At 41.6% G+C, this 144,179-nt stretch overlaps 1 protein-coding gene across 9 annotated transcripts; it reads left to right on the top strand.

Moving 5' to 3' along the window:
• The first annotated feature begins 26,546 nt into the window (after positions 1-26,546).
• Positions 26,547-119,812, top strand: ZNF462 (zinc finger protein 462). Of its 9 annotated transcripts, XM_075020339.1 has the most exons (18): positions 39,618-41,426; positions 41,930-42,214; positions 43,381-43,425; positions 48,179-48,759; positions 51,037-51,121; positions 51,459-51,833; positions 66,031-66,282; positions 66,873-72,352; positions 73,232-73,396; positions 75,043-75,317; positions 78,427-78,545; positions 82,766-82,957; positions 99,032-99,296; positions 103,815-103,951; positions 109,482-109,705; positions 112,627-112,759; positions 117,772-117,886; positions 119,134-119,812. In XM_075020339.1, exons 7-18 carry the CDS (start codon positions 66,063-66,065, stop codon positions 119,333-119,335), a joined length of 7,527 nt encoding a protein of 2,508 aa, XP_074876440.1. In that variant the 5' UTR covers positions 39,618-41,426; positions 41,930-42,214; positions 43,381-43,425; positions 48,179-48,759; positions 51,037-51,121; positions 51,459-51,833; positions 66,031-66,062; the 3' UTR covers positions 119,336-119,812. The 9 variants fall into 9 exon arrangements, with proteins under 9 accessions (XP_074876441.1, XP_074876439.1, XP_074876444.1 ...); XM_075020340.1 differs by lacking the exons at positions 39,618-41,426; positions 41,930-42,214 and adding an exon at positions 26,547-26,863; XM_075020338.1 differs by adding an exon at positions 26,547-26,863 and having other exon boundaries at positions 41,365-41,426; positions 41,930-48,759.
• The last annotated feature ends 24,367 nt before the right edge of the window (positions 119,813-144,179 follow it).

The following is a 144,179-nucleotide window of genomic DNA, read 5'->3' as shown; positions in this document are numbered from 1 at the left end:
AGCCCAATTCAAATTAGGAGGCTACCTAGATTTGCTTACAAGTGCTCTGAGAGTGAAGAGCTGCCCAGAGATGTTTAGTCACACTTAAGCCAAGACATATTAGCAATGTATTATATGAGTAATACCTTTGGCATATAGGTAGGAGGGTCAGATGATATCTGTGTGTGTATAAAGCCCCTCTATTTTTTCCTTGGATATAGTATTTATAGCCCTGGTGACCTGATTAATTATTTCAGAATGAAAACTCTTAATGACTCTTAAGATCTTCTGCCACCATCTTGCTCCTCTCAGTGAATTCACAATGTGTTAATGGGATCACAGCTTCACTCCTTTGTACTTTATTTCTTCTCTGGTCTGTTTATTGTCTGTCCGTTGCTGCAAAACATTTGTGTGCAGGCAGCTATAGTTCCTCTTCAGTGCCCAGAGCAGAGACACTGTGTTCCTAACAGGTGTTTCTAGGCTCTTCTCCCATGCAAATAATGCTGAGTAGATGTCATATCAGGTAACTTTTGCATAACCTTTTTCTTCCAGAACTCTCCTATAAGTTACTTTGCTTAGTCTTGTTTGCACAGTCTTAGGATGAGAGGGCTAAGGAGGACCTTACTGCAGTCTTGAGCCCTTCAGGAAGCATATAGAGAGGATAAAGCCAGGCTTTTCTTGGAGTTGCACAGCAATAGCATAAGAGGCAATGGATGCAAACTGCAGCAAGCTAAGTTCTGATTACATATTAAATAAAAAAAATCATAGTGTGGGCAGTCAACCCAGAGTTGTTATGGGACCTCTATCCTTGACATTAAAAATTCAACCGGTCAAGTTCTGGAGCAAACTGACCTAACTTACTATGGTCTGAGTAGGATGCTGAACCACCAGACAGCCTCCAGAGGTCTCATCCAACTGAAATTATTCTATCATTCTATGTCTACTTATTATCTTACGTATTTAGGCTGTTAAGGTTTTATGGAACATAATAATATTAAAAATTTGACAACAGACTGCACAAATGAACAAATAAACAGCCTTTTCTCCTATCTTGGCATTAATGAAGTTTTCTTTAAGGCTGAATGATGCTAATTCCATTTTATAAAAAACGCAGGCTGATAAAATGTGGCTTTTCCACTAACATACTTAAGAAAGATCTTCTGCAGCTTCATTTTTTTCCAATTAGAAATGCAGAAGCATTAACTTTTTATCTTGATTGTCATCACATTTCATAATGGGACATTATGAAACCAGTCCAACCATTAAAATCAAAGGGAGCCCTTTTTCTTGACATCTGTGGTTTGCAAATCAAATCTTGTTGGATGTTATTTCTCAGTGGCTGTTGGGTGTCTTTGGGGTTTTTTGCTCTGCTTTTTTAAAGTGCATACAGAGTGGAAATGGCCACAGTAAATTACTGCTTTTTCCATAATTTTCCATGTGCCATTCTTTCAGTGGGAAATAGTAGGAGAAGTGAAAGATTGCCCTTGAAATGATGGGGAGGGGCAGGATTTTAAAGGCCCACAATGTGCATTTGCTATCTTAACTTCCCCTTTACGCAATTGCAGATTTAGCTCTCTCTGGTTAATTTTAGTACAACCTGTACTTCAAAGATATGAAATATGCTAATTAATTAACTTTTGCTTTAATTCTTGAAATAGAAACTGAGCCAGTATTGTCTTTGAAAGTGATTCTCGTTGTATTTACAATGAAAAGACACTAAATTATGTTTCTGGATTTTCACAGTGCAACTAATACAATCATGTTGATAGATAGGTTTTCCAAAACTTTTTGTAAATTGTGGCATATTAAACTGTCAGCTTGCATACACTGAGAAACTGTTTGGATGTAAAAAAAAGGTGATACTCCTGTTGCTTTTCTTGTGTCTAATGGGGAAGAATCAGGACATTACGGTTGTTGAAGGTCTTGATAAAGGCCATTAAAATCAGAGGAAAGACATTTACTGACCTCCGGGCTGCATGAGTAAGAGCAACCATCCTAATTTTGAATTTCTTATCTTTCTGTTTATTTTTTTTTATAATCCAGATTATAAGTCTTAAAAGTTAATATGAGCTCAAATTATTCAGATTTTCCTTCAGTCTTAAAGCTTTGGGTTTTTTCCCTCTCTTTGAATACAAGCACAGACAACTTTATCAAAAAATAAAGCACATAATTTATGGCATTCCATCAGCTGAACAGAGAGGTTAACTCTCACAAATTGCATGAAGCTGACTGCCTCATTCCCCAAGATATATTCTTTTTTTAATTTAATAGAAACTGTGCAAAATGAAACTAGATCCCCCCCCAACAATTCTGTGGGAACCCAGCACTCCAGCCGTAGAGAGATTGTAGGAGAAGAATAAGCAGCCTATAGCCCTAGTCAGACCAAACCAATAGACAAATCCCTAGAGAACAGCTTTTTCATTCAGGCAAGCTTGAGGAAGGGAGTATTTATACAAAAGCCAATTTACTTTGCTGGTAGCTGTTTTGTTTATTAATACCACTGAAGACACAAGTGCTTCATTTCTCCCAGCCCAGGTTTCTTTTCAGTCTGACCTTCTGTCACATGACTGGAATAGTATAATGTTGCAATGTGTTACCATGGAAATGATAGTGATGATGGCATGTGTTCAGCATAACCAAATTTGAACCTAATGAGAGCAGATGTGACTTTGAGCTTTCATCCCTAAAGAGCAGACCTGGTTATATTGTCATGTGTTTTCTTCGGAATCATAGAGAAAGCTCTTAAACACAATTCTCTATGATTGTATTAACTGAATACCAGTATGAATATATGCAAATTATTTCTACTTGCTGTAAACATCTTCTTATGAAGTCAAACACACCTACATCAGGAGAGCTGTGAAAGAGGACAAGCCATGAGGAAAACAAGAACTCCTAGCCATCTGCAGTTCCCATTGCTGATGTGCATTATCTTCTCTAAACATAAGCAGATTCCTGTACGTCACTGTGTGTTATCAGTTTTGGTCTCTACACTTTCCTAAGAAAATAACTACTTCCAGTTGCTGCAGGCCAGTATGACATGCTATGCAAAGCTGCATAGCACCATGAATAAATTATGGCTGTCACCAACTTCTCTGTCTAAAAAAGACTGCTACAAAAATAAATTAGCACTGCCCTTGAGCACTGCTAAGAGTAAACATCTTACACATGACTTTGCTAACTAAAAGAATAAGACCTCCATTTCACCACAGTGAAGCCTACACAAGCAATGCATTCCCCATGTAAGAGAACAGCCACTGTGCTAACCAACCACAGAGAGAGAAAAGGTCCTAATGCAAGAAAGGAGCATTCAAACCAGACATTTTAGAGCCAGTTCCAGCCCTGTTAACTTGGAGCAGGATCAAGAACTCAGCTGGGTCACAATCACAAGAGAAGTCTAAGGCTCCTTCATAATTACCCTGGATAATGCCTTCTCTGTAGCTTCTTGGGGAGAGACTGAAACTCCGAAACTGTCCCTGCTCCCAGTGTGTTGTCAGATGGGGATGCCTAAAATGAAGTAGCTGTGAATCTCACCAATCACTATGTGTGAATTGTCTTATATTGCAAGTATTGTGGCTTCATCTCTACGTTTGTGAAAAACAAGACGAACTTTGGCTTCAGGAACAGTATTTGAAAAAATTACTTACAAACACTGACATATGTAACTGCATATTGAGATGGAATAAATCATCCTACCTTTGTGTGTGGAGTCCACCTGTCTGCACCTTTTCTTTCTCCTTGAGGTTTCCAAAAGTCCTGATTCTAAGCCAGAAGATCAGATGAAATTGTTAATTGCTGTGTCTGTGAGAACCTTCTACTGGAACTCCCTAATGGACTTCCCAGCACTGATCACCATCCAGAGACTGTTTGAGAAGCCAGTTTAATCTTCTTGGTATCACAACATTGGACCAAAACTAATTACAGCAAACCTGGAACTTCCTCATAAAAAACTAAGGCACAAACCCTCCACACATGTTTCTAAACATAAAAAAGAGACAAGGTAAAAGAGGGGAGGAGGAGTACCATATCATTGTCTATTCCCCTTAATCCCTATGTGCATTATGTGGCAGAAGACGTGCTTTTTAAAATGTTACAGCTTACTCCAGAGGCAGCTGAAGCCCATGTTGTCCTTTCAAGCATCTGCTGCTGCTTTTCCTACCTCCCTCTAGCTCCTTTCCCCTTCTTTCTTAAGAAATTCATCATAAGCTTAAATCAACTCCTATTTCCAGACTCTAAATTTGAACTTCAAAGTGCTCTGCTCAGCAGCAAGGGAGGGCAGGTAAGCTGCACTTGCCCTTTGAAGCCTTGCCCCTCACACCCCACTTCCCCATTCTCACAGCTCTGCACCTTCTGGGGACGTGCCCCTCTAATGCTGCTGGTAGTCGTTTACAACAGCAGATTTCACTGTGCCCCTGCTGAGTGTCTGGAAGGGAAGAGCAGTGCCAACACTGGCCAGCATCCCTATCTGCAGCTCTCACCCAGGCCATGAAGCTCTCACCATCCTCAGGTGGGATGGCCCAGCACAGCATGGTGCTTGGGCAGAGAGCTGTCAGTGTGTGCTCCTGGATGGATGGAGTGCTAAACACAGAAGGCGGGATCTGTAAACAGGTTGTGTTTTAGCACACTGGGGGGCTTGCCATCACCCTTCCTTAGTGCTGCCAAAACTAACACAACTGTGTGTTCCCTGTGCCCTTAATATTATAGCAGCCATGTGCATTATCCCATATGGTTCAGGGTGACAGTGCTCATTGCCTGGTTTTGACATGCCAGCGCCATGGTGAGTACTGAAGTACGATGAGTGATGACTGTAGCTAGCAGCCATACGACTGCAGCAGGCCAGGCGTATCACCAGCTACAGCTGAAACGTTAGCTGAAAGCTGGGTGAAAGGAATCTGTTTAACAGGTGTGCTAGGAGTCTGGCATGGAGACTTGGGCTGAGGCCAGTACCACTGAATGTCTGCTGTGTTGATTCACTGGCTAGCTAGAGTTACAGCAGGGTGGAGGGAACCGAATGCAAATGCCTCTTCATCTGCAGCAGCTTCTCGCTTGCTAGAAAATTCCCTCAGCGTTCCTGAGTCATCTACTGCTCAGGAGTTGCAGCCCTCTTTTTCTCTTGGTTTCCTTTTTTCCTCCAAGAACGCATGCAGCTGTCCTTTGCCAGGGGTTGTTCCTCTGCAGTCCCAGTTTAAAACCAGAAAACACAGAGCAGCAGGGAGCAACAGTCCTGAGATTTAGCTGGTTCAATGCAGCCATCAAAATGGTTCAGATTGACTAGTAACAGTGGGCAGATCAATGTCTGTTTGTTGGGGAGATAACCTCAGACTAGGAATTTATGCAGCAGTCTCACCCCTCCCGTGCAGTTACTCTCAGGATTGCCAGAACCTTAATCCTAGCAAGGAAATTACTCCAATTTCTAGACTGTCATTTCAAAGCTGCCAAGTCAACCTTCTCACCACAAAACAGATAACGATTGGAAGAGATCTAAACATGTTAGGCTTGATGGGTTGGGACAGTTTTAGATAGCAAGCTGAGTAAGAGCTTTCAGAGCCAAAGCAGTATCCTCTGCATCCTCATGACTTCAGCCACATGTCAGCCAGCCCTAATGTATGAATATGTCTGACCGTGAGCCAGAAGGCTTCCTGATGTCCCATTAACCTCACTGGGAGTTTTGGGTGCACACAACCAGGTGACAAAAGAACTGGGGAAGCTTTCTTTGATCTGGAGTTTTCAAATATGCCATTACCAATTATTAAATAAAAGCTTGACTTTGTGTGCCTGAGATCAATAGGAGCTTTGCTTCTGATCTCAATGGGCTTTTTGGAAGACCATTTAATAATTTCTATGCTGCCGTCCACCAATTACAACTAGACCAGAAACTTTTTACCAAGCACTAGCACAAAATGGGGAAAATAAAGAGAGAAGCTAGAAAAGCGTGGGTTTGCTGTACCAGTGGCCTGGTTGCCTCCAGAAGGAAGCCCTGAAATGGGACACAGCAAGTACCCTAGTTGCACAAATTCAGCTGAGTGTGACTGTCTACAGTGTGATATACTCAGGCCACCAAAAATCTTTGCAGGACCAGAGACATAATCACTTCAACTCTGCGTGCTCTTACTCTCATTCTTACTATCCTACTTCTTGATTTATCTCCCAGAATGATGAAGGGTAGCAGAATCTATCCAAGAATTGTTCAAATCAGAGAGAATTTTTCTGCACCTGAAAACAAGAGCAAACGGAACCAGAAACATAGATTATACAGGTAAATGTTCCTAAATGAACCTCATTCCTTAATTCTTCAAAACAGCAAGCATGCAATCAGGTCAGGGAAAATTGCTAACCTGAAACAATAATTATGATTTGCCTTTTGTGATTTAGCAATTAATTAGCATATGACTAGTGAACATTAGGCTTACACAAGATTGCGAATCTGTAGTCCCAACCCCAGCTGGAGGCTCTGTTAGACTATACTGCTGACATAAGTCTTAATAAGTAGATTGGTAATCTTTGTTATGGCCTTCTTTCCTTTCAGAGGGTAAGAAACATCCCGTTCCTCTAGGTCTGAAGCAGGATTAATTGATTGGTCTCATATGAACCTGAAAGCCATTAAGAGCATGAAGGATGAAAAGCAATTCAAACTGCTTTATTACCATTTTCTAGTAAAGTACCAGTTTAGACTCTGGACCTACTGTGAAGCAGCAGGTTTCCAGATTTTGACTGTGCTGGCATGTGCTTCTGGAAAAGAGGAAACGACTGATTCCTAAAAGCAGAAACATCTGCTCAAGTCATGAACACACTTTCTGGCTGAGGCCAAACAGCAGGATTGCTAAAGAAGTCCATGTGCTGCCAGCCGCATTGGCCAAAGTCACAGCAAAATGGTGGTGAATGGTGAACCACACCAGCTCCTCCTTCACCCTCAACATACCATCAGATAAAAATCAGTTTTGTGGGGCTCACTGTAATCCTTATCATGCTGGATTTTATGAGTAAGGCAAGAGTCGTCTTTTTTTACCCCTGGTATGAGTGGAGGAGCAGAGCTGTTTGTGCAAGAGACTCGTGAACTTTAGAGAGGCAAAACTGGGCTGGGTGCCAGTCTGGGGACTGCACTAGGAGAGCCCACATCTTTGCTTAGGGTGATTCTCTTACACCATGTTTTCATTTTGGAGGCTGTTTGATCCAGTTGTTTCCCCATTTAAACCAGTATGAGTAAACTCTACCGAAGTCTCACTGACAGGGTAGTGATACAAGTGGAAGAGAATTTGGCCCAGTGAATACTATACTGATGTTAGGACCCCATTTAACATGCTTTCCTTGTCTGCCCAGAGTTCAGTTTAATTGTCAGAATGATGAAAATAAATAAGGGGAAGAACCATTCCTATTTTGGAACATAGCTTTGCTCGAAGCAGCAGAGCTGCAAAAATCCAGGTATAAATATCAAGATACTTTTAGTAGTTGAGCACTACCAGCAAGTGAATATGATTGAGAAACCTGACTACCATCAGGATATCACTCTGAGGATCTTAGCATGAAAACTCTCCCCATCTTTTATTCTGAATTAGGAGGGTGGGCTTTTTAATTTGTGGCAGAAGGAAAACTTACTTAAAATCAAAATAATGACAGCAAAGTCTGAAGAAAAGGAAGCAGACAGTAAAATTCAACCCTGTATCAATGAGCAGTGTGTGTAGAATTATATTCTGCAAAAGCAGAACATGAGTTGAATTTTGACCTGTGATTAGCTTTCCCATTGAAGTAATCAGTTACTGACCATAAGCATTTGCTGAAGTCCTTGCAGAATGAGGGTCATAGGATTGAATACAGCCCAGACAGAAGAAAAGCGCACAGCCAACCTGTGGGGCATGTTTTGCAGTTCCTGGTACACCTTCCCTTAGGAATTATTTACCTTTGTTCTCTGCTTCACAGCATTATATGGACATTTCCTTCTTCAGAACTAATACTGAAGTCTTTCATCCTACAGTGAGTCCTGTAAATGAGACCTATAGTAAGGGGCTTTTTCTTCTTGCTTCCAGCACTCATGAAACCATTTCTCCATCCACACTTCAGCAATGCACTCAAGCACGTGCTTAACATTAAGGTCATGCAGGACTTATGTATGTGATTAAAATTAAGCATGCATTTAAATGCTGTGTGGAACTGGGACCTCAATGAGGATGGCTGTTGGATCAACCTGCTATGACCTCTGCTGAGCTGATTATAACTCAGCCTTTGTAACATTCTATTTTTCCCCAAAAGTCATAGTTTATTCACTGTGTCTTGTAACAGAAATTTAAATGGTCCTGGGTTTTTTTTCTATAAAACTATGCAATTGATATTGATTTTTCGAGCCCTGTAAATATTTGAGATGATAGGAAAGATTTCCCACATCACCCCCCTCCCCAATTCTGTAATAACTTTTGTGCACTGAGAAGGCATGTGAAGTATAAAAATACTTCGGGTGCTTTTAAAGTTCTAACAAAAAATAAAATCAATTTCTGTAAAAATTTCAAGTTTTTGCAAACCGAGCTTAAGAGGAAAAAGATGGGAGTTGGGCTTGTGTCTGCAGCAGAACAAAGAAGAATGGCTAATCACCCACACCGCAAAGATTCATGTATTGTCCACTTTTTGGCCATTGAAAAATTTGGAGGCATAAATAATGAGACAGATTTCCCTCACTTTCTCTTCTGAAGGACCATTTCTTTCTTGCTGAGAGCTCAGAGAGGACTCTGAATATGCCTGTAGAATTGAGAAGCAGAAGGAGATTTTAAATTTTTGTCCTGCAGATTCAGATCCATGGATTATGCCAGTCTATTACCCCAAAGAAAAAACAAAACAAAAGCAAAACCAAACAAACCATGAGATCATCTGCATCACTGCTGTAAACAGATTAGCCCCATGTCATGTGAAAACTCCTTATCACACAGCTGGGATTTAACATATGAGGACTCACCCTTTGCTGTGTGGCCCTGCATGTCCATTCACCCTGATGTTCCAACTGCAAAATATTTTAACAGTGCTTTTTCCAATTTACCTATCACCCATATTATGAACAGAGACAGTTGATCTTCCTTCTGATTTTTAATCCTTCCCCCTTTCTGTCCAGAAGGACTGCTTAACCTAAAACCTTAATCCTTAAGCTTGGAAAGTCTGTAGTCACTTGCCTTCATAACTATGTTAGCTTTATCACTGCATCATCAGAAGTACTATTTTTTTTAACAGAAAAGTCGATGTGCTAAGCCTCTCCTCCAGCATTGCAGCCTTCTGATATTTCACCCTGAGATAATGGTAGTGTCTTTGCCCAGCCTCATAGCTGGGGCACTTTTTAATTTTAGATTATCCTAACTCATCCCCAGATAGCTGGGAAATCTTGGCTAATCAAGAACCAGAAGGCTATTAAACATTTCGTATCTTACCCTGATGGAAAAGAGAAAGAGCTGTTTACCTTAAGCAGACAATTAAAAATAGGGATGAAAGCCCAGCATTGTAAAGTCAATGAAATCTTTGCCATTCACATCAGTAGGCCATAATTTTACCTGGGATGTTTTGCTTGGTTCTTGGGTGTACTTAACTTTGGCCCTACTCTGCTTCCACACGCTTTACAATAGCTTCAGCCCTTTTTTCCAGTGAGAAGCCATTTGTACAATTGAGTGTATGATGTTTCCCTCCTCTCTCCCTGGGAGTGGCTAATAACTTCACCCTTTATTAGAGATGGGAAAAAAACACACAGGAAAGAGATGTTGGAAATCAAAATTTGTTATTTCTGCCACTCATGGAGGACTTTTTTCTTCATTAAGTGAAGTATCTTGAGGGCACAAGAGAGCTTTAAAATCCTTTTTCCCTGGTTCAGACTTCTGCTCTTATATCCTTTTACCATTCCATCCAACTACTTCTCCACTTACAGCACTTGCACTTCATTTTTTGGTCTTTCCATTCTGCCTCTCACCAACCTACCTCTCCCAAGGACTGGTTCCTTTAAAGATATACAGAACTTCTCTATAATACATGAGATGTCTCTGTTTATACATGATATGCAAAATACATGTTTCACATTTTTATACTCCACTATCAAATTAAGTAATAGGAGGTTAAGTCAAGTGGGAAGCACAGGGAAATTCTTATTTAGCTCTCTGGTATTCATGCTAATGAAAAGCTGAAACCTCTTTTTTTCTGAATATTTACATTGCAAAATTTAAACATGTTTATAGTATAACTGTTCATAATTTTCTTTTTTTCACTCATGAAAAAAAGTAATCACAGATAATATATTCTACTTGTTTTGAAAAACAGTAATTTTTCATTAAAAATAGAGAAAGTTTGGAATATAGCTAACAAAGACTGACAAGTTTAGATTTAAGTGGTTACTTCATGTGAATGACTTAATCTTGTAGAATTTCCATTTTTTTATTAAAAAGTCATGAGGGGAAGTGATGGCCTAGTAGTTAATATCTGACACCATAAATTTATCAAACAGTGAAGACAGGCCTTTAAAAAAATGGGAGTTCATCACAGGACTTCTGTGAGAGAAGCTAAGTGGTTAGACCTTCAGTCCTTAACATCTAGAGCTTCATGCCTAATGAATAGGGAAGGGATGCAAATATAGCCTTCATTGCACAAAATGACAAATTATCAAATGTTGCTGGGCACCACTTCCTGTGCATGTCTGGATTTCTGCAGTGGATTGGGCACTTTGTTAACCACTGCAGTTAACCCAGCTCCGTTGAAGCGAATGTCACCGCATTGGCCAAGGATGTGGGAACATAAATGCAGATCTGCACACCGTTTTGTTCCCCGCAGCACTGCCAGCGTGCCCACAACAAACATAGGTGGCTCATGTTTCCGTCACAAGGATGCCTCGGATTCCTCCTCTGAAAGGATGTCTAGCTTGTTTGCTGCCTGGTAGAATAAAAAGATAAGGCTCCTCTTGCTAACCTATATCTCAGCCTTACCTAGAGGTACAAAAGTACATGTTCATAAATTTTAAGAGTTTAAGAACAAGGAATTTAATCCGAAACATAAGCATTCCTGATTAAATAAATAGCAAGGAATCAGAAAGCCTGTGTAACTTCCGTGGAAAAGTTGAGGCCTACTTTGGCTTAGCTTAACATATAGATCATTTTTGTATGTCAGTTGTGTTCCTAATGCAGAAAATCATGCCACAGAGATGTTGTAGTGCCAAGACTCTGGAATCTAATCTGTTCCCTTTTTCTTTACTAATATTATTTATTTTAACAGCACCAGGCAAGATGAAGACTCCATCTTGCTCGACCATTCATCAGAATTGTGAAGTAAAAAAAACCAACAACCATGCAATTACCTAAGGTACACAAGATTTGTCATGTTAGGTCAGATTGATCCTGTCTCTGACAAAGACCAATAGCAGATTCTCGAAGGAATATGAGGCCAGAACAGATACAGAGACATCTTTCCCTGGTACAGTCTTTCAGATTCTGAAAAAAACCCCTGAACATAAGCCTCTACAAACCTAAATATATTACTACATGCTGTGGGAATTAAGTCGTGTACTTGTGTGTGTCCATATACTTGGTGTCATGCATGATTGGCTAGAAGGGGCTTCCAGTCAATTTACTCCAGACTCACACTTTGAACAACAGCTGGCTTACAGGACAGAATATCCAACAAATATATCTGACCTGCTGCACCCCAGAACAGAGCTTTAAAACTGAGGTCTTTGAATGTGGTATCAGAGAATAGCACCCTGTCAAATCATTCACCTTTACTTGAACATAGCTCAGATTTTCAGGTCTGGCCAAACAGGTTATATTCACCTCAGGAAGCTTGAACACCACTACCTCCCCCAGCCCTGCCCCCGATAGATTTAATTGGGAATGAGATAACACACACATCTAAACAACAAAAGCACAACCCACATGGGATGAGACTACTCACTGTGCAGTGGAACATCTAAACATAGAGGAATCTCAGGGCCTCTCAGGGAGTTAACACCATGAGGACAACAGTCACTCCAAGTGTTACTAATACTCAACCCTGTGAACTATTTGGCCAAAATAGAACAGGCAATCCCTTCATTTCTGTAGAACAATCCACACTATATTGAGCTTGGATTGAGGAGCCTGGAGCTTGCCAAAACTTTGACTTTATCAAATGTTCTTTAGTAGCCCAGCCAAAATCAACTTACTTTCACTGGTTGAAGAGCTTTCTGTTCTTTTCTGCTTGGGGTTCATATAGCACGTGCATCACTTGGGTCTCTGAGTATTTCCAGTAGGGCATTAAGCAAGCCAACTGAGGTCTGTTGCACGTCTGTTCTCTTACCCTCTTTCAACAGGTTGTTTGGGCTTGCAGGTGTACTTCTTACACAGTTATATGTGTTTGCATGCATATAGCCTTCACATACATATATGTGCTTATGGCTATATATTTGCATGAAACAAAGCAATTTCAAAGAAATATAGTTTCCTTTTTAAACAGTGGTGCAGTTTGCAATTGTCCTTATAAGGCCATTTCTTAGCATGGGCTCAAGCTTTGACAGGGTGCTCTGTTCTGTTCAGCAAGCATTGCCTTTGCAGTGTGGGGATCCAGTTTGCTATAGGAACGAAGGGCACTTGTTACCTTGGAAAAGAGAAGAAAAGCTGATTGAGACCCCATGGGACTGTGTTCCCCAGATTAAAATCCTTTCTGAACAGAGGGATTGATGGGTTCTTCTATAAAAGAGCAAAGTGCAAGTGCTCCTAGAAGAAAACACATTTTTTTCTCAATTGGTCTAGAGGCATGGCAGGAGGGAGCTAATCTTTTGGAAAGAACCACCTGAAAATGCAAACAAAACGCTAACAAGTGAGTGCAACAGGCAGCCCATAAGCTCTGCTCATCCTGCTGCTTTGTGTGCTGAAGCATTTGATGGCTTGCCTTGTTAGGTAAGACACGAAACAGGGTCATGGATAAGGAGAGAGGGGAAGCATTCTGCCCCTGCTTGTAAAGTTAAGGCCAAAGGGGCTCAACCAGCAAGGATGCTCCTCCCTCCCCACTCTGCTCTGAAGCTCTGAGGCAGGATGTGCTTCCTGCCCAGGTGGCTGGAAGAGAAATAAGCCTGTGACTGAGCTGTGGAAGAGGTGGCAGAGGCTTCTAGCGAGGACAGTGGGACTACATCCAAAGTGAAGCACCACTCAGTGCAAGAAAGACTAGATGCATCAGGCCCTCAAGGTTTGAGTCAAACCCCATTGTGGTTGATGGAAAGCTTTCCATTTGAGTGGAATAAATGAATGATTCATGACATATATTGTTTAGATGGTAGTGAGTGAGCAGTTCCCTAAGACAGGAATGAATCAGAAAGGTGCAAGCTCATGATGTGCATGAAGTCTTCTTTAGATACAGATCGCACTACAGGAAGCCTTTGATCTTCAAAAAAATCTTAGTTTGCCTTCAGCAACATGGAGTACACACACAATGCAGCAGATACATCCCCTGCAAGCCATGGTTTCTGTTGCTACACTGACTTACTTCTGCAACTAAACATGCGTGACAAAATGGGAGGGCTGAAAAACGCTGGGTGGAAGGAGGACAGGAGAGCAGGTCAGGACACTTTTTTATTTATGAAACAAGGCTTCCAGATTGATCAAATTGGACTAGGATTTATTTTCCCACAAATTGTTTCCTATATTTGGCAATCCAATATCCAGCAAGCATCCTGCACCCAATCCAACAAATTGCTGAAGGACAGGACTTGTAGGTACTTGTGTGCATGGGATTCATCAGGACCGTTCACATATCGGAGGTAGCAACAGACACTGACACTTTGCAAACTTGTACAGAAAGCAATGCAACTGCATTAGCAATATGCAGATCAAGGATGGTTTGTGCCGCTCCTTGCTACGTGTAGTAAAAGTAAAGTGCTTACAGCTGCCAGAAGTAGAATAATTAGTGATCATTCCCTTCCTTCTTTATGCACTTACTCAGCCAAATCCACCTATGCCTTAAATTGAGTACAGACACTTTGCCTGCTAACTGCATGTTTCCTCAGGCAACACTGGTATTGAAAGGTTCAATGTAGCTTTCGTGTTGTTTCACCCTTATTACAACTCTACTTAACTGTGGTCATTCAAACTTTGGTTTGTTCACTTTCCTGTTTTACTCCTCTCATTATTTTGAATATACTGGTAAGCAACCTCATTTTGACAATGCTTGCCTGAGGAACATTAGTTCAATGAGTATTAGTCTTCAGTATCTGCCATGCCTACACAATTTTTTAAGATGCTTACTTCACTTTTATACTGAAGTTGTTTATATAACTGTAATACAAATACTTCTACCAAATTTGCCATGATCAATGAAAAAAAAAATTCCCATTAAACTGTTCTGTAAATCTCAATTACTGTGGTTATAATTTTCCAAAATTCACACACTAGGGGATGAGTCTGTTTAATAAACTGGGATGTTAACAACTTCTAAAGTATTGTGATAAAAGTGCTGTGAAAACATTCAATCCATGTTTTAAAACTCTTCAAATTGCCACCTCTATATTAAAAAAAAAATTTATAAAAAATGAAGATATTTCAGTACAACTATTCTTCCATTCAAGCCTCTGTTAGAGAAGCCTTTTTTAAAAAAAAAAACACTATGTGGCTATCAGCAAGTTATTGGAATTGCATTTATATCTTGCTAATGAATTATTTTAAAAATTGGATCAGCTGGCATTAGTTTATGACTTACTGCTAGATACATGCATAGATGCAAACAAGAATTATTTAATTGATTTTTGGGTTAACAGTTTTCTTTGGAAAGTACAGTTTTACCAAAATGCTATGTTATGATTTTGGTTATTTTTAACCAGAAAATGAATCATTAAAATTAAATGTGTTGAAATATTCATAAGAACTTTTTACTTCCTCTTCTGAATAAAACCAAAACCCAATTTCAAAATATTCAAGCTCCCATGAAATCAGAAGTGTGTTTTCCAGCCAACTTTATTTAATGTTTATTAAACATAACATACCCATTTATTAAAGGAAACCTAAAATAAGTGCCAAAATTCATTGGTGGCCTTTTGTGGTGTGTTTTTTAAGCCTTTAGAATAGGTTTAATTGGGTTTCATTGCATGGCTGAAGTGACCCAATACACCCACGGTTCTTGGAAACATCAACTGTAAGCCATTGCATCTTGTTCTCTTACCTTTCTGAGGAAAGGAGAGAATAGAGAATGATTTATGTTCCCAAGACCACAGAGAAGACAGTCATTCTGCCAATGGCAGGGAATGGGATTAACTGGATTTCTGTCCTCGCTTGCAAGAGTATTTCTTAATAAACCAAAGAGAATAATCAACAGTTTTCAAGTTTAAAAATTTTAAAGCTTTTTTTACTTTTCATATACACTTTTTTGATAAAGGAAAAGGTTAGATTGACTTCTAGACATGCAGCTCCTCATCTTTATAGCATTTTGTAGCAACGCTTTTTTCCAGGACAGTTCTTTGGTCTTCAAGGCCCTTCCCAGCCCTGATTTCAACCTTGAGTACTCAGTGGAGAAAAATGAGCTGCCAAAGAATGGTTGGTACAGCAGGATGAAAGATGTGGTTGGAAGTAAGGACACATCCCTTCCTTGACTTCAAATGGAGAGTAAGTGGGTCCCTCAGGCTGTCCCAAAGGCTGGGGCAAATGAGAGAGGAAAGACCTGGTTGGCAGGCTTAAGCCTGGTGGCAGTCAGCGGTGGAGATTTAGAGACCTTGGGGATGCAGAGGAAGGTCCTGACAATACTATAGATTTGCATGACTTGGTAGAAATAAGGTTGAAATTGTGAGGAAAAAAGCCTGGACTGTGATCTTGATGTGGTGATATTTTTTTTTTCTCCAGTGAAGGGACAAACTGGCAGGTTGCAGGAGTTACTGCACTTACAACCTGAGAATCAAAAGAATTTCCTGATTTCATCAGGTAACATTAGAGACAGTGGAGTGTATTGGTGCCTTTATAGTACACAGCTCTCTCAGGAGCAGGGACCTCTACATCCATCTATGTGAAAATTAGCAATAAGGAAAAGGCATAGACCTATGCAACTTCAAACGTGCATTCTGGCCTCAAGCTGTCCATTGCTTAGTTTGTTCACGTTTGAACAAGGTTAGATATCCATGGACAGAAGAACAGAGAAGGATTTTGAACTTGGCAAAAAACAGAAGCATCCTGGTGGCAGGATGTATGTGGCTTGGCTGAAGAGTCTTGGCTGATGGGCAAAAGATCAGAAATCAGATGGGTTCCAGGGCTGAAATGGCAGGAAGCCTTGAACAAAATGAAAAAGTTTGGCAGGCTTCATAATCTAGGAGTGGAATAAGACTCCAAAACATGTTCCAAGGTTTCTGCAACTGTGGCCATGGGTCAGGCAAGAAGATTAGTCTAAGGGCTTGTCTATACAGGAAATGGACTGGTTATGTTGAAATAATGATACTGCTATAGCTTGGCTGGTCAGTTTCCCAGTGTAATGAAGTCCTTAGCAAGGCAAAGAAATCCTTATGAGAGAGGAAAGACACAAGATTGGCTAGGTGTATCCATCAGGCTAAACTGTGGGTATCTCAGAGCCTGTTAGTCCAAAGATGGCTTTCAGTCATGCTTGTTCAGGGAAGGAAAACAAATTCTGATAGATGGACATGTTAGCTAGGAAACTGGAGTCCTTCTGGTTGTGAATACTGAGACAAGAGCTGCACATTTCACAGGAATGGCAGTGTCCATCTCCTATGACTCATACTTCTCTGCTTGTGTTCTTCAATCCTCATGCCCAAAGGATGAAAAGCAATTTTTTAACTTAAAGGAAGAGCAGGATGGATGTTTCAATAAATTTGTAGAATACTAAAGTGTTGTGAATTTATAGTTGGTCAGCACAATTAGGTAGTGTTTGATGGAACAGAACTGGTTAACACCAGCCCTCTAACCCAGGGAGTGTAAGATCAAGAGAGAGAAAGACATTTAGAGCTCCATGCCTCCTTGCCAGCAAAAGACACCTGAGTTGGTACACCAAAGGATTCTTGTTGCCATGAAATTACATGGCAGCTTGATTTTACACTGAAGATACTGAAAGCCGTGATTAACTAGCTATAAAGGCAATTAATCATTCAGTACATTAATCCCAGGGACAATTAAGTAGGTAGTCAAACCAATTAATTTATTGGAGTCCCTATGTTTTTTCTAGTATGCCATGGGTTCTTACACTGGCAATTCCCATCTGCAGCTTGAAAGTTGTCGAGAGGGAAAATAGATATCATTGCAGCTCTAAACTTTCTCACCTGGAGGGCACAAGAACACTTTGAAATTAGGGAATAAAAACTTCAGAGGGCTTCTGTGAAATGATCAAAAGAGAAACAGTTAAAAATGTGGGGCCGGCTCTAAAGCTGATGATTAACTTAGAAGGTGAAGAATGACAATTTAAGAACATATTGAGATGAATGAGAAGGTTCGAACCTCTTGGAGCTATTGCTTCAGGCTCTCTGCAGCCTCAGAAGTAGGACCTGCATCAGCTGGTATTTGAGCTACATTTATCAGAATTCCTTTGCAGTCACAATGACTTGAAACACATTACAACAACATGCACACTTAGACCTTGGAGAATAGCTGGGCATCAGGGAGAAGCTTCCATAGGTAACAGCACCTGCAGCAAAAATCACCACCTGAAAACACAACAGATGAGCAGCAACAACTATAACAATCTGTAGCAAAGTCAGGGAGCAATCATCAATGCAAAATCAACTGAACTGGATCTAACCAGCTGCAGCATAGACCTGATTATATCCCCTGCATATGTAATCCACCGACTTTTCTTTCTGAAGAGCTGCAAACTTCCTGTTGCCCTCAACTTTTTTATCCAAAACATGAATCCTTACTGTTTTCCCTGAAGCTATGAATTTCTCTGTGGCTGTTCTGCAAACCTTTGGCTTGATTACCTTTGCTACAATCACTGCTTTGCTGGATTTCCTGATACCTGCTATGTCCCCTTCAATCTGTCCCAAATATTACTGCCAAATATCATCCTGTCATTACAGCTACATTTCAGTGCTTTCCTAAATCCCCTTCTCTGGTTACTCCATACAATCATGTCAAATTTGAACTTTTCTTCTTTCTTTTTCTTTTTATTTCTTTCTTATTTTTCTCTCTTTTCTTTTCTTTTCTTTTCTTTTCTTTTCTTTTCTTTTCTTTTCTTTTCTTTTCTTTTCTTTTCTTTTCTTTTCTTTTCCCTTCCCTTCCCTTCCCTTCCCTTCCCTTCCCTTCCCTTCCCTTCCCTTCCCTTCCCTTCCCTTCCCTTCCCTTCCCTTCCCTTCCCTTCTCTTCCCTTCCCTTCCCCCTTCCTCTTCCTCTTCCTCTTCCTCTTCCTCTTCCTCTTCCCCTTTAAACAGCACCTTGCTTTTCTTTGGCACTTGTATGCTTTCGCCCTATCCATCCCTTACTTTAAGGACTTGACATGGCTGAACTCCTCCCTATTGCTTGCAGTACTTTACCAGACAGACCAGGAAAGTGGAACTGGATCCTGTTGAACTAGGCACTGTACATATGTCATAACAACCTCTTCTATTGGGCTATTTAAAATCAGAGCATTCTCCCTGCATTGGCCATAGTTCCTTTGTTTTCTCTTCCAAAACTTTCCTTAAGGTACACTTTCCACAAGAAATTGTCTCACTCATCAAGAGTGTGTGTGTATGTGTGTATAAAGATTTCAAGACCCAGAGCTGAAATCGTGCTAACATAATATAACTAACATATCTGCTAAATCTCTGCTCAATCATATCACTTCTCATTACATTCCATGTCAAGTTTTGATGCTCAGCATGTTTTACTATTAGAATAGTAAGTACCAGCTTGATTGCAGCAATATCTTTTGTAAGACTACACAGAAAAGAGTACCACCCACTTGCAGTTGTCAGATTTTCAGATAAATTAGTTCATTACTGAGGAAATGATGGCTTTTTTTCTGCTATCTTCTTTTGAAATTAATTCAAATATTAATATATTGATTGGACAGGTGGCATTTACATAGAGATTGATATGTATAAATAATTGTTACCTTTCTGAAGACAGAATGGGATGCTGAAATGTTTTTGTAATTATAGGTGAGGATTTTTTCCAAGTGTACTGGTACTATTTATGGACTTCCTTTTGTGTTCTTCTTTGTGTCTTTCTTTTGTCATACCTTCTCCCTGTTAACAGGATCCACCCAGTCACCTTGAAGGCTGAAATGTAGCCTGGGTTTCCATAAAAGAGCTTGAAAATTCTCATACTAAAATGGTCCTGCCAAAAAGGAAGCAAAACACACCAAGACATTTCCACGTGTTAGTGTAGAAACTTTATTACAGGCAATCTCAAGACAAATAAGAATGGCCATAGGCTATGAAATATATTTTGAAATTTACACTATAGCACTTGCCTTCTTATATATGCAGTTATCTTTCATGACAATATGATTGCCCATCTCTGACTAGATCAGTATTTAATGGGCATTGTAAATATGAATTCACATTACAAATGGTGTCTCTTCAATTCTAGAGAACACAACAGCTATCTGCAAAATGAAAACTGGAAACAATGTCTTCTTCATAAATGGCACAAAACTAGTATAGATGAGATATTACAGAAGAAAGGCTCCTTTGAAATATAGCATATTGAAATAAATTAATGCAGAGACAAATTCAGCAAAATGCTGCAGTTTAAAACATAGGAAGTCAAGGTGGGCATTAGGAAAATGAATAACTCTAGAGAGATCAGAAAGGACAGCAGAAAATACAAATTTTAAAAACAGAATAACACTTTACGAGATATCAATGTATCATAGTGAAAACATCAATGCAGAAAAACATGTAATTTTAATACATAATACCTACAAGTAAACAGAGAAATATCTAAACCACTGAAAGTAATAGGTAAAGATTATTAACCCAATTAGATATAAGAATGAGCCATTCAGAACGGTTAAAGTAGCAATATATCCACTGGAGTAATGAAGCCAGCCAAATTACACCAGTTGAAGATTTGGCTGATCATGTGGAGATGTGGAACGAAAAAAAATATGCCATAAATACATGCGAATAGAAAAAATTCAACCATTTAACAGAGATAAATGTACAGCTGATGGATGAGGAAGACCTTCATTTTGTGTTGGTCACAAACTTAAGTTCATGAGAAAAGTCTGAAACAGCATTTGTTGAAACATCTCCAGATTAGCAGTAGCAGTGACAAGCTCACAGATGCGAAAGGTGTGCCCAAAACAAATAACATTATTGGAAGAACAGACTTTTGTCATGCACTTTGTCAGTGTTCAACTTCCTGCAGTGTGCATCCCTATGCTCACAAGGAAAATGAACTGGAATTGACCCATATGTACAACTGGGACTTCAGCAAAAGCTGAAGAAGAAACAACTTCATTAGGAAATAAACTGTAAGCTGGAGTAGTTCAAAGTAGGAGATAAAATGCATTGTTTCCTTTTTATATCTTCAAAGACATGCAAGATGGGAAATCAACTATGCCTGAAATGCTTCCACGGGAAATGAAAATACCTACTGGAGTTGCTTCAAAAAATGAAACTTGGGCTAAATTTGTAATGTATCAATAAAAATGTCATCAAACTGCATATACCAGACAGATTATTCAGCAGTACCAGGCACTTCCCTACAAAGCCAGAGATGGCCTTGTTCAATTTTATGGTGGGTGTAGAAAAATTAGATATCAGAAATACTGGCTAGGAAGTGGAACTCAAATCTGTCAGAGGCTGTATATTACACAGGTTGATTAGGACATACAGAATAAAAATTATTTGACTGGCATTTGAGAGCTTAAGTTTTAAAAATACTGGAGTGCTAGAGAGACAGATCAAGAGATGCAAGTGTTGCGTTTAGATCTTAAAAAAAGAAAAAGGGGAAAATGCATTTTTCACGGGTATGCAAGTTAAGAATGGCTTTCTATTGAATTGCATAAATCTAATAAAATATACAGGGTGGGGGGACTGAAAAATGACCAGTAAATATAGCCAGAAGCCATTTGTATCTGACCAATAAATTCAAAACCATTTCACAAATCACTCAGTACCTATCTCTTCTGAAGACAAAATCAAACTGTTTCTCTCTTGAAGTCTTCTTAGTAGTGAGTATAATATAACGTTGGGATATAATGTTCCTATACTAACCCGCAAACACCTGTCATGATTCAGAAGGTCTGATGTTGTAAAGTAACTGCAGTTTCAATCTCATTGACTCCATCTAAAACCACGCAGAAGTTAAATGAAATCCAGCCGTGTCTTTGGAAAAACTGAATTTCATAAAACTTAATTTGCACTTATAGGAAAGAATATTTTGCTTCTAAAAATTTCAAAAGTTCAAAGTGAATTTAATTAAGCTGCATGGTCACTGTTTTTTAACAGTAAGAAGTGAAGTCCAGATGTGCCTTTAGTTGCTTAGCAAACCCTTGTCATGGTAATTACGGATTTCCCCAAAATCAGTTTGTTGCCTGTCTTCTGGTGATGGATAAAACACCTTTTTGACTAGGCTGCATTTTATTCTTTTATTAAATCTAATTGATCATTGAAAAGAGGATATATACTGACAAATTGCTTACTAAAGATCTAGGGCCATTTGTGATTCATGTTTCAGTTACTAAGGATGTTTTCTGTTTGATTTCAACCCAGTTAATTTTAATACCGAAGGAATTTTTTTCATTAACTCTACTGGGAGTTTGAGTGGGCTCTAAACACAAGGTTTTCTGCTGCCTGCTCTTTTTAGTCATGTTCTTAGGTTGGAGAAGTGAAGACCTGTGGTACTCACCAAATCCATCCTGAAGTTTAGCATAGCCTTCCAACACCATAAACCCATTAGTCTTGACTCAGGCCTAAGTCAAAAGGTTTTGGAGTAGGACTGGTTCTCTTTGTAAAGTGGCTTCTTGGCTCCTGGTCCTGGTGTAGAGTTTCTGAGGAAGCCTGGGGACAGGTGTAAAACATAACCAGGAGTTTGCCCAAACATCTGACTGCTGAAGATTCAGTTTTCTCAAAGGAGCAAAAACTTTATTTCTAATAGTTACAACCTATGCATCTGCCAGATAAGGAAGTGACTTTCAATAACTCAACCTGGTCCTCACCAGTATACTTCTCTAAATTTTCCCAGCAATATAAAAATGTATCTTTCTACGGGTCTGCAACATGTGTACTACATTATGAGGTGTCACTGCAGATAACAAAGTGATCTTACAGTGAAGAGCTTGCTGTTAGAGATTTTAGTCTGAGCTCTGCCAGAAATAAAACATTCCAAATTTTATTAGCAGGCTGGAAGTTTTAGGTTTAATAGAGGAATTTTCTGAAGGGTTCTTAAGAGCCTAGATTTGGATTATTTACATGTAAACCCTCTTGAATCCACTATCCTCTATGAGAGTATTTGCTAAAAGAAAACTTTGCTGATTAGATTTCCCTTGTCTTTCATGGATCAGAGAAGGATTTCTCTGCTTCCAACCAACCAGTTTCTCCTCAAAGTCCTTCACAATATGGAAGCCCTTGGCAGTTAAAGAAATAAGTGAGTTGCCAGAGTAAAGGTCAGAACAGCACACTTCTAAACGTAGATAGGAAAGTGAAATTCTCTCAATAGCTGCAGAACATAATATTCTAGAGGGACAGTGTTATTCAGTTCTTCAGTGAGCTGATACAACGCTTGCCTCTTGCACAAGGACTGCAACACCTTGCTCTGGTAGAATAAAATAACCACGAAGAAGTGGAGAATAAATAGGAAGTTCACTCAAACTTGTTGCAGGAAAAGGAAGAAAGTCTTCCAAATCTAGGGAGGAAGAAAAGAAGCCACTTTCTGTTCTGTGAGGGAACATTAACAACATTGCCTCACTGTTGACTATGTTTGAAGAAGTGTGCTTTCAGCATCTTATTTTGCACATTGCTTTCCTAATGTCTCCTGCTCACTAAGGCTGTATTCACTGTTCATGCTAAATGTACCAGTGTCCCATCCCAAGGAGCTAATTAGAGCCCATGGAGAAATGGCTTTGGCTAAAAAAATAAAAAACGGGAAGGCAGAATAGCACCATCTTGAGCTTTCTGTGGTCTGCTCACCCCTCTGCCTGTGGCCTTGCCACCGTGGGGCTCACCGTGCAGCCCCCATGGGCTTCCAGTGGTCGTAGGAGCAGGATGCAGGTGTCACCCAGGGCCATGCAAACCTGCATCCTTGCACACCAGCATAGATCTGGCCTGGGGATGAAGTGCTTAGGCCCAGGCTGCTGGGGTTTTCTGGGTGCAGAAAGATGTAGCCAGTCTGAGAGACTGGAAAATTTTTTTTCCCCCACCCCAGGCCCTCCTTCCTCTGGGTACATTGTTGAACATCGTCGATCTACCACAGGTCGCTGAGAGAGGATTTAATTTTTTTTATTTAAAACCAGGAGCATCCCCTTCCTGTGGCTTCAGCCAACACGGCGGTGGGACACAATCCCTGCTGGGAAGACGCACAGAAGCTGAAATCCCCTCTCGCCCTCCTCCCCCGCCTCCGCCCCAACCGCGGGTGGGGAGCGGGGGTGCTGAGCCTCACCGTGGGCTCCGACCGGGCTTTCCCACTCCCGTCCCGCAGCCCGGCTGCCTGCCAGAGGACATACCGACGCCTTTGTCTGCACCCCGACGTCCCCAGGCGTCCCCGGCGACCCAAACGCCGGCACCCGGAGAGGTGCAAACTATCTTCGTTCCCCTTAATGGGACTGTTAACCCGCCGGGGTAATTAGGACCAGGGGGCTGTCAGCACGGTTAACCTCTTTATTGCCGGGCACGGCACCGGGGCGAGCCACGGGGGCTGCCCAGCAGCTAAAGCCCTCCCCCGCCCGCCCACCACCCGTGGAGGGTCCGGCACCCCCCGGACGTGCCCCCTTCGCCTCCACTGGACTCGGCAGCCAGAAGCGCCGATTCCTCCGCGAAATCAGCCGTCCGTGGAGGCTCCCCCCACGCTTTTCACTGGTGGCTGCTTCTTGGTGGGGCTCTCCCAGCCCAGCGTGTCCATCTCGCTGTTGGCTTTCCCCGGCGGCGCTCGGAGCACGGCGGGGATGGCAGAAAGCCTGCGGAAGGAAGTTATGGACCACCCGACCCCAAGGGAGAAGCCTCCCGCCCCGTGCCCCCCCCGCACTGCCCGCCAGCGCCGGGGTTCCTCTGGCCGCCCCGACCTCCTCCCCGGGACTCCGGGTGGGGGCCCGGACACCCGCGCTTCCCGCCGGCGCACGGGGGTCCCCCACGGGACCGGCGCAGGAGGGACACCCCCCCCCGCCCCCCCCCAAGGACGGGGGGATAGGGCGGGAAAACATTTCCAGGCTACCTCCATGAAGATACATTTTCTTTCTCTCTTTCTTTCTTTTTTCTCCCCCCCCCCCCGAGGTTTGATGCCTACTCCTCCCAAGAGCCTTCATTTTGAAATGGGATTGTTGTTTCCCTGGAGGGTGGCTGGTCCGAAGTCAGGTGTTTTGGGGTTGTGGGGTTGCTCTATTTTCTTTCTTTCTTTTTTTTTTTTTTAATTTAAAGTGTAATGCTGAGAGACAAAGAGGTAAATTATCTGCCTCGGCGTTGATGGTACGTCAAAGATTGCAAAGCCCAGGCACTCTCTTCCTGCGAAGAGGATGATTTATAGAAAATTGCAGGCAGAACACATGCACATTCTGGCAGCCGTAAAGACGGTCCCTCCCTTTTCCTTAATGTTCTTTTATCAGCTTCTTAGGAGGTGTCCGCTTCATTTGTCTGCATGAAACCAGTAGTCTTAGTAGGAATCCTCAGTTTTGATGTTTTTTCCCCTTTTCCTTAAGAAGGATTCTCTAAATCCAACAGTGCTCCTTCTGCCCAGATATTATCCTTCCTCCTATTTCTCACAGCACTTGTTTGGGGCGAGAAGGGGGGGAGCGGAAAGAGGGGAGAGGAGGAGGGAGAAGATCTTTCTCCTGTTTAGTGATTAACTTGCACGGCTCAAAGAAAGAGAAGATTTAATGGGAGAGATCCTGCCTGTGTGCTTTGTGTTCACGGCAGTCTAGTGGATGGGAAGATCGGAGAGTGCATGGGTTTAATACTTGACTAGTACCTGGGCGACCGATTTTTGTTATTTTATTTTATTGCTATTGTTAGCATTTCTGCATTTGGTCTTCAGCTGAACTGGGAGAGTTCAGACAATGAAGTTCTAACATGCCTGACCTCTCCCAGAGCCAGTAAAATCTGGACTCTTTTAAGAAGATCATCTCAGCTTCAGCACTCACATAAAACTTCCTCGGAGCAGGGGAGGGATGTCCCCCTTCACCCGAACCGGACCTTTGTGGTTCTAGTTTGTCTTCCACCCATGCAAGCTGCAGCGCTTGAGGGCTTGAGAAACCCCAGTGATGTTCCAATACCAGTCATGCCCTTGTGCTCAAATTGATTTTGCCTCACTCCCGTGTATTGATTTTCTGAGTCTGCACGTAACCCCTAATCCCCCCTCCCGCCCCGCCCCGCCCCCCCCCCCCCCCGCCCAGTGCTAGACGTAACCCTAGAAAGAATCTGACCTGGTGCTGTAGGAAGATTGGAGGGGGGGGGGGGGAGGGGGGTTTCAAGCAAAAGAAGAAGCTCAGCACAATGCTTAATAGAAATGAGACTAAATAAAAATGCAGGCTACAGCCGCTTTGTCTTTGCCTGCTTGCCTTCATCACCAAGATACCTTTCTTTGTGAGCCTTGATCGTTAGTTTCCACGGTTTTAAATAATCAGTCACAAAGGAGCAGACAATTAGGTGTTGGAAGGCACAAAAGTTATTTTAAGTAGAATTATTTATTTTATTTTGCAGCCAAAACAGTTTCACCAATGTAGGAAGTGATTTTGGTGCTCTGTAGTACAAGCTCTCTCTTCTCCTAAGTGCTTGTGAGAAATAAAAAAACCTGGAGATGACTGTCTTTATTTCCAGGAGTAGACTTCAAAATACGTGCCAGAAATGGACAATTCGAGTGTCCTTTCTCCACATCAAATGCGAGCTGGAAGGGGGATTAAAAACCAACCACGTGGTAGATCTGGTTTTATACTTTGCAACCTCCAGCTCCATTTATGTTCTTTACCCTGCTCAGGGAAGATTAGCCTCTAGATGGATGCGTCTGAGGGATCACCTCAGGGGCAGATCTGCATGCAGAAACCGGTTTTTGCCATGGCTGGAAGAGAGCTATGACCTAGCAGAGCGCTCCATCTGAGCGGCTCCCCGAGCATCGCAGGAGCTGCTGAGTGCTCCTGCACAGGAAGCTTTGTGAAGGCAACAGCTTGGAAGGGGAAGCTCTTCAGATCTTTCCCCCTTCTTCTCCTCCTCCCTGGCCTGTGAGTGATTCAGTGTCCCAGACCTTAACTTTTTGTTACCACCTTCCTCCTCTTAATCTCCTTCATCTTCAACACCTCCTCCTCTATCACTACCATCTTCTCCTCCATCTGTCTGCCTCCTGGATCTCTCCTTTGCTTGCTTTCCCCCCTCCTCTTCCACCTCCCTCCCTCTCTTTCTTCTTGCCTTTTCCTCCTCTCTTTTCTTCTCTTTTCTTTCTCTTTTTCCTCCTCTTCCCCTACACGTTGTTGTTGTTGTTAGAAAGGATTCTTGCACCCCCTGGTGCTCTTGCGTTTTGTGTGGTAGGAGAGGAGATTGTCTTCTTTCTCTCTCTCCCTCTGGTTGCTCATTATTCAGAGAGAGACACAGAGGGTGAGTGAGAGAGAGAGAGAGAGACGGATATCTCAGGTCATCTGCAGCTGCAGCAAACCAGTGAAGGAGAGAGAGAGAGGGAGAGGGAGAGAGAGAGAGAGGGGGGGAAAAGCAGGGAAAGATGGCGATCCTCCATTGCTGAGACCTGGCAAGGAGCACATGAGACTCACAAAACAACTTCCACAACAATAACAAGAAGAAGAGCTAGGCAGAGAGGAAGAGGAGAGGAGGCAGCAGCAAGAGCAGCAGTGCCGGGACGCTCCTGTAAGTTCTTGCAATTAAAACCCATCTCCGGTTTGGCATTGGAGAGATCATCTCTCGTGTGTCTGTGTGTATATATATATATTTTGTTGTTGTTGTTTGGTCTTTTCTGTCTTTCTTTCTTTCCACCACCTTCCTCTGAAATCCATTCATTCGGTCAACGGAGGAAGGAGGAAGAAAGAAAGGAAGAAAAAAAAAAGAAGAGAGGGGAGCGAGAGCGGGGTGTTTTGTTTGAGAGAGAAGTCTCTTGCATGGAGGAGGAGAAGAAGAGGAGGAGGTGCTGGTGGTGGTGGTGGTGGTGGTGGGAGGAGGAGGAAGGCGGTTAATTAATTTTTTGTTGTTGCATTAAGGGGTGTGGGGGGGAGATATGGGGAGATAAGTGAGATATCAGCCGAGCTTTCGGGTTGGGGGGGTGCCCGAGAGGATATGTGTGTGTGTGTGCGAGGTCTGGATGGTGCTGTGCGTGTGGACTTGGATCAGAGACGGGAGAGACACGGAGGAGAGAAAAGCTCCGTGCTGGCACGACCCAGGCAATCGGGTGACCTCTTTCTTCCTTTCTTTTCTTTCTTTTCTTTCTTTCTTTCTTGCTCTCCCCCTCTTCCTCTCCTTCTCTTTCTCCTCGTCCCCTCTCGCTGCCCTCCTCCTCGCCGCTGGCGAGGCTGGTCCCTCACCCCGGCGGTGGTGCCCCCACCACGGCTCTCCTGGAGTTGGGATGCGGGGGTCCCCGGCGGCGTCGGTGCTGGGGGGCTGGTGGTGCCCGCAGGAGGTTGCTTGGAGGAGGACAGCGTTCAGCTGGAGAGCAGGAGCCATTACACACGCTTGTGCTCTCCTTTGAGAGAAAGAGAGAAGGGAAGAAAGGAAGGGGAAGGAGCCCACTTCTTCTTGCTCAGTTCCCCGATGTCCCTACCTTTAAACCAGGGGAGGGAGAAGGCGCTTTCTCCCCTGCCCCTTTCTCAACGACCCGGAGCAGCTTTCTCCCTATCTCTCCCCCTCTTTCCCTTTCTTTATCTCCCTGTCCTCCATTTGCAAGCTGTCTGCTTTGGTTCCAGTCCAGGCTCCACAACACAAAGCTTCTCCTCGCTCTCGCACACATGCACACACAGTCTACAGGCTCTTTATGTCTTCTGGAGTAACCTTCTACTCCCCCCCCCCCCCCCCCCCGGCTCCTCTTAGCATTATGGTTTCTATTCTCCACACTGATCCTCCTGGAGCTTCATGTAGTTGTGATCTGATAGGATTTCTCCCCCTCTCACCTCCCTCTTTTGGGGGAGAAAAAGGAAAAGTTTCATTCGTTTTTCTGGTGTTTGGAAGGAGAAAGACCTTCAAGTTTGAGTGCTTTCTGCTGCTGCTTTTGTGTGTGTGTCTGTGGGGGTCTGTTTGTCTCATGAAGCTGCTTGCATGTCTAAGAGGAAGTGACTAGTTTGGCAGAGAGCTGTGATCTGAGTCAGGTAAGCCATGTCATGTTCTCTAGCTCCACCAGAAAATGGAGGAGAGAGAGAGTAGACAAAGCTGAGATGGGAAGTGCTCCTAACATCGTGGATGTCTCTCCATGTTTTGAAGCTTTGCTGGCAGTAGCTGGCTTAATCATGATTTTTTCCCCTAAGGTTTCTTCAGTTTTTTCAATGTACAACATTGTGATGGGTCTTCTCTCTGACTTCATGCTATCAGGAAATGAGGATTGGAGGAAATTGCTCAGATTCTCCTTCACACAGAGAAACACATCCTCAGGCTTTTTTGCTCTTATGCTTTCATGTGGAGGTCACCTTTCTAGATATTTTTCTTTGGTTAAAGACCACAGAATTTAGGAGGTTGATCAGTTGGCCAAAGAAATAGTGCATATATGCATATATTTATAGATTTTTTGAAAGCATTTGGAGGTAAGTGCACGCAGCTTGAGGCTGCTCAGGTTCTTCCAGAGAACGTCATGAAATGTCATTTTTTTTCTAGATGATGATGGTGATGCTTGTTTTGGGGGATTTTTAACATCTGATTTTCAAGAGCATTCCTTCTTTTGGATGTATTTTAAATTAAGATGCAATATTTCTCCCCACACACTAGGTTGCATTAAAATGATACTGGCAGGCTTTTAGTAGGTTCCTCAGAGCATCATAACATACATGATTTCTCTTAGAAAAAAAAAGAAACGGTTTTCACAGCTGTCTTTTTGGTGTCTTAAAATTTTTTTTTCCTGAAAACTTATGGCAACATTCTTGTTATGATTTTAATGTCATTATGGAAACCTAAGATCTTTAAAGTGAGATAGCAGTTGAACAGGAATTTGTCTGCTTTTTTTTAACCCACCTTTTAATCTGAAACCATTTTGAGTAGACTCAAAACAAGCCTCACTCTTTTCCCACCAACCTAAATTTGCACATCAGTTGCATAGTAGATGCAGTTCCCCCCAAATTCAAACTACATGCTGAAAGGCATGAGGGGGGTTCAAGAGAGCAGTGCTACTGAGCTTGAAGGCACAGCTCCATAGAAGGGTGTCAGTGATGTTCATACATAGGTTACTCTGAAGAGTTTAAGAAGGAATGTGTTACATATGGAGGTGTAAGTGACGGGATAGGGGACCAATGAATCTGAATCAGAACATGCTCCCAGATGTGCAAAGAGAATAGAAAGATTTGAGGATTGCAATGACTAGCAATGGACTTGAGATCCAGCTGCTGCAAGGTTAAAATCAATGCCCTTGTTTTATTTTTGCTGTTGAAGAAATGATTTAGTATATAATCTAATATACTTGGGAAAGATATGGCATTATCAGCTGTGCATTTCTTAAGTTCTGGTTGCTGATAATATCACCCAAATTACTGAGATACTGTGGTTGTCTCCATCTTTCAGAAGTGGGCCATGGAATATACCATTTCAGGTATGTTTAATATTATTACATTTTGACAAAGTAAAGAGGGACATTAACTGTTCATTTTTTTTCCCCCTGAAGTGATGTTCTTTGATGCCCTTTGCAGTCTCTGCACAGGTCTAAATCAGCAGGCGCTGAAGAAACTGCAAAAGTCCCCACTGACCTTTGCTTGTTTGGGTCAGATCCTAAATACACATCTCCAGTATAAGAAGACTGTATGCCATCTTCTTAGGTATCTGCTTGTTTTCATAGTTCAGAATTTGGAATCTCCTTTTACTTCTTGAGAGGTCAACTCAGTGCTTGCACTACAATGTGCCCTACAGATACATAGCTCTTGAATGTGGCATGTGCAATCCAAGAACAAGTTTGAGATTTAAGCTGAGGATCTTTATGGGAGGGCCTCTTACCTCTCTCCTGTGGTGACAGACACCCTAGGAAACCAAACGTCATGGCAGTAGTTTGAGTTGGATTGAGAGTGGTGTTATTTCTTGGGGGGGGCGTGGGAGGTTCTTCACTGTGAGACTGAAATCCCTTTAGAGAATGATAGTCTTGTTAATGATGTTACTTGCTGTAGTTCTGCCCAGATAAACTGAATTTCACCTAGCTGTTAAAATATGAGCTGAGGGTCTTCTTTTCTTTTTAAAAACAAAACAAATCTAAAAAAACCCCAAACCCAACAGTAAGTTTTAAAGGAGATCTAGAAAGATAATCTTAATTCATGAGATGGTGGTGACTTGAATGTTTCTTGTAACTGGGCACGAATTTCTTCATTTGGACAATGGCTTTCAATTCCTTTTGGTTTGCGGGCACCCAGAACTTTTTCATGGTGCAAGCTCTAACAGAAACTGCATTCATATTCTTCTGCATACTTATTCTTCAGTATATAAACTTGCTTTTCTTAATCGCTTTTCTCAACCCTATTATACATAGCCTATGGACCAGTGCTTAAAAATGTTTAAGCAATGATTTGATTTCCTTATACATTTTTGCTAGGTTCATAATGGATTACATTGCTGAGAAATTTAAAAGGTTATGTTTAGAATTTCCTTCCATAATTTTAAAAAATTATTTTGTTACAAGAGGAAAACTAAAAATATGTTGTGTATGCTCAGACTATGAAGAACATGAGTACATAATTGGATGCTGGAAATGGAAAGTAGAACAACTGCAAGTGGACGTGGAAAAAAAAAGATGATCATTTCAATTCAGTAAATTTTATAACAAATTCTTTAGTGTTGTGAACTTTGACTTAAAGGAGGATTGACTTTTATGAAGACATGAGTGATTGAAAAGAGAGTTGATAAGTATTGGAGAAGAACTGTGTTCAACATAGATGTCTGGACATCTGGCAGATGTTACTCTGGGCCCCAAGGAATGGACAAGTTTAATTTTAGCCTTAAAAAGGAAATGGGAAGAACTAAAGTCTTATAATAGTACAGCTTACAGTTTGAGGAAGGTTACTTCAGAAAAGCCCAAAGATATGTTTTGAAATTTGGAACTCCCAGGAACAAGTGTACATGAGTTTTTCCTATTGAGTTTTCCTGTTGCTCCAAACAACATGTGTAGAGTTACAATATAAGTTGAGATTGCTCCAGTTTGCTGTAACACTTTCTCTGCATGATGTGGATAATTTCTTAAATTGAGCAGAAGAACACTGCTTTGTAGTAAGAAACTGCAGAAAAAGGAGTTAAAAGTGTGAAACTGGTGAATAGCTGTGCAGTATTCATTAACTAACACTGCCCTGTTAAGAACCTATCACTAAGCAAACTTAGGGACAAAACATGTAGTATCCAAAAACCCCCAGTGAAATATTGAAAAGAGTGATTTGAAGAAGCATACTGTTAGAGGAAGGAGATCCTGTTTTGACACATCAGGAAAGATCTACAAAGGCCAATATGTCTTTGTGTCTTTTCACGTATTTTGTTTCCTTATCCTTTGTTATACTTCCAATCCATTGTAGTAGAAAAATAATGTAAACTCTGTCTTCTCTCTTTTGAAATGAAATAATGTATTTTGTGGACTTGTTCTGGATGAAGATGGTGTGCTGCTAGTGCCAGAACTGTATGATTTGCTTAATTTGCATACTTGATCAAGATGTGATCAAGTATGAACTTCTAATTACTGGCTTCAGTAAAAATGTTGAACTTCATCAGTCTAAATGCTTGCTTTCCAAACAGTTGCTTTGTTCTAGAGTACTAAATAATCGAGCAATCTGCCCAAAAGGGTTTGATAGAAATCTTTCAGGTAGTGTTGAAATATAATATGAGTCCATAGGAGGTGAGCAGGAGATCTGTGAAGTGTTACTTGAGGAGGGGATGAGAAATGCCACCTTACTCTTCAGAGAGTGAGGATAATTTTTAAGAAAAAAAAAAAGAGGAGTATGATGAGAATGAAGGCTGCTTAAACATCTGCTAACCTCTCAGAGAGAGGAACTCAAATTGTTTAATCAAGAGGTGCTGGAGAAGGTGGTGTGATGCAAGTCTTCAGCTGCTGGCAGAGACACAGTTAACATTGTAAACGGTTGAACTTCAGCATGGCACTTCTCCAAATGAGTTGACTGTTGAAAATAAAATGTTCCAGAAGAACTGGGAGAACAGGAAAGAAGTTAAAATAGCATGGTTTGTATGCCAGTGCTGAAAGAAGAAAAGGGGGGAGGAAGGGAGATAGCTCAACTTATGATAATTATCTTGTTGGTTGTAGTGAAAAGGCTTTAGTAGAAATTTCCAAATGAGGGGACTAGATTTAATAGAATGCAGTCTTCATTTGTGTCCTGAGTTTTGGAAGTATTCTTCTGCTTTCAGCTTGTATTTGTGAAGTTGAGCACATAGGTAAATAAAAAGTCACATGAGATTGTTTTGGGTTTTTTTTCCATTTTGTTCTTTTAGCTTTAAAAACAATACCAAAGATCTAAAGTCTGCCCCTCATCTCTTCAGTTTCATGAAGCTGTGCCAGATGTTGCAGTACAAACAACTCTGAAGGGCTTTGAAAGAGAGGGTTTGAGATGGGAAAAGGAGTATCTTTATTTCTGGTGTCTTATATTTGAAACGCACAGTCTTATGTACAATTTTAATTTTTTCTGTGTTCTCTTCAGCTCTTCAGGAGTTGAAGATCTTGGTACAGTTGCTTTGTTCAGCTTTAGGCAGCGTGTGTTACTGCAGTAACTCAAAATATCCTTGCGTAACCACTACTTGAAGGAACTTTTCTTTAAGCAGTGTTTGGAAAAGAGCCTTTCCTCATCATTGGTTGTGATTGCTTTGTAGTAATTTTTGAGACACATTGGTTATCAGAACATGAGTCCCAGACCTAGCAACAGTGCTATGCCTTTTATTTCCCCTTGATTGAAAAGTCTCTTCATTTTTGTCTAGTCTTTGCGATATAATTATGGACCTCCACAGCTGCTGTCTACGAGGAATACAATAGGTTTTTGGCTTGGGCCAAAAGCAGCTTTTTGGGTAGAAGATGGTAAGATACCTCAAGAAAAACAATCAGTTTTCATGTTTATTTGGTAATTTGAAGAAAATGGAAATGAGACATCTCGGGATGTGCAGTCACTGTTCTTGAGTGGAGTCAAATATAGTCTCTTTAAGAATACATGTTTAATAATGTCAGCATAAAGAGCTGTAGGCACAGCATCAATGTCATGAGTGATTAGAAGGGACTTACTGAGAGCTTATCGGGGTAGCAATCATTGCAAGGCCAGCATGTTGAGGACAAATAATTCTGAGAAAACACTTGATTCACTGTACTACTTCTGTTAGTTTTGAACTAGTTAAATTAAGAATTCAGTTGTTGAAGTATGTTGCTTGTTGCTTCGTGGTGGAAGATAAAACAATCTAATTGGGATTATGCAGAAAATTGGAGAGTTATTTCATGCCTTTGGGAGAAGAAGCTAAGTGCTTGCATTTTGTGCCTGTGTTTTTCCTTCTTTCAATGCCAGGGATATACAATTAATAACTTGCTAGTCATTTAGATAATGGGTGGTAAGCAGCACTGGATGGTGTATTTGCAGTGCTTGTAACAGGTACAGGCTCTGTGCTGACCTGAAGATTAAGAAGTGGGATGTTCAGCGATGGCATTACTGTTGCTATTAAAAAGCTCTGGAAAGGGGCCTGAGAACCCCAGCTGCTGGGTGGAGGAAGTCAGGCCTTCAAAGGATACAAGGATTAGTGTGTCAGGAAAAGTAAATGGTAGCATCAGCACAAGTAGAAAATAGGCAGAGCTATTCAGCAAACAGAAAAGTAGGCTAAGGCATGCCATAATTATGTGTAGTGGAAACTTGCTGCTAATAGAGCAATTGCGTGGGGTAGAGAGGCAGGAGAATGATTTTTCAAGACAAAACAAAGCAGACATTGCAGAGAATGATATAGGAAGACTGAGGATTCAATGTGCTTGTGACAATGTGAAAGAGAAGACTTTGTTTTGAAAGATGCTAAAAATGGAATCTTCTGATGTACATGTGGTCACTGTTTCCGTGGCCTTGTAGGACAATAGGGGCTTCTTTGCACTGCCCGAATGAGCAAACTCTTCCTTCCGAGCAAAGTCTTCCTTCCCGCTTGCAGCTCTTAAGGTTCAGATAGTGCTGCTTCAGGGTGCTATCAGTGGTTGTGGAAAGAAGGCATCACAGGATATTCCTTTTGGGAAGAAGATGGGTCGTACTGGATTGGACTGTTGTCATGCAAATTCATTCATAATACAATAGCTACTTATCACAGGAGCCAGGTAAACACATTCCTCCCACACATTGTCCCTAGACCTCTCATTGCTGGCAAAGAAAAGAGCAGAATGAGGGAATGTGACACAGAACCTGTGCTCCAGCAGCCCATACTTGGAGTTTTATCAGATAAACAGGGTAGCTAAGGGAAGACTACATGTGCTGGAAGATTTCAGTGCAACATGAGTGTGACATGCAGGGTGGTGCATCTACGTTTCTTTGACTTTGACTTGCTGAAGACTTTAATTTAGTGTCTAGCTGGGAAAGGGTTCATTAATAAAGGCCTTGCTGTGGTCCGAATGCCAGAATTCAGCTATTTGATGATGCTGAAAAGTGTTTTTTTCCTTTCTGCCTACCTCTTGTTCTTAAATTGACAGCTTGAATAGATTCTAGGTCAGAAGTTCTGTAGGGATTGGTGAAGGTGGCTTATGTTAGTGGTGGTTGTTTAACAACTTCTTCCCACTTCCCTTTCCTCTTCCCACTTCCCCTTCCTCTTCCCACTTCCCTTTTCTCTTCCCTTTCCCCTTCTCCCCCCCCCTTTTTAAACAAAGTGGACAGTCCAGTCTTTGCTAAACTTGTGAGACAGCTTAGAGGAGTGCTGGTCTTGAGGTGGATGCAGTGAATCAGGCATGAGTGTGCATCTCTAGTTGAGCAAACTGCTTCTGGAGAGAACTTGGAGAGGCTCCTGAATATTTATTTGTTTTAACTCACACTTGGAACTTCAGTTCCAGTCAGACTTAGTTAGATTTGTGGGCATGTGGCTCTTTATAATGCAGTTTTAGGCCTCTCTGACAAAACACTAAGGAGACCAAAGAATTAGTGTACAGCCCTTGAAACCTTGCTCTTAATTTTTTTTAATTACTTCAACCATCCATCCCTCTACCCAGTAAAATAGGCATAATTAGGATTTAAGAAGGATATTGGAAATTAAGACCTTGGTGCTGGATTCTGTTGCTGTGTGTGTTGAAACAAACCAATATGTAGATAAGAAAAATCTCCTTTTGGGAGTGGTTCTGGTGTGTGAGGCTGGAGCAGACCTGCTCTGCTGTTCGCAAGTACTTGAGAGATGGGAACTAGGGTTACCTGCCACTTTGTTACAATGTTACTGATTCTGACTGATGGTGTGTTCTCAGATGTGTTGCTGCTTGTGGTGAGTATGGAAGAAGAGACTATATATACAATATCTACTTAGTTTAGTTGGTAATGCAGCAAAGTTTGGAAGGCCATGGCCATAAGGAGTCATCTTGTTTTCTTCTGCATTGTGTGAAACGTTGTACTGTCAGAAAAATAAATAAATGTCAATATGAACAAATTTGGAATGATTTCTCTCCTTATTTGATTGGAAGCTCTGATCTTGCATTTCAGTTTTTCCCTTCCTTTTCTACATCTGGGTGGCTCTGGCTGCAGAATATAGAACCTCCAGCACTGGTGGACTCTGAAACTGTGCTTCTATCATGCTCAGCTAAATAACTTGACAAGTGTAAAAATGTTAACAAATGGCTGATGGAAAATTGAGAGCAGCCAGACAGCTCTCAGCCTGGTTAATTAGCTTCTTGACTGTTGAATTGTTCCTACCCTCTCATATGGCTGTGGCTTGCAGCCCTGCGAGAAAGGATTTGGATTCCTGGCCAGGAGTGCCTCTCAAAAGTTGAATTCATGTAACTTGAAGTCAGTGTGGACCGGTTCCTTTTGGTCTAAATGACCTTTTATCTTCGCTGGGGGAGGGTAGTGGGGAGAAAGCATATCAGCTTTCAGCTATGTCAGGTTGTATAGAGGTCAGGTTCTCTTGTCTGTGATCAAGCATATGGTGTAAAACAGCCCAGTGTGCGATACCACCAGGACCTGGGGAGAGAAGGACTTTATCAGGCCTTCTGGAGGTAAATATGACTGAAGGCCATGTTGTGTATCAGCATGTATGATGGCTCTCAGCTCAGGGCTTGCAGGATTCATGTATTTAACCCTTTGGTGGTGCTGGCTCCTAGTGTGTTTCCACCCTGGTAGGTTGAGAAGAAGCTATTGTTTCTCAAGAGCATGCAGATTTCTTCTGCCAGGTTATCTGTGCATGTGTGAGACCTGAAATCCCTGGCTCCAAGGGCATAACTGTATTACTCACTGGAGCTGCTAAAAGAGTGCGTCAATATATTTGGGTCTCCCAGCTGCATGAATAAATGAGTAAACCTGAATTATTTTTGAATTATCAGATTACAGAGGTGATAACATACTATTCCATTCTGCACCCTCTACAAATGTGCTTCTCTCCTTCTACTGTGGAGCAGGGGGGGAATATAAGATTTTCAGCATGTTGTTCTCCCAAGGAACCACATAAAAACTGTTGAGGTTGCACTAAGAAAATGTCTTTCAGACCAGAAGCCTTGAGTCAGAAGTTGCTTGGCAAGATGACAGACAGGTTGACCAAAGGTTGCTTGTGGTGTGCTCATACAAAATGAACACGAAATGCTCCTTGCCCTCCATGGTTCTTTAGTGCTTCCCCAGGTTCGCCCATGTTACTTCAGTGGTATACAGGAATATAATTTGCTTGCTGGTATTCTGGTCTTATCTCTGAAGATATTTATTTTAAGAATTCATGTCTACATAGGTTTGTTAATACTGTACTGTAATATCAGATGGGCTGCTGAGACCTCAAGGGGGTGAGGAATCTATTTTTAGTGTGTTTGAAGGGTAGATGATGTTTCAGGTTGTGGAATGACTTTCTGGGGGGTCTGTCACCATACACTGAAGTTTTGTATGTCATGGCAGTGGAGACCAGTCATATGATGATGAGTTAGTAACTTAAATGGGACATAAAAAAATTTTATGGAAATTTTAAAGATAGATGGAGCTAAAATGCCACACAGTCTGTTCTCATGCTTGTTTCCTTGATGTGCTGAAGACATCTAATCCTCTTTACAGGTGAAATAAGCAGTCTGCTTATGAGCTGAAGGCAATGCTTGCTGATCTGTTGACATCCAGATTGGAGGGTTATTCATGTCTGAGTAAGAATTTTAGTAATGGTGGGTGACCAAAACAGTGTTTTAGTTGCCTGAGAGGCATGAAGAATATGGTTTGTGATCTTCTTCCACATCAGAAGTTAGTCACATGTGGGAAGTTGGATAATAGCAGTGCTGTCCTATTTAAACATACTTGACATCCCAGCCTGCAGAGATTTGGAGCTTTAGATTGAGAGGACTGCCTCAGACAAATGTGTGCATGCAGCAATCTGAACAGTGAATCCAGCCTTGCTTTGGAAGCACTGCACTGTAGTGGTAGCCATGAAGAACAGATTTGAATGATTTATTATGGTTAGATTTTATGTGGATTGGCTTCCTATTTTGTTTGGAAGGCAGTAAACCAGCAACTTTTACAGGATTCTTCTTACATTCCCAGGATTTTGTTTTGTGTGTAGGCATGTATGCTCTATTTATTTATTTAATAAATCCTCACTGCCACTGTTAGGAACGTTAACAAAGGCTTTTTAATAGGTCAGACCTCAGCTACCATTGCATTTTCTTGTTACTGTAGTACATTTGGCAGATAATAGAAGATGGGGGCTAAAGCCTTTATACTGTAAAAGCTTATTCATGTGAATAGTTGCTATGATTTGATTTTGAATTTCACTGCAGCTACTCACGTGAGTAAACATTTGAAGATCAAATCCTTAGCTGCATGGACTAATTCTTGTGGAGTTTTCAGGGAGGCATTTAGAAATTACATCTTGAATAGAAGATGCCCTTAGCTTTCAACAACTACCACCTACATACATGAGATGTTCATTTGTGGTTGCATGTGAGGGCATGATTGTAGCTGATTTGCAAGAGCCAACACGAGCTTATGCATTAGATAATTCTTTCACTTTCATTCATGTGCTCCTTTTCTTTCATTCTCACTCTTTCTGTTTTGACAGGAGGAGCATGTATGTTGTAAATACTCAGCTTTGACTTTAATTAATGCTGGCATGTCCCTGAAATATGGTTTCATATGAGTTTGTAGGTGTTCTAGTGAGAACATTCATGTTGCTCTGCTGCCTGTAGATGATGTTCATGCATTCTGGAGTCCCATCACTAACTGTGGTGGTTTTGGAAGCCATGGCTTTTCACACTTTTTTTTTAAGGGATTGGTTTGAATAGGTACTAATATGTAATTGCCTGTTCAAAACAGAGGTGCTTTGGATCAGGGAAAATGCAGCCCAGGCCTTTTACAATGACAGGAGTGTGTACCTTTGCATATGTGTACATAATACAAGTTGCTATCCATGTGGTTCATACTGCTATGGTAGTTCATCTGGAAGATCACTTAAATATTTACTCCAAAAGATCTTGTTCTCTGTTGGTGTGAAGCAGCATTTCCAGTTATTTTTAGGTCCTTTTCATCTTAGCAACCCTGTTGGAGATAAACCAGACACAAGTGCTGTAAACTGTCCCTGCATTTGGGTAGAAATTAATAAAATAAAGTTTAATGGTTTGGTCCCAAGGGGAGAACAGACCATCTGGTTCACAGAAGGTTAGGCCAAGTAATACAGCGCTGAGAGTGCCACAAACCAACCCAGAATATCTGGTAGTGTGTCCAGTTGCTGCATCTATTAAGCATTGAAATGGTGCTTTCAAATCTGCAGAGCCAGCAGTTCTGTTACCACTGCTGTGACGCAGGAGATAATTCTGTTGGGCAAGCATCAGCATGGGGGTGGATCTACAGTACAGGATGTGTAATGTCAACATGAAGCATGGGAGCTGGCAGTAAGAAGGAAAGCAGCCATTTCATGCCAGTGCAGGAAGCCTAAGTAGATTTTTCCCCTCTGCATCTTGTCCTTTTATGCTGCTTTCATACTTGGTATTAAACGATTACCTTCTGCTTTGTCATCTGAAAACTTCAGCCCAGCAGGGTTTCATTTCTTTCTCTTTTTGAACCTGTTTGTTTTTTTTTTTTTTTTTTTTTTTAAACAAGTGAAATGCACTCCAAAAGCATGTCTGATGGATTATAAAAGGGGCTGGGGGGAGGCTGAAGGGCTAAGCAGATCTGGAGAAAGAACAGTTCAGTCATGTGAAAGTCCTGAGCTTCAGATGAAGTTTCATTGTGCATCCTTTTGGCTTTAGCGCAGAGACAGTTTGTTCAAAAGCTGTAACCATTTGAGAACATTGTACTGCAGCTGGGAAATGCAGAAAGGTAGGAAATACTTCAAGTGATACTGTGTAGACTTTGAAACTCTGTAACTACTACGAAAGGGTACAAAGCTATTGTTTCTGTTTTCTTCTTAGTAGGAATGTCCTATTAGAATTTCTTTTTCCTATTTGGTTAAAGCTAGTAGCAAATTGCTGTGAAACCATTTTTTTAAGAGCCAAATACTGTTACATGACTGTCTAAATCTGCAGAAAAAGAATTTCTAAATAAGCTTGCTAAGCTTTCAGTGGACTTAAAAATCTAGTAATATGTCTTCTGTCAGCTCAGTCACAGACTGGTCAACTCGTTTGGGGATTTTTATTGGGTTTTTTTTTACCCCAAAACATGTGGAGATATCTTCCTGTAGCTGCAGCCTGGGAAACTCTAGAATACCAGAGCTTGCTTCCTGACAGGCATGGCAGAGCTGAACTTCATAATCAGAGCTCTCATGGTTTCTATTGCCTGTTCAGCAGGATTTTCAAAGAATAATATTATAGCTCCCCTTGAATGAATCCTTGTCTTAGACGCTGTTCTGTGGTAGCCCTGCAAAGGTATGACTTTCTTCATACGTTCCTAAGAACTGGAGTGGGAGTGCGGGAGTAGTCAACCCACAGGTATGTTTTCCCAGTTGCAATTCGGTGATGGGAGGAGGGGATGCATATAAAACGTGGCTTGTGTGTGGAGACTGTTTGTTCTGTTCTGCAGTAACTTCATCCTTATGCAGTCCTCCTTGCTCCATTGGCCCCATTCAGGAGATTTTTTGGTTGAAGCTATGGGAGTCTAGCACTTCTGCATAGGACACTTGAAAAGAAATTGCACTGAAGAATTATGTGAAACTCAAACACCATCTCTCAGGGTAGAACTTTTTCTTGGTTCCATAAATAACTCCAAGTTGTGGTAGCTGTTTCAGCATCAAAAGTATTAAGGATGCAAGCAAACCAAGATACTTTTTCTAAGGTATGGTTGCTCTGTTGTGTCTGTCCATGTAATTTCCCTTGCAGGTTTTATTTTCTAGTAGCTGGTAATTTTGTGGTTTTTCTAGTGGTGTTGAACAGTTTTTAGAACACACTGGAGAGCATTCATCAGAAATGTTTCTTCATATGCAAATGAGTAGTGCTTCTAGATTTTGTCTGTACCTTTTCTCATAGAACATCTCTATACTGCAAAGAAAATACATTGTACATGACTTTTTCATACCAAAAAAGGTGCTATTTGCTGAAGATAGTTTATTATAAATAACAACTAAGATGATAATCTCACCACAGCATGCTTGGCAGTCTTCCACTGAGTTAGCCTGTTTCAGCAAGGAGCTGTCGCTTAAGATACAAAGCAATCTGCAGGGACATATGATCACACACACTGACTGTTTTCTCTGTCATCATGGATGCCTCATCATTTCCTGTGTCTGATAATTAGGAACTGGAATTATTATCTGGTAGACCAGCAGGATCTAGCACCAGAAAGATGGACTTAAGTTCCCATCTTATAAACATCAGGTTACAGAGCAGTTCTGAGTTATGGAGGCACTAGTAGGAGAATGTCTGTTGGACATGGTTGGGGGGGGGTGTTGCCTTTTTTTTTTTTTTTTTTCTGTCACAAAGATAGATGGGAACTACTGGGGAAACTCTTGATACATATGTGTTCACAGCAGACTTTCCTCTTAGAAATGGTGGAGAAACATAAGTCTACCGCTGGCTATGGTGTAGAGAGGATTTTTTTGGTGTTGGCTTTATTTGGGTAAATAATGATTTCAAGATCTCCAAATGTTTTGTTTTGTAGAAATATTGTCCAAAAGAAAGACGATGATAAAGAGATAAGAGGCTGTATCCATTTTTCTGAGGGTATTGGAAGACTAATATTAATACCCATATATGCTTCGTGTCAAGATTTGACTGTAGTCACATAGCTTGATGTTGCCTTTTTTGAGTTTGAAAAGTTGATACTGCTTTTTGCTACATGGCTGTTGAGTTATCATGTTATTGCAACAGTTGTGCGATGGATATCAATGGCTGTTGTATGCAAATGTCTTTTCAAGTAGAGTGCTGGCAAGTGTTAGTGCTTTATTTGTTTAGAAACAATTTGATCAGGCCATCTCTGCTGCTTCGTTAACAGTATAATATGAATCAGAACTTTTTCTAACCTCTTTGTTACTCCTGGATTCTGTTCCTTGGTGTGGTGCTTGATGCTTTTCAGAGTCCTAATAACTTACATTTCAAGCCTGGGCATCTGTGGTTGCTTAAAAGCATGGAATGGGATATTTAGTGGAAGCAATTGGTAAGCTTGAGAAGGAACAGATGAAGGTATTAACAATGACGTTGGAATTTTTTTCTCCCTGATTTGACAGATCATGTTAAGTCCTGTATGTATCTCAACAAGATCAAGGGGAAAACAGGACCTGAAGAATTTAGTCAGAGACTGACTTGCAACCTTTAATATCAGTCCTTTTTTTCAAACTGTACAAGTGTTTGGAGTTGACTCTCATCTGGGAAGTAATTTGCCATATTCTGAAAGTAAAGCATTGGAAGGAGGCAGAGAGATGGTAACTCTAGTGATGGTATCCTTCCCCACAAGCACTACAAAGGCTGAAATTGTGGGAGCAGATTAGTGATGGGATGGGTTCTGCTCACAGGTAAGATGAAGAAATTATTGGAACTGGTTCCTGATGTTCAATGACCCATGCATGACTGTGGAGCATTCTTCATCTCTTAACATCTGACCTAGATGCCTTTACACTTCGGGATGGCTGTTCAGAGCCTGTCATGTCCAGTAGCTGCCTAACTTGGGTGACCTTGTGGCTTTAAAGAAAATCCTGTAGAACTGTTAGTTTCAACCTCACTGAAGGACACATTGAAGAGCTAGCTCATTAAGCAAGCTTTGAAGGGTGTGCTCTGCAGAGCAGCTTCCTGTTATTTGGTTAATGGTTGACCTACTTCTGTTGCCATATGCCTCCTGGAACGCATTCTAATATAAAATATGTGCTAAAGCAAGACTGGGATAATAGAAGGAAAGTCAAAGCCTTTACAAAACAGAAACTATATAATGCTGTTGCATTTTGGAGGGTGTTGTAGTTACTAAAAATGCCAATACCTTCACGGAACTGTATTGGTTCTGCTTGCAAACTCAGGAGTGTTAATCAGACTCATTTATGTATTTTTTTCAGACTGGCCTTGTACAAAAGGTTTGTATCAGTAATTCCCTGTGCTCCATATGTGAAGCTAAAGTTAGGGAGTGAAGCACTCAGAGTGGTATTACAGCTGTGAGGAAAGATTAGATTAGATTTGGCTAAAGGCAGGAGGATTTTTCCCCTGTGGTAGGTGTTTTTTTCATTGCAAACCATGGATTAGCAAATTTTTTTCCTCTTTAAATCCTGGCTAGAAGCCAGAAATGGGGATTCAGGCTTTTACCTGATATCAGAGACGACACAGCATGCATACTTACACTTAGGCAAAAATATAAGAAATTTGGAGGTACTAGATAAAGTTCAACCTCCAACCTGAATGACTACTTTCTGACAGGCCAAAGTTCTGAAGAACCTATGGGCTGTGTTTTCTGGTTAATTTGATTTTCTGCCCTAGGAAAAGGAAGGGATTGTTTTCATAAGTAGTGTGCATTATGGTAGAACAGGGGGAAGGGAAAATTAAAGCCATGCTTTGTAACCTTTTGAGAGCTCATGACTCTATCAGTAGATGTGGTGATTTATTATTCTTCTGTCAGTGTGGGAAACTGAACTGCTTACCAGACGTACCGCTTTGAATATTCATTTAACCTGGCAGTGGCTAACCTGTGTCTCTTCAGTTGCAGATGGCTTGCAAGCAGTCCAGGTGTGAATTCTGGGCAAAGGTATGTCACCACAGCGGTGGGGGTGGCTGGGGCCAGCCCAATTTGTCTGTGTGGGAAGAAGTAAGCTGTCAGGACCTGTAAAGGCAGCTGTTGCTGATCAGCATGGGGAGTGCCTAACCTGCAGAGAACTGGTGGGATGTCTTGGGAGTCATAATCATCTTGTATCCCTGTAACTCCTTCAACTCGAGGCCCTTCATGTGCTGCTTATGCCTCTGGGCTCATTTAGTGAGGCTATGAATATTTTGGCTTATTTGGCTAGGATACCTGTAGTGACAGCATTACAGTTTCCCCTTCTTCCTCAGTGTGTAACACTGAATGGTATTTTTGTGGGAGAACTCCTGGATCTGGGGGAAAATGACCTGCAACATTTTTAGTAAGACCCAATGTGTTGCATGAGCTGTAATCATATTGGTCATGAAAAAAATCTCTGCTCTGGGGATTGACACAAGCACAGCTATTTGTGCAACCTGATCAGAACAAAGGATAATGCTTCTGCTGCAAGATCAGACAGATCTGACGTTTCAGCAGGCTGAGCAAATGAATGGAGGAAGTGGTCCGCCTCCTCTTATCCATTGTCTCAAAGATGCAGGCTCATAGAGAAGAAAGGGAGGTTGAACAGAGCTTCTGAAGGAATATGCTGCTTTGTGTTCTGTGGGAAGAGAGCAAGCAGGAGTTCTAGAAGTTCTCTGCATTGGCAAGCTGACAAGCTTGTAACAGGAAAGTGTGGCAATGGACTACTAGTATTGAATGAGTACTTTCTCTTCTGTAGGCTGCCTAGAAAATCTTAACTGTTATTAGGAAGCTGATTAAATGTTCGAGGCCTGGAATATGGGACCAAGCCTACCTTGAAGAGGCTCAGTGGGTGTAGAAATCCAATTAACTCTGACCTCCTAGTAAAGAATGATTTAAGACTTTTTCTATAAATGAGAAAATTCAGAGTTTTTTCCTTTTCTTCTTCTCTTTTTCTCCTTCTCTTTCTTCTTTTTCTTTTTCTTCTTTCTCTATTTCTTCTTTTTTTTTAAAGTCAAGCTTTTCTTGGCTCAGGGACCCATAGCTGTCATTTCTTTAGCAAGCATGCTATTTTTCTTTCTTTAAGTTAATGGAGATCAGATTTGTGTCTATGATAACAGAACCAGTCCTGTTGATCCATGAGATGCCTTCCATCCTTCGTTCTCCCACATACTGTCCAGAACGTTATGTCAGTTCAAAAGAGAAGTAATTAGTTCAACAGGATGCTGACAGAGTCCATCACTAGTGTGCATTGGGGATGAAGATGCTGCTTTAGGAGCCTACTCATAAAGCACGTCAGAAAGTCATCAGGCTCCTTGGGTGGAAGCCTGTGTTGAAATGTATGATGACTGGGCTGCCATGATCTGCATGTTTAGTATCCATAAGCAATTGTGAAAATTCCCTCTCTTTATTCTTAGGAGAGGGTTAAAACCCATCCCAGAGGATGTGGCATGCTGGATTTGACCAACAGAACCTTCAGTATGGGTTTCCAGGTGCTTTGCCCTAGAGGAAGTACTGTTGGGGAGAGGAAATAATGATACTAGGTGCTTTGCCTCCTTTATTCAACCACAGTTACACCATGTCTAAACTAAATTGGTGTTATTTGGACAGGGTGATAAAAAATGCGTATATTAAAAAAAGGTCTAATGGAAAAGAGTTCAATGAGCTTTCAAACAATTCCTGGGTGTGAGGACAAGAGGAAAGATCTCCAGGGTGGGCATAAATCTCACAAATAAATCAAGGAGCATTCTCCCAAGTGATAAAGATTTGGGTCTGAAAGTGAGCGCTTTCTGAAAGAACAGTATCAGCCTGGTGCTAAGCAGAGATAAAAAGTCAATTATCTATTGGTGAAGGCTGCAAAAGAATTTTTTACTATCTTCTGCTTACTCACCTCTTCAGGAAATAGGAGGCATAGCAGAGGATCTTGGCTAGTTTTGGAGATCTTCAGAAAAGCACCCTTTGAAGCTGTTATGTTTCCCAACTTTATGTTAAGCAGATCTTATCTTTGTTTTGTGGGATGTTTATATTATTTTCTTAATAATAGAACTCCTTAAGATAAAAGACAGTTCGACCAATCACTGTTTTCTGAAAAGTCAGAGCACTGTACCAATCATAAAGCTGATAATGTTTTCACAAAAAAGGCTGTATCGTGATCTAAATAAAAGTAGAACCATGAAGGGTTCGCTTGCATGAAACTTTGAACAAGAGCAATGTGCTTGGTTTCTCAGTTGTCCATCAGGTCAAGCAAGGTGGATGTCTGAAGTTCCTGTGGCCAAATGTTGAATTTTGGAATTTACCTGTTATACTTAAAGACAACAGCAAATTTTTGGGCTGTCATCAAATGTTCACAAATGAGTCAAGCTGAAGAAGGGAAATAATCAAAACATGTATTTGTACAATCTTTAGATCTAAGTCTAACACCTTTTGTACTTTATTTTTTCCAAGAAAAAGGGCTTGAGAATTAGGGCAGTTCCTCAGGGATCATCCAGATGGAGGCATCTGCTTTTGCAGTTCCAGGAGAAGGGGACTGTGGGACAAGAAAATCTCATGCAGAGAGTGCAGAGCAATGATGGGTCTTATTGGCCACTGGCTTTTCTAGTGTATCAGAAAAGACTTTTGGGGCTTTCCATGACCAAAGTAGATTATGACCTTGCTTTGATAGATCAAACAAATAACACCAGTGTAATGCCTTTGAGAGCCCTTGATCCCAAAGAGAAAAGCAAGGGTTTTCCTTTTTATTTTGGACCCATTCCATTGCAAACAAAAGCATCCCACAGGTCAGACAAGAAGGGTATCTGACAGGATTTAAAGAGACTTTTTCTTTTTCCTTCTGTTCTCTACACCAGTAATTTTTATTTAAAAATACATCAGACCTAAAAGCTCCTCATTCAGTTTATATCTGTAATGGACAGAAAATGTGGAAAAGAAAATGCTCTGTGACTTACTCATGAAATGTCTTGGCTTTGTAGCCTATGTGAACTTTAAGAGTCCTGTCTTCCTTTTAAATCGGAAAACAGTGATCCTGCAAAGTAGCAGATATTATTCAAAATGGTTAGAATAGCTAAGTGGACTAGTACAGCATTTAGGTGTATAAACACAGGAGATACTGTCATCCCTCTGCTGACCTTTGCAAGTACCACTCTTGGAATACTAAATCCATTCCTGAAGTTGGCATGTCTGTAAAAATGACCATGGAAATGCTGGGAATAGTAATGATTTCAAGTCTGGAAAATTGTGCTTCACAGTGAGAGCTTTCAGACAGTCCATTCCTCCCTTTCAGAGGTTTTCAGAAGTGACATTTAGAGGACTAAAAGCAGTTAATTTGCCAGGTTATGTCCAATATTATAGAAGTCTGGAATGGGTACCAAGCTGTAACAAGATGCAGTGGCTGGAATCTAAGACTAGAAAATGTTTGCTATATAAATAGTTCTTTATTTCTAATTTAACAGTGGAAATAGATTAAGAGCTATTGAATAACTAATGGACTCTGTAGAAAGTCCTAAGGTGTCAAGACTAAGTGTAGTTTCTCTTCAGATGCTGTGGTGGGAGACAGGCTTTCGACTGTTACCGTTGAGTTGGACGTGGACACCTGTCTAGTTGTAGAAAGTGAACTTTCAGCAAGATGACTCCCACTTGTTATCTCATGTCAGGTCAGGGATTAGTTGTCTTAAAGAACAGCTGATGGGAATGCTGTAACTTGAAGGTGTAGGGAGTCCAAGGAGGTGATTGAGTTTTAGCAGAACACACAAGAAGAGTCCTTCTCACCTGGCAAAGAAAAGAGAAGCAAATAACCAAGTTAAGTGAAATGCTAAGGATGACAGCAGGTTTGTAGTTATCAGTTTAGGCTTGGTTATCTGTAGTGGGTTTTCCTCCATTTCCCTGGTCCAGGCTTAAACTATGGACATATGATTTGCATTTTGTTCTCAAAGTGGAATCTATGCACAAGGTTGGTGGAAGCTGCTTTCGTCTTAAAAATTAGATGTATTTTCCTGTTCGCTCAATAGAGGAAAAGAAGAAGTGGAATAGGGTTTTTGTAGTCCTGCCAGAGCTACTATAGACTTGCCATTGTGGTTTCTAAAGGATCAGTAAATCCTCCAGGAAGAAGACCTCTGGCTTCCTTTGGACTCTACAACCCAGCACTTGGGTCACCCAGAACTTCAGTCCTGGTTTTACAGACAAGAACTAGAGACTTTGGTCCTGCAGTTACCACAGAGGTGGTTGTGGCATAAAAACCCACTCAGAATTTGTCAACATGTCAATTTCCTAGAGTAACCTGACTTTCTATTAGAGATATCCCACCAATTATATTACGAAAGCATTTCAGTAGATTCAAGGGTCTTGACCCTTTCAGTAGTAATCTATTTCAGTTTTTTGTTAGACACCTCTCAAAATCTTAGACTTTGGTCTGTTAAGGATGATAAATCTAGGAAAGAGATTAACTCTTCTTGTCTTCTGTGCTAATGAAAGACTTTAACAATAAGCACTATCATTAGAGCCTCTGTTTTTGACAACTGATGCACAAACAAGTCAGTTTCTGGGAAAAATGGTACATTAGCTTGGTTTCGAAGGTCATGCTGCAGTATAGAGGCCTCACTGTAAATGCTTTTCTTTTTAACTTTATAAACCAATTACTACAGCAGGATGAGGGAGAGTTTTGATTCCCCAGTTGACAAATTGTTTTCAGTTCTTAATTTGTAGTTTCAGTTTTGGAAGACTGCTTTCACGATTCAGAACTCTATTGCAGAATTCTAACTGGAGGAGTTAGAAGTCAATGGAAGAACAAAGCAGTTCAGGTGTAAAGAAGGAGAAAGAGGTCTGAGCTGTTTCCTCTGTTTCTTGGTTTTGGAATGATGACTATTTTAACCTGTAAGTAACACTGAGATTAGTGGCTGTCTTCATTGTGAAATGCAAGTAAAGCTAAGGTAAGAAGGTAACTTCCTCCTGGCAAACAGTTCCCTCTCCATTTCTCTCCCATATTCTGTGTAAAATCTTTTGTCCCAGGAATGGGTGCAAAGGAGCCTTCTTGTCTTTAACTTGAACGTTTCCTTTCTTCTAGTAATCAAGCCTACAGATACAGCCCCTGTGTGCTCAGCTGAAAAGTAAACCACTTTTTTTTTCACAGTGAAGCTTCACTGCCAAAATGATCTTGTACCGCAGGTGGCTAGAGGTATATGATGCAAGTTAGTTTGTCAGCTTTGGAACACATCTCAAGGGCAGGCTTTTCAGGAAGGGTGAACTGTAGCACCAGTCCTGTGATTAGCAAGTCTGGTTCTGCCTCCTTCAGCTTCTGAGACCTTGAAGATCCATTGCAGGTTCTGCTTTCAGGTAAGGAGAAAATTAGTCCTGTTTTGACCCTCCACTTCATAATAAAAGGCTGTAATAAGTACTGATCCACATAACGGTCTGGTCCTCAGCTGGGGAAAATTGGCAGAACTCCAGCAAATTTCTAGAAATAAAAACCTGAAGAAATCTCTGAAAGCACAGCAGTTACTGGGACTTGCACAAGATTCTGCAGCTTGTAAGAATACAGCGGCAGAATGTTGGAATGACACTGATGGCTTAATCTTTCTGTGATCTCTTGTTTTTTTATGCGGGAACAAAAATCTTTAGGAGAGAACTTTGCTCCTGTTCTCTTAGTGGTATTGGCTTGTATGGCTTTGTTTTTCTTTGAAAACTGATAGCAGAAGACTATCCAACCTTCAGGAGTGGAGCCATTATATGTGGGGCTGTGCAACAGGAGCCAAAGTTTAAAAATAAAATACCAGGCTGCCTTCCTGAGGATCCAGACATAGCATACACACATACACAGTATCTTGACTGACCACAGTTATATCAGTTACTGAGTTCAGAGCAACAGACAATGAGAACCAGAAAGGGAGTCTTGTTCCTCAAAAAGAAAGAGGAAGAAATTTAAGACTTCTGCAGCCTCAGATACCAGTTTCTGGAGTGCATGGGAGGCCCCCCATAGCAGCAGCGTTGAGAGACAGTAAGACCAGATAACTGGCAGTCATTCTTGGTGGTGTCTGTTGTAGCCCCTTCCCAGGCCTCCCTTTTGTGCCCTTATTTTCTCTGCCCTAGTGAGTAATGGTTCTGGGCAGAGCAGTCTTTTTTGAAAATGTGCTCCTTAAGAGATAAAAGCAGTGGCTTTTATTTCATACTGAGTGCTCAGTGACCAGCATGCCAAATATCTTCATAAGAAATGACAGACCAGCTCCCTTGACTTCAGAGCTACCTTGAAGATACACATCACCAGCATCATTCTCTGTTAGGCTGTGGAAATAGCAGATGATTAGTCTGCATCTTTCTAGAAGACCTGGAGAAGGATAGGCCTATGGAGGAGGTAGTAGATAGACCAGGAAGAATTACTTATGGCAGAAAAGGAGAAATTTAAGGTTTAATGCCAGGAATACAGCTTGGAAGGTGAGGTAAGTTATATTAGAAAGGAATGATCTTTTGAAAGAAAAGGTGGCACTACTCAGTCTAAGAAAATTTGAAGATACAATTTGTGATCACTTCTGAGGTAGTCAGGGATGAAGAAGGTGAAAGATTTAACCCTTTTTTGCCTGCTTCCCCAAAATGCTGATGTCATATAAACTTCCAGACTTTGCTTGATAATTGGGAGCTGGGCTGACAAGGGTGGGAGGTCAGAGTTCCTCCGGTGGCCTGGTGTGAAGCAGCTGTGCACAGTCTTACCTGTCTGTATGCTGCTTCAAGCTGGTGTGCTAAAAGATTGGAGCCTACGCTTTTGACTGCATGGAGTGGGCAGATGCAGTTTCCAGGAGAAAACATGATCCCCAGATGCTTCTCATTGTAAACGCAAACTGGATTTTAGGGAGGCTTCTTCCAGCTGCAGCAAGCATGTTTGTATATCTCAGTTAACAGCTATAGGGGAAAAAAAAAAACAAAGAAGAGGTGCTACCACTTTGCATCTCTGCCCAGGAAAAGTAACAGTCACAGCTGCCCATGACACACTTGGCTTTTGGCAGAGCTCAGGCTGGTTCTGCTCTGCAGACATAGGATGAAGCATGCTCAGTATGCTTCCTTCAACAGGAACGCCAGCAGTATCTTGGATTACTACAGAGATTGCTCTGTGTCTGTGAGCTCCTTCTGCAGAGTTCGGGTTCACATTAAACAGGATCAGGAGTTCTCGTTAGGCTGTGCATGGCTCTCGGCACAGGCTAATCACATTTTTTGGAAAGCTGTATTTTCTTAGACATCCAGACTCTCGAACTGCGACATCTATGTTATTGAAGTTTTTCAGAGAAACCATACTAGCTTTACATACTAGTTGAACATACACTGAAGGTGATGCTGTAGCCTAAGTTTTTGTAGGACTTGGTTGTCTTACAGTCTGAATGTTTGCGTTTTTTTTAAAATCCTTAAAATATCTGGATCTTGTTTGTGGTAATGTCCTAACAATGAAGGGTAGGTGCAACTGTCAGCATGTGAAAACTAATTGCTTGGTTTGTTCTCATAAATTTTGTTAGCCAGTGTGGAGTGGAAGTGTGCACACGCTTTGTGGCTCTAGCTGGCACGTGTGAAAGAGAAGTCTGATTAAATCAAACTTCCTCTTCTTTGGTCATGAATATCTCCTGCTTACAGAAGACATTGAGGAAGACTTGGAGTGTTCCTCTTACAAATAATTTTATTAAGGTGCTATGAAGAAGATTCCCTTTGATGACTTCTGGTAAGTTTTGATGGTTTTTTTGTCCAGACATTTGTTAGAACAGAAGAATTATTAATATGTTGCCCATTATTTAGAAGAGTTTGGGAAAAGAGTGGAAGGATTCAGCAGTTTGGGCAAAATCGTATTAAGAGAAAAGCCTTTCAAGCCATGTAAGAATTTCAGCTTTTTTAGCTCTCAATCCTTCAGAACAAATATCCTTACTCACCCCCATATAAAGCTCCCTTTTTGGATAGTCACCCTTTTTCCATGTCCCTCCTCCTACTGTGATCTCGAGCAATATGAGGGTTAGACCATGTTCACCATCCCTAAACTCTGTCTCCCCTTGTATTCTTCTCAGCTCTGCAGATGTTTTGCTGAGTTGACCTAAATTCTTCAGCAAAAGGCCTGGATTCTGTGCAGAAAGCTGGGAATGGCAACCCCAATTAAGAAGTAAATATGAAGATGAATAAAGAGCATCAGTAATATCCTTGTGTGTGGTGTATGATTTACCCCTGCTCCTGAAATTTTAATTTCCACTGTGCTGGAGAACCTTTCATTTGTAGTTGTGAGAAGTTAGGACTGGGATTTCAGGGACAGTGGCACAGAAAGGTAGCGTGCCATAACGGCGAAGGGTTGGAGACTGGAAACCAGCTTTCTGCTCCTGGCTGTGCCACAGACCAACTGTGCAACCTGGAGCCTGGCTACTCCACTTCCTGTGCTTCTCCATTACCAGGTAAAGGAAGAAGGTTCTCCGTGGTGCAGCCTTCAACAGTGTGGCCTGAAGCTGCATGAGTCAAATAAATAGGTAGTAACTGCATGGAATAGAGTGTCAGTATTGCTACTTGATATATTTAATTCTGCCTTTTTGTTCCTTACATATTGCCTACAGGTTGTGAGTCTTCAGATTTTGTTCAATAATTTGAAGCTGTCTGAAAACCAGGGGAATACTTCAGTCTTTTCTCTCTCTGAGAGCAAGTCACTTTTGCTGACTTAAATGACTTGTGATAATGGAATGGAAACATGAAACATCTGATACTGTCTTTTGTCTTGCTTTGGTGTTCCATAAACAGCAGAAGGGAAAATGAAATTTCTGCAGGACTGATTGTATACTTTTGGCATAGACTCTTTTGTCAATGAAGTCCTAAATTAATGTGAATCTTTCACTCTGCATACATTCCTGCAAACAAGAACCCACGCTTGAATGAATGCTTGTTGCAAGAAACAAAAAAGTAGAAATGCCTTTTATTGAAATGAGTTTTAAAGGGAAAAAAAGTCTAGAATGGACTACAAAACACATTACATTCTTCCTTTTTTTCTCTTCCATAGTGTTAAAGGATGTTGGCTAATATAAATGCAGTGCCTCAAAATACTCTTTGTATGTATTTTGGTGTCATGAAGTTCATGTATGCCTCTTTTGGGATGAAAAAACAGGGAGGAGATTGACCTGACTGGCAAGTGGTGTTGCTGAATGCTGTGTCTGAAGGGCTGTTCATTTAGGTGGACTCTTACTGAAAAGAGACACGTGTTGTTTATCTCTGTGATTGTCCATGTCTCCTCTCCATGCGTAGTTGAAAAGATGCTTCCTGTCCTTTTCAAGCAGCATAAATCTGAGGACACACAATTTTACAACAGTTGAGTCTATGGTCTTTGTGGTTTAGGGTTTTTTTCCTCAATTGCTTGTTTCCATCTTTGTTCCTTTAGTAAGAAGAAGAAAAAAGAATATCTTTATATGGTTGTGCTTTGAAGTAATCCTGCTGTATTTTAAAACCTCTTGAGCTGGAGGATTCAATGACACTTTATGTACCTGAAGTATTTATGTGTACCTCTAGGAAAAGCACTAAATTGGGAAGTTTGTAACTTCTTTCCCTTTCAGTCAAACTTTGTTTCCTTTATTTAAGTAGTTCTATAATCATCAATAAAACCAATTTCAATTATGTACCTCTTTGCTTTGGAACTGTAGAACATAGCATGTGTGTCTTTGTCATTACCATAGGTGAATATTCTTTCTCTTTTTTGAAAACATTGTGAGCCAGATGACTGTTCCTTTGCTTTCAGAACATTACTTCTGAATTTTTCAGATTAATTAAAAGGCACGTTATATTGCATATTTTTGTTTGGATCTCATCAGGTTGAAAGTTCTGTTGGGTATTTTAAGCCATCACAGGGCTTGAATCTTCTGGGTTCTTTCAGGTATTATTAAAAATGTTTTTGCCATCTTTGTTAGCTTAAAATATATCTTACACACTTCCATATACTTTGCGTGCAGTGTAAATGTCAAGGTTTGTCTGCTGATGGAGTTATTTAGACAGAGCTATTGCAATTTCAAATAACCCTCCTTAAGACCAAAAGCATGTCCAAGTGTGGGTACAACCTCACTTCTGGTTCTTCTCACCCACGTGGCTTGGTGTGACCTGCAGGATGGTGTGGAGGCTTGATGAAAGTGTTTGTAGGAAGACATGCTGAGGTCAGTTGCAGAGGGCTTCTAATGAGAACAGTAACACTAAGTGGATCCTTCAGAACAAAATGGATCTGCTCCATATGCAGATACACAGTGACCTCATTTTATTTCTGTGTTTTGGTTGTGGAGCTGTTGGCAGTCAAGGAGTTCTGTCCCCTCGATTCTAGAGAGGGAATATCCCTGGAGCAGTTACTCTCTCTGCAGCTAAAGCAATGGGTAGTGTACCAATGGGGAGAGAGGAGAACTGCTGCTTGGACTGCTTTCCTAGAGCCAAGCGTGGATTGGCTTCTGGTTGTAGCCAAAAGCGGAATACGTGTCCTGAAGAGCCACTGTCTCATGAATTTTCAATAACATACCTGCATTTGCAATGAAATAAGAGATTTTTTGAGGATAAAGCTTATGAGATGGCCATTTCTTGGCCATTTGTCTAATGCTTCTCTTCAGGCTTCTTTTTGTTGCTTCTTAGAATTTATGTGCAAAACCAAACTCTTGGTGAAGTCTAAGGTGCCACTGGGCTGTCTTTTCCTGAATTTGTCTAAGAGTCTTGGTGTTTTTTTCACGGCATTTTTTTTCCTCTTTGGAGAAGGTCGCATTTTTTACTACGCACATACATAAGCACTTTCTAAAAAGTCCTTCCACCTTGAATTTACCCAAGAAGTCTCTTCTCTTAGGCCAGGAAAACTGAAAATCTCTTCCAATCTTCACCTTGCTTTAAACAGAGTGTGTTGAGTTTTCTACATTCTGCTTCTTGCAAAAATCAAGCATTTGGGTTCAGTTTCCAGGTTACACAGATTTCCAAAGGTTAAGGAAACTAATTTATCCAGAGACTTTATCTGAAGTGGGCTGTCCAATGCTTTTCTTTTTCCATAATGAAGATATGCCATCTTATTTCAGAGTGTTTGAGTAAAACATGATGGCTGGGTGTCAGATTGTGACCTGAGGTAGCTAAAATCTTCAATGAACTATTTGTAAATTATGAGAAGTTGTTAGTTTAATTCACTGGGTTAAATAGAAGGAGTGGATGGCTGGAAAATGTAAGAACAGGGTGTTCCTGGTCTCCCTTAATTTTTTTTCTCAAAGAGATCCTTTTTATATTGATAAACTAGTCTTGAACTGAGCTTCCCTCATCATAAGAGACATTGTTTTCTTTATATATGGTTTGGCAATTGTTTATGTATTCTGGGATAAAGGTTTGACAACTAATTTCTCTTACGAACTTTCACCCTGTATCTTTAGGGTAAAGCAAGAATGGTTCCACTTTCTTCAAAATGAGAGTATTCTTAGGACAATGGGAACTGATTTTTTTTTCTAAAATGGCATTTTGTTACCTTTCTAGTTATTTAAAATGCTTGATTTTTTTTTTTCAGTTTTAAATGGTTAAATGTAAAGCATTTACAACAGCAGAAAAAAACAAGGTGTTGTGTAGTTGCAGAAGAGAAAAAAGCTGCAATAGTTCTGTAATGTCTACATGCTTGCAAGGATTGTAGCTTTTGAAGGATGCAGTTGGTTATAATCTCAGCCCCTCTTAGCCATGGGCTTTATTACAGTGAAAGTCTTAGTTATTTTTTCTTCTTCACAGTCCATTTCCTGTCTGCGTATTTCTTAGGAGGAAGAAAAAGAAATTGTATCTTAGTGGCTGACCCTCAAACAGCTTATTTAAAGCAAAAAGGATTAAACTAGGACAGAAGAACTCCATTAGCAGCTTCAACATCTTACCGCAGCTTTAATAATAGTTTTCTCCTTAATTTGAGTATGTCCAGAGTAGTCAGGGGAAAGGACTGTTTATTATTGGAAAGACCAGAAATAAGGTTAACAAGAGGTTGGGGGTTTTTTTCTTTTTGTGAGGGAGATTGTTCTTAATTATTACCTGCATAACAAAGTATGTTTCTTTTATAGACAGAGAGTAGCAGCTTTTTCCTGTTTTTAATGTAATAGTTTCTAATGCCTCTTTGATTCAAACAATTTCTGGCTGGAGAACTTCCATTCAACTTGGTCAATTCATAGATAATGTGATCCATAATCCTAGGATCACTCTGAATCCTGAACTTGAAGTGCATTGTAAATGTTCCCCTTAGTTTCTTCTAGAGACTGTCTGCTATCTATGTATCACATAAATGATGATGATTGAGCTAGTACGCTATTTTAAGTATTTTGTACTTGGGCTTTATATATTACAGCAACTGCAAAAACTTGTTTCCTGGAAGGACCAGGTGGGTGGAGATGCCGGTTAAAGGGGGAGTAAAAGAAACAAGGTTCTTATTGGGACCCAGGATATTGCATTCCAGTGTGTATATATTGCATCCCAACATGTAATCCAATGGACTCTCTCTATATATATATATGAAAAAAGTTATCTGGGACAAAGTAAAGTTATTTTGGACAATGTAAGTGCTAGCTATAACTTGTTGTTCCTCCTTTCAGCAGTATAATTTTTCAGGCATCAGTATAAGACCAGCATGTTGCTGCCACCATCCCAAACAGACAGAGTATCTTCACTTGCACAGGTGGAAAACATCTTTTGGGAGAGAGCAGGGAGAAGAGTAGCAGCCTAGCGGTAATCAGTATTCTGAAATGTGTCAAATACTGGAAAAGTATATATTCTTCTACCTGGGGCAGAGATGCTGGCTGCCATACTGTGGGTGAGTCAGTGGGCAAATAAAACTGTGTATTCTGTCTGGCATTTTAAATGGGTCAGTGATGGATTTGTATTACCTGAGGAAATGAACTGGCTGACAAAGAGGCTTCTGCTTGCTGCCCAGCAAATGTCAAATATAGCAGGAAGCTTGGGGGAAGGGGAGGGATAGCTGGAGACAAAGGCGGTGTTAAAATAGCTAGGATGTCAGTGGAGCTCCTCAAATGAACTAGTGATTCTGAGGAGTAGGCTGGGAAAGCAGAACAATCTTTAGGCTTTGTTAATCAGCATTTTCTTGTCCTCCAGTAGGGTTTCAACCGTGGATCCTGCTCTATAATTGGAGTTGTGCATGAGGTGGGTTTGGGCCTGCATGAGATGATGTGCTGTTCTACTCGGCTTTGTTTGCTGGTACAGAACATGACTTCTGGCGCTTTGGTTTTATAGGGTTAAATCCATTCCTCTGAATGCCCTTTTTCTTCCTCTCCACATGCTCTCTGCACGGGGTTAACCCTTTAAAGGAGTACCGCTGGAGCATGTAAGATCTCAGGATGGACTGAGGGAGAGTGCTGCATCGAGGATGAAAGGCAGGCAGTGGGCTTTGACTTGCTTGGATCTGATCCATGCAACATTTCTTTGGTTCCTGACTGCCCTGTGAATTTCTCTTACTTAGAGAGTCTTGAATGTCCACCTAACTGGGAGCTATATTATGAAAATGATCTTTGCCTGGAAGATTACTCCCCCCACCAGCCGAGTTCAGTCTCTGTCACTACTGCTATGACATAGGTCCAGCCTCTGCACTTAAGGAGGAACATGTGTCCAGCAAAGCATCTTCTCACATCCGTCTTTCAAGATGGTGATAATCTCTCTTTATTTTGCCTTCTTGAAGACATTTTTCAGGAGCAGTCACAAAGCAGAGCTTTGCCCTTGGCATTTGTGGTTTGTGAGTGCTAGTAACTTGATTTCCACCTCTGTGACTTACACTGAGACTGCCTGCTTGTGTTTTAAACCAGCTGCGTTGGCTGATCTAAGATCTCTTAAGATTAAAATTCTGTGACCCCTAAAATAATCCAGCAGTTCACGCATTCCCATGGTTTAGCTCTGTCACCAGTTTGTAAGCTGTATTAGCTGCTGTAAAAGCACCATGCTCCTTGCAAACTAAGATTGGTCCTCTCTAAAGCGTGATTGCAACTCACCAGCTACAGCACTTAGCACTTTAAGTGACCATGGAGTAGAGCATGTAGATTGGGGCGAATGGCAAGATTACTTTTAAAGGCACTAAAGGCTGTGCAAGCCTGTTTTAGGGTTCATTTAAGGCAGATGGCCATCAGGAGATAATCTCTTCTGACTTCAGTCACAGCTTTGCTCTTTCCCACTTCAGTTCATGGTCTAGCAGGGTGTGTGGTTGAGTTTGTCATATCTGATTTGCCACTGGCAGGACCCCTTTATAACGGCTCTGACTTTTCTTGGCAAGAGATCTTTGCTGGGGTTATGCCAGCCTGAGGAGCCTGCTCCTCCCCCTGCTTTTTCCATGGTGAGGCTGGTAATGCATCCTTTGTGTAAAGAGCTCCTGGAAGATGTTATTTGCAATGCAGGAGAAGGAATTAGGTTAGGTTGTTTCTCGAGTACCCAGGCAGAGTGCTGCCGTGTTCTTCAGCACCACCTACTGACATTTTCCTCTCCCAAGTCCATGTGCACTTCTCTTAACTCATAGGAACTGGATTTCTTGAGGTAATGAACAATACAGTCTTGGCTGGAAATCAGAAACCCCAGACCAACCGCTTTCAGTTGCATAATGCCATATGGGGAGCACTAAGGAGCAGGGTACAAAAGCCAGGTTGTTTAGCTCTGGTATCTGTTTTCCTACGTTGGGCCAGCCCACTTGCTTCTTGAACACGTATGTCTATGCAGAAGAGTGTTGAGAGGTTGGGTTGTGTCAATGAGGTGGATGACTTGGCTTGTTTCCTGTGAGCATCTAATATGGGAACCAAGTAGCAGACCACATTTCTACTCTATAGAGTTTTGCCCTACGCTGCTCCATTTTCCCCTTAAAACCTGGAAGGATTTAAACAGATATTTAAAGGTTTTGACTAGGAAAATGATTTAATGCTTTTTTGTGTGTGTGTTTCCATTTTCTTCTTCACCTTCTGGTAGGAAAGGAAACTAAATTTATTCTTTGAAAAAAAGGAACTTATCTGATCAAAGTTTCCCCCTTCCTAGTAAAATTGTTGTTGCATCTTCTTGTAACACATGGCCAAAGCAGTATTATGTTTATTGACTCTGGTGAACCACAGGAAAACTTGACAAAACTGTCTTGTGTGTCTGTATTTGCACCTCCACAACTACTTTTGTGCAGTAAATTAAGTACCTGCCATACTTAATAAAGGAAAAGGTCCTACTATGACCATTTAGTTGTTCAGATTATCACATATATTTGGAGTCTTTTTGATTTCTGTTAGGATTAATAACTTGCCATGAAAGTAATTCAGAAGATCAGAAAAATCCATCCTAATTTTGCTTGGAGCAAAAGCATTTAATATTCGAGAGCCTTCTCATAGGTGAAGTTCTTCATCCTAAGACTCAGTTGCCAATGCTCTGTATCATGTAATGCCTCACAGCTAACCTTTGGGAAGGAAAGACAAAAAAATGTCAGAATTATGCTTTGTGTGACACTCAATTTGTCTTTTAATCAAGTTGTGGCATTTTTTTTGCAATCTGCTTTTATTTTACAAGTTTTGAAGTTTGAAAGTATCCTTCAGGCATTTAGGTGGCCTCCTCATTTATTTTTTTAAAAAGAACAGATATATGTGTAGACTCCGGGAGCCCAAACAAAGAAGACATTATTTGTGAGAAATGGAAAAGGAGTCATCAGCATTTAGATAATTTGAATAAATAAAGCCCCAGCCTGATGCTCTTTGTAGTTTGGTTACTTATATCTGAATTGTCTTTGTTGATTTGATTTCCTTGCAAGTAACACATGGGTGTAAGATCAAGTATTCCATCTTGGACTTTTGTCTTCCTTGCTAGGGAAGTTTGTGTTTTCTGCAGTGAGACAACTATTAGTTTGCTGTGTCTGCTTGAGGCTAGGGACTGCAGTCTTTTCCTCAAGATACCTCGCAGAAGCTGATATTCATACCTCCTTGTAAAGTCTATGGTATGCCTTCATTCTGCTAGGGTCTTACAGTGAGATGGCTAATATGCATTAATGTCCAGTAACTGTGTTTTTATGGTTTTTTTGTGTTTGGGGTTTTTTTTCCATTTTTTGAAAAGTCATAATCTTGGAGAACCAGTTGAGCTGATAGCAATGTATCCATCATTTGGACCCATTTCAGGTCATTTATGTTTTTCTGTATTAAGTTCCCCGAAAGAAAAATAACCAGAGGTTCTGTGAATCCTTATTTTCTTCTTGAACTGAAAAACCCATCTATGCTTCTGGCCTCTCTTCCACGAGCTTTAAGAGTAATGTGGTTAATATTTCCTTTAAAATGTAGAAGATTTTGCAAGCTGTGCAGTAGCTTTACAGTGATGTATACTATGGTATCAGGTATGTTAAATGAATGCATGTATTCAGGGACGTAAGTAAATAGAAACTGTATAGGGATCAACAAAGTTGGTCATCCTGTTTTCCATCTCCCATGACGGGAGATTTCTGGAAAGTTTGGCATATAATGTACAAAGAATGTGTAGTAGGAAGACCTGTTCTTGTGGAATCAGACCTGGAGCCCACTTCAGGTTCAAACAGTCTTCCAGGTGGCTGGATAAATAAATTTTAGGAAGAAAATGAGTCCGTCTCTGCTCAATTTAGATCACTGTTTTTACTGTTGAGTTGTAACACACCTCTAACAGAAGTTCTTTCCTGAAAATATTTTACATTGTAATACATATTTCCATGTAGGTCAACATAAATATTAACTGGAAGAAATGGGCAACAGGATCACAGGTATCAGAAAACGTATTTTTCTCATGGGTCTAACTGTTGAGTTTCAAAATGTACAACCCCAAACTGGACATCAGTATGGAGATCTTGATAATAAAAGCTGTAACTGGTGATAAAATTTTACCCTAAGTCCTTTACATGAAAATATGAACCACAAAGTAAGTATATTGGAGTGGAACATTGCAACCCAACCCACGGAGTTCTATCAAAATCCAGTTCAATCAAATTTTAAAAAAAAAAAAGTGAAAAAAGAAATGACATTTCAATTTAGTTTATTTTGATACCAGCTTGGAGGAGTAACTCCACAGACAACCCTCAGAGGACCAAGAATCCCAGTGGCTTGACTGGAATTTGGTCACTGAAAAAGACCCATGAGTTGAGTAGGTTTGCCTGACACTAACTGAGAGGTGAATTCTTTGAATATTCTTTGAATTCCTCATTAATTATGGGTTGGGGTTTTTTTTGTCAAATGAAAATGAGACTGGCTTCCTCCAGGTAGAAGAGCCTTCAGGTTTCCAGTTTCTCAAACGTATAAATGTTTGCATTGCACCTGTGATTTTTCTGGTTTAGTCCTAATTTTCCCTGTTGTGATCTTACGTTATAAAAAGTGTTTAAGACAAAAAGAAAAAGGGCAAGCCAAACCCAAACCCAAGGACATCTCAGCAGCAGCTCCATCATATGTGAGCTGAACATGGCCAGGAGCCCAGGTGGCATGGCTGGAAGTTCCTTGCCACAGCTGTAGGCACTGCTGCCTTGTAAAACCCAGGCTTCTCTGGCAGGGAAAAATGTCTGCGGTGTTACTTAAGGGAATTTTGAAAACTTGTCATGTCTGTAATTAGTTGCTTGTGAATCACATTGCTGTAGTGTTTGGTAGTTTATTTCTGGTAGGTTGATCTCCAACAGGAAGAAAAAGGCAGGAGGGAGATTAGATCAACACTGAAGCTTCCTGCATGTTCTGAAGGAAAAAGATTACTTGGGTGCATATTCCAGCCTCTGCTAAGACATTTTGTTCATGCCAGTCTGCTTTGACCCAGTGCACCGCATGGAAGCCACTGGGGGTCCCCATGGAGAGGCAGGTCAGGGCCTGGCAGCCAGGGCCTCTCCCACTGCCCAAGCCGGGAGCAGGGCAGGCCCAGGGGCAGCCTCTACCCTGGGCACTGGGAACCTCCCTGGGGCCTGGTGGGGCTGTGGGCTTGCTGCTGGGCCTGGCTCGGTGGGGGGCCCAGGGCAGGGCGGCATTTCTGGGGCAGAGGCTGATGGCGCTAGGGCATGAAATGGGATCCTGGGCCATGGGGGAGCCCCAGGAGGGCTGTTGAGGAAGAGTGAGGCCTGTGGGTGCCCTCAGGGCCCCGACATACACTGCATCTCCAGGGGAACTTTGTCCAGTTGAAAGGGGTTTGGGAGTGTTTCTGCTGGTGTGATGGGGTGTGTAACATCATAGAAGCATAGAACCATTTAGATTGGAAAAGACCTTTAAGATCATTGAGTCCAACCATAAACCTAATGCTGCCAAGTCCACCGTAAACCATGTCCCTAAGTGCCACATCTACATGTTTTTTAAATACCTCCAGGGATGGCGACTTAACCACTTCCCTGGGCAGCCTGTTCCAGTGCTTGATAACCCTTTTGGTGAAGAAATTTCTTTCAGCTCCACCTTGCCATAAAGTAAAATTAAAGTTCTGTGTGCAACCTGTGTGTATGAGGTAGGGATGAAGATGCCTCTGATGATCTGACTGAAGGAAGGGTTGGAGAACTGAAGATTTCTTTGGTTTACATGAGATGTTACTAATACTGAGCTGGAAGTTCACATAGTGTGTGTGGTCTGACTGACCTTTTCAGCTGTGGTTGTGCATGTGTGTATTCTTGACTTCTAGAAGCTCTGCTGACTCCAACTCAAAATATAACGGAAGGGTACTCAAACCACAGAAGCTCAATTTTGAGGTCAGTGCCTTGGGCTTCACAATTAATTTTGTATTTTGAAGCTTTAAACCAAACCTAAACATAATGATTTGTACTACTTTGGCTGCTGCCAAATTCTGTAATGACTTGTTCAACAAGCACAATTATCTTTTGTTTTGGATTTTTAAAAACCTAGAAATCTAATGCAACTGTGTCTCTGATGTTCTCACATGTTTATGAGTGTAGAGGAGGATGTCAAAGACAATCTGAGACTTCACCTTAGGTCTTTAAAACTGTGGCTTTGAGAATCTTTTGCCCAATGTTTTGGAAGCTTTCCCCTCATAAGGAAAATGAGAAAACCTCCAAATTAAGCATTAAAGCCATATATTTTAAGATGTTGTAAATGCAAATTAGTCAGAGAATGGCATTCTAATAATCTGTGTGGTGAGGTTAGCATTGCATTAGTAAGGGTATTTTAGAAGTCACATTATATGTAGGCAATGTGGTCTGAAGCGATTGGTTGTGAATATGTTAGAGGGCTTGTGGGATTTATGGATTCTTTTCATGGTGGTTGTGTTTGGTTGGTTGGGGTTTTTTTTCCAGACTTCCTTTTCTGCTCTTGAGTTAGCGGATTTGGTAACTCCTCTCTCACTCCACCTCCATTCCCCTCTAAATTTTCTTATTGTGCTGTTTGAAATTTTAAAGGATTATGGAATGCATTGTCTTAGCTTGTCATGATGAAAACATGCAAATCTTGCTTTGTCTCCCTTGTTTGGGGTGTGTTTCTTGCCAGTGTATTAACATCTGCATTTGAAAATGCTCTTTGCTGGTGGGTAGATGGGTCTCTCTCAGTTTCATATCCCATGCAGACAAAAAAGATGAAAGACACACATTGTATTTCAGTTTTTTTGATATATAAGCTCAAACTAGCAGTTCGTTGTTTTCTTCACCTTTGTGCAATGCCTGATTTTTGAAGAATGTGGAAATGCTAGAGCAGAATTCCTTACAAAATGCTTCATTCCGCTTTCAGTGTGATGCATGGTGAAAACATCGAATTTAAGTCCATTCAGTGATGTTTGTTCCTCATAGCTGCAGTAAGATTAACTTCTCTGACTTGGTGCTGACTTTGTGGTACAGAACATGCTGGGATTCAAGCTGGAACCCATTAGAAAGTCTCGATCAGTTTTTGTAATCAGCAGCAATTAATGATCTTTCAACTCTTTCTTCTGATCTGCAGCAGAAGGGTACTGTTGGTTTAAGATTGTCTAGACAGCAGCCAGCATCCGTGAGGATACCTTCTTCAAGGATTAGTGTATCATGACTGCTGGAGATGGGCATGGTGGTGGGTTTTACCTCTTGAAGCTGCCAAGATTATATTTTTTCAGAACCTCAGGTTTGCTCTCCCTTTTGGTTTTCTATTTTGTAAGCTGGAGGAAGTTTCCAGAAGAGAAAGCTTAAAGTGTTTTGTGGTGGTGTTTCTAAAGGGTCTGAAGTTTTCCGAAGGGGGGCATGAGTGGGGAAGAGCGAGATTTGTGTGTGTGTGTTGTTTTTCCTCTCTTCTACACAATGGAGCTTTCAGAGAACCTCTCTTAAAAGGCATAGCTACAGCCTTTGTGTGAAGGGTGTGTCTGCTGGCAGGGTTTGCTGATGCAGACAGGCTGGCTGGTGATTAACAAAGGTCATTAGACTTTGGAATCTGGCAGGGGAGTGGGGTGGTGTGTCTTCTGCGCCAAGCAGGAGGGCTCCCCAGTGACAGGGCAGGCTGGAGGCCCCTCGCCTACCCCCCCCCCCCCGCCCCGGGCCACCCGGCCCCCCCGAGGCTCAGCTGTGTGTTGCCTCTGCCTGTAAGAGTAAGACAGCTTGGATCAGTGTCTTGAAGCTGTAATGCTGTTTCTGGAATGAACCATCACATTTGTCATCCATGGGACAGGGGAACCAACCCTAGGAGATGGTTGCAGGCGATCTGCTCAGGGAAAGAAGGTTCTGCCTTGGGCAGTGCAGGGTGACTGCAGCAACACGATTTGGGGGACAAGTCATGCAGGAGAAGGGGAGATGTGTTCTGGGGATGCTGATTTTTCAAGCATCACCCAAGGAGGAGGAGAAAAAAAAGGGGGGGGAGAAAAAGCCTGGTGTGCTTGAGATGAAGCTGAGATAAGTGAGGCCATGTTGTGCACAGGCGAGAAGCTCTGAGCCTCTGAGTGCAGGAGTTGTCTGAGCTAAAATGGCTGCTTCCAAAGCTCAGAGGACTAGGGCAGCTTAGTGAGTCTTAAAGCTTCAGTGACGCAGGGGCTCATATCTCTTGAAAGTGTGATAAACACATTCAGCAGAGCTGTGGCTTGTTTGGCTGAGATGAAAGGACTAAGCTTGGGGGATGGGTAGTGAAAACTGGATGATCTGCTTTTCTGTGAAGTGCTCTAAATGCAGGAGTCGTCTGCTCCATGGAAAAATTTGTTTTCAGGTCTAATGGACTGTGCTAAAGGAGACGTGGGGTGGGGCTTCACTCACTGCTGTAATTTGATCCAGAGCAGATAGCAACCTCTTCCACACAATTTGGTCTGGTGCTTGCACATAAAAGCTTGAGTATCTCGATTATTGTAACTTTGTTAGCTGAAAAGAAGCTGGTGCAGCGTTCATTTTCTTTATTGGTGGTGGGGGAGAGTGGGGGGAGAGAAAGGACACAGTGCAGCCTGCACAGTAATGTAGGTAAATATGTGGAGAGCCTCTGTGCTTAGGCTGTCCAGAATTTGACTTGCTAGAAGTTTATTTTAGCAGGCTATCAGAAGAAGCATTATTTCATATAAAATCCCGATGCATTACCCTCACTTGTTTCTGTGCCCTAATTTTTGGAGCCTTCTCCTCACTGTGGAAGTAGGTTCATACCCTACATACAATAAACACATGGAATTTTCAGTGCTTTGGGCTGCCCTTGTGAAATGCTCTGTTTATCATCCTTTCCCAGTGCAACACATGGATGCTTAAAGAAGTAATTCCTGTGTTAACATTGGAAGGTTGCTTTTGTGCCCAGGTACTGCATAGGGTAGGAGGGTCTAAGTCTTTGTCCTGCTTGTGCATTGTATCTCTTCTCCTTCATGATGGTGTGTAAACATACAACTGCATTGCGGGATTAATTGGTCACAAGCTGAACCACCATGCTTCATGTTACCCTTTTTTATATTGCTTTGTACTTCAAGGTATGCAGGGCTTTTGCATAAATGGAGGAAGTCATGAGTCTTTGTAACTCCTGTTTCCATTTTCAGTATTCCTATTCCTGTTGCTGTCCTTTTCTTCTCCAGCTCTCTCCAGCCCCCAGCCTGCTAACACACAAAGGTCATGTCCCCAGAATAGACTAAAATGAAACTGTAAACATTTTATCAAAGAACAGAGATGCCCTTACAAAGCTTGGTGGAAGTAGGGCAGAGCAAAGCATTCTGCCTGGGGTTCATATAGCTGCATCTCACATTGTAGTTACATCTAGGTTTCCGTCAACGTCAGGACTGATAGGATGTTGAGAAGAAAGGCAAGTTTCTTCCTGTGAAGGCTTTTCATCTATGGTAGTGAATTAGACAGGACTTGGCAACTTCCAGGAAGGTTCGAAGCCACTGTCTTCCGATTGTGAATTTCAGTGCAAGACTGGGAGTAATGTACTGTTTCTCTAGCATATGGGTTGCAGTCTTTGAACAAGCAAACTTCTGAGCAACAGGCCTATCATGTGTAATGGTAAAGCCATGAGGACAAAGTCCATTGAATCAATAGTCACTTGTCAGAAAGTTGACTTTGTAGAGTTGAGTCAGCAACTTGTGAGCTACCTAGATAGGACTTTATGTGAATCTGAATTGATGCCTCTTAATGTGATAAGCAAAGACTGACTTTTATGCCGCAGTATTTGTGGAATCTCTGGAAATGACTAAGTCATCATAAGCTTGGTATTACCTGTTTTCAGGATCTGTTACAATGGCATTAACTGTAAAACATCTTTTTTTTCTCTCCTTCACCTGTTTTTCTTGCAGAGTTTCCTAATGTAAAAGATCATCCCTGAACCATGGAGGTGCTGCAGTGTGATGGGTGTGATTTTCGAGCTCCATCTTATGAAGACCTAAAAGCTCACATTCAGGATGTTCACACTGCTTTTCTGCAGCCAACTGATGTCTCTGAGGAAAGTCCTAGCCAGCCAAGGTCTGGTTCCATGAATGCTAGCAACCAGACCGAGGTTGAATTTTCGTCTGTAAAGGATGAATTTACAATTGCTGATGAAATAGCAGGTAAATCGCAACTGGATTAATCTCAACTCTTAACGCCCTATTTTACATGTGGCTTATTTCAGTGTGTTTTAGTTTCTACTTTTAATGTGATTTAAAAAACTCGCATTATCTTTATTGCTGTGTCAGCAAAGCAGATGTCTAGCTTCAGCCGTATTGGTTCTGACCACGGCTTTTTGTGTACATGCAAGCATAAAGGATGGTTTTATTTCCCAGCTGCTTTTCATGTAGTTCTTCATATTGCTTTTGGGTTTTCAGATTTTCATGGTTGTTCTTTGCTACCATGAACCACCTTAAAATTTTCAAGTTTATTAGTGTACTAGCTTTCTTTTTTCCTCAAGAAGATTATTTTGGAAATTACCTATCCCAAACTGTATACCACAGTCACATATATGGAGAAATTGTGCATAATGGTCATTTTTCTGACCATTGCCAGATATGTAGGTCTCACCATAAATAAATGAGGGAATCCTGATGTGATTATTATCTATTCAGGATGTGGTTGCATTCTTACGCATACAGGGTGGGTGGAGGAAAAAAGCCTCTTTATTTCATTTTATTTATTTACATATACACCTTAATTCTCATTTTAGGGCAAAATGCAACAAGTCAGATGGGGACTGGAAGTTACTATAGCCAGAGCCAGACTTTCTATGGTCAGCACATGGCTCCAAATCCTAAACCAACCAACAAGTTTTTCCAGTGCAAGTTCTGTGTGCGTTACTTCCGTTCCAAAAACCTCCTCATAGAGCACACAAGGAAGGTTCATGGAGCACAGGCTGGGGGGAGCTCAGTGGGGCCACCAACTGCTGGTTCCTTAAATTACAACATCATGATGCATGAAGGGTTTGGCAAAGTTTTCAGTTGCCAGTTCTGCACCTACAAGTCACCCAGGCGTGCAAGGATTATTAAGCACCAGAAAATGTATCACAAAAACAACCTGAAAGAGAGTTCAACTCCTCCTACTGCTGCCACTGCTATGTCTGAATCAACATCTGCTTCTGTGCCAGTGCAGGAGCCCTGCAAGGAACTGCCTGCAGAAGTGGTAGAGCGGAGCATTTTGGAATCCATGGTCAAGCCCCTGACAAAGTCTAGGGGCAACTTTTGCTGTGAATGGTGCAGCTACCAGACACCTCGAAGGGAGCGCTGGTGTGACCACATGATGAAGAAGCACCGCAGCATGGTAAAAATACTGTCAAGCCTGAGGCAGCAACAAGACGGAACCGGTGCACCTGATGTACAGAGTAAAACTGCCCAGAATCCCTCTCCAAACTCCAATTATATATCCATGAATACAACAGGACGTGAGATGTCGAATGCTAATGTCTCAAACTTCAGGAGCTCTGTAGGCAATTCCCTTATCAGGCCCAACTCTTCCACATCTTCCAAGTTTTCTTCTGTGTCTTACCCTCAAATGAAGCCTAAGTCACCTCACAACTCGGGCATGGTTAATTTGTCTGACAGATCCCGCTATGGAATTGCTGATATGACGAATTCTTCTGCTGACCTGGAAACAAGCAGTATGCTAAACGACTCCAGCTCAGATGAAGAGCTAAATGAAATGGACAGCGAGAATGGCTTGAACTCCATGGATCACCAGACCTCAGGAATGTCTGCAGAGCAGCTGATGGGATCTGATGGCAACAAACTACTGGAAACAAAGGGAATTCCCTTTAGAAGGTATATGAACAGGTTCCAGTGTCCTTTTTGCCCTTTCCTGACAATGCACCGCCGAAGCATTTCCCGTCACATTGAGAACATTCACCTGTCTGGGAAGACAGCTGTGTACAAGTGTGATGAATGCCCTTTCACCTGCAAGAGTTCGTTAAAGCTTGGTGCCCACAAACAATGTCACACAGGAACAGCATCAGACTGGGACACTATGAACTCTCAGACTGAAAGCATTGCCTCTTTGAATGACAGCACAGTGTCTTACGAGAGCGGAAATATAAATGGCAGGAAGTCGACTGGGATGATGGAACCTGTGCAGCCACAGCAGCAACAGCAGCAACAGTCACCCCAGCCCCATTCACAGCATCCATACAAGTGCACAATGTGCAATTATTCCACCACAACTTTGAAAGGCCTCAGAGTTCATCAGCAGCACAAGCATTCATTCTGTGACAACTTGCCAAAATATGATGGACCACCATCAAACGTACCACAAGAGAGTGAAGCAGATGCTCACCCCTCTTCCAGCACAGTGAAGAAGAGCCAGACCTCCATCCTTGGGCTCTCATCAAAAAATAACTTTGTTGCAAAAGCCCCTCGGAAGGTGTCAAATGACTTCCCTCTTGATCTCTCTCCAGTGAAAAAGAGAACTAGAATTGATGAAATAGCGAGCAACCTGCAGAGCAAAATCAACCAAAACAAACAGCAAGAAGATGCTGTGATTAATGTAGAGGATGATGAGGAAGAGGAGGAGGACAATGAGGTGGAGATAGAAGTGGAGTTAGACAGAGAAGAAGAGCAAACAGAACCAATGATAGAGGTTTCCAGTTCTTATGCACCCCAGCAAATGTGGGGCAGAGAGGCTAATGATTCCCAGAAGGAGACAAACTTCAGAAGCATGCAGCATGACTACAATTCCACCAATGGAGCAGAGATTGAGCTCACTTTATCTGAAGATGAGGAAGATTATTACTCTTCTGTCAGCATGAAGGACCATCAGAGCCCTAATGCCTCTGTTCTGGGGAGCCAGTCAAACATGTATGGTACTGATCAGAACAATGAGAATTCAGAGTTTAATGACTCTGGCAGGCTTTACTATTGTAAACACTGTGATTTCAGCAACAAATCTGCCAGGAGTGTTAGCACCCACTACCAGCGAATGCATCCTTATATTAAATTCAGCTTTAGGTATATCCTGGATCCCAATGATCACAGTGCAGTATACCGGTGTCTTGAGTGTTACATTGACTACACAAATTTTGAAGACCTGCAGCAGCATTACGGAGAGCATCATCCTGAAGCTATGAATGTACTGAACTTTGATCATTCTGATTTGATCTACCGCTGCCGCTTCTGCTCTTATACAAGCCCAAATGTTAGAAGCCTGATGCCACATTACCAAAGAATGCATCCCACAGTGAAAATTAACAATGCAATGATATTTTCAAGCTACGTTGTTGAGCAGCAAGAAGGGCTGAACACAGAGTCTCAGACACTGAGAGAGATCTTGAATTCTGCTCCAAAAACTATGGCAACCTCCACCCCCGTGGCTCGCGGGGCTGGTGTGCCAGCTGGTTTTAACAAAAGTGCCGCCAAGAGTTTTAGTTCTGAATGTGAAAATCAGAAGGAACCTTCAGTCAATACTGTGGTTGTTTATGACTGTGATGTGTGTTCATTTGCAAGCCCTAACATGCATTCGGTTCTTGTGCATTACCAGAAAAAACACCCTGAAGAAAAAGCATCGTATTTCAGAATTCAGAAGACTATGCGTGTAGTCTCGGTTGACAGGGGCTCTGCCCTGGCTCAGATGTCTTTTGAGTTGGGGACACCCGTCTCCCCAAAATTGTCCAACTTGGCTTCTCAACCTCCACCCCCACCACCCCCAGACCTTGCTACTGAACTCTACTATTGCAAACACTGTTCATACAGCAACCGCTCAGTTGTGGGAGTGCTTGTCCACTACCAGAAAAGGCACCCAGAGATAAAGGTCACTGCCAAATATATCAGACAGGCACCCCCCACCGCAGCAATGATGAGGGCTGGTGAGTTGCCACCTGGTATTCAGAGGCCACCAGTGTCAATGCAGCAGTTGAGCCGGGGTGGATCTGAGACCTCTGTGAATCCTCCCGAGAATGAAATGTTCTTCTGCCAACACTGTGATTATGGAAATAGGACTGTGAAAGGTGTGCTCATTCATTATCAAAAGAAGCATCGTGACTTCAAAGCTAATGCAGATGTGATTAGGCAGCATACAGCCACCATTAGAAGCCTTTGTGATCGCAGCCAGAAGAAATCAACTGGCAGCGTGCCTGCTCACACCTCCAGCACTGAACGGGACAAGTCAAAGCTGAGAGCCCTCAAATGCAGGCAGTGTAGCTACACATCACCTTACTTCTATGCATTGAGGAAGCATATTAAGAAAGACCATCCAAATCTGAAGGCCACGGTCACATCCATTCTGAGATGGGCATTTCTGGATGGCTTGATAGAAGCTGGTTATCACTGTGAATGGTGCATTTATTCACACACAGAGCCAAGTGGTTTGCTTGTGCATTACCAAAGGAGACATCCCGAGCATTATGTTGACTACACATATATGGCAACTAAACTCTGGGCAGGTCCCGATCCTTCCCCTCCTGCCCTAGTGATGCCAACAGAGATAAAGACCTATAAATGCAGAGACTGCATTTTTGAAGCATCTTCCATTTGGGATATTACTAATCACTACCAAGCATTTCACCCTTGGGCCATGAATGGAGATGAATCTGTGTTGTTAGATATCATTAAGGAGAAAGATGCTGCTGAGAAATCCATCCCACAGCCCGATGAAGCTGGGGCCAGGATGGATTCTGAGGACCAGATAACAACATCACAGATGGATCAGGATGCAGAGTGTGCAGAAGATCCCAGCCTTTCCCAGGAAAAAACTGTCCAGCTGGCTTCTGCAAACCCTGCTATCTCCTCCACTCCATATCAGTGTACAGTTTGCCAGTCTGAGTACAACAACTTGCATGGTCTCCTAACACATTATGGCAAAAAGCATCCTGGCATGAAGGTGAAAGCTGCGGACTTTGCTCAGGATATAGACATTAATCCAGGGGCTGTATATAAATGCAGGCATTGCCCATACATTAATACACGTATTCATGGCGTTCTCACACACTACCAGAAACGGCACCCATCAGTAAAGGTCACTGCTGAAGACTTTGTGCATGATGTGGAGCAGTCAAATGATATTGCTCAGAATGACGTGGAAGAGACAAGTAGGATTTTCAAGCAAGGTTATGGTGCTTATCGGTGCAAACTCTGCCCTTACACACATGGAACACTTGAGAAGCTGAAAATTCACTATGAGAAATACCACAATCAACCTGAATTTGATGTTTTTGCCCAGTCACCACCAAAAGTGTCTGCATCAGTGGAGCCAGACATGGTGACTGAAATCAAGGCCTCCCCAGAAATTGCTGCTGAGGATGTTGGAGAAGTCTCTGTGCCAGCACCTCATTTCTCCAGTTCTCATTTAGTGTCTCACACTGTTTTCCGGTGTCAGCTCTGCAAATACTTTTGTTCCACCCGGAAGGGGATAGCTAGGCACTACCGCATCAAACATAACAACGTCCGAGCACAGCCAGAGGGCAAGAACAACCTCTTCAAATGTGCTTTGTGTTCATACACCAACCCTATCCGCAAAGGGCTTGCGGCACACTACCAGAAAAGACATGACATTGATGCTTACTACACTCACTGCTTAGCAGCCTCCAGGACGGTAAGCGACAAACCCAATAAAGTGATCATTCCATCTCCTCCCAAGGATGACACTCCTCAGTTAAGTGAGGAGCTGAGGAGGGCTGTAGAGAAGAAGAAATGCTCGCTTTGTTCCTTCCAGTCCTTCAGCAAAAAGGGTATTGTGTCCCACTACATGAAGCGTCACCCTGGTGTTTTCCCCAAGAAGCAGCATGCGAGCAAGCTGGGGGGTTACTTCACTGCAGTGTATGCCGATGAGCATGAAAAGCCAACTGCAGCTGAAGAGAGGAATGACTTTGAAAAGCCTGAGGTGGAGACTGAGGCTCAGGAAATTGAGTGGCTTCCCTTCAGGTGCATAAAATGTTTCAAGCTGTCCTTCAGCACAGCAGAGCTGCTGTGCATGCATTACACTGACCACCACAGCAAGGATTTGAAGAGGGACTTTACCATACTGGGAAGTGGCACCCGCTCTCAGAACCCTGTCTACCAGTGCAAGCACTGTGATACGAAATTGCATAGCACGGCAGAGCTGACCGCACACTTGAATGGTCACAACGAGGAGTTCCAGAAGCGTGCCAAACGTCAGGAGAGGAGGAAGCAGCTTTTGAGCAAGCAGAAATATGCAGATGGTGCTTTTGCAGATTTCAAACAAGAGAGGGTAAGGATTTGTGTGTCTGGTCTCTTTCCCTGCTTTCTGTTCCCTGCTCCCCACTCCCTGCCAGGGAGCCCACTAATGCCCACTTGCATGTTCTCTATGACAGCCAAATGACCACAGGCTAATGAATGAGTCAGCGTGCCAGTGAGCTCCATAAGTCAATCACACATTCTGCTTTAATTTCCTCATCCATCCTCCACATCTCCCTAGGTTCTGTAGGAAGCCCTGCTCCTTCCTACTGCTTCCTTCAGTATCTTCTTTCCTTCCTCCCACCCTTCTGGAAGGCCATCTGTATCTGACAGTTACTTGTTCTTTTGTGGCAAGGCTGCCATATACTTCTTTGCAGATTCTTTACAAAATGTCCCATCCCCCTCTTCCATGTACCTCTGAATAACACATCAGTTTCCTTCTCAACCTTATGTCTCTCTCAGTACTTTCTCTGATTAAACACTCAATATTAACATGATGGTGACTGAAGCTTTGGGCAAGTACCTCATAACCAGAAGACCAAATTGTGCTCCTTTTCTTGCCAGCTTAGCCCCTTCCTTCTGCTTCAGTTTGAAATATACTTGCTGTGGAAAAGCTCCACATGGCTGTTGGGGAAGTCGTGGTGTTATGGAAGAGCACAGTTTCAGGCCAAACTGAATGGTCTTCTAGAGGACCAGTGTTACACAGAAACTGAAGGTTTCTGCTGCACAGATATCTTGTCCACTTATTCTGGAGGCATTAATAGACATCAGCGAAAATCAACCTTGCAGTTCTGCAAAACAGGACATGTGTACATCAAGCATAATTTCCCTTCAGGTGTAAAATCTGGTCTGTGTTCCTAGAAATGAGGTAACAAAGCATACTTCAGTGATTTATGTTTGTGTACTCAAACAGGCTTTTGGACACTTGGAAGATGTTTCTAAACTTAAGGAGAGAAAGGTGGTTGGCTACAAATGCAAATTTTGCGTGGAAGTCCATCCAACACTTCGAGCCATCTGTAATCACCTTCGCAAGCATGTCCAGTATGGGAATGTCTCTTCTGTGTCAGCTACAGTAAAGGTAAGGATTTTAAAAAGGTGACTGAAGTTGACTGCAACTTCTTGCATAGTTTCAAATAAAGGACTGGTTGAAAATCTATGGAGGGCTCTTGTGAAATTGCATGGGTTTTGAACTGGGTATTCCAGTTCAGCATGATGTTTTAATCTAACACTATGTTTCTGAAGTACATTTGGTTTATTTTAAGATGTTTTAACTTCTTTCCACTCTTAATCCAGGGGCACGAAGACTATTTAATTCTCATTTCTTCTCAGCCACAGAGGAGTTGATGTCGTTGATGACCGAAAGACTTGGTTTATGAGCAGGAGGTTTTCTCTCAGCTATTCTGGGCTACTTTTCTGCTTAGTTAAACCCTAAAGGAGCTGCTTGTTTTCTTTTTTTCTTTAAATTTTTTTTTTTTTTTTTCAAGAAGAGGAAGTGTGCACATGCAAATGTGCAGAGTTGCTTGTGGTTCACCTTTCCACATGAAATTTGCACGCTGGCTCCAAACAAAACATTCAACGGCCGGCTGTTGGTCCCATTCAGGTGATTAGGTGTAACTGTGTTGTTCTTTTCTCCCTGTGAAAAGGGATGCCTTCTAGGACATCTCCAAGGATAGGCCATGCTCCACAGCCCCATCTCTAGGATATCGGCAAGGGTAGTGAAAGGGCAACAAGGCTGTGGGAACTAGCTGTGTATTCTTCCATGCTGCAGTGAGCTCTTGGCAAAGACTCCTGCTGGCTGACTTAAGGGTGCTTCTTTCGGACATTGTCTGCTTGTTGTGAGGAAGCCAAATCCTTCATAGCCTAACTCATGCTATCTGAGAGAGCTTTCATTGCCCTACCACTGACCTTCCTTTACCTTACCTGGTACTACTGACAGATTCAGATGCTTCCCTCCTAATAGACTATTTCCTCCTCTCCTTGCTTCTCAAGTGAAGTATATGTAGGGTCAGTGCTTTCTTTCGAGCAAATAGAAATTTTGCAGCAGGGAGCAAAAGCTGAAATCCATAGTCTAAAGAATGTGATGGAAATAGTCTTACAAATTATTAAAGTTGCAGCAAAAATGCATGCTTTGGTTAGAAAAGGGAAAGGAAAGGCAAGGCAAGGCAAAGGCCAAGGCAAGGCAAGGGAATTAAAAAAAAAAGACTTCTTCTGTTTGCTTTTTATTTTTAAAAAGGATTCTAGGGTCTTAGTGTACCAGCTTCTTTCTTGTGAATTTGACACTGATAGACAAAGTCTGCTGCAGACTAGACTACTGTATTAGTCTGTAGTGTATTTACACTGTAAGCTAGAGCAAAATAAACTAATATGTACTTGCTCTATACCTTACTAATGTTTTTCTGATCAAGTTTAGAAGATACATATCAAGACTATTGAAAGATAGTTGATTTGGTTTCTTGTATTTTTGCATTATCTGACACAATTTTGATCAAGGGAGTGAGATTCTTTTTTTACATATGCAAGTTTGTATATAATAGATATAATTATGTTTTTCCCTCCCATGAGTAGGCCCTTTTTTCAGAAAGCCATTGATTTGGAGTTTGTGTAGGGATATATTTAGAAAAATAATGCAGTGGGAAACCTAGGCATTTTAATGAACACATGGGAAAGACTGAGGGGCAGAAGGGAGAGAGAATTGATGGCTTTGGGGGGGTATGTGTTTTTTAGCAGGAAGCTGAAGATCCTTCAAACACAACTTTGATGGAGGGTTGTGAGGGAGCCAAAGACCCTGGCATTGTGGAATTTACAGAAGCTGAATCTGGAGCATCCTTGGAAGATGATACCAGGCCTGGGGGCTACCACTGCAGCCAGTGTGACCGGGTTTTGATGTCTATGCAGGGTCTGCGATCTCACGAGAGGAGTCATTTGGCTCTGGCCATGTTTACCCGGGAAGACAAGTACAGCTGCCAGTATTGCTCCTTTGTCTCTGCTTTCAGGCACAAGTAAGTTGTGGCTTTTATTTTTGTTTTCAAAAGAAGCACAAGCTAGCACTACTGTTTTGTAGGTTGACATTGAAGAAGAGTGCACTCAACTTGATCTTGAGCAACACTTTTCTCAGCATTTAGGTATTTTCCATGCTGCAAAATCTTGGCCGTTACGAGTAGCTATTTATAAAAAGTTGCATCTTTATATTTTCTTGAGTTTATTTAAGCCCTTTTTTTTTGTGTGTAGGGAAAAAGCATGCAAGCAAAAGAATAAGACTTCTTTCAGTAGGCAAACAGTGAAGCCCACCATTTATGCAACCTTGTCAAATGCGTAAGGCTTAACAAGCCAAGAAGAGGAGAGAAAAGTATTTGCCATGTTAATCTTTCATATATAAGGAACTTCTGCTGCATATAACTACCTTGTTTATAATTACTACAACTCTAACTGTCATAAACTTACCTTAAAATTAATTTTTCTTCTTTTCTTAATTATGGTATGCTATTTCAGTCTACAAATATTTCAAGTTCACACCAGTCTGGTATACTAGTGACTCCCTCAGCCTGTTTTCTTGTCTAAAGTAGCATGTGAAAAATACATAGTCATCATCAATAGTCATGTTTCTTATGATTTGTTTCCCTAAGATTGACTTTCTTTAAGCTGGGTAGTTTTTAAAAGTATCTTAATCATAATCATATATATAAGGCATGCCCCCCCAAAATGGGGCTTGTGGGGTATTTTCCACTGGCATCTTGGACTGACTCACAGGTACATGTCTTCTCCAATTTCTGGGGAGAGAGCTGCTTATTTACTGTTTTAACAAAAGAAGAGAGATCCAGGTACTTATTTGGTGTAGGCATTCATAGCACTGTCAGTAGCGCTCTTAAATTTGTTGAATTGTTTTGCAATCAAATGCATGTGGGAGAGAAAGTATGATAAAAAGCATTTTTTAACTCCTTATGTTAAAAAGCAAGATTTTGGGTAGTGTCACAGCATTGCAAATTGATGCCATAGTTTGGTCTGTCTTGTTGAAAAGGTCCGTGGGATTGAGCAGCCAACAATAAGAAAGGGACCAGGGGAAGGATGTGTACTACTGGGTAGATCCCACCCTGCTTTGCCAAGGCTGACAGTGAGGGACACCCCTACTTCACATAGCTTACAGAACCTGCTATTTACCTAATAAACTAGTTTGCTTCCAAAATCAGATTTGTGTTCTGTTTGGTCTCTAGTCACTCTGTTTCCTACCTAGGAAGCAAATAAAGTGATGTCCTACTAGTAGAAGGACAGGTAAGTTGAAAGTAGTGGATGGCAGGGAAGAACTCTATAGGTATCATCTAACTTGATAATAGGCATTGCCGCTGTTGTTGAAGTTGTCTGCTTCATCTTTTGTTTTTGTTTCTGATGCAATTACTCTGTTGGGAGATAAAGTCTGTGAAAGAAACCAAATCAAATGTTTAAACAGCCCACTGTTCTCCCAAATCTGACCAGCACTTAAAAAACTGCCTTTGGAAGAATTTTGCTCGCAAAGTATGTGGTTGTGAATATAGTTTTAATTATTACTGTGTAGAACACCTTAAGGTACATATTTAGAATAGCTTGATATGTATTACATACATCTTTGGCAGTCTGCTTTAATTGTTAAGTAAGCTCATTCCCTGTCAGCTCTTTATAACAAGTTTTTTTCTATGGAATATTCACTGCAAGTGTTCAGTGTCTTATTTAGGAGACTTTTTTCCCATTTCTCTGGAAAAGCTGTACATTTTATCTTGCCACAAACTCCATCCCAGATTTCTGTTAAATTGTATTTGTATGAAGTGGCCCTGAGAGAAGACATAAGTTCACTTTTTATTTTTTTGCTGTCATCAGATCTTTGAATACACAGACTTCAGTGTTAGCTCTCGTAAACACGGATTTTCTGGCTCAAGCTCTTGTCAATGTGGGACTAAAGATCCCATGACAATCTTGTGTAGTGTGAGAGGGCTGTAACAACTGCCACTTGATCTATGTGTTGATATTCAGTAAAAAAAAGAACAAGAAAATTTAGGAAAAATAAAAGGAAATATGCCTGAAATACATCTAGAATTAAGGTGGCAGGTGGGGGCTAGTTTTGGCAAATTGTCACTCTTCCAGTGTGCTGTATCTGCCGTGCTGTTGTTCTATCACCACGCGTAAGATGACTCAAACTAAGAGTAGATCACAAAGCATGAATGTGCCCAAAGAAGAGGCTGTACTGGAAATGTTTACAACCCGAGCTGAAACTACCTGCCTGCCACCTGGAGACTGTGAATTCATGGCTGTCAGCCACACTGTAGGAACTGCAGAGCTCTGCAGGACTCCCACAGATAGAATGAATTTGATCTTTTGTTAGAAAATGTGGAAGACATCCTTTATTCCCTTCCAAACTTTACTAAGCTGTTACGGGAAACTGTGGAAAGAGTAGGTTCTGATCACCCCCCAGTATTCAGGCTGTCGGTGTCTTCCAGTTTCCCTGAAGAAAATGGAGGCTGGTCTTTGCCACCCTTTTTCTTGTTGAGCTTCATGCAGAGTCTCCTACACAGTTACTTCCGAAACTCTGCTGCCTTTTAATCCTGGAACTCATCAACTGCAGCCTGCTGGCACCCTCCCCAGAGCAGGATGTCTAATGTGCTTCTGCTGCTGTAACCAAAAGAAGGCTTCCTCAGTAAAGCTGGTGAAAAATACTGGTTTTTTCCCCCTGCATCAACAGGACAAAAGAGGGCATATTTTGACAAAAGTGTTTCCCAGGAGAAAAATTCTGTAATGATAATTTTACTGTTCTTGTCTGTTTCTTGTTTCTTCAACTGGTCCTTTAAAGCTGGATCAGGTATAATTTAATTTATACTAATCTTGCCCTATAAGTTTATTTAAGTGGCTTGCTTTCTGCTAACAGAATTGGTGTCAGCTCTGCTCCTTTTCCTCAGATTAGATTGTACTTTTTTTCTTTAAGCAGACCTATAGAATTTCAAGAGAGAGTATGAGAAAGGATAGTTGAGCCTGGTCTACCTCTTATTTAATTTATTATTGCTGTTAAGTGTTTTGCTTTGCATCTGAAGGAATAGTTGAAATTATTTACCATTTTTTGTTTCCCTTTTCTGTCTTTTTCTTTTCAAGTCTGGATCGTCATATGCAGACCCATCATGGACACCATAAGCCATTCCGTTGCAAACTGTGCCCATTCAAGTCCTCTTACAATAGCCGCCTGAAAACCCATATACTCAAGGCTCATGCTGGTAAGTTCTCTCTCTCAGTTTTGCAGTGCAGCAGCTGAAATGGCCCGTGTATTCTTGCTGCTGATCAGAGATGCTGGTTTGAACCACGTGTTTTATCACCAAATTTGGGTAAGATTTTCAAAGGCAAGGCAGGATTGGCCAGCCTACGCACCTGTTGGAATCAGTGGGAGTTTGAGTAATGTTTTTGGAAGGACAAGAATTTAAAACAGTGATGAGTACTTCAAGAATGTCTTAATTTTCTTCTATTTTCTTTTATATTAATGATTTTTTTTCTTATTATTATTTCTGCTTGTTTCCAAGAGAATTTAATCAATCTGCTTATACCATTGGTGTCTTAACGGATTGGTAGTGAGCTTTGCTCTGCTATGTTTGTTTTTATGTTTGTGCTTTAGGTGATTCTGGGAAAAGGATTGTGGATTGCATCTTGGTTTTGGTAGACTCTTACACTGGCTTTCATATTAAAACAAAACACTGAAAACTTTGGGAGTCGGGTCTTTCTGCAGCAGGCTGAGAATGGCACAATTCCATTATCGTACGTGGAAATTTGTCTTGCAAATCTCTGTATTGCAGTACGGAATCCATAAAAGCAAGCAAAGAGACATGCTTCTGATGAACAGGAATTGGGAAGGTGATGTGCCATACAAGATAGGTCACCTCAAATTGTTGCACCTTTGATTATTAAAAAGTGTGAGATTCAGAATTTTCTCATCTTTATTTCTTGGCCCTAGACTCTTGGCACCATCACACATCATGCATTGAAAGGTTATCAGAAGGTTGGAGTCAAAACCCACTGGCTCCACAATTGCATCTTTTTGATTAAAAGGGCAAAAAAATCAACCCTCAAACCACAGTCCAAACATGCACTCTGGTGCAAATAATATAATATTGACCAATCTAAAAAACTGCAAACTAGCCCAGTTGTTAAAAACTTGCAAGTAGAAACTCCTGAAACAGATGACAAAAGGGCTAGAAGTATGTTCCTTTCTTTATTATTTGTTTATGCTATGTCATATACTCAGGTTGGGGTGGAGGAGGAAGATGGGAAAATGGGGAAGAAAGGCAGGAGGATTTTATAGCTGTCTGCTGATTAAAAAAAAGGTAATTGTCAACATTGATCCAAACACACCTTTCATCTACAAAAATGTAGGAGGGATTGATGGTCGCTTGTACTTTGTTTCCTGTATTGATTTTGGATTTCACAGATCTTGTGCCAGGACCCTTTTCTGTACTTGCATGGGTATTGTGGATTAGTTTAATTTTTGCCAACCTACTGTTGTATGGGACCATGGCATTCTGTCCCTTCTAGGAAATCCAACTGTATGCAGCAGTTCCAGTTTACAGAGTCCCACATCCTGTATGGAGGTGACATGGTTCTTTATCTTCGCCAACCATAAAATAATGTTTTCTTTATGCTATTGTACAGTTGGGGTACTTTGTGTTACCTTGTTTGAACCTGCCAGATTTTTAAAGCCAAAGTTAGCATGCAACTAATATTTACTTCACACTCTTCTTCATGTAAGTCCTTGATTTATTTATTATGAATTCATGCTCTTGAACTTGATTAGTGGACACTCCTTGAAGGACCATGTTTTGCATCATACAAGAACACAATTTCATGGTTGCCTAGATAGTGCTTGCACAATGACTTGTGTAATAGGGTTTCCAAAGGCTTATGATCTGTTTCTCCCTCAGTCCATTTCTACCAAATGAATATTCACACCACAGAAAAATTGCTTGTATGTTTTTCAGTCAGAGCTTTGCTTTGCTGTGTTTTGAGTCAATCTTTCAGAAATAGATACTACCAAATAAACGTGTTATGAAGACGTTTCCTCAGACTCCCCAGTTTTTCAATAACACAGTGGTTCTTTGAACCTCTCTTTTATTACCATTTTTTATCTCCTGTCAATCATCTCATTATCAGTTTATTTAGCAGTGGAAACTTCAATCCACTTGAATTTTTCTGAAGTCTCCTGGAGATCTTTAAAATTCAATAAAATCCTGAATCCTGAAGTCTTTTACAGTCTGCCTCTCTCCCTCATTTTCTGGGGATGCGTCAAAATTCAGTGGACTATAAAATGCGTTCTTGCCTAACAGCTGGTACCAGTCAGTGTTTCTGGCATTTGTTTTTCATCTGCCATCTCCTTTGGCATGGATCAGAACACTTTACAGCATCACTAAATGGGCTGTCTGTTATTTTCATCTGAACATTTTCACCTGTTCTTTTTTTTTTTTTTTTTTTTTTTGCTTATATTTTTTGAGGGGCCTTTGTTGGCATCTTCTAGTGTCCTTGCTTCATTAGTGATGACACTGGAGGTGCTGCATGCACAAAATGGATGATTGTGAGACAGTACTGGCCCTGTTCAGTTTCTGTGTAATCTGGAACATAATGGTTTGAGTACATATTGGGTGTTGGGACCCACTATGTAAATTTTTAGATTTATTTATTTGTATGTGTATTGATATAATCATTTTATGAAACGCAAAGCTAGCAGTCAAAAAAGTGCAGAAGGCTTCTGTTAAGCCAAACTGTTGCGTTTCCTCTGCAAACACATCCTTTCATGCTGATGTCCACCTGAACTGTTATGGCTGAATAGTGGGTATATTTATTAGTTGTGTCTAGACTGCTTAATGTGTATTCATCCTATATTTGCTTTAATGTCTTGTGGTGCTTTTAAGTTAACGGTTGGGGCCTACTGTCATCCAGGAATCTCTTATACTGACAAACCATGAAAGTCTATATCTGTATCTCACTGGTATCTTATACCTTGGAGTTTCTTTTGTCCTTATATTATCCTGTTCCATTGAGCAACTTGTTGTGCGTGGTACACAAGAATGTTTTCTTCTATTTGTAAAAAGGTAATATATAATTGATACGATATGCAGGTGAGGAATGTCATTTGAAAAAACATGTGGGACAATTTCTTGTTTCACCGTTTTAGACTCAAGTGATCTGTTCTATTTCAGATGTACCAAAAGAGGCTTTTTAAGAGTTTGTATTGTGTCCCCATGATTAGCATAGTTTTTCTGGAAGAGAGGGGGTGGGAGTTATTTTTATGTAGGATGGTTGCTAATCTTTTCAGGTGTGCTTACTCTGACTTGCTGCAATATGTGTGTTTTCACATTCTCTTTTGGTTCACTTATTTCCGGTGTTAGGAACAATGCTGTTTGAGAACCTTGTCTGCTAAATTTGTTGAGAGATGGAAAACATGTTCTGCTTCGTTCATTACCAGAACTCTTGTTCTTCTGTTACTATTCATGAATATTTCACTCCTATATTAGTTTTGGCACTTTATGTACAACTCATATGTGGCCGGTGTTACTCCTGTACATGGAAGTGGCACTTCCAAAACAATAACTTGGCACCTGTATAATATCACGTTGTTTGTGTTGGGACAGTTTCACTTTGTGTTCCAAATGCCTCCATGCTTAATGCAAAACAAATCTTGTCTCAGGATTTGTTTCCCCTTGTTTGCTGTCTCTATGGCTCAGAATGTATTCAAAATTAAATTCACTACTGTTCATTACTTCTGTTCTTTCACTTCTTTTAGTGCTTTTTCATAACACACTTTCACATAGCCTTACAGATACGCACTGTTCTTGGTATTACCATGTTCACTTCTTGTAGTAAACCAACCTTGACCTGGTTACCAGTTCTATGAAGATTACCTCTGCCTAATGGCAGTTTTTTCATAAGGAAAATGTGACCTTTCCCAAATGTAAATCCTGCCCCCCCCCCGCCCGCCCTTTTTTTTTTGGAGGGACCTTTGTTAGCATTTTATAGTGTCCTTCTTGCTTCATTAATAATGATGCTGGATGTGCTGCATGCAGAAACAGATGACTTCACCCTCTCTAGTTGCTGTGCTCCCAAAGAAATTTGGAAGTGCTATAGTTAAGTGATTCCATTTTCATCCCAGAGTCTGTTTTCTTCTCATATCATGCAACACAGGCATGCTAAGAGTCTGGTCTCTGTTTTTTGGCATCCGTCACTTTACAAGGATCTGCGGTTGTCAGAAAGCAATACTTTGGTCCAAAGCAGGTGCCTGTACCCGCAGACTCCAGACTGCTCCAACAAGGAGATGCACACAGCTTGTTCTCTTTGGGATCAGTCTTTCGCTGAAGAGTCCATGGGAATTTTACTGCTGAGTTCAGTAAGAGAAGTATGGGGGCCCCATTTTGTTTCTTTTGTGAGCTGATGACTTGCCTGTATTTCGCTCACCCAGGTGAACATGCCTACAAATGTTCCTCCTGCTCATTTTCCACCATGACAATCAGCCAGCTGAAAGAGCACTCCTTGAAAGTGCATGGGAAAGCACTGACACTACCAAGACCCCGCATTGTCAACCTTGCAGCCTCACACGCCCACCACACCTCCAAGAACCACACTCCTGCTGAAGAAGTGGAGGACTCTAATGGTAAGAGGTGCCTCAGAGCAAGAATTTGTCTAAGGTGCCACTTAATATTTTTATTACAAAAAAACTTACAGTAGGCAGCTTGCCCAAAAAGTAGATTAATTTGATCATTAAGAAAAAACAGAACTTGCCTCAAAAACAAGAGTAAACACGGTGTTGTAGGGCATGACCTGCTTTAGATGCTCACCAGTTCATACTACATTAACTTGTCCTGTCACCAGTTGACTTTGGAATATGTCAATGCTGGCTTTACTTCTTAGCAGAGATTTAAATTGTAGAAAATTTTCAAAGGCAGGGCTTCTAGTGATAGCTAGTGGGAAAGGGATCGTCTAAGTTCATCCATGCTCCTGAAAAACACCCCTTTATCTTGTTAGTAGAGCACTTCAGTGAAACCATGTGATTAAGCTTAAAATGTGAACCTGTAATGATAGTAAACATAATTATTCTTCTTGTCCTTGCTACAGAGGGCACCAAAAGTACCTTCAGATATTAAGCTGCATCTGCAGGAAGGAGAATCTGAGAACCGTTTTCTTTTCCATGCTATCTTTGAAAGCTGTTAATCCCTTTGTGCTGGAGGAGTATGCAGAAGATATTTGGAAAGCAGCAGAGGAAGGAACACTTAACAGAGAAAATGCAGACTCATAGAAGAGGCGGTGTGTGGTATCACAGCACGTGTTAAGGCCTTTTAAGTGGTAGCTTATGAGGCACGTTTTGGGTGTCACTTCCTGCCAATGAAGAAAAGAGCTGGTCTTTGGGGAAAAAAATCTTAATTCCTGGATAAGTTGCATTGACATGGGAGGAGAATGTAGGTGACTATAAATAAAAGGTTCAGACCTGCAGGTGTTCAAGGAACTGGGATGGATGGAGGGCATATTAGAAGAGGTGAAAAAAAACCCACTTTTTTCCAGAAATTTGAGAGGTTCTTAGAGTTTTTTGTTGTTGCTGTTTTGCTTGGGTTACTGGTGAACTATGGATGGGAAGTAAATATTATCAGTAATCATTTTGTAGCATTTTTGGTCTCCCATCTTGCCTTCTTTCCTTTCTCAACAGAAAAAAGTGTGAAAGGAGAAAGAGTGAAAGATAAGAAGTAAGTTCAGAAAAATGTCAGAATGGAATTTAAAGAAAAAAGTAATCAGCATAGAAATACTTTATTAAAGAAAAAGAGAGACATAAATAATGTTTTTGTGGTTCAGCAAGTCACTTCTGGGATCAGAATCCTATAAAAAGATTTTGACCAGCTGCTCTCAGACTACCTTTTGTCAAAGGATGTCTGGAACAGTGCAATGAAGACTTACTAACTGAGCTTTTATTTTTGCTAAAGCTAGCTTAAACTAATCCAACAAGTAGAGTACATATTGTGATGTATTCTACTGCTTTTTTATTGCTTTTAAAAAAAATGTCCCATTACTGACTAAAAAGTGGAAAATCATTTTCAGTGGCTGTCCTAGTCTTTCCTGTGAGTAGCAACTTTTTGGTAGCAATGGTTTGTTGAGAGATACAGAAGGACAATATTTGAATTTGGGAAGGATGGTTCATTTACTTCTTTTTTTTGCTTATTCCCAGAGCTCAAAGTCATGATTAGTGAAGTTAAAATTGGAGTGCAGATCTCTGTAGAAGGCAATTTTACAGCCTTTAGGAACTCCTCCTAAAAATACATAAAATGATGAGTCTATTAACAAAAGCATGTCATGAGGTTGACTCTGTTACCTAGGTCTGTATTGCAGCCTGAAACCAAGGCAGAATTTGTCCCAATTAGCTTGATCATCTTTAAACAGGGTTAATGGTTAAGTCACTTTGACAATAATAGAAGCCACCTACTGGGGAGCTAGCCAGACGAGTACAGGTGTTACAATAATCATGTTAACATTTTCATCATTGCTTGAGGAAGGAAGAACCTGTTATAAGGAATTTTTTTTACATTAGGAGGTTGGCTGCAGATCAAGTTAATGGTGGCTTCTCTTATGACATCGTTTATTTTTGATTTTTAGAAGGGAATAAATCAGTGTCTCTGTGGCCTAGGCCTGCAAGTTGCAGGTGATACATAGGACTAGATAAATGACTGGTCCCAACAAAAGGAAATGCAGGTCTGTGTGACAGGCACTATGCTGTCTAGCTGGAGCCAGTATTAAGTGGGGCTAACATGGTGTGGCATAGTTGAATCTTGCATGTGTTGGTATATATAAATAACCTGCAGTGTGGGCTGTGATCAAGTTAATTCACTGGGGATGCAAAACTGAATTAGGACTGGAGTGAAAGGCAGACAAAAGGTTGTCTCACATTGTCATGAACTTGTTTTGTAGGTTGGTAGGTATGCAGCAGGCTAGTATAATTGAAATGGTTGCAGAAAGGGTCTGTTTTTGTCTGTGGATAGTATTGTCGTTGGAATAGGAAATAAAGCAGGATGACTTGCAGAGATTTGAGGAGCTAGCAGAACTTATCTTGCCAATTGTTGAGCCCTGTAAAAATGGAGAAAATGGAAGAGGGTACTGAATTGTAATAGCAGAGTGCATGTCTGAATAGAACTGTTCTGGGACAACAGCCCAGTGGAACTTCTGCTGATGTTTCTATTTTTCTGCAGAAATTGTTCCCTGAGGGGCCTCCCTTAGAACATTTCTTTTGTTCTTATAGATTGATCCATTCATTAAAAGATGTGAATATATTTAAATTTTTGTGACTCATCTCTTTTAGTTCTGTGTTGGTAGCAGCAAGTGTATCTGAAGCGTTCAGCTGTATATTCTGGAGATGTTTTGGGTGCTTGGTATACTTTACATGGAAGTGAAGTTAAAGTGGAGATGCTGAACATTTTAGGTAGGCCCATCCCTGGCAACCTCATTATCATTAGAAAGCACAACAACCACTTTAGTGCTTGTATGCCTCTCTCAAGGCAGTGGTGTAAGAAGGTGACTGTGATAGTCTCGGTGAGTTAGTAGAGAAGTTTCTTAGAGAGACATCATTGGAAGATGCTGCTCTTTGTATCCTACCTCTCTTTGTGTGTTTGGCATTATTTTCATATGTAAGGAATGTGTTTTCATTGTATCCTAGTCTGACTAGAGGTAAAGGACTCAGTTTTTTTTAGGGGGTGGGGCGATGATGTTTGGAGGGGGACAGGGTCTTACAAGCAGCTAAAAAAACCCAGCAAATATTGATCACCAGTGCAACTTTTTTCTGTTTTGCATAGCATAGGGGCACTAAATGGTTTGTGGTGTCCAACTCTTTTGAAATGATAAGGTTGCCATTGTGGTAAAATGTTCTTTTCCTCTCCCCATAGTTTACAGATATTTTTCCTCTTGCAAGAACGAAGTGGTGATGTTTGACTATGTCTTTGCATTTGTGTGGTTGGCTTTTTTGTTTGTTTGGATTTACTTACTTATTTGCCCTTTAGACAGAAATGTGGCTTAACACTTTTGAGAACTTACACAGTAAAAATTCAGTGTAAATTGAAATAGTACAAGCTGTTAGGAGGATTGGGTGAATGCCCTAACAAGATCTGTTTCCGTGTTCTTTCACAGTCTTTGTGAGAATCAGAACTTAGATTCATGTTAATCTCTGCTCAGAAGGGTTGTATGGATTTATTGATGATACTGTCATCCTATAGGGCAGTATGTGTCACAGATAAGGGTTTCCAGTGTTGCACTGTGCAGGGTCAGCTCTGTTCCTATTGACTTAAGTGCAAGGCAATGGAATCCCATAATCTGCATTGTCAAGGCATAACAATAGAAGACTGCAGTCTCTTTCTTCAATAAGGAAGAGCTGGAAGCAAGACAGACACAAAAATTGTGTGACTGAAGACTAGAAAACAGGAATAGGAACAATAGCAACAGGTGTTACCTGCAAAGTGATCATCAGCTAAGGAGAAGGCACATGGCAACAGACATTTGTGTAAGCACTGGTGTTACGCATGTTTGCTTGTATTCAAGGGCTGTGGTGGTGGTGGACTGCCTTCCTCTTATAAACTGGAGAAATCCATGAGTGCAACCTATTGTCATAAAGACCATAAGGCAGAATGACTCAGTAGACTGATAAACAGTTTTGTGTTATGACTTCAGCCTCAGCAAAAGCTTCTTGGGAGCATGTAAAATACTTGCCCTAAATTGCCCTGGCTAGTACTACTGCTTTTTTGAGTAGCTCTTTATTTTGTGAAAATAACCCCTTTGGCCTAACTGCGTTGTAGAGCAAAGTACTACTCTTTATGCATATGGCTGGCAGATTTGAAGCCTCATAAATTCATTTGTATCCTTACTATGTGCAGTAATTCAAAATAATAGTTTTTTAATTTTACTGATTAAGAATATTGAATTGTAAAAACAGAACAGTAAAGTGCAAGTGATAGACTAGACAGACCTGGATGTGGCTTTCAATGTCTTCTCAGTCATGCTGCTATTGTACAAAACCATTCCTTTATAGTGATAACCAGTTCTTGGAATGTAGAAAGCAGCACACTTTGTGTGTGCCCTTGAAGCTCAATAATCGTGCTTTTCACTGTTGTGCAAGCCAAATGGGATCTATCATTAATACCAGCACAGATCACAAAACGCATGCAGGGTCAGAACTAGAAGATTTTTGGAGTTTCCCAGTACATGGTATGTCAACATCTACATTAAATTTAATTACTTGCAGCAGCAAATGCGTTTCAAACTGCTAAGTGAAACACCCAGTGCCCTGTTCCAGCTTTTTCTGAACTTTAGCCTTTGCCAGTGGAAAAGAACTTTGCCTCATCTAGAGACTGAAATATAAATACATGTGCTTGCTTTGCCAGAGCTAGGCTGGGTACAAAACTGCTTGACTAAGTTCTGCTTCTGGGACTGTTGTTTAAGAACTGTAAATCCCTTCCCATTTCTGTACAATTTTTAAAGTGGATAATGCATAATCAGGATGTGTGTCTTTTGTGCTGCTTGACAGCTGAAATCCTGAGGGGTGCAGAGGGCCTTTAGCAAGTTTGCTAAAGCCATTTCATGTACTATCAGAACAGTGGGAAGCAAGGAGCCTCTTCAACAAAATCCTCTCAGCTGGTGCCAGTGAGGCAGGATTGTTACAGTGATCCACTCAGCCCTAGAGCCACACATCTCCCTCTTCCTTCCACCTTTCAGAAGAGGCAAACTTTCTATATGCTCAGACATACTGCCGCTGTTGTTTTGGTTTTTTTTTAATCCCTACCATACTTTGTGGCTGACTCGTTTATTTCTATTGATGTGCACTGTTGCTCTTGATAAGGGGTATTTTTCTAATCTTCCAATCAGGGCAGAAAGTTCCTAAGACTTGTCTCTTCACCTTTGGTGCTGTTTCTCTCTTGTTGCTACTGTGTCTTTATGTTTTATGGCTGCTGCTGTTTGGGGAAGACCACAACAGTCAGAGTCCTCACAGCCCAGAAACCTTGTGTTGGAGCAGAATAGCCTGTTCTTTGTATTTAGTTTGGGGTGTTTTGTTTGTTTTTTTGGGGGGTGGGTGGGGGTGGGGGGCGACACCCTTTTCTTTGTCTGAGACCCTTTATTTGACTGTTGTTTTGACTGGGGAGGCAGAGAGCCAGTAGTGACTACAGGGCAAATTCAGGCAAATCTTCAATACCTAATTGCTTTAATTGCAAGGTGAGTTGGAAGGATACCATTCATGCTAAGGATGCAAGATGGTGACCTGCATACTGCAGAACAGAAGGTGTCTCTGCTTTTGTAGTTACAGTCAGGCTGCAAAGAGCTGTCTACTTGTTCTGCCTGTTTCCCTGCTTTTGTGCCCCATAGGAGTGATGCTGCATGCTCACGCTGAAGTATCAGATTAACCCTTCTTCCTTGCAGGCTGCTTTTTTTCCCCCTAGCTGTGTTCCTTCTTTCTCTACCTTAGAGCATGTTTCTGCTTTCCCCTCAGAGTTTGCCTGTCTTTCCTTCCCAGGGATGCTGCCAGTAGCCACACTGCCTGCCAGTGCTTGTTAAAACTCTTGGTACTTGTTGGTGCGTCTTACTTCTTGTGGGTAGCGTTAAACTAATTATCAGATGTTGGATCAGATGGGAACTTTTCCCCTGCATCAGATTGGCAGGGACTGGTAGAACAAGTGCAGGACTTGTTCACCTCTAAGTTTACTGAACAAACTCCTCACTGTTTCAAGGACCTAGGGCACTGGGGATGACCTTGTTCTGTGCAGCTCTCTTCCACTGGTGTATAGTTGTTTGGCTTTTGGCCTTTTCCTACAGCGTGTTGAGAACAGTTTTGTGCCTGGTGGAACAGAGGGAGATGTTTATTCTGTTACTGGCTGTGCTCAAAGGGGTATCAGCTTGCTGTTCATTGTGCTTTTTTCTGGTCCTGAGCTTTTTGTGCTTGAACTGAAAGGGTAAAGGCAAAATAGAGATTCAACAGGGTAGAGACAGGAACTCATGCCGCTAGGAGAAGGTGCTGTCAGTCTTTGTATGGATTTGGCCAGCCTGCTGTGATGGGACTGCTGTGATACTGAAAGACTTGACTAGGGTAGAGAGAAGAGAGAATAAGTTGTTTGGGTGGATCAAGTAATAAGTGAAGGAAGAAACATCTTCTGGATTCCTTCCGGGCATACAGAAATGACCTGATTACACCCACAGCAGAAAGAAAAAAGCATATCTAGACTCCTGTTGGGTTTTTTTCCTGAGGTTTTTGGTTTCTTTTGACTCTTTATTTTTTTTTTATGTTCAAGATAGGGCACAAAGTGGTAGGTGATGCTGTCTTAGGTGTCACATACTACTGCTGTCCCTGGAATTTGTGATCACTCTATACAGAGTAAAAAGGATGCTATTGCTGTGAAGGGATATGTGGTATGACTTGACCAATGCTGTGCAAAAGAGCGTTTCTGCAGGCTCTCATTCCCACATGTTAGTAGCCTTCTTGTGTAAGCTAACTGATATTCTCCCAGTCCCTGGGACTCCAGTTACTTTCCACTGATCTAAAACCTGCTAGAGGGGTTTGGTACTTGACAGAGAGGTAAAACTCCTTTGCTCATTTTGGCTCTGTTGAAATGGACATATGTCATCATCATCATAGTTGACAGCCCAAAGTTTGACATTAAAATAGCTGGATTTATTTCTTCTTTAAGAGACACTGTTACTACATTTCGGTACCAATGCTTGAAAACACTGCCCAAAGTGATCTGACCTCAGAGGTGGTGATAGAGATGAGGCCTTTCTGTTGTTGTTGTTGTTGGTGGTGGTGGTGGTGGTGGTAGTAGTAGTAGTAGTAGTAATAATAATAATAATAATGTCAAGGTGTATGCTGGAGGTCTCCAGAACAAATTACAAGTTCCTGAGCTCTATGATTAGAATGGATCCTCAGCACCCATATATGGTCACTGTAATTTTAGGGCCAGTTTTAGAGCAGAATGCAAAAATGTAGCACTTGACAAAGCTGGATTTCTTTCCCCTCTTCATTTCAAGCTTAGATGCAAGTGAGCATTTAGGTGACAGGAGGATGTTTGTTTGTGGCTGTGTGTTTGTATTAATACAAATGCTTAGAGGACCAGAGCAATAGAAAAGAAAATGTGGAGTGCTCCTGAAAAATATCTGATGAATTACCCTTAAAAATGAGAAGGAAATCATGGAGCATAATAGCATGACAATGGTTCAGTTACTGGTGCCAAAAAAAAAAATTGCTCTGTAGATTACTGTCTGAGTGAAGAATCAATTGAAGTAGGAAATCTTTGTAAATTCAGAAGAGAACGTGTTACCAGTAAGTCCTTTTGGCAGATTGGTTAAATCAGTCTCTTGCTAAAGCTATTTGCAGATCTTTTTGTGTTCCTCTCTTCTGTAAGTTCACTTCCATTTATGAGGTTTGAGTTTAGATCAACAGAATATGGAATACTGAGGCAACTTTTTATTTCATGCATTTTATGGAAATATATAAGCACATGGACATACCAATGTTTGACATGTATCAGAATTCTTGGTTTAAGCGCCACTCTGTTTTTAGACAATGGAATTTTATTCCTTGAATAACAAATGATAAGAATATAGGGTTGAAACATGACTAACAGTTTGAACCGTCCACCTGGTATAAGCCAGTGGCAGCAGATTCTCAGCCTGAAGCACTCTTTAAAGAGAAGGCAGTGGATAAACAAAGGTGAACAGTGGATGAACAGAGGTGAAATAACATGAATGCCAGAGCAACAGAAACACAATGCAGTCCCCATACATCATCTCTGTGTTGCAAGCAAAAACAGCAATGAGCAAAGCAACTGGTGGGGTTAGAAAGTTCTAGTGGCTTGGCACTGATGTTGCAAAGGTTGCAAGTGGTAGAGCAGCTACGGAAAGAGCCTAGTTTATAATGAGGGGGTTGTTTGCAGCCTAAATGTGACTAGTAATTGGCCAAGCCACCCAAAGAACTGTAGGAAAGTTAAATTGCATTGAAGCCAGGAAAGAAATTTTGTTGTGGGGAGGACAGATGACAAAGAAGGGATAGCAAGAAATTAAATGGCTGTATGATGAAGTGTTTCCTGATCCCTAAAACGGATCCTTCCAAATCACAGCTTTAGCAGAGCAGGGTAATGATTCAGGCAGTGTTCGTGAACATTTGTGCCTGTCTCGAAAGCTAACGCTAATAGGAATTACTGGTAGTGCTGGATACTCAAAAATAGGAGGGCATGGGGAGCTCTTGGACCAACACTTCTCTTCTGATGGAAATAGTATGGTATAACTTACTTCATCAATTGCGTTAGTCCTTCCTAAGTACTGCTATTCCTACTGGTTTCCTTTGCATCTGTTACACAGAGTATTATAGCCACTCTCTCCTTGATCTCAACTCCAAGATTCTTCAGTAGGCAGCAGTATGAGACTCTCTGTGTAAAGGAATTCAGAAGATAAAATTACTTATGATTTTCTTCTTCTTAGATGAAATTTGTGTCCCTTTGAAGTGATTTTGATGTTAGTACAAGAAGCTGCATAGCATATATCCTGTCTCAGTTCCATTCAGAGATAGGTGTGCATATAGCTCAAAAGGGAATTCAAAGTTATAAAGAAACACTGATACAGTTTTTCACCTCTTTTGACTAAACAAGTTTGCATAGTCCATGTATCTTTCCGGTTGCCCTCTTCTGAGTCTTGGTCATATATGTAATATGTTTCTCAAAAAGCTGGTCCAAAATGATCCAAGAAATGGCCTTTGCAGATAATGCTGAAATAAATTCCTCCAACAAGGTTTTCGGGTTTGGGCTTTGGGGTTTTTTTTTTGGTGTAAATCCTTTATATGGCAATTTTATTCCAGGGTTTTATTTACTTTCCTCTGTGTTGACTCTTTTCTTTTGTGTTTTGGAGTGTGCAAACAATGACACAAAGTTTGTTTCTGTTACATCTCATTCACAACATCCTAGCCATGTAAAGGTTCTTCAGTAGAAATCAGAATTTGGGTAGAGAAGTAGGTTCATATTCTGTTTTTAAACATGAATTGAATAAAATTTCCTTGTACTGTATGGTTCCCTAAGCTTCTTCATGAATGTTTTGTTTCATCCCTCTGAATCTTAGTCTTCTCTATCTTCCCCTCCCCTCAGCTTAATTTATTGCCAGAACATTTCACCCTCCCACATATTCTTCCTTCCAGGTCAGTGCTGCATGGCATAAAGTGAACAACTGTGTGTAGTCTTGACAATCTTTGTATGACACCCTGCTTTGCCACCTTCCCACTTTTCAAGCTGTTGCCATTCATGACTATATGCTATCCTACCACTCAGTGAGTTTGTAATTTTGAGTCCTGTTGAATTTCAGAGGGGATTATGTTCCTAAATGTCATAAGTTCCACTCAGACTTATCTTATGCCTTGGAATTTTTCTGTTGTTCTTTGTAGGAATCTTCTCTTTATGTGAATAATTTCAGAGAAAATTAAGTAGCATTCCAAATATTTTCCTTTTACTGTCTTTAGTACATTTTCTCACAGATCCATAATGTCCTAGGCCTGTATTGTTACTGCATTCCCTTCCCCCCCCCCAAGAGCGTTTTTAAGCACTTGTTATTTATACCTTCTCTTTGATTTTTTTCTTATCTCAGGATTCAAACATCCCCTTTCCCAGTTTCATTTGTCATACAAGTGCTGATCTCTTTTGACTTTGGTTGATGTTTCCATGTGGATGTACCAGGAAAGCATGACATCTTCATTTTTTTCTCCCACTGTCTCCTTCTGGCCATAAAGCTGTTCAATTATTAGTAGTTTGCACATGCAGTAAACTCACTTTCCAGTGTATTCAAAGAGTTGCTTTTGCTGAACAGTGTTTCTCCCTCCATCCCTGTCCCTCACTGTGCAGGCATGCAAATGCTTGTGTTAGAATTGTCTGGTTCTGTTCACCCTAAAAGGATGAAGCAATGGTCTGATTTCTTTCCTTTAATAGGTACTTTTTCCTCTGGTTTCTCAACTGCTGCTCAGTGTCTCTTACCTAGACGTGTCCAGGCATATTTCTGGTCTGTTGTTTGATTTAGGTGTCTTGTTTTAGTGTGTTTTGCCATTGCCTACATGTTCATCAATAGCTCTGAAAATACCTACAAATAACTAAAACATCATTTAATTTCTGAGTAAATTTATGTATCCAGATCAGAATCTTTAGTTACTCTTTTCTTCTGAAAAGTTCCCAAGTTTTTCGTCTTTTAGGTATCTGAAACATGTTACATGCTGCAGAGGATCCATGAAAACTTAGATTTTCATTTTGCTTCTGTAGTAGGTTTTCATTGTATATTTTTCCCCAGTGCATGAACCCAAGGTATGCAGGTATGTATCAAGCTGCATCTTCATGATTGCATTGTATTGCATTGTAGTGGAGACTGTGAATGCTTTTTTGGATGAGGTAGTAACTTCCAGTATTGTTGACAGACTCATTGTGCCAGTCTTTGTGTCTGTACTCTGAATAAAGTTTTCAGGGTGGCAACATCACTTACCAGGCATTTAAGTTTTTTAGGCACTCTGGAAATGCTGTCTCTCTTCACCCCATGCAGAGACACTGTAAGACTTATGTAGTATTACCAGCACACAATAGTAATTTAGGTATGGCTGTGCTGATGAGTCATCATGTGGACATTCATTTCTACTGCTTTCCTTTCAACTAGTCGTTTCCGCATTTGGATCTGAGAATGCTGTTGTATACTGAGTGTAGTTTCTGTGGCCTTTTAGATCTGTAAGTGCTGGCAGGGTTTACACTACTAGCTAGCCTTGTTATTATTCCTGTACAGGTAGTCTGTAGGCAGATGTGATATGTGAAATCTCAAAATTGAGATTTGCAGCATTGGTACTATTCTTCCATTTTTTACTACATCAATTACTGTTAATTTTTGCCTCTTGGCATGACTGTAGGTGTCCTTCCTTTTACCTCAGATCATGCCATGACTTACCTTGCTTTTGGAGTTGCACGGCGAAGTCCTTCCATTCATTTTGGATAAAATTTCTTTTAAAAACAGATCTCGGGTGGTTTTGGTGTGGGTTTTTTTTTTGTTTTATTGTTTTAAATCAGTCAGGGCTAATTATTCCTTTTTCTTTCCTTGCATTACATATATGAGCATGCTTTATTTTCTTGTGCTGCCTCAAGGCTGTTCAAAGGAAAAAATGCCATTTTTTTCCTTAACCTATAATCAGTACTTCCTAGTGTTTCGGTTTTCTTCATTTTCTTCCCCTTCATGTTTTCTCTTTGCCTTTGTGTTTTACATTACTGAATACTAATTCTCTTAACTCTTCCCTTTGCTTCTTTTAATGTCTTTCTTCTGCTTTCTGACTTTGGTGTAGGCTTCTAAGGCCATTTTAGTTTTTTTCAGACATGGATGGCTAGACCCTCTTCCTGCTCCAGGCCAAGGTTGTAAAACTTTCCCGGAGTGCTCCCAATCCTTTGTGTTTGAGGTGCAGGAGAAAGACTGAGGTGGAACTTGGATTGTGTACAGCCATGACTCAGTTGTTGGTCAGTTCTGGGGGAAAAGTTCTGCTCTCTTTCTCCTTCATTCTCTACTCTTACATCAAGGCATCTTGTTGTTGCAGCAACACTGCCAGAAGGTGTTCAGCAGTTCGCTGCACAGCAGCTCAAGGCTTGTATAAATGCGAAGGGTCTTACAATATTTGATCACCAACTTCAGTCAGCCCAGCACTGAAGTACATGCAGAGCTGTTGGAAATAGAGAAGGTGCCCATGTAGGAGTGCTCTGCCAGTTTAAGGCAGTGCTGTTGCTCTGTGCTGTGGATTTGCTTCCCTAGTCCTTCTCTCAGGTACTGCTTTTGAAAAATAAAGAAATCCAAACCTGCAACCTCACCATCTGTTTCTTATTTGCTGGCAGTTCATTCTGTGCTGTGTGCTAAAATGCATGTTTGGAAGCAAACTCAATTCAGTTGCTATCTTTCTGCTGCTTTCACTGGTTTTCATAGAATCCTAGAATCATAGAGTGGTTTGGGTTGGAAGAAACCTTAAAGATCATCTAGTTCCAACTCCCCTGCCATGGGCAGGGACACCTTCCACTAGACCAGGTTGCTTAAAGCCCCATCCAGCCTGGCCTTGAACACTTCCAGGGATGGGGTGTCCACAACTTCTCAGGGCAACCTGTTCCAGTGTCTCACCACCCTCACAGGAAAGAATTTTTTCTTAATATCTAATCTAAATCTACCCTCTCTCGGCTTAAAACTGTTAATCCTCATCCTATCGCTACACTCCCTGATAAAGAGTCCTTCCCCATCTTTCATGTAGGCCTCCTTTAAGTACTGGAAGGCTATAAGGTCTCCGCAGAATCTTATCTTCTCCAGGCTAAACAACCTCAACTCTCTTAGCCTGTCTTCATAGGGGAGGTGCTCCAGCCCCCTGATCATCTTTGTGGCCCTCCTCTGGACCTGCTCCAACAGGTGCATGTCCTTCTTATGTTTGGGGCCCCAGAGCTGAATGCGGTACTGCAGGTAGGGTCTCATGAGAGCATAGGGGAAGAATCATCTCCTTCAACCTGCTGGTCACACTTCTTTTGATGCAGTCCAGAATGCAATTGGCTTTCTGGGCTGCAAGCGCACATTGCTGGCTTGTATTAAGTTTTTCATCCACTAGTAGCCCCAAGTCCTTCTCTGTAAGGCTGCTCTCAATCCAGTCGTCACCCAGCCTGTATTTGCGTTTAGGATTGCCCCAACCCATATTCAGGACCTTGCACATGGCCTTATTGAACTTCATGAGGTTCATACAGGCCCAACTCTCAAGCCTGTCAAGGTCCCTCTGGATGGCATCCCTTCCCTCCAGTGTGTCGACTGCACCACGCAGCTCGGTGTTGTCAGCAGACTTGCTGAGGGTGCACTCCATCCCACTGTCCATGTCACTGACATGGGTTCCAGTACCGACCCCTGAGGAACACCACTTGTCACTGGTCTCCACTTGGACATCCAGTCATTGACCGCAACTCTTTTGAGTGTGACCATCCAGCCTATTCCTTATCCACCCAGTGGTCCACTCATCAAATCCACGTCTTGCCAATTTAGAGACAAGGATGTCATGTGGGACAGTGTCAAACGGTTTGTGTAAGTCCAGGTAGATGACATCCGTTGCTCTTCCCTTATCCACCAATGCTGTAAGCCATCGTAGAAGGCCACCAAATTTATCAGGCACAATTTCCACTTAGTGAAGCCATGTTGGCTGTCACCAGTCACCTCCTCATTTTCCATGTGCCTTACCGTAGTTTCCAGGAGGATCTGCTCTATGATCTTGCAGGACACAGAGGTATGACTGACAGGCCTGTAGATCCCTGGGTCTTCCTTTTTTCCCTTTTAAAAAGTGCATGATGTTTCCCCTTTTCCAGTCAGTGGCAACTTCCCCAGACTACCACAACTTCTCAAATGTGGTGGATAGTGGCTTAGCCACTTCATTTGCCAGTTCCCTGAGGACCTGTGGATGCACTTCATCAGGTCCTATGGACGTGTGCACCTTCAGGTTCCCTAGATGGTCTCAAACCTGATCTCCTACAGTGGGCAGTTCTTCATTCTCCCAGTCCCTGCCTTTGCCTTCTGCAACTTGAGCGGTGTGGCTGGAGCATGTGCCAGTGAAGACTGAGGCAAAAAAATCGTTGAGTACTTCAGCCTACTTCATGTCCTGGGTAACTAGGTCTCCCATTTCCTTCCAGAGAAGGACCACATTTTCCCTTTTATCAGTGACGTACCTACAGAAGCTTTTCTTGTTGCCTTTGACATCCCTGGCCAGATTTAATTCTATCAGGGCTTTAGCTTTCCTAAATACTTAACCTGGTAGCCCAGACACCAGGCTGCAGATATGCAAGCTCTGAACCATGCATCATTTCGGGCCTCAAGGTCCTATTCCAAAAGAGGGTGAGAGCACAGTTGCTGCCTTTGAGGGAGAAGAGACTTCTGCAGAAGTTTACAGCTCCTCAGGCCCATTTGATGCCAAAGTAAAGGAAATGGGGAGCCTGTTTCAAACACAAGGAAAAGAGAGCTTTGACATTTGAATGGGTGGAGCTCACTGTGAGCCCTCATGGTTAGCAAACCTGCTGTAGAAGTGGTGGAAATGAGAGATGATAAATGCTTCATTGTAATCTAGCCTCAGTTCATGAGGCTTGGATAGGAAAAACAAAAAGTATTTCATTCATTTTACCAGAATCTTTCATGTCTGCCTTTGTCTTGGCTGCACACCTGGTGATGAAGCCAGGGGAGCCTGAAAACATTTATCTCCTGCTTGTGTTTTGTTTGTGTCTTTGTTTTTTGTTGTTGTTGTTAGTTTGGTTTTCATTTCTCAGGCATGTATAACACCCTTCTGCGGTAGTGAGAAAAGAAAGCAAGCATTTTACTCTTTTGAAGGCAGGTGGAGAAGTCCCCACACTGAGTGCTATATAGGCCTGTTTGCCTTTTGTTTCTCTGTACTAATTGGTTAGAATGGATGGTGTTAAGTTCCCACAAGTACCTCTGTTAGAGAATTCCTACATATCTAGCCTCAGGGAATTAAGCTTTGGAAAATGAAGTACCCATCAAAGCAGGAGGTGGCTGGTACAGTCTGTATCCCGACTCCACACCCCCCCCCCCCCCTTACCCCTTCCCTTCTTCCAGAAAGCTTAAGAAAAGAGCCTTTTGTCTTCTTTTCAGGAAAGTTACACTGAAATTCATCTGTGCTTTATTCATCTGCTTTCATTTGTGCCATTCATGGGCAGCTGTGGGTTATACAGGACAAAGCAGATGAATTCCTAACCTCCACATTCAAGCAGTGTGTTGGTAAAGGTTCAACACCACCCTCCCCCGCTCCTTTTTGAAGGGATCCAACTAAAGTATTATAGCTTTCAGTTTCAGTACTGAGACATCTCGACTGTGTTTCTCCACATGCCATTAAAATGGTGTGACCATGGTTCTGCTGGGTTTTAGAAGGGATGCGTCTATACAGACATATCTGTATAAAGAGATCTCTTTCTCAGTATAGCAAAACTTAGCAGCTTCTAAGGAAATGTGGTTTAGAAGTTTGCTTTACTGGAATTTATGATTAAATATCTTTTTTTCCAATGATTTCATTTCAAACATCATCAGATAGGAGAACTTGAATTTACTTTTTGTGAAGACTGCTTCAAGTGTGACAAAGTAAAATTGTATCATTTCGCTAAAGTTAACTTTTGGTGTGGGTTTCTCAAATAATTCCATGAATGAGTAGGGAAGAGTATCCATTTATTTTTCCTTTCTTTTTTTTTTTTTTTTCTTTTCCCTTTTAGGTCGGCTATTTATGTGTATCCTGTGCCATACCTTCATCTGGTGTAAACTGGCATAAGACATTTGAGAGTATCTGGTCTGATTTATGCACCAAACACATAAACACTTGGCAGTATGATTAATGTGCTTTACCTTCACAAATTAAGTGTCTTAAAACCAGACTTCTTTTTAGACTACTTTAAATTTAAATCTGTCACTTTCTTTCCTCCCCAAATCAGATCTAAAGAACATAATTTATTCTGATCACCTTTTAAATTGTAGAATACACATTAGATTAGTTTAAGAAGTGCTACACCTCTTTTTCTTAACCCTTCAGAAAGCTGTCGGCGGATTTCATAACCAACATCTTGATCAACCCCTCTAAAAGCCAATAGGTGCTGGAGCAGGCCTCAAACATTTTTGGATTTCTTGATCCACCTGGAATAACAACTTCCCTCTTGTTTTTCTACAGACTCTTCATACTCTGAGCCTCCTGATGTTCAGCAGCAGTTGAACCACTACCAGTCTGCAGCTTTGGCCAGGAACAACAACAACATCAGCCCAATCCCACTTTCTGGGAGTGCTGCAGGAGTGGAAAAAACAGAAGCCATCCTTAACTGTGAATTTTGTGAATTCTCCTCGGGTTACATACAGAGCATTCGGCGTCACTACCGTGACAAACACGGAGGGAAGAAGCTCTTCAAGTGCAAAGATTGTTCCTTTTATACAGGCTTTAAGTAAGTACTGTGCAAAACAGATAAACTGAAGTTATAAGGGGTATTTTAGCACTTGAAAAGACTTCTGAGATCTTTGAGAGCTGGCTGTAGCTAACAGAAACATGGCCACTGCTGACCAGGGAGAGGAACATAGGAAATGCCATGCCAGATCACAGCAGCATCCATGTAATCCATTTTCCTCTCTCCTACAACAGCTGGTACCATCTGCTGCAGACGAAAGCACAGTAAGTCCTTACAGTAGGTTTTAGAATCATAGAATCATTTAGGTTGGAAAAGACATTTAAGATCATCAAGTCCAACTGTTAACGTAACACTGCCAAGTCCACCACTAAACCATGTCCCCAAGTGCCACATCTACATGTTTTTTAAATACCTCCAGGGATGGTGACTCAACCACTTCCCTGAGCAGCCTCTTCCAATGTCTGACAATGCTTTCAGTGAAGAAATTTTTCCTAATATCCAGCCTAAACCTCCCCTGGCGCAACTTGAGGCCATTTCCTCTTGTCCTGTTGCTTGTTGCTTGGGAGAAGAGACTGACACCCACCTCACTACAGCCTCCTTTCAGGTAGTTGTAGAGAGCAATAAGGTCTCCCCTCAGCCTCCTTTTCTCCAGGCTAAACAACCCCAGTTCCATCAGCTGCTTCTCATAACACTTGTTCTCTAGACCCTTCACCAGCTTCATTGCCCTTCTTTGGACACGCTCCAGCACCTCAATGTCTTTCTTGTAGTGAGGGGCCCAAAACTGAACACAGTATTCAAGGTGTGGCCTCACCAAGTACAAAGGGACAATCACTTCCCTAGTCCTGCTGGCCACACTATTTCTGATACAAGCCAGGATGCTATTGGCCTTCTTGGCCACCTCGACACATTGCTGGCTCATGTTCAGCCGGCTGTCAACCACATCCCCAGGTCTTTTTCTGCCGGGCAGCTTTCCAGCCACTCTTCCCCAAGCCTGCAGCACTGCATGGAATTGTTGTGACCCAAGTGCAGGACCCAGCACTTAGCCTTGTTGAACCTCATACAGTTGGCCTCAGCCCATCAATCCAGCCCATCCAGATCCCTCTGCAGAGCCTTCCTACCCTCATGCAGATCAACACTCCTGCCCAACTTGGTGTCATCTGCAAACTTACTGAGGGTGCACTTGATCCCCTTGTCCAGATCATTGATAAAGACATTAAACAGAACTGGCCCCAACACCGAGCCCTGGGGAACACCACTTGTGACCAGCCATCAGTTGGCTTTAACTCCATTTGCCACAACTCTTTGGGCCAGGCTATCCAGCCAGTTTTTTACCCAGTGAAAGAGTACACCCATCCAAGCCATGAGCAGCCAGTTTCTCCAGGAGAATGCTGTAGGAAACGGTGTCAAAGGCTTTACTAAAGTCTAGGTAAACAACATCCAAAGTCTTTCCCTCATCCACTAAGTGTGTCATCTTGTCATAGGAGATCAGGTTAGTCAAGCAGGATCTGCCTTTCATAAACCCATGCTGACTGGGCCTGATCCCCTGGTTGTACTGTACATGCCGCATGATGGCACTCAAGACAATCTGCTCCATAACCTTTCCTGACACCGAGGTCGGACTGACAGGCCTGTAGTTCCCTGGATCCTCCTTCCAGCCCTTCTTGTAGATGAGCGTCACATTTGCTAACCTCTGGTCAACTGGGACCTCCCTGGTTAGCCAAGACTGCTGATAAATGATGCAAAGTGGCTTGGTGAGCACTTCTGCCAAGTCCCTCAGTACCCTTGGGTGGATCCCATCCAGTCCCATAGACTTGGGTGTGTCTAAGTGCCATAGAAGGTCACTAACTGCTTCCCCTTGGATTATGGGGGCTTCATTCTGCTCCCTTTCCCTGTCTTCCAGCTCAGGGGACTGGGTATCTGGAGAACAACTGCTCTTACAATTAAAGACTGAGGCAAAGAAGGCATTAAGTACCTCAGCCTTTTCCTCATCCTTTGTCACTATGTTTCCCCCTACATCCAATAAAGGATGGAGAGTCTCCTTATCCCTCCTTTTGTTGCTAATGTATTTATAGAAACATTTTTTATTGTATTCTATAGCAGTAGCCAGATGAAGTTCTAGCTGGGCTTTGGCCCTTCTAATTTTCTCCCTGCATAACATCACAACATCCTTGTAGTCCTCCTGAGTGGCCTGCCCCTTCTTCCAAAGGTTATAAACTCTCTTTTTTATCCTGAGTTCCAGCCAAAGCTCTCTGTTCAGCCAGGCCAGTCTTATTCCCTTCTGGTTCACCTTTCGGCACCTGGAGACAGCCTGCTCCTGCTCCTGCTCCTGCTTCTGCTCCTTTAAGATTTCCTTCTTGAAGAATGTCCAGCCTACCTGGACTCCTTTGCCCTTCAGGACTGCCTCCCAAGGGAGTCTGTCAAGAGGCCCCTAAACAGGCCAAAGTCTGCCCTCTGAAAGTCCAAGGTGGCAGTTCTGCTGTACCCCTCCTTACTTCTCCAGGAATCGAAAACTCTTACCATTTCATGATCGCTGTGCCCAAGATGGCCTCCAACCATCACATCACCCACAAGTCCTTCTGTTCTCGAACAACAGGTCCAGTGGGATGACAATTTACTTGCTGGAGGAAATGGTACAGGTAGTAATTCCTCCTCAGCATAGGCAAGTAGAGGGCTATCCTTATCCTCATTTGTGCAAATCTTCTCTACAAAAATAAGGTAATTTTCTGGTGCAATCGCTATGAAGCATGGAACAATCACGTGTCCTACAGAGACAGAAGAATTTATATCACCTTTCTGAAAAAAACCTCTCTCATGTAATTTTATTTCTCCCACCATCTATCTAGCTGAAATGCAAAGCATTCTCTAGTATATCTGACAGCATATAGAGACATTTCAGAAATCCAATTAGACGTGCAAAATTTAAAAACTTGGTGCTATGTGTGTTCATGTGTATGTTTTTAGCTGCTGTTCTGTAAGGAAAATAAAGGCCTGTGCACCTATGCTGTTCATCATTTCTTCCTGATATGCTGGACCCTCGAGCATAACACCCTCAGCTGAATTTGAGGCCTCAAACTTGTTCTTAGGAAACTGGTCACAGTAAGCAGTATGACTGGATAAAGGGGAGGAATTCTGTTGAAGAAAATGTTGAGCACAAACCTGAGAGAATCCAAACAAAAGCAACCTCTAGTTTCATGTCTCTAGCCTCTGTTGCTTCAGCCCCTTGCTGCCTCTATGGTAAAATTTGCTGCTTGTCCTTTATATCCTGATTGCTATCTCTCTTAAAGATTACCAGCAATTGCCAGGTCTGTTCATTCTGTTTGTGTCTTGTGAGTGCCATTTTCTTCTGCCTGAAATGAAATGAAATCATCTTAAATCAAGCAACATTTACACACGTTCATAGTTGCATAAGGGATTAGCAGTGTCATGTGGTGTCTCAAACATTCAGGGTTTAAATCTTGCTTCTTTTAGAAACACAGCATGTTTTTTGTCTTTAAAAAAAGGGGGGAGGGGGCAAAAAAACCCCATACCAATCCCCTTTTCAACTTACCATAGAAACTTAAATGCATGAAAGCACTCACTGAACTCGATAGAAATACACCTGTAGAATTCAGTGATCGCTGAACTGGGCCCAAAGCCAGTTGTGCTAGGAAATTGCTTTGTGTCAAGCTAACAGTCTTGAAGAACTTCAAAGAGACTTCTAACTCTAGTTCAATGTGGCAAGCTCCTTAGCTTTTGCAAGCTTTACCACTGCTTTAGGAAAAAATGACCAAGTGCCCCAAGTTTACAGACACCTCTTATTTCAGTAGTTGAGCTTGTGGTTAAATTGGTGTACAGTTAATTTCCTCTGTGTGCATGTCTCTTGCAACTTTTAAGTATGCAGGCAATGTAACGCCAGCAAGAAATTTTTTGTTCAAAAGTACTGTGGAGTATTCATTCATTCCTCCACATTAATAACTAGAGTATTCTTAATCTTGGGTTTTCAGATCCTTATAGCTGATGCTTTAAAATTTAACTACTCGGTGCCAAACTCACTGTGAACGCAAGTCTGGTTTGTATACCAAATCTAAAGATTTTAGCTGGTTTTGGGCTTGTCCTACAAAGACAGAGATGGTTAAGGACGTTATCTGCCTCCAGAAATAAGTCTGTCCTCACCTCTGCAGGTCCAGAACAGTAGATAGATTTTGTTCAACTTGCTAAAAATTTAATCTTTGCCAGAGAAAGTACACTGAATATTTCATCCTGAAGACAAATAATGACCATGAATGATGGGAATTCTTTTGCTATCTTAACTATAGCAATGTGACTATAGAGCAACCCATGCAAAAGAATATCTTGTCAGAGTGAATGTTTGTTACTTGAGGATACAAGCCTGCAAATACCTCTGCTCATGTGTTACTCATGTGAGTAGCTCCACTGAAATGCCATGTGGCACTGTGAAGACAAGGCTAAGTGGTATCTGTACCATTTTACACAACACGTCCCTTATAGAGCTGTGACACTTCATCGTTCCCTGCACACCTCTTCTGACTGCTTCCATCTCTCCCTCCTGTTTCACAGATCTGCTTTTACTATGCACGTGGAAGCTGGGCATTCGGCAGTTCCTGAGGAAGGACCCAAAGACCTTCGCTGTCCTCTTTGCCTATATCACACCAAATATAAACGCAACATGATTGACCATATAGTTCTGCACAGAGGTAACAATATCACCGTATGTGTCTGTATCTGATGAGAGGAATGCTGAACAATGCCCTTGTCTTTCAGACTGGTTTCATTATGTTTTCCCCTCTGTATATCATTAAATTTTCCCCTCTCTGTACATGAGGACAAGTACGTTAAATAAGTCATCAGCCCTTGAGTATCTTTTGTTTCATTTCTAAATGATGCATCTTACTTATCTCCTGTAAAATTCAAAGTTAGCCAGTGCTGAAACAGGGCAGATTTAAAATTGTTTTTAAGCTTTTCCTCTAGAGAGGTTAACAGTCATCAAACACCTGTTTAGCAAGAGGCCCTAATTTACAGCTCTGATCTAGGCCATATTTGTTTCCTGCTTATGTGCTTGTTATCATAAAGGCCTCACTATCATAAACTCTGTGACAAGGTATATCAACTAATCAGAGGCCCCAAAATATCTCTTGATTACTTGCTTGCTTTTTTTCTCTTCAGCATTCTTAGGATCAAAATAAGAACTATAATATTTTTGGTTTTCTTTAAGACTCCTTTTCTATCTCCACCTCTCCCTTCTTTAAAGCCAGCTAAAAGTGGGATTAGGGATTTCTATATTCTATTAACTGCGGGCTTGCTAGCTCAGAAGAGACAGCTGTTTGGGCTCTCTGGGCTGGGATTCCTGCCCATAGCTATCACACTTGATGCTTGTAGATGGTCTGTTGGCTGCTGAAATCTAAAGCCATGTGTTGGGATGGCACTCTGCCTGCTTGCAGGTTGGGCCGAGTTTCACAGTAGGGTATTGGTGGTGAGCAAACACAAGTTTTGCATGCCATCTTTTTCCTGGAGGAGATCCTGGTGTGACAAGCGCTATCATAATGCCTTGTAACATACCACTTTTCAGTGTTGGTAGCTTAAAGTCCTTCTTGTACCAAAGCAGTGAGGCTGGCAGAGTTCATACAAATTTCTATCTGCTAGCAGGGCTATTCAGAGGGAACATCTGAGAAAAATGACGTGCCATGATTCAGAAAGCACATTACAAAGATGCCTTATTTGGTTGTAAGGGTTTCGCAGATGCTTTAGCTTTTACTTCCTGTCTTTGAAGGTGTTGCTATGTTGGATTTCACCCAGCTTCAGGGCATACTCCAGAATTAGCTCACTGTAGAGGAGAGGAGGGTTTAGTTAACCCCTGTGCAGAGGACTGTGCAGTTCCAAGTGCTGCCAAGGTGTGCTTTGTTTTGTGGTTGTGCCAGGGCTCCAGTGGACACTGCCAGACCTTTAAAATACATATATACAGGCTGAGGGAGAACTGGATGGGCTTAGTTAGGGTATTTTCCATTATGCATAGACTTGACACTGGGAATGTCCAGTTGCTGAAGTAGAAGAGCACTTCAAGAGCTCAAGGAGCTGTACTGCCCATACAGCATTGGAAGGACGTGGTTACCTCCTGAGTGACACTGTGGGTCTGTTCTTTTGCAGAGCTATTGCTTCAGTTGCACAAACCAACCTTGAGCCTTTGTGCTGCTGAAACAAAGCTGATAGCAAAGGACATAACAGTATACCCACTAAAGCGTTGGGAGAGGTAAAACAGAGTACAAGAAGTTTTAATGCAAATGGAATTATAGCTGATAAAGAATCTCAGAGGCCACTGAGGGATGGACAAGGGTTTTCTCTGGCATCAAGCATCCAGGCAATAAAGGAAGTAGGGTCCTTCCTTAAAGTTCTTCCTGGTGCATATATCTAGTTAAAAAAGCCCTTTACTGTTGTGTTTAATTGTGTGGCAGCTGAAGCAGACAATTTTGGTAAGATTTAACATGCACTGAAAGAGAGACTGAGGGATGGTGAATGTAGTCTGAGATAGATAGCCTTCCTCTTTTATAGCCATTGCATTGGTAAAACAAGGGCATAGCCCTGAGCTGTGGTCCAAGAAACTTAGTTTTGAGGTAGATGGAGTGGTGCAGTGTGTAAAATCAAGAGTGAAGGTTTTGATCCATTCATAGTTAATGTTCCTCCTGTGTAAAAAGACATGTTTACAGATGCATGACTCTTACATTACTTCTAAGTTGCTGCACCCCTAATCCTTGATGAAACAGCATGTGCTTGAAATGGAGAGTATATGCCTCTTAATGAATGGCTGCAGAAGCCGTGTTTTACAGGGCTAAAGCATTATCAGCTAGGAGCCTGAATGCCTAGTGAGAAAAAATTAGGCAAGGAATTTGCTTGCCGTTAAGAATGAGGGCAAACAGGAAGCTTCCAAGAGCCTTCTTCCATGTATCACCTATTCCTCATCAGTGTAAAAGCAGTTCACCATCCCTTCTGTGGGTACACATGGAGCACAGACTCATTACAGGTGGCCTGTAGCAGGCAACTGACATAGCTAGAGGCAGGTGTGTGAAGAGAGTAAGTTTGGCTCTCGAGTTCTTCCTGACCTTTGTGACAGGTGAGCCTGGGGAGAGGACATACAGAGGAGACAGTGAATGCTTGCTCTGTGGCCAGCACAGAGGTGCTGGCCTTTAATTTAGTCTGGACAATGCAATTAGTTTTTATTATCCCTTCAGTAACATTCCCATCACACATTTTGGAACACATTGGTATTTTCCACGGCTGAATGCAACTTACCAAGATCACTATTGGGTCTACTTTAAAATCCTTGGGGCATTATTTTTTCTTCTTTTACCGATCATTTTATTCTCTTCATGGTACACATAGTGATTTTGTTCTTCCACTTAAGAGAAATCACACCTGCTTCTCTTGAATAAATAGTAACTTTAAGATAAAAAAGTCAAATTTTCAAATTCACCTACCTCCCCAAAGGCTTCATTGCTACATACCTGATTCCTTGCACGTGATTGTTTCTGGCATCCCTTGTACACACAGCTTCATTGATACATACAGAACCTTGTGCTGTGCTTGCTTTTGGCTGCTGGAATGCAAATGCTACATGTTCTGTTACTGTAGCTTGGATTTGCAGGCAAAAATGCAGATTTTCAAACACCCAACATGACCAAATAATTGATCTGTGTCTTGATAGTAGAACTAGGGTTTTGTACTTGGTTTTCCTTTAAGGGAAGGAAATAACTTGTATATGCTGTGGTGTGTTGCCGAGTAAAGATTTTTCTTTACAACTAAGGACTGATAGAGTCATGGGTTCTTTTATGCCTCGAGCAAAAAAACATATGTCTGCTTTGAGCTACTGTATTGCAAATACCTAGTGCATTAATGGCCTTTCAATTTAATCCCTGATCTGCATTACAATTAGCCTGAATATTTCAGTCTAATGAAAGGATTTGGTTTCTTAAACCAAGATGATGCTTTTTGGTGTTTATTTTATTGTTGTTTTTTAATTACACCTCTTACTAAGATGTTCCACAATTCAGGACATCTTTTTGTGAGGCATATACAGTAGTCTTTGTTCAGACACTGCTGCACTTTGAAGAAGTCTACACATGGATGAAGAAGCTACCTCTTTGAGTTTGTCTGTGGGGCTTTATGGTTTGCTTGTCAGTTTATCAGTTGCCCAGGTATGATAAATGCATTCTAAATGAGTAGTTAAATAAACAGAGCTTTGTAGGGGCAAGCTGGAGATGAGAGCATCACCTTACAAAATAGGAGGTTCTGGATCCAAATAACCCTGCAAGTTCCAAAGTCTTTGCTTGGAGGAAGCTCACTGACATAAACACGTCATGTAAAAGTTTTAAATCATCCCCTGAAAGTGAAATCCTTCAGGCTAGAATTGATGTTTGTTTTGCTTTTCTCATGTTACTGTGCTGCCTTTGATTTGGGGAGTGTGTGTGTGATTGTGAGGTAATAGGGTTTGCTAATGTGAATTAGGGAATGTTGCATTACTCTGCACTGGTAGATAAAAAGTTTTATCCCATCCCATGTTTGAGCTTTTTAAATCTATGCCAGGTACTAGAGCAAAAGTGAATTTTCAAATATTTTAATTTGTATTTCTCTTTTTGAAAACTTCACTTGACTTTTTCAATTTTGAAACCAGCGGTGTCACTTATTTCAGTGCGTTCAAAAGCATACAGCTACAACCACCTTGTAAAAAGTCTTCTTATTACCCCAGAATCACAGCTTTAAATTCTGTCGTCTCTTAGACCCTATTTTCCCCTCCCCTTTTCCCACCCTGAATGGCCACAACTTGGTATCTTTATAGCTAGAGAAGTTATTGTTAGTGTAGAAAAAAATTACAAGTCCACAGGGTTTTTTTTTAAGGCATGGCTTTGGGAAAAAACTCCGCTTTTTGAAGTAGCCAAAGAGGAAGTTATGAGATAGGATAACTTTTGTGTTCAGGGAGAAGCTGAGCAGGATGCAATATTTTGTTGGGCTGTAAAAAAAGTCTTGTGAGCAGTGGTAACATGTGGATTGGCCAAAAGTCAATGAACAGTGGAGCTTTTGCCACCTTCCAGAAACCCTAAGGGAGTTTGTATTTCTGTAGTTGTCTTTGGATGTGATATTACCCTCCTCTCTAAAGAAAAAGGCCCATTGGCTCAGATCCATATGTGGATTGCCACGTCTCGCATTCCCCTAGCCTTCATGTCTACCATCTGAGATTCAGGCCTGTTTTTTCCATTTGTTTGTTTTAGTCTGTCATGAGGGATGAACCTGCACGAGGACAATCAAACTCCTCCTTTAATTTGCAGTCCATAAGGAGTAACAATACTACATTTCAGTGTTTTAGTTCAAAAGGCCAGTTGAGTAGCAAAAGCTCATCATGAGGATCTTCTGGTCACCCTCAGCTGAAGGGTCAAATTTGGGGTTTCCCTTGTGGCACAGCTCGGGGAACCACAGTGGATGAGTGTTACACAGATTGGATTCTGTCTCTGTCAAATTACTGAAATTAATTGCTGTTCTGTTAAATGTCAGTGCTTTGTTTGAGAAGTGGAGAGTTTAAAAACTCAGCAAGAGCATTTTCAGTACATCATGTGTGCATTCTGAATCTGAGCTTTCTGAAAGCTGTGGGTGTGCTGGGAAGTTTCTGCCCCTGGCTGAACTGCACAGCCCCTTCCAGGGAAAGGTGCTGCCTTTCTTACCCTCTCAGTCCCCAGAGAATAGCTTTAGATGTGATGGTGAGGATACCAGCTATGATTTTTATAGAGCCAGCAGGGTGATGCATTGGGAAGCACCCTGCAGCTTCCCTGTTTATTACATATCTAGCAGCCGTTCCTGGGTGTTCTCAAGTACTGAATGAAAATGGACTTTCGGTCTGGCTGATTTATGGTTGCTTTTGTATTCCCAGGTTCTGCTACTCTGACTCACAGATGGAGTCGTATTTGCTCCTAAACCTCCATTCCCATCCTCTTCACCCAATAAGCAGTTACATTTGTGAGGACACCTGCATTTGTAGCCTTGGAGGAATAACCCTGTCATTAGACAAAGAATTGTTGTTCTTGTGTTTTTTGTGTTGGTCCAGCTTAGCTCCCATTCCTTTATAGATGGACTGCCTACCCATATAACAGACCGTATTCCCTGTGTGTGTGGTAGTGCCCAAACAGTTGACATGTGGGACTGATATTTCATAAAATTTGTTAAGTGAATGTTGTCCTGTCCCTACAGAAGAGCGGGTCGTTCCCATTGAAGTCTGCCGTTCCAAACTGTCAAAGTACTTGCAGGGAGTTGTTTTCCGCTGTGATAAGTGTACCTTTACCTGCTCCAGTGATGAGAGCTTGCAGCAGCACATAGAGAAGCACAATGAACTGAAACCTTACAAATGCCAACTCTGCTACTATGAGACCAAACACACAGAGGAGCTGGACGCTCACCTTCGAGATGAGCACAAGGTAACATCCAAACAGTTTTAATTTGTAGCAATCTACTCTTTGCAAATGCTGTATTAGTTTACTTGCATGTCAACTCTGAGTAGCTGTCCTGGTTTCAGCCGGGATGGAGTTAACTGTCTTCCTAGTAGCTGGTACAGTGCTATGTTTTGAGTTCAGTATGTGAAGAATGTTGATAACACTGATGTTTTCAGTTGTTGCTCAGTAGTGTTTAGACTATGGTCGGGGATTTTTCAGCTTCTCATGCCCAGCCAGGGCACCTGACCCAAACTGGCCAACGGTGTATTCCATACCATGTGACGTCCCATCTAGTTTAGGAACGGGGAAGGGGGGGGGCAGTGATTCGCCGCTCGGGGACTGGCTGGTGTTGGTCGGCAGGTGGTGAGCAATTGCCCTGCGCATCATTTGTATATTTCAATCCTTTTATTACTTACTGTTGTCATTTTATTAGTGTTATCATTATCATTATTTGTTTCTTCTTTTCTGTTCTATTAAACCGTTCTTATCTCAACCCAGGAGTTTCACTTCTTTTCCTGATTTTCTCCCCCATCCCACTGGATGGGGGGGGGAGTGAGTGAGCGGCTGCGTGGTGCTTAGTTGCTGGCTGGGGTTAAACCACGACAGTAGCCAACTTGCTGTTGGATTTTTTTCTCTCCCTCCCCAAATCTTGGAAACTAATCCCTTGTTGGGCTTCACTTCCTTTGTTTTCTATTATTTCTTTTTTTCTTTAGAAACTCAAAATTGATGGTTTCTAAAGCTGTTCAGATTGATCAGAATTGGCAGACTGTTGTATGCAGAATATGATTATCTGGAAGAGGCACTTTATGCTAGGTTTATTTAAAGAGAGAAAAAAAAGGGTTGTGAATCAATATCAGGGCTGTGTGATTCAGCCCCTCTAAAAGACAGGAGATTCCAAACAAAAGATAGCTCTGGCAACTTCAGCAGCGTGACATGCCATGCATTTTTTAATAACAAAGAGGGCAATACATCGCCTTTTACATTTAACAAGGGAAAGATAAACAGCAAGTATAACCAGGTCCTAAGTTAAGATTGCTTTGGAGTTTTTGTGGAGTGCCTGAGTGCAGACCTGATCCAGTCTTTGAGAAGTCATTAGAGGCTTTCCACAGACTGTTAGCTTTGAATTTCTGCAACTGTGAGCTGCATAGCTGAGAGACACTTAAGTTCTAGAACTGAGATGTGTTTTGGAGTATTTCTTAGAGTGGTTCCTTGTCACATTTCCAGGGGACGCAGCTATATGCCTCCGCCTGTTAGAGCTGAGCTGCCCAGGTCCTTGCTAAAAACTCACTCCTACTTCATTGACTGAATGACACTTTCCTTACAGCCAAACACATTTACGCTGACAGCAGCAGCAGTCCCAGCAAAACTTTTCATGCTTCAAAAATATTTGGCTGTCTTATAAAAACAAACTCTGTAAACTTATGTTGGCCTGCTATGCTTATCTTCCCTCTTTATTACTTCTGGAGAATCTTCTGCAATTCACACGGTACATGAGATGCTCCACGTCTGCTAGTCACCACAGCTAGGCATCTGGCATATCCAGGAGGCACTAGTTCTCATTCTTCAGACACAGTGCATCAGGCTGGGAAGATGATTCCCTTACTCAGCTCTCCCTTCACTCCCACAGCAGTGACAGTGCCAGTAGTTTAGGGTATCTTTTCCCCATTTCTCTTTGCTAATTTATCTCTCTAATTTGTGTTCAAGTTTTGGGCTCCGACACCCAAAAGATATATTGCACCTTAAAGAGTTCCTGTGCATGAGCTGAATTGAATTAAGAGCCTTGCATGAGGTCTTGTTTGTTTAAATCTCAGTGGGTAATGTGTTAAATCAGAGAACCTCATCACAACAGTCTGTACAGAGTAGTGCTAGGAATCTGCACACCATCGCATTTAGGATAGTTTGCTGTTTGAAGGTATAATACAGTCTAATTCACATGCTCCTTAGGTTTATTCACATTCCCTTTCCCACAAAGGGATAAAAAATAGTTAGTAGGTGTTGATATTTCATTCAGCATCTTGCAGGAGGTGTTGTACTGCGCTCATTCCTCCGTCTCCATCCTGTCTGCCTCTGTGGCTGAGTGCCTGTGCTGCTGGAGGGCTGTCTCTTTGCATGACAGATGAATCCAAAATCCTTCCCAGCAGTAATCAATGAGCTCAGAGGGCACTTCTCATCCAACAAATACTAGCCCTAGTGTCATGCTCCATGCTCTGCCTCTGCTGTAAATCTGGAGTGCTCCTCTGCTGTTTCCGTTGGATGTGGTGGAGTTCCTGAATTCCATGCCCTAAGCTGCTCCTTTCATACTGCTGCTGTGAGCTGTTAAGTAGCTGGTGCATTTCACCCTAGGGTTAGCTGAATTTGACTGCTGGGTGAAGTGTTCCCATTATAGTCTGTGTATCAGTTTGCAAAGCACTTTGCAGCCCTTCATAATGAAAATTAATCTGTTATTAATGAGTGAAAGTGTATGTGGCACACGTGTGCTTAGTAAAAGACCCAGCCTTTCATGAATGAAGCTGAATGAACCAGTCACAAAGAATTTTCCTTCAATGTGGATGTGCAATAGAAGCATTTGATCACAGCCATTGAATGGTCCCATAAGAAGAGGATACAACTTAAAGTGTTTTGCATTTCTTGGATACTTTTTTTTAATACATCAAAACCAGGAAGAAATAGACCGGTTTACTGAATGTCATTAATTTTTGGAAACCAAAAATGAGAAATGCAAAATAAACAGCAAAAGAAGAATCACTATCATTGAAAAGAAATGTGTGTTAATTTGATCAGGTGACTGCATGTCACGTCTAGCTGAGCAGGTGTTGGGGTGTACTCGATTTTGTTCTGCATATGTGATGATTTTTCTGATTAGCTTCTGATTGTGCTGATTGCTGACAAAAGTGTTTCTTTCAAAGGTGAGTCGTAATTTTGAGCTGGTTGGACGGGTTAACTTGGACCAGTTGGAACAAATGAAGGGGAAAACAGAGAGCTCCAGCAGTGATGAAGAAGAAAAAGAAGAAGAGTTAAGCCCCAAGACTGAAGAGAGAGGTCAGTGCAGCCCTTCTTTCTTTTCTTTTTTTTTTTTTTTTTGGCACTGCAACATGCCCTACCACTCCCACCAAGCAAGGTCAGCTGTTGACTCTATAGCACATTCCTGTAGAGCCATGCAGGCATGCCATCAGGAGCAGAATGGGACTTTTGTGAAGACACTGATGCTCCTGGGGGAATCTTGTGTTTCTAATCCTTATTACAAGTTTTCTGGCTGTTCGGAAAATATGTACTATGAGAAAACACAGATAGCATCTGTGACTTCTCTGCCCATGCAGATAACATCTATGAGGGCTTGGAAAACTACATAAGTGGAGTATTTTAGTGGTCTGTCAGATTTTCTGTTTTGGTAACCAGTTTTCAGCTTTTCACTCGGCATTGTTTAAGCAAGGGATGAAGGGGTTGTGGCCGAACTTTTTTATGGGCTGTTTTTAACTCTGTGTCCAGCATTCCTTGTCAGTGTCAGTCCTGTTGCCGTTGCTGCAGTTGGCAGCTCTGGAGCCAGGGTAGGTCCATGCCCCACCTGTACTATTGTGTATTTAAATATCTGCCTAAATTTGTATCTAAGACTAATCCCACTGACTTCAGCAAGGCTAGGCCATGTGCTTGCTCATGCTTTTGGTTTGGTCCAAGTTAGATCAGCAGGGAAAAAAGTAAGTTCTCTGTAAATTGAACTAAAGGTTTCTTCTCCTTCCCTTCCAACAACCTTCCTCCATGAAAATCAGGTTATTGCAGTATCTAATGTAAACCGTGTGTTGTCTAGTCTGCTCTGGTGCACAGTTCGTCAGTCAAATGCAGTATGTTCACAACTCTAACATCTTAGACCTGTGATGTCTGAATGTCAGGTTCCTGGGATCACCCACCCTCTTGATGCTGACGACCACAGTTAGCCAAGTTCTATGTACTTTAACTAAAGGTACGCCACCATGTTTACCTTTTTCCTCATGAATTTTAAGCTTTCAAACTCACTCGGGAGTGAGTTCACAAAAGAAAAACGTGTCTCCCTACATATTTTCAGACATTGAAAATTTCCAATTTCTGGGTTCACAGGTTCTTTACATAACAGGAGGGGCTCAGATCATGCTTTTACCTTTTCATAGCAAGACCCCAGTGTCTTGGCTTTTGTTTAGTGTCCCTGCAGCATAAATTCAGTCTGCACTTATCACCAGCACTTCATTTCAAGTGTGGTTAGTGATAGCTTTTATTTAAATGAGAAAGAAAGCGAGTTGGATAGGAAACCATTTATGTTTTAATGAAAAATATCCTTCACAAGAGCAGCAGAAAAATCAGAGGATGACCTAAAGAGATGTTTGTTTTATGTGCATTTCAGAGTTCAACATTAATAACTCATGTGGAAACATGCTTGGGTGTCTTTTGGGGGACAGCTTCAACCCTCAGAGCTTCATGGCTGGACCAATGATTGTGTAATGATTTGACTAAAGGAGCAGCTCACCTTAGTTGCAGATGTAGCAGGCTGATTAATATTTTCTATAGACCCACAGCTAGCAGGGGATGAAGAGTCATGCTGTCCTTGTGAGGATTACCTTAGCATTACATACAAGCACAGGCGCTGAAGTGACCTTGCAAGCCATGGCATCTAGACCAAGGAGAAGAAGGTGCTATCTGCCAAGTTTACAAATCCCTGTAAATGCACCATGGGGAGGGGGACAGCCCAAGGTGAAATTCATTGTTTAAATTGGCTTTAGGTTACACTGTGAAAATGTAAAAATACCACCTTTATGCTGGAAAACTAAATTTGCAGGGATAATAGATAAGTGTTATCCCCATGTTTCATGTGATCAATAGTTGAGCAAGGGATAGTATCTTCATAATTCTAATTTTTATTTTGTACTTTTTTCACCTTATCCGTGTTTTTTAAATCTGTGACTGGCTAAAATGATTTCTGCGTGCTTCTTCAGTTGACCAGTCTAAAAAAATCATGCATATTTTCAAGTTTGCTTTGGAGTTATTCTTTCCTGACTACCCTGTAGGGTCAATGTTTCACCATTGTTATTTCTTCTTTTTAATCTGTAACCATTTGTAATACATTATAGTAAAATAGGTAGAAAATGCAGAAAACCATTATGCCTACTACAGCAAGGGTATTTAGAAAAGATCCAGTTGTATTGATTATATTTTTCTCAACAAGTTGTGGATTACCACTATAAGGTGCAAGATGCAAGGTACACTTTTTGAAAATGTCCCAGTGAGACAGGAACTGAAGGCATGGTTGGATGCTGAGTTGCATGCTGACATCTCCCTGTGGATTTTCAGAAGACAGTTCTAACACAGAAATGGTTTGCCCTGTTAGCAGAGGACCAGACCTATGGTTTTAAATAGCCTGTCACAGTGTCTAATGCTGTCACAGCTTTCAAACCACATCAAACTGTGTAATCCTGTATGCCACTCGGGTGCCTTTGACAATTCTAGCCTTTGTGGTGTTAGCAGGAAGTGGGATTTGCTGAGAGTGCCTCTGTGTGCTCCGAGTATCTGGAATCAAATGCTGTCTGAACCCTCTGAAGTCTGTGACTTTGGCAGAACCAGGATTTCTTTCTGTGAGTCAAACAGCTGCCTACATTCACCACTTTGAGTTCTGGCTGGTATGTGCAGTACTGCAGGTGCAAAGAGTGTGTTGTTTCTCCAAATGGGCGGTTGGATGGTGGACCAAAGAAGGGCTATTGGCCATGTGCACAGGCAGAGCTGAGCAGCAGAGTTCAGCAGAGCTGAAATGCTGACTTGGATGGGAAAGGAAGGGAGTCATTGGCTGTTGGTAAAGGATGGTAGAAAATATATTGACCTGGGAGGAAGAAGATGAGGGGGAGAAAAGAGGATCTCTGTCATACACCGTGGAAAGAACAGTTCCCCCTTGTAGGCACTGCATCCCAGAGGGACTGCCTATCTTTACTGACCTTTATGACTTGGTTTTAGCAGAAGTTGGAATTGAGAGGTGTTTTTCCACAGCAGACAAAATTAAATGTCCATGAGTGCTTGTACGTGTAATGCAGGAAAACTGCAAAGAGGTCAGGTGTCTGTGCAGTCTGTTACCTCTCTTCTGCAGGCCTCAGAGAAGGGCAGCTTCTGATACTCCTCCAGAGAAGCTGTCCAAATTCACAGCCCTAGAAGCAAAACTGATCGTGGGGTAGGGTGAACACGATAGTGTGTTCTGAAGAGGTGATGCATTGACTAGACTAGCACTTGCTAATCTTAATGGGAGTTGCAAGTATAAATCATGGACTAGTTTGGGTTGGAAGGGACCTTTAAAGATCCTACAGTCCAACCCCCCTGCCATGGGCAGAGACATCTTTCACTAAATCACATTGCTTCAAGACCCATCCAACCTGATCTTGAACACTTCTAATGATGGAGCATCCACACCTTCCCTGGGCAATCAGTTCCAGTGTCTCAACACCCTCATCTTAAAAAATTTCTTCCTTATGTCCAATCTAAACCTATCCTCTTTTAGTTTAAAACCATTACCCCTTGTCCTGTCACTCCAGGGCCTGGTAAAAAGTCTCTCCCCATCTTTCTCAGAAGTCCCCTTTAGGAATTGAAATGCTGCAACAAGGTCTCCCCAGAGCCTTCTCTTCTCCAGGCTGAACCACCCTAACTCCTCCCTATTTGAGCAAAACAGCCTCTATGTTGCATACCTCCTCTCTGCAGAGGCCCAGAATAAACTTCCTATTGTGTACTATACAGTAGGTATGTTCTTGTACCAAACAGCAGCATTTGCCTCTAAAACTTTTACCTTCCATAAATATTTGTCCCTGTACCATAACTAGTCTGTGTGTTGCAGTGTCTTTATAGATTTGTACCACACATAAGGTATTAAAATCCAAATGTAAACTGAACTAATGGCATTTCTGGTGTTCCTCTCGACACAGCACCTTGCTTTGTGATATTTAGCCACATAAATCACTGACAGTAAGAAATACAAAGTGGTTTTTTTTTTCTTTCAGGGAGAAGAGGCAAAAACTTATGTTAAGAGCCATTCCATATAGAACTTTAGTAAAGGCTAGTGAGAAGTGTGTCACAAAAATACATTTACAGGACTTACATATGGATGATAGGGAATGTGTGGGCAATTTTAAGTTCATAGGCTGATCTTGAACAGAGTAAATCTGAGAGTGAAGAAATCAAGTGAGCAGAGATCAGAACCAAAATGAAGCAAAATCCCTTTTCTTTTATGTAGTTTGGGAGGAGTCAGAAAGACATTCTGTTGATTTCTTGCTTAAGATAATCCCTGCTAAGGAATTAATGCTTTGAGCAGATGGTGCTGTCTCATTTCCAGCAAAAGAATCAAGTGAGATAGTCCATGCAATTATTTTTAATGGCTTATGTGGTGATCTTCTTAATTTGTGAGAAAATGTTTCATCTTTTGTTAAAGCTGTCTGTGTTCACATGGAGCTTGGCTTTCAGAAATACTGATCCCTGAGCTGCCAGTGACTTCTCTTGTATTACTAGGTGCTTGACACTTCTGCAAATGAGGTCTCAATGTATAAAAGATTAGGTTGGGATGAAACACCTATGCAGTTAAGATGCAGGACTTAACCCACAAGCCTTCATGATGAAGGGATATCTAATTATTATGAGGATCACATTAAATATACCAGGTCTTTGTTTCCTAAAATTTGTACTATGAATTGAAGAATTATAGATGGGCTTTAGTGTTTTTTTTTTTATTTTGCTTTCAAGCCATTTCAGCCCTAAACTTCTCAGTTTTGGTTTAGAATTAAAACTCCACAGTCTCTTAATTTGTTGAAATACAGGAACAGGGAGTAGTAACTCATTACCCTTATTTGCAGTGATGCTTTAAGACTTAGGATGGGATTTGTCGCTTGCAGTGTCAGTTTGCTTTGGGGGAATTGCATTTTCACAAACACAAGTAATTGATAGGTAAGTCCTTTTGCTTCTCAGGGATGAGAGGGTGCAGCAGAGGGGATCAGAGCAGGATCACAGTGGTCCCTTCTTGCCCTGGCACTTCTGAATTCACAGGCTATGCTGTCTTTTTCCAGATCCCATGATGTTTCCTGATAGTGGTGCTCCAGAGAAACGCTTCCCATGTGAGTTCTGTGGCCGATCATTTACAGAAGGCTCTGAGTGGGAGCGACATGTGCTGAGACATGGCATGTAAGTTGGTTTACATTCCTTTGCCAAACAGCCAGAGTAACAGCAGATCTCTGTGCGTTCCTTGCACCCCATTCCTTGCCTCCCAAAAAGCTCTGTGATGAAGGCAAACACAGTTCTATGAAGAACAATTCTGTCTGTCACAAGTGTGGATACAGTCATCAGATGTCTCTGCATGGGAAGTCCTGTTCATCCTTTTTAACTCTGCTGCCCAGGGTGGCTGTAGACTGTAGGGTTTAACTGTGATTCTAAAATTTAACATTGTGCCAAGATGAATACCACTTGGCCAGGATTAATTTTACCTAAACGTACTGTTGATTTTGCCTGCCAGCAAAGCAGCATAAAAATGGCAGAAAATTAGATGGAATGTTCTACAAAGGAACTGGGGTTTTTTCCCCCTTTGTTGTTATATCTCTTTTGCATGCTTGCAAGCTAAACTTGCATAGCAGTGCGAAGAATTATGTGCAGAGAAATGTCAAGACCTTCAAGGGAAGTAAAATCAATCTGAATGAACTCCTTCTAAAATGTGCACAGTGAAGTTCACTAGTTCATCTTCATAGTGAAAATCTTTGCCTTTTTATAGCAGTTTGCACACTGTGGCATGATACACATCACAGATAAGATAGGCATCTCTGGAAGAATCATTTTCCTTCTTCTGATGAAGATCTTGTCTGTAGCAGAGATCTCTTTGCTGACCAGAGTTTCTTCGAAGAGTAGATCTCATTCAAGGTTGCTGACATGTGGAAGACATTTAAATACAATATTGTAGGTTAACTGTGATGGGATGAGAAATATTACTTCTCTTACCCTTAATCTTGTCTGCCTAAATACAAGTACTTGAAATGTAGCAACCTATAAAAATTTTTATTGGATCATTAACTCTTTGGGAAAAGTACTCTTTTCCTGTGCCTTTGTTTGGTGCCTTGTAAGTCTTGTTTACAAGGGACTGGGAAAAGGGGAATAAAATTTTTAAAGTTACAATTGTAGTTCTTCCCTCTCATCTTCTCTCTGTCCCAGTGTAGAGCAAATAAAGATTTGGTTTCAAAGCTAGAATGTCATGGGTCCCACTGGTAGGTAGCTTCTTTCCACTGCCTCTCCTTTTGAGCATGAGGTGGCAGTGGTGTGGTTGCTTGCGTCTACCTTTTTAGAAAGTGATCTGGTTTTCTCCCTTGTGTGATATGCACAGATTGGCTTTGCTGTTCTCCATATCAACTGTAAGTGTTTCTGTTTTCTGTTGCTTGGCTTCCCAGGGCACTGAACGAAAGCAAGCACAGGACCAGTGAGGACAGCCAGCCAAAGGAGGATGTAGAAGAAACTGTTAGCACACTGCCAGAAGAAAAAGAAGTCATTGAGAAAATGGTGGTGGACTATTCCCACAACAGTGAAACAGCAGTCAGCGTGGTAGCTGCTGACAAACCTCTCCAAGACAACTCGGAGGTCAAAAACGAATAAGCATTTGGTGTGATTCTAATCAACGTACTTGAACAGTGATGAACGGGGTGGGGTGGGTGGGTGGGGTGGGCAGAAGGAAGAAATAAAGCTGCTTTTAGGACTGAATGATCTATTTTCAAAGCACTGGTACCTGTGTGAGTGTGTGTATATTAAAGTTATTTAAGTGATGGAATAAGTGGCTCCATTACATCACTGCATCTTTTCTTCTGGATCTTGACAATGGGAAGTTACATTCATCTTGGACTAATGAAGCAACTCCCCGTATTCCTACATTACACATCGTGCTTTGCAGTGGAAACTTGGATTGTTTGTGAATGGAAGCGTCGTGAGCATGGAAGAAGTGGGGGGACAACTTTTCAACGCACAAATTTGTGTGCGTTTTTCTAGTTTTAATACATAACGCTTTTCCAGACTGAACGCAACTGCTTTAGAAAAGAAAAAAAAAGAGGAAAAAAAAAAAAGAAAACAAAAACAAAACAGAAACTGCTTTGCTTAAAACAGTCACCTGTTTCCTAGTACCTCAGAATTAACCAAGGGAGATCTCTGCATTTGTCAGTACTACCTGTCATTGTTGTGGTTAAATGTAGAGAGACTGCTGGGCAAGGTGGTGAATGGAGGAAGAAAAAAAGTTTTAAAGAAAGGAAAACAAATTGTGCTTAAAATCCCAGTGTGGGTTTTATTTCTTAAAATACTGTGATTTTTTTAATTATTTTAGTAAAAAAAAAAACAAAAAAAGAGAGAGAGACTTTAATTCCTAGATAACTGTTTGTGAATTGTCATCCTTTATTCCAGGTAAGCTGTTTGTTAGTATTCAGTTATAATTTTAGGATTTGATAGATTTCATGTGACTGATTGTGCAGTTTTGTTTGCCACATGTTTATTTTCTATCAGCCTGAGGTGTTACAAATACAGCACAATTAAGTTTCTCATGTAAAATGAGTTATTTCTTTTCAAGGGGGGGACAGGGAAAGGAGACTAGATCTTGTGAATAGAACTTTTTGTTGTTGTTGTTGTTGTTAATTTTAAACATATGGAAATAACAAAGAAGTTTTAACTTTTTTTTTAAAAACTAAAGAACCAAACTTACGGCACAGCTATGCAGCTCGCGGGCCAAACACATAGGTCCTCATAACCATTCTGTTGCTTGTCATACTAACATCTATCAGTCTCACACCAGTAACTTTTCGTTAAGATTGGCTGCCTTTTTTCTTCCGTCTGTGGTGTGCGTGTTTTCTTTTTGTTTTGGTGTGGTGGGAGGGAGGGGTGTCTGTTAACACATCTTTTGCAAGCGGAGGTGAAATAGTTACATACGACATTGAGCCTGGAGAACTACTTTTACTCGATTCCAGATGGAGTTGCTAAGTTTTTCCCCTCCTCCTTAGCTTTGAGCATGAGGGGAGCAGTGTAGAATGAATAGGAACCTGCATACCTAAGTGGCTGATCCTGCACTACTTCTTAGGTGGAAAGCCTACCAAACTCAACAGGACTTTTGCCTGAGCAATGAATACAGGATCTGGTGCCTGTGGTATGTTCTGATTGTGAACAAAAAAAAAAAAAAAAGAGTTTCTTTCCAAAAAGTAGAAAGTACTTGACTGAAACCTAGTTTTAGAAATGCATGTGTCTTCGTTTGTTTTTTTTGTTTTGGGGGGGATCTGTGGGAGGGGGAGGGGGGAAAATAGGAAGCTGCTGAGGAAACGGTGTCCTAGAGAGCTTCACATAAAATTGATGGCAAAAATGTTGCATTTGTGGAATAAGTGCTACTTGAGAAGCATGGTGTTTTGCTTTTGGGGATTCATCAGTTGTGTGTTAGGGGGATTCTTTTGATTTTTTTGTTGGCTTTTTTTTATTTTGTTTTTGAAGTAGGGAGGGAACGTCATGGAAAAACACATTGGAGGGACAAGTATAAATACACATTTTGTGTCTGTATTTGTTTTTAATTGGCCTCATTTCAAATGTATTTAAACAGTTCCATACCTGGATTGGGTGTTTGTAATGGTTACCAAAAATGAAAAAGAAAAAAAAAAAAAGAAATAATGATTGTGACATGCTTTTATCACTACTTTATTTTTCAAATAACATGTAAATATTGTAATCCATTGGATTTTGTTTTGCTAACCTGTTAATAAAAAATATGGGACCATTATCCTTTTAACAAGCCTAGAATGTCATATTTTTTTTCCTTTTTTTCTTTTCCCAAAAATGTATACCTGATATATTGTGGACACACATAGATGCATTATTATGATTCTGTTGACTGTAATGACATAGAATTGAAAATAACATTTTTTTCATTGTTTAATTTATACAGAGGACTTTTTCAGAGTTTGACAGAAGGAAATAATAGCAAAATGCTAACCCATTGGCTTCAGCACTCGGTATTTCCTGATTTTAAAATTACTGCTTACTGATGGGGGATAGGAAGGGGATACTGAACTGTTGCACTGACGGGTTTGTTTTTTTTAAAAAAAAAAACAATGAAAATTAATAAAAACTTTTTAAGAGTGTGTGCTTGTGTGTGTGTAGTTTTGTATTGGCTATTCTGATGATGGGTCTGTAAAAGTTACTGGTTGTGCAACTGGCAGCTCTGGGAGGGAGCAAAGCACCCTTTCCTCCCCTATTTCACTGAGAACTTTGGATTTACAGGTGTGGGGGGGGTGACTTCCCCAAGCTTACACAGATCTAGGGTCCACCACCTCCCCAAAGAATACCTTGAATATCCACCAGCCCAACATCTGTTAGAGGTCAAGGGCACACTGCCAAGGTCTGCTGACTCCTGAACCCAAACATAGAAATGAAGGAATTTTGCAAGCTGTCTTGAAAGATCAAAATAGATGTAGACAGGCTGGTATTTGGATTAGCAACTCAGTCTCTTCATGAGTTGGGATACTGTATGCTCCAATATCCAATGACCTACTGGATCCAGCATTGAGGCTGTACTTAAATTAGAGTCGAATATACACCCAGTAAGATGGAGGCATTATTTTTTCCTCTTTCTCCATTGAAAACTTAAAATTATACTTGTGGGGTTGTCTTGGAATCTTTCTTTGCTTAAATATAGATATTTAAATGCACATTCAGAAGATGTCAGGGGTTTTTTTTCTGGATGTGTTTGGATCAGATCCTGTTTCCAGTGTAAGTAGCTTTTTGATTGCACTAGAACTGGATGTCAACTGAATGTGTATGATGTTAAACAGTATGGAAGCTTGAATCACCTGATAGCTTTACATTCTTCCACCTTTGTCCCTAGGAGTCAAAATATTTCTCTGTTAAAATACTAATTTCCTGATCCTATGTTTACAGAGGAAAAAAAAAGGGGGGGAGGGGAGAAGGATGCATTTTAGTCTGATAGACATTGCCTTTTTTCAGCAGTCTCTGGAAACATTTGTTCATGAGGGAGACCTACAAATAATCTGCATGTTGTATGTTCTAGCCCAGAGGTAACCTGCACTTCAACCAGTTTAAAAAGGGAAAGGGTTGCTCAGTGGTACATCACTAACAAGAATTACATAACTGATGTAATGCAAGAATTTGGGATGATTTCTAGAGTATTACAGTGCATTATCCCATTCACCTCAGTGGCCGGATTGTGTGACTTCGAACCAATGCCCTCGATCGTCCCAGTTTTAGGTTTCTGGCTGAATGTGACTGGATCACCTGCCTTGAGATTCCTGTGCTGAATTGAAATATAACAAGGGGGTGGGAGGGAAAAGGCAAAGGAAATAGTTACCAACATGATCCTTTACTTACATTACTTCTCTGCTTTGCAGGACAATTCCCTTTCTTTTAACTGGGAGTCCTGGGCTTCACAGGAAGCATTTGTGCCGTGGGACAACTGATGTTCTGCACACACTGTAATCCCAGGCTCATTGTCCTTCCTTTTCTTAAGAAGTCTGGGTAAATGTTTGCCACGTTATTGCTAGCCAACTGCTGGCATTTTCTTTTGGTCTAGAGGTACAGTGCCTGAATGCTCTCCATGCAAAGATCTTGCTTTCATATTCACACCAGTGCAAAGGCTTTGCAGGAGTTGCTATGGGAAGGGAGACCGCTATCTCCCTCCCTTCCAAACACACAACCTCCCTGGAGAAGAGTTGAGCAGTTGGGGTTACCCTGTGACTCAGAGACCAACACTGAGGATTGGCAGGGTCATGGTAAGTAAGGATTATAGTCCAGAACTGTAGGATTTCCAGTGGAAAGTCCACTCTTTGCGAAGTGATAGGGGCTATGTGAAATGTTGATACTTGTGGCTCAGTTATTTTAGAAAGTGATGCTGCACAGAAGACTTCATGTGAACTTAAGCACCAAAAGTCAATCTCCTGGCTTCAAGAAAATATCTAAATACAGTTGCAATTGTTCGGTACATTTCAATGAAAACCGCCCCAAGTTTCTCCACTCTTCCTCACCTTGAAGTCTTTCTTCAATATTTTTGTGATAATGCAGACTTTTCCATCATGAAAGCCAGATGTCTGGCTCCAAAGCAACAAGATTACTGAATAGGAAATTATTCTGGGTAAGAACATTTTGGAAAAGGGAATGTTTTAGTCCAAGAAAAGTGTAAGATGTCAGAGAAACCTTTCTTTCTTTCTTCGCAGCATGGTTACTTCCATGCCCCCCACACCAACCACTGCTGGAAACAGGGATTTCAGTTTGAGCAGTCTGGAGTACAAAGTTTAGCCTTGAAGGCTACAGTCCTACCAGGACGCAGCTTGTAAACCTTTTATTGCCTTCTCATCTGTCACATACCAAACTGTCCTCAGATAAATGGATGGGTGCAAACACCCTGTGAACCAAAGGTGGGGCTGGGTGGCATAAGTCAAAGAGCAAGCATCCTGCCAAAGTCTTGGTAAAGGAAGCTAATGTCTATTTGGATCAGCTGAGGTTTGGAAAGCCTAGCAGAAGGCATTATCTTTCCTCCTGCATTTGCAGTTGCTTACCTGTGTGTGGATGTACAACACATATTTTGCAGGGGTAGAGGGAGAGAAGGAAGCATGATTCATTGGACATGCAGGACATATATGTGTGTGGCTCTAAAGGGAAAAGACATTTGGGTAAGACAACAGGATAGCTTTTCTGTTGGGAGAGCAGTGCAGCACTGGGGCAGGTCAACCCATGAGCATGTGATGTCTTCACTGTTGGTGGTTTTTTGGACTCGTACAGACAAAGCCATGACTGACCTGGTCTAGTGTTAGCAATAAACCTGCTTTTGACAAGAGGTTGGACCACAGACCTCCAGAATTACCTCCCAGGCCCATTTCCTATTTCAAATTCCTATTTTCCTATTTCTTCAGGGTTGTCTTAACCTTCGATATCTCCAGCTTGTCCCTGACTTTTTGCAAGTCCATGGTTTTGGTGAAGTGTGAACTACTTTAAGGAAGTGCTCACTGACTCATAGACTTTTCTCTGACCAGCATTTCTGTCTGTTCTATGTCCAATCATTTTTGACCAAAAGGCATGCCTTCCATCTAAATGCATGCCTAGTGACATATAATGTACCTAAGGCAATGATGTCTTAGCAAGATCAAAGCACATTTTATCAGGCTTTCTCTATGGGTTTATATGCATCATTAGCAGGGGACAGCACCGACCAGCTCTTAGATGTAGAAAATGGTTATCATGTAGGAGAAGATACCGATCTGTATTCCTGCATTTCATCTTGGCCCAAACTATTTAATTAGTTCTGACTTGAATTCTACAATTCGTTTTCTCCAGCACTCCCACAATATGCTACAAATCAAGTCAAATATACCCAACAAAATAGTGTCAGTGTGGTGGGGTTTTGTTTTTGCTTTGCTTTTGTGATTGAGCCAGTATTCTTGCTTGTTACAGCTGGAGGAATCCAATACAAAGTTCTGTCAGCTTAGAAGAAAAAATGAGGAAAACAGCATGAAAAATAAGCAAAATAAAGTAACTTCTCATGCAATGCACTCCATTGTGTAGCAACAGATGGAGAGTGCAGCTAAGTGTCAGGTAGCACTATTGGCTTTTCTTTTACTGCATTTGAGATCTGTTTTTTTTCTAGTAGAACGTGGGAATTGATCAGATCAGGTCTGTTCCCTGTGTAGTTCAGTGTCTTGACTCCTGAAGAAAAAGCAGGAAATCCCATGGTGAGCAGGAAGGGAATAATCTGTCCCTAGTGAAAGTCTTAATCTGTTTTGATGATAGCTTTATGCACAGAAGCAGAAGGAGCCCTACCTATTTCATATTCATTTTATGTTATAGTAATAAAAGTTACACTACTTTTGCTACCAATTCCATTTTAAATTTTACTGAACTCTTGGTTTCTCTGATGAGAACTGACAGGTAAAATACTTTTGTGTTAAAAAAAAAATATTGTTATTTTATTCTCCTAAAAAGAAATGCTTCCTAAGTTAGTTGTGTTATCTGTTATTCTTACGTTGTTCATAAAATGCATTTTTCATGTACATAAAATAATTTGTCAAGAAATCCAATTGATTCATTTCAGCTAGGATGCTTAGGAAAAAATGAAGTTAGCTGCTGGAATGAGAGGAGACATGCTTCTCTTCTCAAATAATTTGCCTCTTTGAATAGTTGGTGTAAAAGCAAATATGCCTCAGCTTGATACTTGAATTCTCTATTGAGTTTGCACTTCTATTAATGAAGAGCTTAGCTCAGACTAGCCAACTGTACATGCATGACTTCCAAATCTAAGTGAAATGTGTCTCTTTGCAGCTGTTCTGTTGTGCTCTCAGTAGTGTTTAAAGAGAGAAATATGTTTACCAGCTATGCCTCAAATTAATTTAGCTTGTGTTGAAAATGTTGGACTGAAATTTCAACTTCTCTCTGCAACTGAAGGAAATCATATTAAGCTACTGGGCCAAATGATGCTTCAAGTCTTTGTGGAATCATTTAAATTGAAGTCACGAAAGACTTCTAGCAGACATGCTGCAGTAAAAGGAGTGGTAGTTTTGGTCTGTATGAACCAGTAGATAATTAGAAGGCAAGCTCCATAAAGCAATGAGTCTTTCATGTGTTATTTCCAGAGAAAATGTTTTCCTCTGCTTAGACTGTTTAGGACCTCAGGTATGTGATTGTCGAAACCACAAGATTTAAGTAAAAATAGTCATTCAGAAGTAGAAAGGATTTGGTTTCTCAAAGGTAATTAAATAGCACTAAAAGCATGTTGCCTGCAGAAAGAAGTAAGGTCTTTGAGCCATCTTGCTGCAGCTGCAGGGTATTTCTTCCTATTACTATAGGAGTCTCCTCCTGGAAAACAGGTTAGAAAATGAGATTTACTACCCCCGTTCCTCAGCTGCTCTTGTAGTCACCTCTTCCACCTTTCTTTGCAGGATTACTCCTAGTAACCAGACAACAAACTCTGGCCATACTGGATCTGGTAGAAGTTGGGCTATTGTATTAGGAGACTGAGAACATTATCATGGTTGTTCGTGCTAAAGGAAGCCCAGCCTCATGTACATGCAAGACTGAGACTATACAGACACCATCCCTGCCTGGAAGGGAGGAACATACAGCAAGGCAAGAAAACAGAGTTGTCCGCTAGCCTTTGGTTGGGACCAGACATAAGCCATCTGGCAGTCAAAAGAGTATCTTTGTGCTTGCCTTCATCAGTCCTTAGGATCTGCTCTGGAGGGGAGGTGCAAACAGGATGTGTGCTTTTTTGGCTCAGTTGCAGAAAAAAGCTTTTGGGGGGTGAATGAATTTAAACCTGTCTGATCCCTCTCTGAGGAACTGGTTGGTCTTCTGTCCTATTCACCAAAAGCAGGAAGGACAGGCAATCAGATGTAGATAGCATATTCCATGTAATTAACTCAATTAACAGCAGCAACAAAAATATTATATTCTTATCATCAGATTAAATATATGTTGTTGTTTATTCAATTTAACATAAATGTTTAGCAATTAGGACCTCATTCTGCAGGAATTCATGCTGTAACTTAGATTTCTTTCCATGTAATTTAATTGGAAAGCTGACAAGGAGATGCTCTTTTCCCATTATTTTTTATCAAATGGAGTGTTCCCAGGGACACTGTGAAGTCTGGGAGATCCTTAGAGTGAGATGGAAAAGAGGAATAAGGGATAAGGTTCTCCAAACCAATATGATGATTACACACATGGTGGCAAAAGTAAGCAAATGCATTACTTCCTTGGCAGCCTCCTTGCCTTTCAACATTCAAAACAGCAGCATGGGATTTTTAGAAGTCTCAGGGGGCCTGTTGGCATCCTTTGGCACATGAGTGGTTTTGAAAACATCTAGAAATCATGCTTACCATTGCAGGAGGTGTGAGTTCAGAACTTAATATTGAAGTTTGTATTATAAGTGTGCTGGTGATCCTATATCTGTCATATAGGATCTCCTGGCACTTCTTTCCAACTGCAGACATGGAAGAGTTGATTTTCATGGGGAGCCCCTATTCACCTGGTGCAGAGGACTTCAGTCATCTGCTGCAGATCTTTTGGTCTTTGCCTGGGAAAAAAAAGTAGACCTCCTCCTCAATGTTATCCTTGAGAGCAAACTCTGTGATTATACACTCTGCATTCAAGTAGAAGTATGATCAGGTACCACCATGAATTAGCAATGGAAAAGTGCCATCCACACAGGTGGTTAAACGGCTCAGGGAAGAGGTGATAATTTTGATTTTTCATACAAAATGGGAACCTTGAATAAGATAAGCCTCCAAGATTTCTCAATTAGAGTGTTCAGATTCGATTTCAGAGAGCTCCATCTTGATACAAACACTAGCAAAGGCTGTAAATGAAATGGCAAGGGTGTGATACAGATGAGCTGTTCTCTAGCACTCAAGTGAGTTTCTGACTGAGTTATGAGAGTTTACTGACTGATTCTGTGTTTTAGTCATACTTTCTGCGAATAACAAGAAGTCCAGTTCATGGTTTGTTCTTATGCACATGTAGGTGGGTTGCCTTTTTATTAAGATAACTTAAGTATCTCAAACCTGGCCATTATGTTTATATTTTCCAGATGCCTAATGTCATCTGAAAGCTAATGATGGAAAAGGAATATGCAAACCCAAAGAGTCATGGTACTTCCTAATTTTTTTTCTGTCCATGGGATTATCTGTAACTACCACCCATGCTGACATAGTGCTTTTCCTCACAGACCTCAGCACAGAGGATGAAGTGAGGTACAATGCAAGTACTTCTTTTCAGCACTGAGGTGTCTGACCTCTTGGAGCTGGAGCTGTGAGCAAGCTATCCTCTCAGATCCAAATTGTGCATAAGCTTTGGAGAGGTCAGGAGCTCAATACTGCCCAGTCCCCATGGCAGGTCAGACTGAAAACTTACAGCATGTCTGAATCCTGATCAAAACTTCGTGGCTCAGATCTATCTCTAATCTGAACATCTAAATTGATGGTTCCTAAATAACTTCTCTGTGCAGCTGTTTCATTGCTGGACTGTTTTGTTCTGCACAAAGTTTTCCAGACATCTTTAGCTGTTTGTGAGCAGTGAGGAATCTCATTTGCTTCTTCAACAGCAGATTACCAGCACGGCTTCAGTTAGTCCAGATTGTGTCCAATTTCAGGCTGGGACTTCTTTCTTTTAAAGGTAATGATACTCTTCTCTTAACTAACTTCCCTGTGTCATGAATAACATTCACTAAAACTATAATATTTAGACTTTGAGTCTGCTCAAAGCAGGAAGAGTTGTACAAACTTGCATTCAAAATTCCTAAACTTTAATTCCTGTTTATATTCCAGTGAGAGAGAAGGGCTTAAAACTATTTATAAATGTCTCCCATCACCATTTCAAGGTCCCCTTCATGGAGGATCCATAGCACTAGCAAGGCTTCTGTCGTTAATTAAATATTTAAATTATTTTAATTATCATATTTCTTTTCACTGATGGTAGTGATAATTTGAGCAAAAGCCCATTAGAATTTTATGCTAGTATCCTTTGTCATTAATGCTTTCTCAAAGAGCATTATTTATAGGCAGAGGATGGAATAAAAAATGGAACAAGACACTAATCTTTTTGTACATGACAATAGCATAAAGAAGGCACATCACACAAGTATTTTTGTAGTGCTTGCTGTAGTATGAACAGAGCACAAACCCTTCACCAAAAATCTTACCATCTAAGGGAAAAACAAGTCATGGCTTACTGTAGGAGCAGAAGGTTTTAATATCTCCATTTGCTAGATGGAGAACTGGTACAGGAAGTGAAGGAAATAATGTTGTCCTGGGGAAGTCTATCAAAAACAGAAAATAAATTCTGGTAAGTTGGGTCCTTGTCCATGGCATTAGCCTGAAGACCTTCCCTTCTCTTTTACCAGAATAAGAATGTAAAACCAGAAGGGTCTGTCTGCATCATGGAGCTGGATCCTAGCTCCTGGATATGGTTAGCCAAACTAAGCTAACCATAAAACTGGTTCAGATCTGAAAAATGCACTGAACGTCCTCTCCTATGCATAGAAGGACACTAAACCCACCTCAGAACTAGGCAACAAATGCCAGGCCAAGAATAAAACCCCTTGAAGAAAGAAGACCTGACATGCTATGTCATAGAGTAAGAAGATCCACTTCTCTCCAGTGACTTTCAAGACATGTTCAGGTCCAGGACAGAGGAGAAATATGTTCCTCCCACAAAGTATTTGTTTACTTTCAGCAGCTTCATATTGTCCAAACACTTGGTAAGGACAGAAATTAGTTACTTTACAGGTTAGATGAGATCAGGATTGCTTGTACTCTTGCTGATAGTTATTGAAGACATGTTTCCGTTTCCAGAGATTAGGAGTGTATTTGGTTTCTGTGTCAAGGTTTTGGTAATGGCAGTAGGGGGCAGGCTGCAGTGATGGTTTCTGTAAGAAGACACCAGGAACTGTCCCCATGTTGGACAGAGCCAGCTCCAGCTGGCTCCAAGATGGACCCACCACTGGCCGAAGCTGAGCCAATCAGCAATGTTGGTAGTGCCTCTGTGATAACGTATTTCAGAAAGGCTAGGAAATGCTGCACAACAGCATCTGTGAGAGAAGAATGAGAAAATGCCAGAGAAACAGCCCTGCAGACAGCAAGGTCAGGGAAGAAGGAGGGGGAGGAGGTGCTCCAGGCGCCGGAGCAGAGATTTCCCTGCAGCCCGTGGGGAAGACCATGGTGAGGCAGGCTGTCCCCCTGCAGTCCATGGTTGACCCCATGCTGGAGCAGGTGGATGTGCCCTGAAGGAAGCTGCAGCCCATGGAGAGGCCACGCTGGAGCAGGCTCCTGGCAGGAACTGAGGCCCATGAACAGGAGGTTTTCTGGCAGGTCCCAGGGGGGACCCACACTGGAGCAGTTTGTTCCTGAAGGACTGCAGCTCGTAGAAAGGACCCACGTTGGAGAAGTACATGGATGACTGTGTCCCATTGGTGGGACCCCACGCTGGAGCAGGGGAAAAGCATGAGGAGGAAGGAGCAGCAGAGACAACATGTGATGAACTGACCGCAACCCCCATTCCCCACCCCCCCTGCACTGCTTGAGAGGGGAGGAGGTAGAGAAAATCCGGAGTGAAGCTGAACCTGGGAAGAAGGGAGGGGTGGGGGGAAGGTGTTTTTAGTTTTGTTCTTATTTCTTATTGTCCTACTCTGTTTAATTGGCAATAAATTAAATTAATTTCCCCAAGCTGAGTCTGTTTTGCCCATGATGGTAGGTGTTAAGTGATCTCCCTGTCCTCATCTTGACCCATGAGCTTTTTGTCATATTTCATTCCTCTGTTCTGTTGAGGAGGGGGAGTGATGGAGCATCTTGGTGGGCACCTGTTGGCCAGCCAAGGTCAACCCACTGCAAGGAGCTATCCATCTCTTGGACCTATAACTGCTCACATTTAAATCTGTCCTCTTGGTAAGTGCACAGATATAGTTGTATCAAGAGGGAAAATGCTTTAAGTTAAATATTTGCTTTAAGTTAAACCTTTTTGTGTGAAAGGCACAAATTTTTTTAATTTCTGCCTGACATATCTTTAAAGCTGTTGGGGTACCATAAATTCAGATTTACTATCAAGATGAGAAAAAATGCAATCAAATATAGTCAAAGAATTTAGGCCAAGTTAGTGAGTGGACATCCTTTTTCTGAGGGGGAACAGATCTGCCCACCTCTGTGGGGTCTGCTAAATGGCGTTTCTGAGGAAAGGGAGGCTTTTCTACCCACTCTGGTGAGAAGCAACGATGCATCATCGTGTCTGGGGCCAATAGATAGCCTCCTCTTGTTGGGCCTTCTTGAACAAACACTTTCACATCTGCCCCACAGAAGTCAAGGGGCTGGTTGGGTGTCCTTCCTCTATCACCTCCTTCTGCAGGCGGAGAAGCACAACAGCACAGGTCTCCCTCCAATAACCTGTCCAGCTTGCTGGCAGCTCTGCTTTTGTCTCTGCTGGCCATTAGCAATCCCTTCTTTTCTCTGAAGCTGTGGTGCAAGTCCACAGCCCTTCACAAACCCACAAGAGTGATAGGCTGTGCTGGCTGCATGCAAACCCCTCTACGCCTGTGCCTTTTCTGTGAGTTTGCATGCAATAACTGATAGCCTTGTAAAGAAACCAGTCCTTGACTGCACTTGGCAACCTTAAGCTATGTTGCTGAGGTGAGGTGAGGATGTTATCTTGCCTGGAAAATGGAATTTATCCTTTCAAAACTCATTGTGATGGGGAGAGTGGTAACATTAGCTTGGGCAGCAGATGGCTTTTTCAGGAAGACGTTCTGGGAACATGTTCAGGTTTCACCTTTCATGTGGTGTACGTGCATACCGGCAGCTGATTTAGACTAAACAAAGGGTAATTCTATGTTGTGGTTTCCTTCTGTCAACAGACTGCATGATTGGATGAAGTTCCCAATGGCATATACCAGCTATTATTTTCCTTCCCTCTGGGATCCCTAGTAAACATCCATCTTGACTGCAGGTCAAGCCTAAGGTGCACCTCCCTCCCCCACCTTTTTCTACTTTTTCAAACTCCTGTTGTGATATTTAGTCACTTGCTCTCCTCCTCGCAATGCTGGAGGCCTCCAGCTCTCTAGTTTTGGCTCCCTTCTTCCCTGGCCCCTGCCACAATCCTGTTGTCATTTACCACTGATCTCCTCTTCCATGTGAGAACCTTTGCTGCAGATTTACTCTCCTGTCCCTCCTGAGATGCTTATAGCTACTGATGAAGTTCTCCACATTGAGAATTGCTATTAACATATCTTCTACTGGCCAGATTTTTAAACACAGCTTCATGGAAATGAGAGCTGAAGACTTTGCTCAGGAGCATCTCTTCCTGCTGCCCCTTCTTTGTCTTCTGGCTTTCTTGGGAATGTCCTGTATTGTAAGAAAGGTGATTCTGGAGACAGTGAAACTAGATAATATATCATTGTTCCCGACAGAGCATGGGACACAGCTGATATAAGATCACTGACAGATAACTGAAAGCACCTAATTGCTAGAATGACCTAAGCACTGCATGTTGGGGGGTTGTCTCACACGGTTAATGAAGAGCTCAGCAGTATTTTAGTGATAATTTGATACTTAACTTTTAGCCTGTTATTTAAGTGCTAATTAAATGTTTTAACATGCTGTACATGTTTTATGTATTAATAAGCAATAAGTGTACAAGTTACACTTTTTATGTGATTTAGAATTAATCACAGGGTGGTGAGATTTTCTCCTTTATATACCTATTAAATTCACATAACTGCTGTTTTTACAGTTGATTGGTGTTCAGTTAACATACAGTAATTGCTCTTTAAAGGCTTTAGTAAGTGCATATTTGAGACAATTTACAGTGTTAGCAATTTCCTGGTACTATTCCTCAGAGGTACAAGGAAGCTAATCATGTTCAACGCTGGAATTCGCTGGGAGTCTGCCACGCATTCCCCACTGCGCACCGTGCGAGCAACGTTCAGCCATGAGGGATTCCACTTTCAAGGATGATAAACACACATGAAGAAACACTTTATTGGCTATAAAATGATCCTGCTGCACAACATGCTGCAGTGAGGCGAGCAGCTGGGAGGTAGTCACACATTGTTAGAAAAACAAATCAGGAGGGGTATCACTCAGTGTTTTCTGGTTTACCCTGTGAAGCCACAGAGAAAAGAAACTGGCTGTCCTCTTTTCTCTTGGTAGATCACAGTCCCTCCGTGTTTGCCTCCAGTTTAAAGATAGGGAAGCTGTAAGCTGGAGTCCCTGCTTCTCCATGCAATCTCAGTGTGACCCCAAGCAAATCACATAGTGCCTCTGTGTTCCACTTGCCCTTCTGTGGATGTAACACTCTGCCTGTCTTTACTCTGAGGGAGTATTGTTCATTCCAGACTACAGGCTTCAACGCTAAAGAGATCAAATGCATATTTAAGATAGATTTAAAACCAGACAAACACTGCCATCCTCCTGCCCCATTAATCTGGAAATTTTGAGGGCAACAGAAAACTGATTGCTGCTTCCTAAATGACTGAGGCAGCAAGGTGCACAAAGTGCCTGCCATTTAATTGACACAGCCATCTGAATTCCAATCTACCGGACAAAGCGAAGGAAGAATATCACTTGAAATCTGTATGCCAGTGAGAGAGAGTGCATGGAAAAGAAGGCAATTTTTTGTTCCACATCATTCCTTTTGCATAATGTTGTATCCTTTTGACAAGGCAGCATAATAAAGCTTAACTCCCTCTTTGCTCTCCACCCTCCAATCGCTGACTTAAAAGAAAACAGCAAAGCCCTATCTTTAGCATCAGATGAACAATGGCACTCTTCCAGCATGAAGAAATGAACTGCTTTTGAAAGAGTTGTGGAGGAAAGTGCAAAATGTTCTAACTTCTCATGAAATAAATATTTGAATGATAGTCACTTGGCTCATCCTCTAAGATGTCAGTGCAGGCTCTGCACTCCAGGTTTATATAAAATATTGGTTGGGGTAGACAGGGGGGCCAGAAAGCCCATATTGCAGATAAGACAAGACAGAGATACGATAACATGAAAGATTTTCATGTTCAATACACTTCAGAAACAGTAACAAATTAATATTTCCACTACAAGATGGTATATTTCATCCTATCTTAGTGATGAAGCTTGGCCAAAACTTTCCAGGCAGCCTGGATGATATTGAGACATTGATTTTAACAAGACTTAGGAAACTCACTCCCTTATGCAGCACTGCATGTTTCAGCAGAGGTTCAGGGCTATGCTGCTCCAGCTTGAATGAAGCTGTAGGAAGTCACTCAGCACAAAGCAGCAAGGAAAGTGCTTTCTCCTACAGGGTGCTGAAGCCTGAATGAAGCAGCACAGGCTGAGATCAACCAAGAAGCTGTTTGACAAAGTTCAGAGCTTGATCCAAAGTTTTGCTGAAGCCACAAGGCACTCAGACCAAGCGTGAGGATCTACCCCCACAGAGACAGGGAGAGCCTTGGTGCTCCACTGCTTTCCCCATTCTCTCTTTCTTTTCTTTTTTTTTTTCTTCAACTGTTCAGCATGGAGAAAGTACTTTGTCTGCAGTGTTTAGCCTCCTGTTATTGTTACTGAAAGCTAATAGAAGCTTTTAGAAAAGTGTGGAAAAGCTAATTTAAACGAGGTTCTGGCAGGAAAGCGGTTGTATATTTCCCTGTATTATCATGGTAGATTTAACATTTTTGAAGAAATGTCTTCGTTTAACCCACTTTAGAGATTTTGGGAGGAAGACTCCACCAGTTTTCTTCCCCTTCCAGAAACAGTCCCTGGTGAAATGGAGCTTTCAATACTTTCTCCACAAAGTGATATTAATAAAAAATTCCTTGTATATTTGTGCTAGTTCTTATGCCCACAGGAAGATGCATATAAAAATAATCATTTACCTGGATGTGCATAATGTCAAACTGTAAAGCTGCCCTCAGCAGCTGCCATGGTTCTGGCAGTTCTGCATTGTCTCAGTTACCTACATGTCCCCCAGTTATTTTCAGCGGTGCAGTTACATATTTCCCACTGATGATGATATATTGAGACTTGCCACATGCAACTGAAAGAGGGAAGATCGTCTTAAAGGTCAGGCTTGGGGGTAAGGTTCAGATGAGCTGTGTTCAGTCTTCTACACCACACCATGATTTGTGTTTAAGTCAGTGGGGACAATGCTATCCTACATAGCAGGAATATGGTGAAAATACATTTTTTAGGAGGTTCAAGGCAGGCAAAGAGTGACTTTTGAAAAGCAGGTGGTCATCAAATGGTCTGTGTAAACCTGGTTCACAACATGGACTGTTTTTTTAGGTGGTTCTTTGCTTACTTCTCACTACCTACCTTCTGATACAACAGTGACCGTGAAATGATGTATGAAAGTGCAATGATATATGTGCTGAAAGTAACTTGCTTTTACAAAATTTGGGAGTATCTGATAACCTGGCATTTTTGCAAAATTTACAAGTTAAGCTTGTTTGTTGGAGTAGAGTTTTTCACTGGAGTTATACCCTTTATCCTTGTTGCTTTTAGTGCTTCTAAAATTGTTTCTTGCAAGTAATTAGCATTACCCAAAAGGTCCTGTGGTGGTGAGAGTGATCATGTTAATTTGGCAGAAAGCAGCAATGTAAACACTTACAACAATGCTCATTGCCCTTTGCAAGAACTGGAAGTGGAAAAAAGACTTTGCATGAAGGGTGTGGTGAAACAGCTTGCTCTGGAAATCCTCTAGGTTTCTATCTCCATCTAAACTATGATTCAGTGTTGATGTGGTAGTGTGATTTGCCTGAAGCACTGTTTCCAAAGCAGAGATGGTTGGAAACTTTCCAAAGGCAAGGTTTTCTGCTGGGAGGTGCTGATTCAATGAGTGCAAAACCTGCCATGCAAGAGCATTGCTCTGGCTGGAATCTCCTTGTGAATCAAAACAATTGGTTTCAATTGTTTGAAGTCCTGAAAGGGATGGCCTTTGTTTAGAACCAGTACACTGCTGAAAGTTCAATTTGAAATGGAGGATTTTAATTTTGATTTAAACACACTGTTTCCTTTCTCCTCTTTGGGAGGGAAGGGACCGTGTAACCTTTTCCCGTGCTTCAGCTGTTCGTCAGCACATGTGAGGAGCCAAAGCTCCCTCTCAAGGTGGCAGAGGATTAAAAGCAGTCCGAAGGATTCACTCTGTGGATGTATGGCACGTCCCCCCCACATCCACACCGGCCGCCTGGGCTGGCAGGGTCCTTGGCTGGGAAGAGCTGGCTGCTCAGACCTGCCACAGAGCTGCCGTTGCTCTTTCCCTAGAGTTTGGCACCTGCTGTCAGCTTGGCTGGGGACTCCAGTTTCTCCTTCCCACTGCCTGCTGTGGGCATGGTCCCAGAGGCCTCTTGTCCCTTCTGTGGGGAGAACTGGGGAGGGGCACGACAGGCTGGCAGGGTCTGATTGCTTTTTGCCTTGTGCCTGTAATAAGTGGGACTCAAAATTCTGTGCCTCCCCTCACTGAAGCCCCCCGAAGGTGTCGCAGCCAGCAGAGCAAAGTATCCCTGCCAGGGCAGCGGGCAGCCTAATCTAAGCAGGTCCTCGCTGACTGTACTCTCGCCTATCCCTGACCAAACAGCCCTGTTTGGTTTTGCGCATTCCTGTTTCACCAAGCCCCACAAATCTGCCTGTCTTGGTGCGGGGGACACTTGATACCCTTTAACAACTGGAGACTTAATTAAAGTGAAACAGATACTCTGCGGTAGGAATCCATGTTCTCCAATTTCTGTTAAAGGTAGAACAGAGGGCGGGGGTCTGATGGGAGCAGAGTGAACAGGAGGGATATGGCTTTAGCCATGTTATCTCATCCCTGTGGACCTGGAGTGAAGGTGCAGGGAGAAGGGGGCTCTAAAGGTTGATGGCATCTCAGCCACAGCAGCAGAGGAGGCAAGGAGTCAGGGCCTTCATATTGACAACTCCTCTGAAGCTTGGTAAAGTGGAGGGCAACTGAGATCACAAGCTTCTGTTACCATCTCTGGATCCAGGCTGGACACCAGAGAAAAGGATGAGGTCAGGATTACAAAAACATCACAGGCTGTGGAAAGGCAAAGCATGTCAGGCAATGTTTCCCTGGTGTTTTTCCATAACCTCACTAGGCTTGGTTTTTCACCTTCTGAAGCCCAGGAGGGATACCAGGGAGTTACACAAACAGTGGATCCTGAAGAAGTGCATGCACTTCACACTATCTTGCTGAAAAATACCAATGTGTCAGGGAGCTGCCTTAAGACGTGTAATCATCCCACACAGTAGTTGTCTTCTTTCCCTCCTGTCTCCTACCACCAGATCCTGCCTGAAAAACTGAAGTCTATTCCTCTCTCTGTGCCTTGCCAGAGATATAACTAAGGGCAATAAAGAGAGTTTTCAACTGTCAGTGGACTTGCGCTACTTCAATAATCTTTCTTGTTACACAGAGGTTTGCTTAATTCAAGAAAGGTTGAGGATCACACAGTGCCCAGAACTGCAACACTCCCTTGCAATGACACCTGTCTTGCTCAAATGCATGTTTGTGGCCTGTTCCTCTCAGTGAAAGAGACTGAAAAAAACCCCAAAAGTTTTGTCAGCATGTCCTTCCCCACTCACACTGGTCAGCTCTTGCCTCCTCTAGCACTTCATGCTGGTGCAGGAAAAGATGTTGAGTTCTGTCAAATTACCTCCAGGAAGATTGAATAAATACAGTAAAACCCTGAGTAATACTAAAAATGTGTCGCAAAAAGAGAAAAACTAATGTAATGGAAGGACACCTCCTAAATGATATTTCCCAACATATGGCAGTGACAGTGGAGCTGCTGAACTCTGTTGTGTGCAGCTGTGGCATGAATTTTTTGTTCTATATCATGTTCTGTGGTGCCTGAGGCATTTCCAAGAATAAGTGCCGCATGATGGTGATGTGGCATGTAGGTGGTGCAGGACACAATGTTAAGAAGATTTATTGGGCAGGGAAAAATGAGAAAGGTGAGGGCCCAGCAGGTACAGGCTTAGTAGGGGTCATGAACACCAGAGCATGGAACTAGGTGGGGAAGACCTAGTTTTTTAATAGCTGCCATACAGTCCATAAGCAGCCTCGATAAAGCTATTCCCACCCAGTGGCAGAAAAAAGATTTAAAAAAACAGACTTTGCTAACTTCACATGTGCACATACATGCATCTTGCAGAGTCCCTGCAAGAAAAATTTCTTGATGAACTGGAATGTGTGACTAAAGCATTTGTGAAGTTCCCCCAAGGCATCGGCTCTTCCACTGGCATAAATCAGCACCTCTCTATTGATTCTGATGGATTTACTTTCCTTTGTGTCCCCCAAGAATCTGGCCAGAGGCACACGCTATCCTTTGCTGCCATGTCAGATATGCAGGGGTGCAGATTTGTATGGTCAGGTACTTTGAAATTCCATCCTTTGGTTCCAGTAACAAAATAAGTCAGCCTTGAGCTTTTTCAGTGATTTGGAAAGTGCTCACATGTCGCTTTATAAATAGCTAGCTAGATCTAGCTCTTTAATGTTTCTAACAGTGATTGCAGTGAAATAAATTGTGGCTTATAAATCTGTGAAGGTCTGGGAATTGTTGCTTCTAGTATCTGGAGCGCAAAAAACTGAGGATCTTTCAGGAACTCACTACATAAAGAATTTCAAAAGCATAGAATACCACTGGTGTTTCTGCTAAGCTAAGGGACCTCATGTAATAGTGCTGAGCATCTATATGTGAAGTGGAGTGAGTAGTATGGACTCAACTGTGTCTGAGCATTGCCTTCTGAGGTTGAGTGCAACTTGACACAAAGAATTCAACGCATGGTAGGACAATGGTAGCACTTGCATTGTATTCTGCTTCTAGCTGGTGTGATAACAAGAAATGAGTACTTCTTGACAAAGAGATGTCCCTGACCAAAGGTCAGCCTTGCCCTGTTGAAGTACAACTGTTCTCAGAAGTGCCTGGAGAAGTGCCCTGTGGAGTTGCATGCTCAGTTTGCTGGTAACATCCCGATCCACTGTGCATCAACATGCAATGACATGTCCCTTATTTCTCACCTGCCAGGCTTGTGTGCTCTACCTCAAGTGCTAAGATCACGTGGGATGTGTTCATCCTCCTTTGTAAGCAGCAGAAGTGGAGGGTCTGAGAGGAAAACTCTGCTTTCCGTTCTGCTCACATTAAACTTTACAGGGTGGTGACAGGAGCTCAGGAAACAATCTAGCGATGATCCACAGTCACAGACCAAACCTGTATCCTGCCGTTTCAGGCATGTCATCTCCTTGGTGCCCAGGGAAGAAAAAAGCTCTGAAGTACTTCTGTAATTACTTGGGTCACAAAAGTAGCTATATATACACAGAGGATCCCTGCTCTACAGCAGCTGCCTGACAGATGGAGAATAAATGTAACCATTAGAACTGATGAAATAACAACATGAACAATAATAATAACAACTATTATTATTATTATTGTTATTGTTATTAGTGTGGGGGAAAACCGTTCATAAGTATTTTTGATTTGGGATTCTCACCACACTTGTGCATTTAGGCCATGCTCTGACTTCTCCTATTTAGTCTGCATAACACCTCAAAAAATCAGCCTTTTCTACCCACCCATGCAAATAAAAATCTTGTGTGTCAATTACTACCAAAACATTTCTCTGACCTTAACAAGCACTACTTTGCCTTATTCATTTCTGTCCTGACCATTGCTGCAGCGACTGTTTAGCTATTTAGCTGTCTTTGCACCTTTTCATTAGCTGCTTTTTCTCCCTAGCATCAGACACAAGACTGCTGTTTCCCCTGGCTCTTAGGTGCTGCTAAACACCGCATTCAGCCCACACTCCTGACTGCGGGGCTTTTAAACAGGCACCTTGATGCTTTCTCCCATACCTTTCCCACTAGCTGCACTGCCCGCAAAGCTGCCCCCTCTTCTTCTCCAAATCCTTCCTTAAACATTTTTTGCCACAGAGTCCTCTAAAACCCACTTCAGAGTGCTTGGGTTTCTGCTGTGCTGAGATCACTGTCCGACCTACATTGACCAGTGGATTTGTTGTTTCTGTACTCTTCCCCGTCTATATGTGCCTTTCTAGTGTTGAACACTTGCACTGATAATGATGCTTTCTGTAGGTGGGGCTATCTGCAACCTTGGCACAGAATCCAGTATGGTTGGATCCAGGACCCTGAATGAGGCTCCAAGTGCCAAAGAGTACAATACAGTACTATTTCTAGAGTTTAAGAATTTTACCAAAGTTGTCAGGATCGTTACCTCTGCTTTCTAGAAATGAAAGCTGTGTTACAGACAGAGGGAGCAATAAGTCCAAGGCCAATTTTTGTGCCTGGGGATTTTGGTTTCTGCAGTCCCCAACCTATATCACTGTACTCCCCCACCATTCACAACCTGTTGAGAAATGGGGGTGGGATTGGAAAGATTTTTTTTTTTTTAAGTATATATTTTTGCACTTCCTTTAAGTTAAATTTTGTAAAATATATCTTTGCTTTAAATATGGCTTTGATAAGCTCCTGTGGCCATCTCTGTGGTTTGAGCTGTTAGGTCCCAGATCTTCATCTTGGTGGGCAGGCAAGGTGCTGTGTGACTTTTGAGAGTTTCACTCTCATTTTCTCAGTATGAAAAATATGCCTAAGGTCACACTGTGTATGCACACAAAAAAGGGAACAGCATACCTTCCACTTTCCAGCCCACTGAGTTTGAAACTGTTGTTCTCTGGATTGCATTGGTTTTAACCTGGATGCTATTTGACCCCATCAGCCAACTGACAGCATTGTGTTAGGATGTACGGGATGACTCTCAGGAGATTACTAGGGAGGCTAGAAGGGATCTTTTGGCTTGCATTTGCTGTATTATATTACTCTTGGAAATTAGAAAAGCCCAAGGTTTGTCCTGATTTCACAGAGGTGTTGAATGATTGCAGATGTCTTTGATTTATGGGAATTGGGTGCTTTCAGAAAAATCAGGTCAGTCTGGGGTTTCTGTGAAGTAGATTTCATTTTTTTTGATTGAAAGGAAAAAATTTCCTTCCTTATCAAAATTAATCTGTATGCAGGATTTGTGATTCTTAGCATCTTGCTTCCTTGTTAATTTGCTGGCTGCAGAAGTTTTTGCTGCATGATTTAAGTTGATAAGCACACAAAGGCTGTTTCCCCATTGAAACTTTTGCAGTGCTTGTGAGCTGATTTTGTAATTCTGGAGCTGGGCGAGGGAGCAAACACCAAGTTCTCCTCTTGGGAACTGTCTAACATGGCAGTATGTGGCTCCAAAGTAATTTCTCTGGAATTAGAGGGGATTTTGTCTACACCAGTAAGTAAGTGGATGCAAGAATTTGACTCTGTGTCTTAGGAAGTCTAATGGCAATTGAACACAATATGGGGACTCCTGAGGTGCTATCAATCAACTCTTCCATTTACAAAGTGATTTCAGCTCCCATAGTTGTGCTAGCTTGGGTATGACACTGATGGGTTTATTCCGATACCAGAATGAAGTTGGTTGGCACTGGTTTGAACATCTCTGAACTGCACCCAACTGCGTGATTCAGCAAACCTGACATCTCTCACACAACTGGTTAGAGTGCAATAGACCAGCTAACAGCAAGAGGGATGACAAGTTTGGTCTCAGTTACACAAATGGGCCCTATCTTCCCAGCATCTAAACTTGCAAAGCATTAGACTTTCTCCAGGATACACCAATTCCCCCCATCTGGCTATCGAAATTCGACAAGGCATCCACAGCTTTAGGTGCTGAGTATTGTTTCACACTGTATTGATTGTATTAAATGAAGAACTGCATCATCCTTCTGCCATTTTGTCTCAATTCATGGATTTATGGAGTAGGAACAAGTTCAGATGATAAGTACCAGTCATTGTACCTGACATTTCAGTTACTAGAGTCTGGGGGTAGAGTGTGGCACTGGTTACTCAGAGCTTGATAGCAAACAATTGAGAGATCTACCTGACCTTGTCCTTCCTCAACAGAGAGGCAGAACACAGACTCTTCTTTCTTAAATCAGAAATCTTTCCCACTCCCTTCATGAATCAGGTTTGTTAAACTAAGGGTTGCAAATGGGTCTACAACTTTAGGTTGCCACCATGCACAGCCTTGTTTCCAAAACCCACAAGTCTCCTCTACTGCACCCCTGAAGAGTGGGAGTAGCTGTTTCTTGAGGCTTAAATAACTTCTTTGCCTTCATGTTTGCTGATATTGATGGTAGCATACCAGAGAAAGAGCTTCCTGTTCTGGAGGAATGTGACATTTAGATAGGATTTGGTTTTAAAACTGAGCAGACAGGGCAGCATCAAAACTAAGGAGAATGATGAAAGCAATAGGTTTGGAAAAATGGTATCTCAGAATTTGGAAGGAAGTAATAAAAGTCATAAAACTTTTCTTCCTTGAAAATGGGAATGGGACCAAAGGGATGGAAAAGGAATCATTATGGTGAAGTTATACTTAGAGTGGATAGATCCTTGTAATACAGGAGAGAAAGAAAGAAGAAGAAGGGAAATGAAGTTTTTTAATGATCACGCTGGTAAGGAAAACGCTGAAGCAAATTGTCCACTTGTCTGAATTTAAGATCCAAAGATTGTGTGCATCTTTCTGTATTTGGTCTGCATGTGGAGCAATATCAAGTGAATGTTTGCACTTCAACGTTTGTATACTGTCTTCTGTTGGCATACATGGCTACCTTTTGCATGTGTGTATAGGTGAGAATTGGATCTCCTGGTAGTGTTAAAAAATACAGCAGCATGTGATAACTGCAGGGTCCTGGCAAGATGCTCCCTCTCCAAAGCACATTCCTGGAGGTGCAGTCAGTGCTGTTACACACCTTAGGGCAGCCTTGTGTGTGTGCAGAGTAACTAGTTGGTGTTAAGCACCTAAACCCTTGGTGAGCCACTTTGAGGTAGCACAAACAAAGTTGTCTGGACATGACTGCTCTTCTCCTTCTTTCAGTCCAAAACAATTGGGGTAATAAATGAGATTTCCTGGACGGATGAGTGTGACTCACCAAGCTTGATGTACAGAAGGGAGAGGAAATGAAGTAAGGGGCCAAAAATAGTCCTAGAGACATTAGCTTGGAAGGAAGGACAAAACAGAGCACAGACTAGAAAATAAAAGACCTACAGTGATGTGACATTAAGACCATCTGGACAATGTTTGGCAGCAGTTGAAAAGCAAACAAAGCCCTGAGAAGGGTTTCTAAAAGTGAGGAGAATATAAATGACATACTGCCCAGCAAGTGCTTAGAAAGAATTGAGCTCTCCTGATCTATCTGCTTTGGTGCATCCAATTTTGAAAAGGGGCAGCCCAGAGGCAAGAAAAAAACTGTCTCCGGGAGTACAACAGTTTGAAGAGAGATTCAACCAAGTCTTGGCTTGCTTATACTTAGACAAGCTTTCAGAGACATCTGGCTGAGACAAGGGTGTCTGAAAGGTAGGTGGCATAGTAACACTAACCAGCTATGCAAATAAGTCCCAGCAATAAAAGAAGAGCTCAGTGGCTGACATGCAAAAAGTGTAAATGGACCTGTATGTTTGCATAACATCTGCCAAAATGACTGAGGTTGCTAGGTGCTATTGCCAGAGAAATGAAGTAATAGTGATAGTATCAAATGTGGTGTAAGAAGAACTTCAAAGTTCTGAAATTCTTAAGAAAAAATAACACATTTGGGGTAGTTCTCGATAGCTGCTATGTTTTTCGAGTTGCTTTAAACATGACAACAATTGGCCATGAGAAACGCTCTATTTGGAGGGAAAGAAGGGATTGTTGGATGCTTTTCTGAACTGAAAAAGGTGGTTTCCTACAAACTTTTTTCCTGAAGAAAATCTCAAAGCAGAACATTTGCTCTGCTTTTTGGGCTAGTGTTTTGGAGGGGTTTTTTTCCTGCTTATCTTTTTCTTAAAAAGAAACCCAAAACATATTCTAACTACAACTTTTTAGGCTGTGAGGCAAAAAGATAAGGAGGAAAAAGAGATGCTAGGAAAAAAGCTGTTTGATTCCTCCTCC

This window comes from Buteo buteo, chromosome Z (assembly GCF_964188355.1).
Source record: "Buteo buteo chromosome Z, bButBut1.hap1.1, whole genome shotgun sequence".
Lineage (NCBI taxonomy): Eukaryota > Metazoa > Chordata > Aves > Accipitriformes > Accipitridae > Buteo > Buteo buteo.
This window is presented reverse-complemented; position numbering and strand designations above follow the sequence as displayed.

Coding starts and splice junctions, on each gene's coding strand:
- ZNF462 (XM_075020343.1), top strand. CDS start 66,063: ATGGAGGTGCTGCAGTGTGATGGGTGTGATTTTCGAGCTCCATCTTAT. Junction 66,283..66,872: donor AATTGCTGATGAAATAGCAG/GTAAATCGCAAC, acceptor TTCTCATTTTAG/GGCAAAATGCAACAAGTCAG. Junction 82,958..99,031: donor AGAAGTGGAGGACTCTAATG/GTAAGAGGTGCC, acceptor GTTTTTCTACAG/ACTCTTCATACTCTGAGCCT.